The sequence below is a fragment of the Leptidea sinapis genome, chromosome 11, assembly GCF_905404315.1.
Source record: "Leptidea sinapis chromosome 11, ilLepSina1.1, whole genome shotgun sequence".
Classification (NCBI taxonomy): domain Eukaryota; kingdom Metazoa; phylum Arthropoda; class Insecta; order Lepidoptera; family Pieridae; genus Leptidea; species Leptidea sinapis.
The window spans coordinates 7,537,373-7,659,268 of NC_066275.1; the positions used below are offsets into that span (position 1 = coordinate 7,537,373).

The 121,896-nt window shown below is 34.4% G+C and overlaps 5 protein-coding genes and 1 long non-coding RNA gene across 6 annotated transcripts; 4 read left to right on the forward strand and 2 right to left on the reverse strand.

Annotated features, from left to right (window-relative positions):
• Positions 1-1,740: 1,740 nt before the first annotated feature.
• On the reverse strand, positions 1,741-3,195 carry LOC126966900 (uncharacterized). Its single transcript, XR_007729835.1, has 2 exons — positions 2,279-3,195; positions 1,741-2,195 (listed from the first exon to the last, which is right to left on the reverse strand). It is a non-coding gene; the product is annotated as an uncharacterized LOC126966900 (long non-coding RNA).
• A 36,721-nt stretch (positions 3,196-39,916) lies between these two features.
• Positions 39,917-95,175, forward strand: LOC126966840 (peroxidase). Its single transcript, XM_050811102.1, has 14 exons — positions 39,917-40,053; positions 50,929-51,075; positions 66,957-67,033; positions 68,606-68,696; positions 73,885-74,076; positions 74,784-74,980; positions 76,036-76,209; positions 87,191-87,269; positions 87,446-87,591; positions 88,780-89,021; positions 90,192-90,324; positions 91,098-91,560; positions 92,892-93,038; positions 93,819-95,175. Exons 1-14 carry the CDS (start codon positions 40,043-40,045, stop codon positions 93,952-93,954), a joined length of 2,235 nt encoding a protein of 744 aa, XP_050667059.1. The 5' UTR covers positions 39,917-40,042; the 3' UTR covers positions 93,955-95,175.
• Positions 95,176-95,308: 133 nt separating this feature from the next.
• LOC126966847 (protein PFC0760c-like) lies at positions 95,309-97,512 on the forward strand. Its single transcript, XM_050811111.1, has one exon. It carries the CDS (start codon positions 95,349-95,351, stop codon positions 97,302-97,304), a length of 1,956 nt encoding a protein of 651 aa, XP_050667068.1. The 5' UTR covers positions 95,309-95,348; the 3' UTR covers positions 97,305-97,512.
• Positions 97,513-103,908: 6,396 nt separating this feature from the next.
• On the forward strand, positions 103,909-104,810 carry LOC126966895 (prefoldin subunit 6). Its single transcript, XM_050811184.1, has 2 exons — positions 103,909-104,477; positions 104,610-104,810. Exon 1 carries the CDS (start codon positions 104,036-104,038, stop codon positions 104,402-104,404), a length of 369 nt encoding a protein of 122 aa, XP_050667141.1. The 5' UTR covers positions 103,909-104,035; the 3' UTR covers positions 104,405-104,477; positions 104,610-104,810.
• Positions 104,811-106,023: 1,213 nt separating this feature from the next.
• Positions 106,024-115,019, reverse strand: LOC126966842 (testin). Its single transcript, XM_050811104.1, has 6 exons — positions 114,857-115,019; positions 114,634-114,764; positions 111,926-112,078; positions 110,105-110,184; positions 108,632-108,790; positions 106,024-107,997 (listed from the first exon to the last, which is right to left on the reverse strand). Exons 2-6 carry the CDS (start codon positions 114,761-114,763, stop codon positions 106,438-106,440), a joined length of 2,082 nt encoding a protein of 693 aa, XP_050667061.1. The 5' UTR covers position 114,764; positions 114,857-115,019; the 3' UTR covers positions 106,024-106,437.
• A 1,314-nt stretch (positions 115,020-116,333) lies between these two features.
• On the forward strand, positions 116,334-120,481 carry LOC126966883 (ras-related C3 botulinum toxin substrate 1). The gene is made up of 6 exons (XM_050811170.1): positions 116,334-116,515; positions 116,597-116,712; positions 116,792-116,941; positions 117,022-117,104; positions 117,312-117,472; positions 118,408-120,481. The coding sequence occupies exons 2-6, from the start codon at positions 116,597-116,599 to the stop codon at positions 118,483-118,485; spliced, it is 588 nt and encodes a 195-aa protein (XP_050667127.1). The 5' UTR covers positions 116,334-116,515; the 3' UTR covers positions 118,486-120,481.
• Positions 120,482-121,896: the final 1,415 nt, after the last annotated feature.

Consider the following 121,896-nt stretch of genomic DNA (forward strand, 5'->3'; position numbering starts at 1 on the left):
TGGTCGGATTTGAGTTGAGTTGAAAAAAATTAACTCTTATTAATAGATAATGTATATATCTAGAATCTAGGTAGAGCCTTTTGCTGCTAGACAACCGATGAAAAGTAAGTAAGTAAATAAAAACATACCAGGAATATAAGTAAGTGTGCGTGACAGGCTACGTCTTACACTCGCGATTTGTATGACACTTTGTGTTAGTGTGTTGCTCAAAATAGAGGTAAACTGTCAATCTCATTTTTATTTTTATACATTTTAGTTTTTTTGGCGGGAACGAGTGAACGAAGGAAGGCGCGCTTATACAAAAAAAAATTGTTTAAATTATTGTTCATAGTGCATATATTTTTCATACTTGTAAATTGTTTATCCTGGTTTATAAATATTCGATTTTTGTATATATAAATTGTTAAGTGCGCTTCCCCATCGCCATGGGGAAGCGTACAGGTAAAAGGCCGAAGAACGGCCAGAGCGACGCAGAACCAGCAGACGAACTTCCCCTATCCGAATCCTCGGTATCTGACGCGGAGGTGACTGAACGTCTCATTGTAAGAAGAAAGGATAAAGAGAAGTATACCCCTTATAGAGCGACAAATTATTATAGGTTATACGACGAAAATTCAAATAAGAAGGAATTTATTGTATTTCTCAATCGCAAGCAGGGTGAAGTCAAAATATCAGACAAGGACAGGTTGGGTCTGTCAAATGGAATCAGGAGGCATTGCGTATCGGGTGTGTTGCACCTGAGGTCCGTTAATGCTTTTAAAGTTGGTGTTACCTTTGACCTGCCTAACAATGCGAATGTATTTTTAAAAAATGAAAAGTTACTTAGCGAGTTGGAGATGGTTGCCTCAATTCCGGCTTCTGAAACGGAGGTCACTGGAGTTCTTACTTCTGTTCCCACTGATTACTCCAACAAAAAAATTCATCAATTAATTGCATAGAGTAAAAAAGTTATTGCTGTGAGAAGGTTCATGCGGCGAGTAAAGGACCCACAGGGTGTTGTCTCCTTTGTTCCAACGCAAACTGTTGCAGTCACATTTGCATCAACGTTGTTACCTGAGTATGTAACACTTGATCACTGGAGGCATGAGGTTAATGTATATGTACCCCCTATTAAACAGTGTCTACGCTGTATGAAATTTGGCCATATTGCTAAATTTTGTAGAAACAATGAAGTTTGTTCCATATGTTCTGACAATCACAATTTTAAAATGTGTCCAAAAACTTTAACAAAATGTGCCAACTGTGGTGGAGATCACATAGCTATCTCATCTACCTGTCCTCTGAAAAAACAAAAAATTTAAGAAAACAAAGTGAAGTCCCGTAGTGTTAGATACTCAGATCTCTTCAATGAATCTGCTTTCCCTCAATTAAACTCAAAGTATATTGACACACACCTGAGCAATCTTATAAAATCTGACAAATTTATGAACCTCTTGGTTGAAGCAGTTTTACAAATTTGTACAAATAAAGATAAGTTAACTATAAATTCAAATAGTATTAAGGAAATTCTGAATAACACTTTTAGAAAAAAGACACCTAGTTAATTGTTATTATGGATACATTGAATATAGTGCAGTGGAACGCTCAAAGTATTATTAGTAATAGGCTTATTTTTACAAGGTTTTTATATGAAAATCATATCCATATTGCTATAATTTCGGAAACTTGGTTAAAACCACATCAGTATTTTTTAATAAAAGGCTATAACACAATAAGGAATGATTGTGGTAATAAACACAATGGTGTAGCAATTTTTATTCATAATAATATCACATTTTCTAACATAAATACATATTATGATAGTGCTCTACAAAATGTTTGTATTAAAATTAAAATTAATAACAAAGAACTGAGTATTGTGAGTTTTTACAGTCCTTCCAATTCAAATCCTCCATTTAATAAAAACAATTTAAACAGTTTAATTAAGTCCATTCCAGAGCCAATGATATTTGCAGGTGATTTCAATGCTCATCACATGTTGTGGGGATGTGTTGATACATTGCCTCGAGGTAAAGATGTTTTAGAGGTTATAGATGAGAATGGTCTTGTTATTCTGAATAATGGTCAAGCTACCACAATAGGATCTCCATCTTGGCGTCCTAATGCTCTTGACTTGACTTTGGTAACTCCATCTTTGGCTCTTTTATGTGACTGGTCAGTTATTGACAGTCCTCTGGGCAGTAGTTATCATCTCCCTGTAATAATAAAAATGGCAGTAAGTAGTGATAGTATTAGTTTGCAAAACACATTATGTAATAATCTACATTTGCCCACTCACCCTAATTATAAGCAGGTGAATTGGAATATGTATAGTAACTTAGTTGTTTCTTATTTGGATGATGTTAAATTTGACACTTTATCTTCAATAGATGCTTTTAATTCCTTTTGTAATATTTTACTTTCTGCTGCCAAGCAGTCAATCCCTAGCTGTCTGTTTTCCAAAAGTTCTAATAGTAATAATGCTACTAGTTCTTGTTCACAAAAATCTTTTAAATATCCTTGGTCGCCTTGGTGGAATCAGAGGTGTACAGAAGCAGTTTTAAATGCTAAAAATGGTTACATTAATTTTAAAAACAACTCCACTGATGAAAATTATGTGGAGTTTAAGAGATTGCGGGCTTTAAAAAAAACTTATCTTAAAAAGTGAAAGAAGAAATAGCTGGATAGGCTTGTGCAATTCATTTAATCGTTGTACTCCTTTGTCTTCAATTTGGAAATACATGCGCAAATTTAACAAAACTTACATTCCTGACAGTGTGTTGAATGATAGTTGGATTCCAGATTTTCTACAAAAGTATACTTCTGACTTTGTATCAAATGAGTTAACTAACTATGTAAATGTTGTTAATGATAGTAATAAATATTTGATAGAGCCTTTTTCTTTACAAGAACTAAAATCCGCTTTATTTACTAGAAGAGATACATCTTTCGGTCTTGATACCATTCCATATATTTTACTCAAAAAACTTAATTGCCACAGTCTCAACATCTTTTTAAATAATCTTAATCGCCTATGGAAGGAGAATACTATTCCTGCAGAATGGAAAACAGACTGTTTAATCCCAGTTTTAAAGCCAGACAAAAATAAAATGTTACCTGACTCTTATAGACCTATAGCTCTCACGTCTTGTGTTGGGAAGATATTTGAGCAGCTTCTAAAACAACGTCTCGAGTTCTTTATAGAACAAAATTGTCTTTTGCCTAATAATCAGTTTGGTTTTCGCAAAGGTCGGTCTTCTAGGGAGAGTATAGCGCAGTTACAGCTTGATGCGCATCAATGTTTAGCAAGTAATCAATATCTTTTGTCTGTATTTTTTGACATCTCAGGTGCCTTCAATAGTGTAAATATTGCCGTGCTTTGTGACGAGTTATCAATGTTAGGGATACCAGGTAAAATAATAAATTGGATGCAATCCTTTTTGACTGACAGAAAAGTATATGTAAAATTTAATAAACATTTGTATGGACCACGACTTTCTTCTCTAGGTGTTTGTCAGGGGGGAATATTGTCTCCTTTAATTTTTATTATGTACATAAGACGATTGAACCTTATTTTGGGGCCAAATATAGTAAACCTACAGTATGCAGATGACTTAGTCGTCTATGTATCGGGAGTTGATCTGATTAATTTAGCCGCTACTATTAATAAAGCACTTGTAAATTTATATCAATACTTTTCTTATCTTAATTTAAATGTAAATCCAACCAAATCAAAAGTCTTTGTGATTGGTCGTAAACGCATCATATTGCCTCCCATTTTATACAATGGCATTCCACTGCCTATTTCATGTGACATAAAATTTCTAGGTGTAACATTTACTCCAAAACTTTCTTGGAAAAAATATACAGATAGTGTTATAATTAAAGCGAATAAAGCTTATAATGTATTAAAATCTTTGTGTGCAACGTCGTGGGGAGCGGACCCTAAAATATTGTTAATTTTGTATAAATCGCTTATTCGTAGTCATTTTGAATATGGCTTTCATTGTTTCGCCGCAGACAGCAAAATTGTTAATAGTCTGGATAAAATACAAAATAAATGTATGCGTACAATATTGGGTGCACTTAAAACTAGCCCAATAGCTGCTATGCAAATCGAGGCCAACCTTCCTCCTTTGTGTATTAGATTTAGTTATCTTAAAGAAAGATTTATTTTAAAGCTCTATAGCTTGCCGACGAACAATCTTCTTAAGAATCTTATTGCTTATCAATCGTCTTCATTTCCGAGACAGTTGTTTATCTTGCAAGATTTTTCTTCATTTTTTAAATTTCTACAAGATTTAAATATTCATCGGAATAATGATATACTTCCCTGCCATGCAGGTTCTTTTCGATGTAAATATTCTGCAATTAATGTTGTAATAGATCCAAATTTAACTTCAAAAGAGGAGGTTCATGTATTATTGTCAGAATGGTCTAATTGTAAATTTGTTTATACGGATGGCGCAAAAAACAATAATAATGTTTCTTTTGCAATCTACCTTCCTGAAATTAGGAAGGGTATTGGCTTTAAGATTAATAGATATGCCAGTATTTTTACTGCTGAAGCCGTCGCTATTCTTTTTGCTTTAAAGCATATTAAGAAACAAAATCAACTTAATAAGAAGTGGGTAATAGTTAGTGATAGTATGAGTGTGTTAAAAAGTTTGTCAAATAACAAAATGAGTGCTAACATCAATTACATCATTTTTGCTATAAAGGAATTGTGGTTCGAACTATGTTTAATCGATATTAAAGTGGATTTCGTTTGGGTCCCGTCCCATATAGGAGTAGCAGGAAACGAAAGCGCTGATTTTCTAGCTAGAACTATCATTAATATATCCGATCTATCCCTATATCCTGATTGCAAAGATCTAGACATTAACATACCATATACAGATATAATAAGTAATCTAAAACAGCGTATGACTCTTCTTTGGGGAAGATATTGGTACAATTGTACAGAAGTTGAAAATAAGGCTCATTCGTATACTTTGTTAGATAATCCCGTTAATAGCACACCCTGGTTTTGTAAGTTTAAAAATAACGCTCACAGAAAGTTCTATACTACAATAACACGAATGCGTATTGGTCACTATCGATTGAATTTTCATCTTCATCGCAAAAAAATTGTCTCCTCTCCTTTTTGTGACCATTGTAATAAGCAACAAGATCAGTCTCTGGATCACATCTTTTTTGATTGTTCGTCCTTTGGCATACAGCGCCTTGTGCTGATGGATGAGCTACTGGAAATATATGGTGCACCCAATATAATCCCGCTCTCAGTAATAGATCTATTAAAGGACACATCAACTTATATGTCCTTGTATAAATTTGTATGTAGTACTGTAAATACATTGTAATTTGTAGATACATACGTTGTAAATTTGTTTATAATTATGTAAATACGTTATAACTTGTACATATACAACTAGTAATAGCATAGCGCAATTCGCGAACTGAACAGATAATGTAAATAGGTAGGTATTATTCTAAAAAGTTATGCAAATTACACTGGATTTGACTTTAAGAAAAGGGGAAAATTATTAGAGACTATATTACTGGATTTGGACTTACTAAAAGGAAAATATGGAAAATATTCTTTAGAGAATTATACATTAACGGAAATGGTAAAATAACTGATGACTTTAAGACTGGATTGGATTTGATGAAAGAAACTACTATAAATATTCGCTATCGAATATACATAATTGGAAAAGGAAAATGGAAATAATGTAAGATGAAATGAGAAAACTGGATTGGACTTTTTGTAAAACAAAATAGTGAAAATAATAAATACCAAAGAAATGAAAATACTAACGACAAGGCAGTAAGGCCCCTGGCTATAGCCTGTTCGAAAGAACGAATTAATATAAAAAAAAAAAAATTATACATTTTCACAGCTGTCACAATCTAGACACAAGACGAATAAATGATCAACGCCTTTTTTAATATATATATATATATATTTATGATTTAAATATCGACTATACCGATGTATTACTGATTACTTAATTATGTTCTTAAATCTATTTCAACACTCTTAATTTGGTACACCGGATTTTATGAAGTAAGAGTTATAGAAACACCTTGGTGTTCATTTAAATTATTAATTATTGTCGAATAAGCAGTGCGACATGTTACACATATATTTTTAAAGGGCTTGTTTAGCCTTGTACTGTCTTAGCTCGTGACCAAAGATTATGAAACTAAGTTTGTGCAGGGCGCACCTGATTTGGTACGTAATATTATGCAGTACTCGATGCTATAAAATATATACGGATTGTGATTATTGGACGACTAAACACTTCAATTAACTTCTACTAAATGCTTTACATTCTGCATGGCCTCAAATAACGGATGTTCCTTTCGCTGTTTCATAATACTTATCTTATTTTATATAATTCGATCATAAAAGGCACTGTAAAAAATACAAGCTATGCTATTCAACACGTTATTACTCGTAAAATCTTTAAAAATCTTAACACTTGATGTCTGAAAAACCGCCTGCGATTTAAATTACCTCAATTAGTCTGGTCTATAAAATATTGAAACTCAAGACCCCAAAAGGCGGTGTTTGTGTAATAAAAATTTCGTTTATGATCATTGCAGTGTAATTATAGCATGCCTCATGTTTATAGGCTAGTCGTGCAAAATTATTAATTGGCAAATGTAATCTGCTCGCATATTTCAAATGATTCAGCCCTGTTGTGTAGAGAGGATCGACCTTCGCAGACACATGATTGCAAGCTTCGCTAAGTTGAACCACTTTTCATATTATACTCCCACCGTTGCTCTACTTAATATTCTTTATCACTGAACATCTTTTGGGAGCCATCGTATGAACGAATTCAATCTAGAATCTGTTGTAATGTACAATTTGTTTGAATTACTTACGAAACGTGTAATTAAACGATGTAGAAAATGTAATTAATTATTCGTTGAATGGAACACAATGAGAGATTAACACTTCATCATAGATATTATAAAGATATCTTTGTAAGATGACTTACCTATGTGTATTTAGTTGTTTCATAAGATGAAAAGCTCTATTAAGTAATTTACATATCGTTTAAGCGAACGACTGCATTTTTGCTACAACAGTCCAATTTACACAAAATGAATGGTCCTGAGTTCTAACCAGTGACTATTGAGTATTTTAAAGTACGAATCTAAAGACTTCTTCCGTCTTATTAGATAACATGGACTAAGCAGTCCACGGTTTATTTATGTTTTGTAATAAGGATAAGTTTAAACCAGTGTAGTAAAGTTAAACCAAGACTTTATAGTCTGACTTTAAACCAGGTCTAGTTAAGATTTTTGTAATAAGACTGTCTAATTTGGGGTTCAGGAAATCCTCACATGATCCATGAGAAAACAATGCATCCACATTCCACAACGAACAACTATCTGGAGCGGATTTTAGTGAAGTGGCGTGATTGTTCTTACTTTTTTTTGAAAACGAGGCCGGAATCGCAGTATCTGTAAACGGTTTCTGATCTCTTCGGATCTTGTGGCCTAACTGGATGGCATGAACCTGGATGACATTTTTTTTTTTTTTTTTTTTATGGAATAGGAGGACAGACGAGCGTACGGGTCACCTGGTGTTAAGTGATGAGCCGCCCACACTCTCCTGCAACACCAGAGGAATCACAAGAGCGTTGCCGGCCTTTAAGGAAGGTGTACGCGCTTTTCTTGAAGGTACCCATGTCGTATCGTCCCGGAAACACCGCACAAGGAAGCTCATTCCACAGCTTCGTGGTACGAGGAAGAAAGCTCCTTGAAAACCGCACTGTGGAGGACCGCCACACATCCAGATGGTGGGGATGATATCGTAACTTGTGGCGTGTCGTGCGAAGGTGAAATTCGGCGGCAGGAATCAGGTTGAACAGCTCTTCGGAACACTCCCCGTGATAAATGCGGTAGAAGACACACAATGAAGCGACGTCTCTACGCAACGCCAAGTGATCCAGCCGTTCACAGAGTACTGGGTCCCCGACAATTCGAGCTGCTCTGCGTTGCACGCGGTCAAATGGATCGAGCTGATACTGGGGTGCGCCAGACCAGAGATGACAGCAATACTCCATGTGAGGCCGGACCTGCGCTTTGTAGAGCGCTAGAATGTAGGCCGGCTAGAAGTATTGCCGTGCTCTATTTATGACGCCCAGTTTCTTTGAAGCCAGTTTGGCTTTGCCCTCCAGATGGCCACGGAATTGGCAATTGCTCGAGATTTCGAGACCCAGTATTCCGATACTAGGCGAGGCTTTAAGGGAAGTGTTCTCGAAGAGCGGTGATACGGCAAATGGGGTTTTTTTAGTGGTAAACGCGCAAACTTGAGTCTTCTGGGGGTTAAATTGGACAAGGTTCAACTTACCCCATTCCGCGAACTTCTCGAGAGAGGACTCGATAGAAGACAAGTTTCTCCCGGCACTGGTCGACGTTTTCCCGAGAGAGACCTGCATGGCCCGTGTATACGGCATCAGTGCTGTCGTCTGCATAGCAATGCATGTTGGCGGTGTTTAACATATCATTGATATGCAGAAGAAACAGCGTGGGAGATAGCACACAGCCTTGGGGCACTCCAGCGTTCACGGGCTTGGGATTCGAGCAATAACCGTCGATAACGACCTGTATGCTGCGCCCAGTGAGGAAGCTGGAGGTCCACTTGCATAAGCTCTCGGGAAGCCCAAATGATGGAAGTTTTGCGAGGAGCGCCTTGTGTCATACACGATCAAAGGCCTTCGCTATATCCAGACCAACTGCCAGGCCTTCCCCCTTGCTTTCAATAGCCGCCGCCCATCTATGTGTTAGGTATACCAGAAGATCGCCAGTCGACCGACCATGGCGAAAGCCGTACTGCCGGTCGTTGATCAACTGGTGACCCTCAAGGTATACCAAGAGCTGGCGGTTAATTATGCTCTCCATGATTTTGGAGAGTAGGGAGGTAATAGCAATAGGCCTGTAGTTTGCCGGATCCGAACTGTCTCCTTTTTTTGGGATCGGATGGGCAAGGGCTGACTTCCATGAATCAGGGACTACGCCTTTTGAATAAGAGTGCCGGAATAAACGCGTTAGCACCGGCGTCAACTCAGGGGCACACATTCTAAGCACGGTTGGAGAAATGCCATCCGGCCCGCTCGACTTCCTGACGTCCAACGAAAACAGAGCTCGCCTAACAGTTTTCTGTCGGAACTGTACTTCAGGCATGTAGCTCTGACACCGCGGGATGGTCGGCGGTGTTTTTCCGTTGTACTCAAGAGTCGAGTTGGAGGCAAAAAGAGTGCACAGGAGATCGGCTTTCTCTTTTGCCGTATGGGCCAGGGTGTCATTCCTCATGTGCAACGGCGGCATGGACGGCTGGTTGAAGTTACCAAGAGCAGCTTTCGACAACGACCAGAACTTGCGTGTTCCGGTCGGGTAACTGGAAAGCTGCTCGCCAATTTTGACGACGTGCTTCGATTTCGCACGGGCGATTTGCCGCTTAAAAAATCTGGAGGCACGGTTATATTTCCTCTTCAGAACTTTGCAGTTCGGATCCTTTGAGCCCAGCGCCGCAACCCAAGTTCGATACGCCTGTTTTTTGCAGTCAGATGCTGCTTTAACTGACGCATCGAACCAGGGCTGTGATCTGCCACCGATCGGTACTACAGAGCTTGGTATAAAAATATCCATGCCCTGCAGTATCACATCGGCTACTGCAACGGCGCAGGCACTAGGATCATCTGAAGGGAAACAAACCCCGCCCCAAGGGTAGGATGCAAAAAAGGAACGCATCCTATCCCAATCTGCTGACTTGTAGTGCCAAACGCGGCGGGTCGCTGGTGGTCTGCGACGTTGGCGTCGGATAGGAACTACACTCCTGACCAGGCAATGGTCGGACGTTCCGAGAGGGGCGTCGACAGAGACCTGGTAACCATCGGGATGTGTAGTCGATAAATATACTAATAAATATTTTGTTTTCCTTTGGGATGCTTGTTACTTGTATTTGAATTTTAAAATTTAGGACCTGGGTCTTCTTTTTAATGGTGAATTGACTGAGGTATTGAGGAAATTGAGTTTTTTACCCATTTTGCTTTGCTTGTAATTAATTCTAGTAGGCTTCATAAGATACATAATAGCTATAAGGGTAAATGTATACACTTTTATAATAAAATCCCAGCCACTGTTCAGGCATTATCTATAAATAAATTTAAATGTTTTATAAAAAAATGTCTCTGTCGTTAATCCTATTACTCCACTGCTGGATATCTAAATGATCGGACAGCCTGGGACTAGATTGTGATTATTTTATAGCGATAGAAATGACTGTACAATATTGTATATTTTTATTGAAAAGATCGCAAAAAAAGAATGCTGGGAGAGTTTCTTGCGCCGCTTCTTCTCTCCCAGAGCGCCATTTGTTTCCGAATCGGTAGTAGTATCTATTAGTTATTAGAAATGACATCTAAAATAATTCTAAAGGAATCAATTTTGAGAAAATAAATGCCTTTTATGCCTTTATGCCTTTTATTACCGAAGAGAGAAGAAAAAAATAACTGACACGAATTCATTGGGTTCTGTGATTTCGGAAATATACAAACTTAATTGTTGTGGGTATGGTTACGCCCCCGCGGAAACAAGTTCGAATACAATACCTAATTGTGCTGCACAGCACGGTTACAAAATCAATGCACGTTCTTGCCGGTGTAAACATACAAACCACGGCTACACTTCAAGTAAGAGCACTTCTAGAGTATTGCACACAATGTTTGTCAATAAATATGCTGTGTCGGTGGAATGGCGCCTTAATAGTACCTAATGTGTAACGGTTTCCAATCGTCTCGCTCAGGTACCTATTGTGAAACCGAAGTATGAATTATGCGATGTATACAGTAGGTCATGGTATTAGAATTAGATTTAGAGTATCTAGGTACTCGACACTAACACCATACAAGGAAGCGGCTACTACTATAATGATTTTTTACATAGTTCTATTTACAAACTCGCATTTTACTTTAAGAGGTGTTCTGATCTAAAAATCCTAATTAGTAACGATTGATAAGCTGACATTCAGAGCTCGTTATACCTACAATTAATGTCATGAATTAAATTAAGTCAAATGAGATGGTGGCGGGAGTCCTCGTAGTACATTCGCCTACCAAATTGGGATGTTTAAAAAAATAAAGGTCTAAAACACCCGGAACCGGCGCGTATGTATGAAAATTGAAAAGAGTAATGAATGCAGAGGAAGCGCGTGAGGTTTTTAAAAATAGAAATAAGTGGCGTTCTGTTGTCTCTGCCTACCTCGACGGCAAATGGGGTGAGTTTGTTAAATTAGTTAAATAAATCATTAATTGCGGTATTACTGACAATGTTATGCTATGATCAAATAAGCTCGACTAAACGTGAGTTTAGTTCTAAATTACACGTATGTTTGAAGTTAGTTTTATATGTAGGTATATACCTAAAAGAAAACAAAAAGAAATTCCTGTCCATTTCCATATTAATTGATCTACGCACCCCTTTCAGTATAATGGTAAACTTAGATATTTTAAATATGCCTATATTTGTTATTATACCTTATCACTTTTTCTAATACTGAGGAGGAGGGAATAATGAGCATTATTCCCTTCGTTACGTGCCTACTGAAGGACGAATACTTTTATAACGCAATATTTATAAAAAAATACCTACTAATAATAATTATAAAATTAAATAAGTCCAAATACTATAGTGAAGCTATAGACGTCGTATATATAGTATACTTATATATAACTATATTATTACCACTCGTGAAATTAGTCATTCATTCATTCATTCATTCAAATTCCTGTCCTAGTTGGGGCAGGGGGCATCCACAGTGCATCTCCATCGCGGTCAGTTCTGAGCATCTCTCTTATTGTCACTCCAGGTCTTTTCGATATCTTTAGTTTCGTCAATGACAGTCCGCCGTCAGGTTTACTTTGGACGGCCACGTTTGCGTTTTCCTTGAGGGTTCCAGTCTAGGGCTTGCCTCTGTATATGGTTGGTATCCCTCTAGAGTGTGTGCCTCTATCTCAATCTGCGGTGTTTTATCTGTTGCGCAGAATATTTATAGCAAAAATACATACTTGACAAAATTTAACAACAAAACCCTTTGAATTTGGTGGCTACAGTCGCATAGCTATGTTATCATTAAAAGATTTGAGACAAGGGGGCACGCGGCGCACTGGCCGTAAAAATCGAATCATTCGGGAGGTGACAAAGTGGAAAACCTTACTTGGCATTAGGCTCCAGTAGTGGAAAGACGACTCGAGAAAGAGAAAATTGAACAGTTCTCGTAGATATGGTATCCTTGTTTTATGTAAAAAAAATAGGACCTGTTTCTTCAAATATTATAAACTTATTAGTTATAATCAAAAGGAAGTACAGTCAGATAGTATATTTGGGAAAAATACCGACATAAACCTTGTTTTAATTAGACTGGTTAACGATTTCATTCATCATAATTTGGAAGAGGAAATAAAATCAACCGACTTCTTAAATTAAGGAATGCTCAATGTAACGTTTTAGACTTAATATTAAAAGACATTATCGCGTTAGTTTATATTTTTCATTTGTCTTAAATTTTGCTACATAATATTACCTGAAGATGTAGTTTAGTTCATTTTAATATCAATTTTAAAAATAGTTTTATTTAGATTTAAATGTTTTCTTTTAGCATATAGAGAAGATATTTTACATTTTCCTTTACGATCTAGTATAGAAATATTTTGCACTTTAATGAATATGTGGTAAGAGACAGCGGCACAATAGGTTGGAAAGAAAATGGAGGAGGATTTTATGGCAAAGGCGATCCTTATTAGAATGTTTGTTTATTCATAGTAGCTATTTTATTTATAATGTTAATTCCCGTGACGTCGCCAGCGTGGCCACTAAACTAGCTTTTTAATCTTTTCCTTGTCCATGGCTAAGTGGAATAGTTCTTGGACTGTCTTGATACCAGTTCACTCCCTTACATCCAAGGTTTCTTTTTTCTTCCAAAACCTCGTTTCCCAGCAATATTTCCCATCGAAATAGTTTGCAGCAGGCGGTACCTATCGTTGCGCTGTATTTATTTCCGAGGTACGAGATCTTACGCTGCGCTGTTTGATAACTGCAAAGTGCGCGTACCTAACCGAACCTAACCTAACCTCTTTAATTAAATCTATCCAGTAGTTGGTATTTTTGTCCAGAAACACAGAAAAAAACCAATTAACTACTTTTTTGACTTTGGAATTGCTTGTAAAACACACAGTAAGTATTCTAATAAATGATTCAATGTACAGTTTTTAATTTATTACGATTTTATAACATGTAATACATTAAAATGGTGTACAACCTTTAACAGCCACTTCCGCATCCGTTAAAAATACATGAGAGCGTAATATTAAATTACTTAAATCAATGGTTATTCAACCAATGACCACATTAGTCAATCGTATTATAAGTTTAATTAATCAATCCAAATTACCAAATCCGTTCGCTCTGTTTACGACATCCGTATGTAGTGTTGTATTAACCTTTTCTAGGTTAACCTTGAGTAACTCTAGTAGCAAAAAAAACTACGTTTAAAATAAACCGACTTCAAAAACTGAAATGTATCAAATAACTAAAAATTTAATTTAATACACCTTTACCTTTAATATTAATAAAATACTATTATTTATATGTGCTACATGTGTGGTATGGCGATTGGCGACGAAATATAATCCTATTTAAGTTTGAAAGCGAACAGTTGCTTTAATTGTGATGGATTTCGGATATCACCGTTTTTTACAAGATTATATCCGTCATCTGGCAATCTATCAATGACTGCACGTTTCATACAATCGAGTGAATCCCTTTTTTTAGAGACGTTCGCTAGGATGATATTTATGGCCAGAAAACAATATTTATTTCAAAAACCGCTAAGTGTGAGTCTGACTCACGCACAACGGATCCATACAGATATGAAATAACAAGAACAATGACCCTAACATTAATAATTTATAATTAGGAAAGTAATAATCAATAACCCCGTTGCACATCCTCTCTGAACGTCATCCTTTAATGCGTAAACGTAGCTCGAAGAATTGGTCTTCCAAAAGAGATGTTCGGGAAGTCCAATTCTTTAACTACTTGAGATTTGCCAGCTCACTGTGATAGATATAATAAGATCCATGAAGAGAATCAATAGCTATAGTTAACAGTGACTATCACAACAGATCATATTGTCGCTGTGAAACAGGGCTGCACCGAACTGTACTAAAGGCGCTTTACCATAAACCATACGTAATAATTAAACAGACATGTAACGAGATTGGATTACGGAGCAGATGAGAGGCAAGACGATTTGCTAAAAATATTCCTGTAGGCACTACATAGCCTCGCGTTCACTCTTTAACAAAGCAATTTTTCTCTACATTTTCTGTGAGACCTTACACACTTACTCACCAAATTTTATGATTCTATATGTTTTTATTTAACTGTGAAATATAAAAATTTTTGAATTAAATAATAGTCGACGACATGAATTTATTATTATGACCTACCGAGATTACTAATCCTAGCTCAGAAGTCAGGATCACCAACCATTGGACTTAACAAAACCAAAAAGACTGTATTTGATTAAGTTGATTAAATAGGTTGATTAATATTACAGCTTTAAGAGATTGCAAAATTTGATTTAGTATGTGAAGCTTATTTCTAGGATACATAAAAAACTACGTTTAAAAAACTGAAAAGTATCAAATAACTAAAAATAATACTTGACGCCGATTTCAAATTTCAAAAAACAATTATATCATCGAGGTAAACAAAAATTTTCATAAAAAAATGTTCATAAAATGAATACTACTGGCCAAACTATGTAAAATTTTTATGGACCAAAAATTACGTAAATCAGATCATAAATCTCAAGGTAATCGATGTAGGTACATACATAAAAAAATACCGATCGAATTTTGAAGTAGGTTAAAAATTAGCTCCATTTTTCTCCTCGAAGTAAATAAACAAAAGGAAAAAGAGCCTGTCTTTAATCTGTCTTTTTTTACCAATAATTTATGAAATTTAACGTTCTTTATATGTTTAAATTCACTAGCATGACTTAATTAGTATCATCAGTCTTGTGACATAGGACGTCCGATACCCTAACAACCTCCATTTTCAGCGATCCAGTGCCGTTCTTCCCAATCTTTGGGCAAATCATCCTGCTATCTCTTGTTATCTATATCTTTTGTTAGTTTAGTAAGTACAAATCTGTAGCTATGAAGTCAATTGACACGGTCCGTGAGTTAATATTTTATGTGAAATTATTATTGAGAATTGCGAAATATCAATCGGCTATGAGCTTATTATAAATGTATAACTATGCGCCTACTCGTGGTCAAGTTGTTCTAGCCATCTGCTCAATAAACGATTTAGGTTAGCTGCAAAATTCATGAGTTAATAATTTAATTTTTTTACTGCATGTTCTAATCATTGCAACTATTCAAATATTCATTAATATTCTACTAAAAACGAATTATTATATCGTTATATTGGTTTTAAATAGAAATATGATATTTTTAGCGCATATTGTAGAATTTAATATTATTATGGTTTGGAACATTACTAAAAAGGGATATTTACCACAGTTTAAACATTAGCTTATTATTATTAATTATTATAAACATGTTATTACTCGGTTTACAATTACGTAACCGTACTACGTAGGTACCGGCTACTTTAGATAAAATAAATCCTCTTTGCTGAGTAAAAAAATATTCAATATTGCCGTGGACGACATTCAATTGTTTTTTTTTAAAAGGCTATTAGGATACTACCTTTTGAATAGGGGCGTCCAAATAATATAGGCAATTAGGAAATGCCTACATAACTTATTTTCTTAGGCTAGATACTATACTTAAGTAGGAATTTACTACGGTAAGTACCTAATCTTTGCTTATTGCAAAGCTCAACCACAACAAGTTAGATCCATAGTGCCCACCTTCCCAAAAAACCAATGCACGCCTCTGCAGTTTTGAATACGGTTTTTGGAACTGTTTGGAAAGGATACAGCTAATTAACCCATGCATGTGTTTATTCTTAATCGCTTACCTAGAGGAAATTTCGACTCAAAGAATATAATCCTGAGGAAGATCAGTTACTAACGTAAATAATAATAAATTGAATGCGATGATAGATCGAAGATTCTTATCAAACTACTAAGAAATTAGCAGCATGAATTGGTATTAGTATACACGGTTGACCCATTAGCATTAAATCGAAAAAATAAAAAGGCTTTAATAATGTGTATCCGGAAAATTAACTGACGTACAGATAAAAATATGCGTTGCTTGCCTTACATTACCATCTTGAACCGGTACAGAAAAGGATTGTGGGGCAAATTATGATGTGAGATGGGGAGTAGTTTCTATAAATTCTATACAAACGCCGCATCACTTACATTAAGGATTGGTCTTCGCTGCGCTCAAATTAGATACTACGCACTACTTAAGAACAATAGCTTTTTTATTACTATGGCAACTATTAGATGCTTGTGTGCGTGGCGTCTTGACACTCAATGGCATCTTTCAAATTTTGTAACATACGCTTTGTTATTTTACATTTAAATCAAAATACAAATACTTACTGATGATATGTGATCCCAGTGTTCCCAGATTCTTATTTCTTGTAGTATTCTTTTTACAAAGTATTACTACGCAACCCGGCATTTGAGTTTCGATTACTTAAGTGTAGTATTAGTTGTCGCACTTTGCGACTACGCCTGCGGTATCTATTTCGAGCGCAGCGGAGACCAATCCCTAATCAAAGCCACAACAATGATCTTAAGCTAAGTTTGCCCATAGAAATGTGTTGGTGATCACTTCATGGTGTAATCCACTCAGATCTGGTCAAGCAAAAATAGCAGATGTCTATTGTAAGCCCGGACTCATCAACCGATTATCTCGATCGAGATTAACTCTAATCATTATACAAGAAATAGATATTATTACTCTTGTCTCTCAATATATTCTGGATAATGTTAGGTATTTAGTATATTTGCTGTATTCCATTTGAATTGAAGTATTTTCGTCAATTTAGTTTGTCAGTTAATATCCCAGTGGTAGCGGTATAAACTTCTTTTAAATAAGGAGCAACGGACCGAATTTTTTTTTTCTTTATAAAGAGTAGGAAGAATGCAAAATAACCAAATACCACCAATTAAAATAATTTGTAATTTTATTACTTTCAATTAGTAATTAAATTATTTCACACCAGGTACCGAAAATTTCTTGGAAACAATGTCATCCAGGTGTTCAGAATGATAAACGTGTTCGAGAGAATTAATAATAACAACAGCAAGGCAATTGTTTACGACCTAAATAAAGGTGTTGAAATTTTCCCTATTTAAGTTTTATGCTAATAATATTTCGAATTTCATGAAATTAACTAACACGCTCTCTATTTATAATAATAATTAATAATGTATTATTAATTAGTTAATTAACATGATATTACAATTATATAAGTCAGACAAACCTGTCTGTTGACGCCTTTCTAGAGTTAATGGACCGTCAAGAGCCACATTATATTAGATACAAAATAGACAACGCGTTAAATCAATTATTAATTGCATTTCACCGCACACTTACAGGTTGTCCAAACATTCAACACTATCAAATAAAAAAAAGTGTGTGTGTGTACCTACTTATGTACGCACGCAATAATTTATTCTTCTTTTGCGTAATAAAACAAATATCCTTAAAAAACTAATTCCTTGTGCTATTTTACGTTTGCAACATAAACAATATTGTAATGAAGGTTGTGACAACGGAATGAAAAATGTATTTAATATACAATTAATGAAAATATTATTATACTTACCACATAATTTAGTTAAATTAAGTTGAATTAAATATCATTAAATTATTTTTATATAATTGGAGAGAAATTATTTTAGGTTATAACATGGTGTCGAATTTGATTATCGGTGTGCGCGCGCATCGTAAATATGAACTTTGATAAATTTTCCCTAACGCGCGAAAATAAGTATATCTTCACAGACGTGGTGTCTTACAACCAAAGTACAAAGGTAATAATACGAGTTTCAAATATTTCCTTTTAATTCAATGGTAAATTTTCATGTGACTAATCAGCTCCATTCATTCCAGTCTCATATACTATGCCAGTAGTAGCGTTACAGCTCAGTCTCTTTCGATTCTCACGAAATATTTAAACCTTTCAAAATACGTCTTACTTCTAAGAGATATTTGCAAAACTGGGGTTCGTCATTGCAGGGCTTCTAAGTGAACACCACCGCCAAAGCTCTTTTGTAAATCCAGAAATCATAGGAGCGTTTCCGGCTGTATAGATGTATTTATTGTCGGTCGGTCAATGTTTTTTTTCTATTAGGATTTATTCTTCTAGGAAGCAAAGGTACAAGTGGCTCACGTGATGGGAGGTATTAACAACCGCCATCACATCTGTATTTAGTATCAGAGATCAAGTGATGTATTGCGGGTCTTTTTATTGAGAGAGGATGAATTGAACTTCAGGATCCTTAAAGGCCTACTTTTAAAAATGGTTTTTTATTTCTACATTTCTCATCATATGTTTTGCTGATAGGTCAGGTGTTTGAAATATAATTATTAGTATAATTTCGCTATACATAGTTCACCTCCCAAACAAGGCAACTGTAGGCGTTTAAAATTATTAAGTTTGGTAGCCCTGTAATTACTTTAAAATCTACAGTAAAATATTTTCACCTCGTATTATTACAAATTGCAAAAATGTTTAATTGAGCTTCGTAATGGTTTTTGACTTAATTTTATTATGAATGTATTATAAACTAAGAAAAAAATATTGATGAATGTAAATAAAATTATTTTAATCAAAGAAATACAAAGTTAGAGGCATTTAAGCTTTTGGAGTCTTGTGAGGGTCTTCGGTCCACATCTCGCACAAAAAAAAATTGTATAGAGCTACTATAAGATAGAATAGATAAGATCTGACGTTACATTTGCTTAAAACTATCTCTGATAAATCCATTTATTAAAATCCTTACAACTTTTTGTTATTTAATATTATTATAAAATTAGTTTTTCATAATTTTACTAGTTATTTTATTTTGTTTATATTTGATACTCCATATGTGGCGGAACCTTGACTTTGTAAAGCGCTAGACTATTAGCCGGTGCCTTGTTTTAGGTATAACGCCCAGTTTCTGCTCCCTGCCGCTTAAGATTTCTGGACCCCGTATTCCGATACTAGGCGAAGCATCACGTGTTGTCGAAGAGCGCTCATTCAACAATTGTTTTTTTTTGTGGTTTACGCACAAAATTGACTCATCTGGGATTGATTTAAGCAAGGTCTATTTTATCACATTCCGCGATCTCCTCAAGAGAAGACTCGATATAAGAAACAAGTTTCTTCCGGCAGTATTCGACTCTCCAGTACTGTCATTTGCATAGTAATGCATGTTGCCCGTGTCCAAATTTTTATTTTTATATAAGAGGAGGCAAACGGGCAAGAGGCTCACGGGATAGGAGTGGTGAGGAAGCCGCCCACGGACATCCGCAACAATAGGTGTCAGGAGATGCGTTGCCGGCCTTTAAGGAGGGAGTATGCTCTTTTCTTGAAGGTCCCCAAGTAGTATCGGTTCGGAAAAACAGCAGCCAGTAATTGATTTCAGTGGCAATAAATTTCGTGAATAACGCGAGATTGTGGAATACCAGACGCCAACGTGATGCGGGTGGTATTTTGCATTTTGACGTAAAGTCCGTTGGTGGAATTTAGCCGCTGGAATCAACCCGAACAGCTCCTCTGAGCACTGGCCGTGATAAATGCGGTAGAAGATGCAGAAAGAACCCACATCTCTACGCAACGCCAAAGAGCCAAGCTGATCGGGGAATGACTTGATCGTCAATGATTCGAGCCGCTCTTCGTTGATATCATTGATACATATATACATATAATTGATACCTATGCAAAAGAAACAGTGTAGGAGATAGCACACAACGTTGGACAACTTCAGCCTTGCCTTTTGAGCAATAACGACCTGTATGTTGTGCTCAGTAAGAAAGCTGGTGGTCCACTTGCATAAAATCCCGGAAAGCCCAAATGTAGTAGTTTCGAGAGGATTGCCTTGTGTTATACACGTTCTTCTCTCATATATCCAGGCTTTCAGTATATCCAGACTAACTGCCAGGCCTTCTTCCTTGCTTTCGATAGCCGCTGCCCGTCTTTGTGTTAGGAAACCAGCAATCAGACTGACTGTTGATGAAGAAACACAATACTTACAAATAATAATAAGGTAGATTTAAATATTTCGAAATCTAGACCACCCAACTTATAATGTATAGTAATTTTACACCTATTAGGTGTCCATTTTAGTTATAATTTATATAATACTAACATATTGTTATGTCAATGAAGGTAAGGTAGAATTAGTTTAGCATTAAACCAATTATTTCACATCGATAATTGTACATTGTGTCTAAAGAGGAGCGATTATAGGACGTTATATTAGCGATTCCTGCGAGGGTGTCGTTTGCAAGCAGCCGAGTGCGGTCTATCTCTCGATTGTCATAAAGATACTACACTTCTGATAGAAACAAAATGATAGTACCAAAGAGTATTATGAAGGCAGAAAATTTTAATAAATTGATGTAGCTGTGACAGAAAAAAAACATCAAAATTGCGCGTTTTTCATTTTGACGTGACGTCTGAAGGTATAACTTATTTATAATATTAATGGAGCAGAAAAACAATATATGAATATGCAAGTAACATGAATGTTATTTAAGTCTTGCAACGAGGGACATTATAGCCATTCGCCTGTCAGGATGGTTTTCAATATGGAAAGAATAACCTTGAATTCGTGAAGCTGGAATCACGATACTCTAAACTCGGAAACACTAAAGATGTCATACGTGGTTTTACAGTTGTGGCAAGTACACAGCTGTTGGGTGATGTAGGTATTCCTAGTGAACATGTATCCAGATCTTAGGTTGGTACTCCAAACGCAACTTATAGTCCGATGTGATTCAGCGGCAGGAATCAATAGAGATAATACTTCGGAATGCATTCCGTAATAGATACGGCAAAAGGCGTAGAAGCAGTGTCAATATAACTTTAAATACAACCTCATTCGCAGGGAGTGTTCCGAAGAGCTGTTTCACCTGATTCCTGCCGCTGAATTCCACCTCCGCACGACACGCCACAAGTTAGGATATTATCCCCACCACCTGGAGGTGTGGCGGTCCTCCACAGTGCGGTTTTCAAGCAGCTTTCTTCCACGTACTACAAAGCTGTGGAATGAACTACCTTGTGCGGTGTTTAAAAGCCGATCCTTAAAGGCCGACAACGCTCTTGTGATACCTCTGGTATTGCAAGCGAACGTGGGCGGCGGTGATCACTTAACACTAGGTGACCCGTACGCTCGTTTGTCCTCCTTCTCCATAAAAAATATCTGCTGTATACCAACAATATCAAAATCAAGCAGCAAGTCAAAAGGCAGTGATATAGGATTGCACCAGACCATAGATGACCGCAATACTCCATATAATTATCTGGCTAGACCTACGACGATAATAGCGCTTATATTCTTGTTTTAAACTATCATCAGTTGCTTAAAACTGCCATTTATCTTGCTTAAAATAAAACTATCGTGACCGAGATACTGAATTTAATACAAATTGAAGAAAAACTTAACAGTTTCATTGTATACCGCAATGAAATAATTTAACACTCGACTAGCAGTCATAATGATGATCAAATTTCCGGAATGGCAACATTCAAATTTTTTTATTCTCTTTTTTGTAACCGTTTTAGGAAAGAGTAGAATAATGTTCGAATTTCGAAACGTTTCTGTTGACAAAAATCTATGTTACATAAGTCTATTTGCAACATAACTGTGGTTCGCTGGAGGTTCGTCGTTTTTGTATTCCTTATAAGTAAAAACAATGCAGAGATATACAACTAGATTCGTCTGTTGTTTACAATTATTGCTTAAGTAAGAACCTACTTAATATGCATTCGGTACTTTTGAAAACACAACTATGGCGTCACAAGTATTTTGTGGAATGCAAAACTTCAAAAGGTAGTTTTGTATTTTCTTTAGTAATGTTAATGGAGGGTACAGGCAAGGTGTTTCATCTCTTATTATAGTTGAAAAAGTGTCCAGTTTATGTAGTAAATAACAGTTCAAAAAGCTTCCGCAATGGCGCTGGTGTAGGCACCGGGTATGGTATGAAGTATGGTGAATGTAGCAATTGTAAACGAATTTAAGTTTGCCGAGTTAAAAAAAAATAGTCAACTAAAGTAGATACATAGTGAAAATTTCAACGTAAGTTACGTTGTACAAAATAATGTAGTAAATATAACCTTAAAGAGTTCTAATGTGAAAACGTGTAGCTAGAGTGCTAGTATTATTTTAAATTTGGCGCTTTTAAGATTTACCCTGATGCTACTGTGGCGCCACACTAATTTAATGCATTTTGACGGACACTTTTCATATACATAGATGATTCTCTGTGCCAATTCCCTCCATAATAATGTTATACTATCCCAAACCCCCGTCTTATAGACAAACAAAATAGTACACAAAATATTCTAATCAGTCAGGCTATTCGTGAGATCTACCGGCACTAACGAACAGCAATTCATTTATCTATATTGTTATAGATACATAGTTCCGTGCAATACTAAGTTTAAAAGTTTTAAAGGTCAGATGTCACGAATACAAAATCTACACGGGAGTAATTGAAAACGGACTCTCATCTTAATCATATAACTAGTATGGCCATAAATTCTGTTACAAATAAAAATAGAAATATGATTTTTTATCATAGGGTGTAACAATAACATAACATATTGCAACAACACTAGGTAAACTTCATGAAGCTTCATCAGTTCGTAAAAGGGCTTTAACATGGAACAAGATAAAAAGGCATTTATTTTCTCAAAATTGATTCCTTTAGGATTATTTTTGATGTCATTTCTAATAACTACTAGATACTACTACCGCTTCGGAAACAAATAGCGCTTTGAGAGAGAAGAAGCGGCGCAAGAAACTCTCCCAGCATTATTTTATTGCGCTCTTTTCAATAAAAATATACTATATTGTACAGTCATTTCTATCGCTATAAAATAATCATAATCTAGTCCCAGGCTGTCCGATCATTTAGATATTCAGCAGTGGAGTAATAGGATTTACGACAGAGCCATTTTTTATAAAACATTTAAATTTATTTATAGATAATGCCTGAACAGTGGCTGGGACTTTATTATAGAACTGTAAACATTTACCCTTAAAGCTATTATGTATCTTATGAAGCCTACTAGAATTAGTTACAAGCAATCCCTTATTTCTAGTGTTATAATAATGAAAATCACTATTAAGAGCAAAAAGGTGACGATTTTTGTGAACGTATATGAAATTTTCATAAATGTACTGACAATGAACAGTCATAATATTTATTTCTTTAAATTTTTCTTTGAGAGACTGTCTATAACCAAGCTGATATATAGCACGAACAGCTCTCTTTTGCAGAGCAAACACTATATTAATGTCAGCAGCATGACCCCATAGTAAAATACCGTACGTCATGACGCTGTGAAAATAACTGAAGTAAGACAAGAAATTTTAGGTGGCCTGTGGAGAGCTATACATAATTACCCTCTATATAATCTACTATACTACAGTATCTTCCTTATGAGGAACTTATGACCTGCCTCATAAGTTCTTATGAGGAAACTCTTTGTCGCTCATAGGGAAATGAGGAGATCCGCAGGAGAACCTTAGTCACCGACATAGCCCAAATGATTGCGAAACTGAAGTAGCAGTGGGCAGGGCACATAGTTCGACGGACAGATGGCCGTTGGGGCATTACCCTTCCCATGGACTTACCAACCTTTCGGTTATCAAGATCTACATCCCATTTGCGCCAAGCCACTACGACTCCGACACCAATGGAGAGGCACTGATACCCAGTGAGCTCCCCTCCCCCATAGCCCCCGTGTCGGTAAAGCTACCTCCACCACGTTTGACGGGTAACCGCCGAGGAACCTTTCGGAACCATCTACTTCGGGTCAATTGAAGGCCACCGCGCCCGTTGCTCGGAAAACCGAGATCAGGTGGCTACTTGGCCAACTTTTTTGGGAGAGCACCCTGAAGTACAGTTGAACACCCTATACCGACTGTCCACTAACAGACGTGACAACATACATCGCGCCTGTTTTCAACTTTCCCCCAAGGTACTAGTGGATACGGACAGCGGCCGTTGGGGCAGTAAAGTCCTCGAATAGCGACCACGTACTTGAAGACGCAGTGTCGGTAGGCCCCCCACAAGACGGACCGATCATCGGTCAAGATCGCCGGAATACGTTGGACGAGGGCGGCGCAGGACCGATCGTCTTGGAAATCTTTGGGGGAGGCCTTTGTCCAGCAGTGGACGTCTTCCGGCTGATCATGATGATGCTACTAAAGTAAGCCTTCTTTGTTAAAGAAACATTAATATATTTATTGAATTTGTCCTCAGTGAGTCTTAGTGCACTATCTGGTATTTTATTGTAAAACTAAATACCAAGACAATGAAATACAATAAAAATACATTTATGTTTTATGACGTATTGTAATCTTAATAACACTTATATGACTTTATATATTGCTGTAAAAAATAAAAAGAATTCTATCCGAAAATACTACCTATGGCTTTAATGCATGTCTTTAATATGTCTGGTCACGAAACTATAACTTACTGCTATAACGAATTTGCATTCGAAAAAATAAAAATTATAAGTCTTAAAGTTGTAACAATATTTATGACCCTACTGTATTAAGCGGTTTGTTAACAGGTATGTTTTTTTATGAAAATGAGGGACGAAACGAGTAAATCGTTCAGCTGATGGCAATTGACACGCCCTGTCCATTACAATGCTGTGCCGCTCAGGATTCTTGAAGAACCCCAAAATTTCTAGCTGCACTACGCCTGCGCTCGTCTACAATATGTTATTTAAATATATCATTATAATATTACATATTACAAGACAAGGAAAGATATTGTATTCTGTAGAACTTAGATCTTAGTCTAGATAGACTGTTAAAACTGTGAAAACGTCGAAAAATTGAGGTTGACAGATAACCTCTATTTTGAGTAATACACGCACACTTACACAAAGTGACATATAAATCGTGAGTGTAAGACGGAGCTTGTCACGCACACTAAAGTAATAAACCTGGCCTGTTTTCGTCGGTTGTCTAACAGCAAGAGGCTCTATCTAGAAGTATAAACTATCTAAGTTGTAGAATAATTAAATTTATTCATTATCTTATTAATTTAAAATAAAATATTTATTTTAATGATATTATCCCAAATTGAAATATAACGCTTAAATAGCTTAGTTCTAGGCGATTGAACTTATTTCTCACTTATGTACCTATAAGATTTTACTACATATTGTACTTTCAAAGGAATTTACGGAAAAAAGTAAATAACTTAAATACAAGAGATTCTCACTTTCAAGAGTTCTATGTAAATATGATGATATTAATTTAATCTGCTGTTAGTATGAAAGAAAACAACGCGTTTTACCGCAAGCATGAATAACTCTGAGATTGCAGATTTTTTTTCTAAATTATTGACACTTATCGTAATATTATGGATAATCCACACTATGTCTTTAAAAATATCCTATGTGTTATAACAAAATTTCAAAAGTTTAGTACATAATTATACCCAGGCGCAAACTGGTTCAAATTCGACTAGTATCGGAATACAGAGTCTCGAAGACACGAGCGATTGCCAATTCTATTATAAATAATAATATAAATATAATTATTATATTCAAATCAAAAGAGAATGATCTTCCTTGTGCGGTGTTTCCGGGACGATACGACATGGGTACCTTCAAAAAAAGCGCGTACACCTTCCTTAAAGGCCCGCAACGCTCCTGTGATTCCTCTGGTGTTGCAAGAGAATGTGGGCGACGGTGATCACTTAACACTAGGTGACCCTTACGCTCGTTTGTCTTCCTTTTCCATAAAAAAAAAACTTTTTGAATGTAACCCCTACTAAAATTGAATAGTTAATATAATTTATTTGGAAGAGAAACATAATTCGTTTACGCGTGAATAGTTTTAAGATAATTGGAATAAAGTGAGGATTTGTGAAAGCACAAACTAGTTGGCGAAGTTATTGAATTCTTGAGTAATGATAGTATGGGGTCCGATCCTGGTGTTACAACATGTCGATAAGACAAATCGATACTTAACAGCCTTAAGAGCGACCTCGGTCCACATTCCAGTACTGTCGAGCGTGTGTTAGCCATTTGAATTACACTTACATACTCGACGGAGGCCATTCGGAAGACGTTTGATTAGCGAACAATGATACACTACTCAATGTAATTGGATTTGGTAATTGAATAATATCAGGTATGGTAGAAGAATATGTTTTAATTAAAGTGTATTATTTCTTCTTCATTTTATTCTAACAATACTTGAAAAAATCAGAGGCCTTCGTATTTTTGAAGTTATACTTCTTGATGCGCATTATGAAAAAATTATGAGAGTGAAATTTTAAGATTGCTTGGTTGATTGCTTGCACATCATTGTAACACAAAAGTAACAGGTTAAAGTTGGTTCCTAAAATTTCTGACGTTTGGGTCATTTGTTTTATTTTTGGTTTCTTCGTCCATTATTAGGATAGGAAAAGGTTTCAAGCCCGTACAGCCGTATTCGTTATTTAATAATTATTTGATGAAGCCATCGTTGCAAGATTTTTACAATGTTAATCTTTTTAAAAACGTAGAATAGCACGAGGAATAAATAATTTTAAGTATTTTTGCTTTGTTAGGCCAAAGAAGTATAACTTCTACACACATTTTTTTTTTATTTACTTCTCTTTCATTTGCAAAACTTAGTTCGATGCTCGGTCGGAATACATTATGTGTACATTCCTGTAGCTAATATTTATACGAAATATTTTAAAAGCTGTAATATAGTTTATTTCGTCATAGATATAATTACTTATTTCATTGTTGTTACTTATTATCATAGGGTTACAATATACTAGCGTTTAGACAAACTAAGCTGCAAGAGAGAGACAGAACATCTCTAACGTAGGTATAGCAAGATAGAAAAGGAAAGCGAATTTATAGTTACTGTTTTAACATTCAGTCACGCTTTGAGTAAGCATCTTAGTATAAACCACTAGCTAACGCACACATTGACAATCAAAATTGGTCAAGCATTATCGGGCTGTCAAGTTGTATATACTCTACTACATTCTTAGTCTATGTGTTAGATATTTAATATATTCTAATATAATTGTTGACCCTTTAAAATCAAGGTTGTTTGATTTTGTAGTGATAACTTCTTATGGGAGGGTAACCGCTTCGTAACGTAACGCGTTACGGTGCCAGTCTGTCTGGCTTCCCTTTCTTTCAAGCATACGGCAGCGGTAGGAAGGATCCTCCTCTCTCACTCTAAACAATTGATACTTTTATAGGATTAAATAATGATACTTATAATGTACATACACAAAAGTCTAATTTACATATACATGAATTGTAACTATGGTAAGAATAAAATATGATTTATAATCGGCTAGCCGTTCCCGCCCGGCGAATTTTAAAAGGAAATAAATAGTTTCATGTCGGTACGATCAGTGGTTTAGGCGTGAAAGAGCCTCAAACAAAGACCATTTTCATTATATATTTGTATATAATATATACATATAGAATTTTATTAATAAATAACCCTTCCTTACATTATCATAATAATATACATAAAATTTAAGTAATAACCTGAGCTTTCTCAAGTTAATTAACAATTTCAATATTAATTAGTTCAACTGAGATTAGTTTAAGTTAACACTTCTGCCGGGCATCCCGAGACGCACACGATTCTTGTTAATATACATGATCATAATAATAGTAATACATGTTTAACATTATTACACAATAAACATTTCTCGCTCTATAAAGTTTGACGAATGATTTAATCATATTACCGAAACGGAGCGCAACGTGATGAGAACAAAATGAAATTAATCCGTCACTAAATCTAAAGTAACTCGTGTAAAGTTGCGGCCGATATTGTGTCGTAAGCAGCCAGTCACAACTCAAATCATTCGGTACATAAAACAAACATTTAAAGCGCTTACTCACGACATTGTGAAGTAATACGCTACCAGACTATTAGTCTATATTTATATTATAACAGCTTTATAACTAGCTATTGAGGTAACTAGATATAGCGAATGTGTTATCTACACTGGCCTTCAAAAGTAAGTATCACACTTTTAAAATTGGGATAACGTTTTAAGTTCACAAGATATACTTTCGAAATAAAAAGTACTCCAAAGAGAATTTAATTTTGTACATAAAAACTTTATAGTCGGTAACCTTCTTTTAAGAATTGGCTGAAAAAAACTTCAAAAATAAAACCATTCCTTTTTCAAAGTGGACGTTTCCGAATTACAATTTTACCATTCGCATTTTTCTTTCTGCTTTAAATTTTTTTCAAGATCGATGGGTCTTGTTTTAAAAATTTATGCTAAAAAGCACATAACATGGTATTGCCTCCTCGAGCTCTGATTATAGCTTCGAGTCGGTTTGGCATACTGAATACTAGGTTTCGGAGCCGATGTTGGAGAAAATTCTCCCATTCTTCTACCAGGGCCTGCTTTAGTGCCCTGAGGGTAGTAGGTGGTGGTCTGCGATTTCTGACTAGCCTCCCAAGCTCATCCTATCAGCATCGATCCATCACCCATATTTGCTAAATACGGCCCTGCATACTCATTGAGAATCTCTTGAGCATATCTTTGCCCAGTGAGGGTGCCATTTTCTATGGCTACTAGCTCTGTGCGACCTTCTGAAGATATGCCAGCCCATACATGTACACTGCCTCCACCGTATTGGACTCTTTCTGAGATGCAGGCTTGAAGGTATCGCTCACCAGGTCGCCTGTAAATACTTCGCCTTCCATCAGAAGTGTAAAGAGAGTATCGAGACTCATCTGCAAACAAAATTCTTGACCATTCTTCTTCATCCCACTGCATGTGTTCACGGGCGTATCGCAGTCTCGCTACTCGATGCTGTCTCTCGAGTTTTGGGCCACTCGCTGGTTTCAAATTTGCTTCAGCAAGTCTTCTTCTCACTGTACTGTCACTAATGTAGTCCCTCCGGGTCTGAAGTAGCTGTTGCTGGACTTCAACTGCATTTTGGTGGCGATTTCTTAACACAGTGGAAATAATATAACGATCTTCTCGGGCACTGGTACACCTAGGTCTGCCATTACAAGGTCTCCTCAGATGGTGTCCAGTCTCTTCGTACCTTCGCTTTACCTTCTGGACCGTTCGTACCGTCACACCCACCATTCTTGCAGTGCGACGCATACTGATGCCTAGTTCCAGAAAAGCCATGATCCTAGCACATTCTTCAACTGAAAGAGGCATGATAAATAAATGTTATGTGCTTTTTAGCATAAATTCTTAAAACAAGACCCATAGATCTTGAAAAAAATTTAAAACAGAAAGAAAAATGCGAATGGTAAAATTGTAATTCGGAAACGTCCACTTTGAAAAAGGAATGGTTTTGTTTTTGAAGTTTTTTTTCAGCCAATTCTTAAAAGAAGGTTACCGACTATAAAGTTTTTATGTACAAAATTAAATTCTCTTTGGAGTCCTTTTTATTTCGAAAGTATATGGCCAGTGTATTTATTTCTCAAAATACTTTAGATGTTATAGTCTCGTTTCAAACAAAGAAGATGTAAATGCTACATAATAAGAGGCGGGACTGCCTAAATTTGAAATTTAATTTAATATGAAACGTGCAGTGATTTCACATAAGTTTGAAATAGTAGTAATTAAAGTAAGGCGATTGGTGACGAAGTATAATCCGGCTATGTTTGAAAGCGAACAGTTGCTTTAAACATAGTGGATTTCGGTTATATCCGTTTTTTACAAGATTATAGCCGTCATTTGTCAATCTATCAATGACTGCACGTTTCATACAATCGAGTGAATCGCTTTCTTCTTAGAGAGTTTGCTAGGCTGGCTTCAAATTAAATCAAATCTATTCTTTTCTGTTCTTGATATTGTGGCTTCTATGGAGAGGACTCCACAACTCAGTCAATGCCATGTTTAGAAGTAGACCACCAAGCGTGTATTTGATCGGTGTAAGGAATTACCAGAGTTTATGTCACATTTAATGCTCGGTGCTAAGATTAAACAATATTTTATTTTCTTATTAATGGTGACTTTATTCAATTAGATCTAAAAATGACATTTATGAATGTCAAAACTTGTACTTATTACACTGAATTTCTATTAGTTGCCACCACTTCGGAAAAGCGTGAGCTTTAATCTAATTAAAGAAGTGGCAAGAAACTCATTGCCACTGTTTTAAATCAACATTTACAGCTTCATCGTTTAACAAATTATTTTAATTACGATCTATGTAAAGTGATGCAACAAAGATACTCAAACGTCAAATATTCAATGTCTTTCAAGAGTAAGTTAAAAAACGTAATGTGATTTAAAAAAATAAATACAAAAATTGAGTACAATAAACAAAGGTATTATGTGTGCATTTTAATAGCGATCATTAAAATATATATAAATATATTAAATAATTTTAGTTTTAAAAACACAAAGCAGTTTTAGATGACAGGATCATCCTGCCACCACAAGTACCCATTCACGAGCATGACGCATATACCAGTCATCACCTCCCTCGACCATAGTTTAGGAAAGGGAACCCTTTCTGAAAAGCTGTTTGACCTTATGCCTGCCTTCGAATTATTTCACCGCATAACACGTACAAACTTAATTATAATCCTGACTAGCTAGATTAGGAGGACGTTGATCCATGGTGTGGTTTTCGAAGAACTTTTCACGGAGTACAACCAAGTATAGATAGAACTTCCCATTACGAAACGAAACAGCTATCTTCAAAAACAGCAAGGGCACCTTTCTAAAAGACTGGCAACACACCTATTCCACCTGGTATTACTATAGAGTTGCGGCGGTGAGGTGATCTTTACTGCAAAACCGACTTCTTTTATATAACAGGGAGCAAATGGGCAAGAAGCTCAGTTGATGGGACTTGGTGAGACAACCACCCTTGGACATCCACATGTAACCATGTAACACCAGTGGTCAAGAGATGCGTTGCCGGCCTTTAAGTTGAAAATATTTTCTAACCTTGAAAATCCCTAAGTCGCTCTCTTAAAAGTTGTTTAACTGCAGCTGGTAATTGATTCCACAAAGTGGCTGTGCGAGGAAAAAAAATTCTCGCAAATCGCGTGGTTGTAGAATCCCATTTGTAAACATGATGCGGGTAGAATATTGCGTTAGACGTAATGTCTGGCGGTGGGATTCCGCTGCTGGTAGCAACCTATGAGTAGTCAGTGAAAGATACGGTAGAATATACAGAGAGAACCCACATCTGTTAGCAACACCAATTGATGTTACAGGAACCCTGAAATTTCTCAATAAAAAGAATGGACTTTGGTCATGTGATCATAAGTATCGCTAACTAATAAATCACTCCCATTCTCTTTAAAAATAAATGCTGTTATATTTTTGCAATGCAATAAATTACAGTTTTATTAGAGTAACAACATTGTAAATTGATCAAAGGAGGCCATATGCAAAACTGTCGGCAAATTGTTTGATAATTAAACGCACTTCGCACTGAACTCAACCAATAAATCCGGAACAAATATGTTTATTGCTGCCATACATAATATACACTATAGTACTTTCATTGCGCTAATTGTGAGGTTTTGAGATGGCCCCAATTGATCAACATTTTTCTATTGTGAATACGTAAAAGGAACTATTTAAGTAAACAATTCTTTATGTGCGTTGAGCACTTTTTGGGTGAACAAAATCAAGGAATTCGCCTCGAACATCGTCACAGAACGCGTTCCATTAGCTAAGTATATATACACTGTGTATATATGTGACCTTTTTGGGTGAAGAAAAATCATGAAACTCGCGTCGAACATCCTTACCGAAAATTTTGAAAACTACCATAAATAATTCAAAAATAATAATCTAACAGCTCGACGATACAATTCACAAGTTTTCACTTCAACCAGAGGTCCCCAAAGAGAAAAGCCATTGGTCGTGAATTAAATTCATTATAAATTTTTAAGGATATTGGTGTCGTGTTTAATTAAAAAAAAAAAACTAACCGCGACACATTAATTTCGAAAATACATATTGATGTGTATGATGTCCCCAGATGACCTAATTTATTTTCAATACGCAACATGTTCGTCTCAGATAGTAACAATTTTAAAATGATAATATAATAATATCTAATAAATTTAATTATTTCTTTAACAAAAAGTACTTAAAAACTAGAGGCAGGTGTCTCCCGTTAAGCTTATCGCCTGTGTTAGACACAATTAGACAAAATTATATACTTAAGACTATGTATGATAAGTCCACACAAAAAATATTTGAGAATATACGAGTTTTACTGCAAGTAGCGCACAAAACTATCTTTTGAAGTCGGTTGAAAAGCGAATTATATTTGGATAACAAAACAAGTTATGATAAATACGAAACCGTATTCGATGTTATTTATTATTAAACTACTTCATCGGTTTCTCTATGAATTATATTATAATAGGCTGTGTTGTTTAGAACAAGTCCAAAACATAAAAGTAGAGCACGTGGTTCTCTATCATGTGATCATAGAGAAATCGTTTTAATGTATAATTATATCGCAAATTATTTATACCGTCCATACTTATATTAAAAAACAGAAACGTTTTGTATGTTTGTTTGAACGCGCTAAAATTGTATAGCCATTTTTAAAAGGCATCTATTTTCTCAAAATTGATTCCATTCGAATTCTTTTTGATGTCATTTCTAGTTTACTAGATATTACTACCGCTTCGGAAACAGATGGCGCTCTGAGAGAGAAGAAGCGGCTCAAGAAACTCTCCCGGCATTCTTTTTTTGCGCTCTTTTTAATAAAAATGTGCAATATTGTACTGTCATTACTATTGCTATAAAATAATCATAATCTAGTCCCAGGCTGTCCGATCACCGAGCTGTTGATAGTAATAGGATTTACGACAGAGCCAATTTTTTTTATAAAATATTTAAATTTATTTATAGATAATGCCTGAACAGGCGCTGGGATTTTATTATAAAAGTGTAAACATTTACCCTTAAAGCTGTTATGTATCTTATGAAGCCTACTAGAATTAGTTACAAGCAATCCCTTATTTCTAGTGTTATAATAATATTTGTATAAGCTAGCCCGATTTATTAGTAACTAGCTGTCCCGACAAAGGCTGTTCTGTCAATAGAAAAAAAACATCATGTATGAAGGTATACTGCAGTCCAACTTTTTAAAATTTTAAAATGGATATAGTATGCTGTTATCTTTAAGAAATAGAGAATGGCTAATCTTTTTCCGACACCTCCTACAAATATCGTTAATGTATACAAAAACTTATCAAATCATATACTAAAACCTTTGTCGAGAACCACGCTATCTATAGGTGGAAACAGCATGACTATCGGTGCAGTAGTTTTTGAGTTTATCGCGAGCAGACAGATAGACAGACGCGGTGGTGGACTTTGTGTTATAATATGTAGTGATTCAGTAATCGTAACATAATCAGATAGCCTAATTCAAATTTAAATATTTTTATTTAAAATTACCACACATTCGAAAAAGTATGCTTCAGATCTGAGAGAAACGCAAGAAACTCAGCGGGCTTTTTTATCGTACAATAAAAGATTTATAGTTAAATAGTAGACACCCGCTCCATTCCCAGCTCGTGCTATAATTAAGAAAATCATTAATGTTATAAAATACTTTACCACACAGACGTTTTTTAACAATTCTCTTAAATTTCATAACATTGTTTTGTACATTTTCTGGGATCGTGTTGTAAAAGCGTATTCATTGCCCAATAAAAGACTTACTAACTTAAAGTGACTAATATTGTGAAGTTAATCGAAGAAATAACGCTTCCAACTGTTGTTTGAGTGCGCCGGTGTAATAGTTCAGTGATACATAAATATTATAAAAGAGGTATTGCTCCTTAGTATGTCTAAAAAAGCTTGTGTACTTACGTATGTACGCAAGAAGTTATACTTCTTTGGCCTAAAGAAGCAAAAATAATTTAAATGATTTATTCCTCGTGCTATTCTACGTTTTTAGAAAGAACTATTTAATGGACGAAGAAACGAAAAAAAAAATAACGGATGACGCAAACGTCAGAAAATTTTAGGAACCAACTTCAACGTGTTACTTTTGTGTTACAGTAATGCGCACGCATCTTAATATTTCACTCTCACCATTTTTTCATAACGCGCCTAAAGAAGTATAACTTCAAAAACTACTTTACAACAACAGGTAATTTATGACAGAAAGATATTAAACGGGGATGATACCAAGGGGAAAAACTAGTATATTAAGTTACATCATTATAATATACGCGCTTGTTTTTATAGAAGAATGTTCTCAAATTATCATAAATATTTATTTAAAGAGCCAATACAACTCTCACTGTATAAATTAATCGATATTGTGTTTCACCATACTTAACTAATTTGATTTGATTCGACACACTGTTGATGTTAATAAAGCGTTGTTGGTTAAAATGTAAGAAGTTTTAGAAGTTCGTTGGATCCGTTACGAAAACTAGTTACATTGGGTTCATCTTAAATAAAAATCTAGGTTATTTGCACAATTTATTGAGTGAAGTAAGCGACAAATTATTCGATTTGCTCGCATAATCAATTGTTGTTGCGGGGGTATCGTCATGGTTCGAGGTTTGACAGCTCACAGATAACATCTTGTGAAACGATCTAGAGCTGCGGTGACTGATTGGTGATAGATCTATTAATTAAAGTAACACTTCTGTGTGTCGTCGAAAGTTTATGATCGATATGTTTCTACGCCCTGTTTCAGGCTTAACTAGTTTTTATTCAGCCTTGTACACATACAAAAAACAATGTCGAAGGAATGGTACGTATGCCTTGTCGTTCACACACATACACACAATTTTTCTATTTCATTCTTTAGCTTTATTTTTTACTGTTAAATGTATGCTCGCAGATGAGTTACACCAATTAAAAATGAATAAATATATAAATAAACGAATATTGAAACAATTTTCAACAAATTATCTTGCCCCAAACTAGGCATAGCCTGTACTATGGGTGCAAGACAACGATATATTTAATACAATATCCTTACTTAAACATACGTAAATAGTGATAATAAATGTTTGCACCTACCGGGATTCGAACCCGGGACCTGCAGCTCAGTAGGTTATAAGTTAGTTATTATATATATATATAATAAACCTGCCTACTATATATATATCGTACATCTTCACACATTACGCTTATGTTAAAGCAATAAAAGACCGAATGCGATTATTAATTATGACAGTAATCACGACCATATTTTCACGAAGCATCCTTACACAAACAATGAATTCAAGCTCTACAGGTTGACGAATCTAATGTAGTATAATTTATATTTATTCTTTATTACTTTTTATGAAATATTTGATATTTAACACACTTTTAACTTGTAACACGATTCATATATTGTATGCAGCACCTTACAAACTAATATGTTATGTATATTACAGCCAATGTAAAATACTCTATTTGATTGAAAAGATTGGTTGTTGAGTTTCTTGTTTGTTCTTCTCACGAGCTCTACTTTTTCCGAACATATAGTAGATTCAGTAATTTAAAAGAAATATTTATAATGACGATTCAAAAGCGATTAGTTTTAGCCTAATTGAATAAATTTAATTTGACTTGACTTGACAGAATAAATCACTCCATTTATCGTAAAACAAATCGTATTTCAGATTGGTAACCATGAATTCAGATACGCGAATGAAGCCCTATCATTAAGAACAGGAAAAATCGATGCATACCTAACTGGGCTCTGTCACCTAAACAAGCACCTCAGTGTGGTCGGAATCAAAAACTATAAAACTTGCAGATTTTACCTTGAGGCTGATGAAACGCCTCTTCATCTGCTTCGCGATTACGGCCCACTAATGCATAAGCGTAACACCTTCCTTGGTGATTACACCTTCCCCCCAGATGCTGTTTGTAATACTCGCGTCAAGAAGATACTGCGGTTTGTAAAGGCGGCAGGGCTTGAAGACGAGCTAAATGTATGAGTTGTGAACAATTCAATTTTGGACGCGCTGTTCTAGGAATCATTAGGACTAGGCAACCATCTGGATGTGTGGCGGTCTTCCACAGTGCGGTTTTCAAGGAGCTTTCTTCCACGTACTACAAAACTGTCGAATGAGCTTCCTTGTGCGGTGTTTCCGGGACGATACGACATGGGTACCTTCAAAAAAAGCACGTAAACTTAAAGGCCGGCAACGCTCTTGTGATTCCTCTGGTGTTGCAATAGAATGTGGGCGGCGGTGATCACTTAACACCAGGTGACCCGTACGCTCGTTTGTCCTCCTATTCCATAAAAAGGCAAATAGCCACCTTCTTTAAATAGTAATAATATCAATGCATTAATAATGGAAATGGATCTGCCGTATTGCCAACTTCGCCAAACAGTGCCAGACAAAAGAACTACTGATAGTTTATGATTGCAATCGCGGAGATTGTTATCTGATACATAATTATACCCGTAGCAGTTCACTGTGGAGATCAGGCGTATCAATACGTCCACGTAATATTATCAAGCGGTCACTATCTGGTCTAGAGAAAGTTATTATTTAAAGTATAACCTAACGTAACCTGACTTCACTAGCTTTCAAAGGTTCAGTTTCTTTATTTTCAAATTATTATTAATGTTGTGTAACTAAAATCTATCTAGCCAACTAGACTCTCAGGCTATCCTGACAAGCCTAGGATAACCCATAACCAGTGGGAGGCTCCTTTGCACAGGATGCCGGCTAGATGGGTTATGGGTACCACAACGGCGCCTATTTCTACCATGAAGCAGTAATGTGTAAGCATTACTGTGTTTCGGTCTGAAGGGCGCCGTAGCTAGTGAAATTACTATTTCTTTACTTTACTTGAAGGGGCAAATGAGACTTAACATCGTGTCTCAAGGTGATGAGCGCAGTTGTAGTGCCGCTCAGAATTTTTGGGGTTTCAAGAATCCTGAGTGCACTGTGCAAGAACACTGCATTGTAATGGGTAGGGCGTATCAATTACCATCAGCTGAACGTCCTGCTCGTCTTGTCCCTTATTTTCATAAAAAAAAACCCAGTGTGGCCTCATACATACATATCCAAATTGCGTACTGATCCAAAGAATCTCTAAGATACATTCACTACATTCATACATTTTTAATCTAATTGAGTAGAGATTTGATTGATTGATGATCCAAGCGAGAAGTTCACATGATTTCAATGCAGTTACCCTTTCAGAATTCAATATTTTTTATAATTATAATAATGACACACTTTTAATACATACTTTAAGCATACTTAAATACATATTAAACATCCACGACTCGGAAAAAAACATCCATATTCATCAATGAATGTTTCCCACCTACCGGGATTCGAACCCGGGACCTCTACCTCAGTAGGCATGATCACTAACGACTTGCCTATTTGGGTCGTCGGTACTGAATCTAAAATAATACGTGGCGTCAGAATTGTGCTCAGTTATTTATCCAATATTTTTACTGGCTACGATGCTCTTCAAATGAAAAAACAGTGTGCGGCAGAAAGAGGCGAGTTGGTTTTGACACTTCTTGAGCCCTGTATGTTAGAGGTGCGGTAGCTGGCGAGGAGGTGACAGGAGCGATAGCTGGTCTAAGTGTCATAGTCGAACCTGTGACTGACTCAATTGTATAATAATAATAATATTTTTGTCGTTGCATTTATTGTGCACGTGAAATGGTTTATTTACAAACAGGGTTGGCATTGGGTTTTTTAAAAATTTTTGTAGGCAGTCAAAATGCTTTTTTAAAATTCAGGTTTTGTTTAAATTATAAATTACGCAAGGTACAACGCACTACTTTAAGTCTCAGTATGAATAAGTATTAATTTATTTAAGTACTAATCTAATATATAAAATTCTCGTTTCATGGTGTTAAACTTTGAACTACTCCGAAACGGCTTGACCGATTCTCATGAAATTTTGAGTGCATATTGGGTAGGTCTGAGAATCGGACAACATCTATTTTTCATCCCCCTAAATGTTAAGAAAGTCCACACGAAATTTTATTTTTTTATTTTTTTGACATTTTAAAAAAAAATACATACAACTTCAAATTTTCACTCATCTACGATCAACAGTTAATTTTGTATCGCGATTTTAATATCGGCAATACAACGTTTGCTGGGTCAGCTAGTATAACTATATAAACGTCGGAACGGTCTTCTTACATATAGTATTTTTGCCACTAGCATCGTTTTCAAAGGAGAGCAATGTATCTACGTATTTCCTAATTTAGTTTAGTATTGAGTTTTTTTTTTCAAACATAATCTTAGATACTCTAAATGGCATAATTCAATGCTCCATTAGTTTTTTGAATTTGAATTTTATTTATAAATTTTAAATTGAATGTCAAAATCTAAGGCGAAGATCTATAGAGCGTATTTAGACATTGCTCAGACTTTACTTACGTAAAACTTAGCTGAATGTGTAAAAACGCGAAATTGCCTTTTAAATTAGCTATCTTATCTTAAGCTCAGCTCACAAAAGACTATAATACCGAAATCAAGATGTCATCGTAGATAGGTGAAAATTTGAAGTTGTATGTATTTTTTAATGATGACTCATAATCAAACAAACTGTCAAAAAAATACGTGTGGACCACCTCTAACATTTAGGGGGATGAAAAATAGATGTTGTCCGATTCTCAGACCTACCCAATATGCACTCAAAATTTCATGGGAATCGGTCAAGCCGTTTCGGAGTAGTTCAAAGTTAAACACCATGACACGAGAATTTTATATATTAGATTATAACCTATCAATGGGTAGTATTTTATTAATATTAAAGGTTTGCATAAGAGGTGTATAAAATTAAATCTGTATTCAGTTATTTTATACTTTTCAGTTATTGGATTCGGTTTTCTTAAACGTAGTTATTTTTTTTTTTTAGTTTTTAGTGTATGCAATAGGTTGTTCTGTAAACTACAGAATACGAAAATAAGCTACTAAATCAGGTAAACTTTTAATTATTATATATTAAATATTTTGTTTTTATGTAACTATGGGTAGGTTTTCAAAAGATGCCTCGCGCCTTAAACAATATGTACACAAGATACCAAGAAATAGACTCCAAAAAAAGCTGTAATAGAGTTTATATTTCACTTTGTTTAAAAAATGTTTATTTATTGATTTATTTTAACACCAACCATTTGGCATTTCCTTACACAATATTACGATTCTATATAGTCTAGCATATCTATTACTTAAAGGCATTCACAGCATTTCATAATAGATATTTACAATAGGCAAAAACAAGACTTAAAAATTAAAACAAAATACTAGTAAATTAAATTAAACTTATTACAAAATATGATTGAAATTAACAATTTATGAATATATACAAGAAAATCTTATGACAATGTTCATCAAATGAAAAGCTCCGGTGCCATTTAAATGTATAAGGGACCAAATGACAAACATTCCGCATCAAACTAAAGAAGAATCATGTAAATCGGATCATAAATCTCAGCGTAATCGGTGTACATACATAAAATAAAAATACCGATCGTATTGAGAACCTCCTCCTTTTTGAAGTCGGTTAAACACAGTCTATCAAGCTTCAAATGTTACGAATGACGTAAACATCAGATAAGATCATGTGGAAAGCATTCGAATGCACAATTATTAGACTGGAGATTATCCAACGCACAAATTTGTTTCTTCGTTGGATAATAAGTAAGTGGTGATGGGGCGGATCACGTGCCTGGAACTTTCGTGGAGGTTTCATGGCCCGCACGGATACCTTCTTTAACAGTGCTTCGACCGGCGCTGCAACCGAAGCACGCTAACTGTCTCGCGAATAATGGTATCGAGTAAGACAACGCTGTGTTCCGAAAGTGTATTGTAATTGTGTTTTGTGATAGCTATTGTGTGGTGTTCTGAACAATGATTTCGAGGTAATTTATTCCAATTCATTGATAAGGTTTTATATGTTCCGTAATTTAAATTACGAGCCTTTCGTATTATATGTCGTGTCCTTCTATATATCCTAGTATATATAAAATTCGTGACACGTTGTTTGTCCGCGATGGACTCCTAAACTAATGAACGGATTTAAATGGGGATTACTTCATGGAGTGCAGTTAGGTCCAACTTGAGAGATAGAATAATTTTTATTTCGATTTGGGACCCATAATTATTTTTATTTCCAATATCTGTTTTGTATGGTCATATTTTTGTGAGAGAATTTATTGACGCACGTTTTGACAGTTCTGCTGTGAAACTATTTCATTAGAACAACAGGGTTGCATATTTTACGAAATAATTCTTAATGTTTTGAAATATTATTAAGAAATTAAAAAAAAAAAACAGTATTTTATTTATTATGTACAGAACAACGTCTGTCGGGTCAGATAGTTTTAGTTTATAATATAGATATTGAGTTTATAACATATATATGTGTTCATTTGTGTCAAAGAACTACAATACTACATATACTTAGGTGTATATGCATTGTGTCAATATAACAATTATATTTTTGTTTTATTTTAAACATCACGGTATATATAAAATAGTATTTAATATAATTCACTAAACTTTGGTGTACTTTTTGTCATAATGTTTTTCTGTAGTTCCAACCGAATAAAATTTACAAATAAAATTGGAAATATACAATTCTAAATTTTTACGACAACAGAATGATTTTATTTTTGTAAGCTCGCACATGATTGGGAATGCTTTCCAATATTTCAATATTCAGAAGAAAAGTTCAATAGATTCACGGAATGGATCGTTGATGTCTTTTACTAGGACAATGATAGCGTAGCGCTGCATTAGAAAACATTTGTAGACAGAAGCGTAGCTAGAATCTTATAGAAATTTAATATTTAATAAGCAATGGGACAGTAAGGAATTAATTCGAATTGATCTATATATTTGAACAGCAAACCTATATAAACAATTTGTTATTTTTAGAGTGATTTAGTTATTCCCACTTTTGGGATTAATTAAATTTGTAACCAAAATTTATGAACGATGCGGAAGTCGACCCGCAACCTCTTAAGAGGTTCAAAGAGTTCATAAATTTTGTTAACAAATTTAATTTAAGCATAAGCTTAAGTATATAGATACTCAAATTAAAGTAAAACGTAAACTGAATCTTGGAAATTGCGATGCATCTTAGATATTATTATAAAACATAATTAGAAACAAACATCTGCATCAAAAATAAGATTTTAATGATTAATGTTGTTTTTCTCTCTTTAATATATATACAATTAGTAGCTTTGGACTCAAGTCCTTCAAGCCTCTACATTTTATAATTTATGTAGAGTATAACGTCTTAACTTAAATTACATCTAACTTAAATTTGAATTTTATTGTGAGCTGAATTGGATGCATAATGATAATAACTTGATTTTAATCAATATTAAATCAAGTAAACTGTCATTTCATATAAAGTGATTGTTTTTGTCGAAAAGTACTGTAACAGGGTCATTTTACAGTTAATGCCGGTCCTGCTCGCATAATTCGCTCTGTCATGTTTTTGATAGTGCAAAAGGTGGAAAAGCGATGCATTAATTGTCAGTAAATAAATCCACACTCGCATTGGGTTCCATACAAGATATAACATTAGTAATCTACAATGAACTTTTTAAATTCATTTGGAAAAGATACATAAGTAATTATTTTTATATGTTTTTATTATATTTTGTTGCTCCCGTTAGTTATTCTTCAAAATGTATAGTGATTTTTGTGTACGTAATAGAATAACACTTATGAATGTCAATTTGAACATTTTACTATTTCCACATCACTTCGAAAAAGGTTGAGCTTTAGGGAGAAGAAGTGGCAAAAATGTCATTGCCACCCATTTTAATCAATATTTACAGCTGCATCATTTTACAAATATTATAAAATTAATTGATGCAACAAAATATATAACACGTTTCAATTTAAGTAAGAATATAATGAATATAAGTAAATCATGAAAAATCCCAAGAGTTAGAGATCGAGTGCAGTGAATGGATAAATTTATAAACTGCCATAACCATAAAGTTAACACCAGGAACAGACATAAGCTTATAATGCCTACTACTCGACTAATCGAGTTAGCAAGTCTTTTGTATGCGATGTATATGCTTTATAACAGGATCCCAGAAAATGTTCAAAGCAAAACTATTACGTTATTCAAAAGAATTGTTAAAAAACGGTTTTTGTGGTAAAGGTTACTATAACATAAATGACTTTCTTAATGATACCACAGATTGGGAATGAAGCGACCGCCCTCAGGCTATTAAATAATAAGTTTAATTTTACATTGTTACTTTGTAAATGCTACTTTAATTGTAAAACATATTTTTGAGCCCGCTGAGTTTGTTGCGCCAATTCTTCTCAGGCCTGAGGCATTCATTTTGGAATGGGTGGTAGTTTTTTGACTTTCAATAAGTGATGCCAACAATTAAATGAAAATATAATGTACCTTTTAGTGAATACACCTTAATAAATACTATTTAACTAGACGAAGGTTTTTATTACAATTAGAACGGTTTTGTGGGCTCTGTACCTCTTACATAAAAAAGGGAACCCTTAAGAAATAAATTTTCTGTCAGTCTGTAAATCTTTTTTTTTTAATTAAAACTTATATCAATACTTGTAGTCTATGGAAGCTGTAAAAAAAAGTTTTCAAATATAACTAACCCAAAGATACGGCCATTTTAGCCTAATATTTTAATGCGCAAAACCTATAAGTACCCTATACTACCCATTTACCTAAAATTATGACATTTAGCGATAAAAGTTTGCAAAAACACAATATTATAATTCCAATACTGTTAGTGTGAAAGTACGTCTTAAGTGCTTATACAACATTGATAGCAAACTGTATCGTTTTATTTGGCGTCGTTCATTGTTCTTATTTCAACAGTTCGTAACATAAAAATAACAGCTTTTTGTTGTATGAAAATTATTGTTTACCCGGAATATTTACCCCAATGAGATTTGACATGTTATAGGATAATTATGGCTTCTAATATATAAAATTCTCTTGTCATGGTGTTAAACTTTGAACTCCTCCGAAACGGCTTGACCGATTCTCATGAAATTTTGAGTGCATATTGGGTAGGTCTGAGATTCGGACAACATCTATTTTTCATTAAATTAAATGTTAAAGGTGGTCCAACACGAATTTTTTTTTAAATTTTATGAATTTTTTTAAATTGTTTGATTATGAGTCAAAATTAAAAAATACATACAACTTCAAATTTTCACCCATCTACGATCAACAGTTACTTTTGTATCGCGATTTTAATATCGGCAACACAACTTTTGCTGGGTCAGCTAGTAATATATATAATTCTTCTGTACGTTTGTTGACAGTGAACTCCCCTAAACGGCTGAACCGATTTGAATGAAATTTTCGGTATGTGTTCAAGTGGATTCGGGGATGGTTTAGGTTTACAATTAAACTATCTCCTAAATGGCTGGACCGATTTTGATGATTTTTTCAGTGTTCCATTGATTTTGAGCTCGGTTTAGATTCTCAATACAGTGGACATATAATTCTCCTACGTATGTTAGTGATCCCCTCCTAACGTCTGCAGCGATTTTTCAAATTTAACACGTGTGTACAGGAAACGTCTGTCGGGTCCGCTAGTAATATCATAAATTCTTACTATTTTTTAACACAAAACGACGCAGAAACTTTTTTTTTTTCATGTGTGATATAGTAGCACTCTCTATACAATATTTGTCTCTTATTAAAATAAAATCGAGTACCCGCGACTTAAACCGCGCAGATTCCGTATGATTATCAATTAAAGTTAATTTATGTTAAGAATCTATTACAATGAAACATATATTTAATATAACGGTGATCTGTCTGCAATATATAAGCAAAATCCACTTTCAAACCAGAGCTATGTCTGAAATAAGTGCTCACTAACAAACAGAAAAAAAGATTAAAAAACTATTTCATTGACCTCGATTGCATACATACAATAATATATATTTTTTTCATTTGTTTTATTAAATGTGTAAACAGTACGCTTTCGATTTTATCATATTATATATAGATAAACACAAATTTTAAGTATAAGCGGAAATGCTGCCAGTATTCTTGGTACGCTTCCACGTAATGATAGTTTTAATTTTATGCAGTCATAGTATTGTAAATATAGTTATAGGAATTGTTTTGTTTGTATAAATGACCTTGTTAACTATCGTTCACAAAAATAAAAATATTCTATCAGGCTTGATTTAGTTAAATAGATTAAAAATGCGTAAAATTTTAAGTATAGGTACCTATAATTATCTATATGTAATATTTATATTTAGACCAGGTCTTTAAATGTCAAATTCTGTCAATAGCTCAATAACCTGTATGATATTGTTGTACAAAAACCTCATTAATATTAGTGGTGTATCTAAAAATAGATTGGAAGAGAAACGAGAGTTGAATCGCTAAACTCATTTAAATAATTCAGCTGTTCTTATTTCGCTTCGAAGAGCCATAAAATCAACGATAGTTTAAAAAAAAAGTAACATCTTGAAACTGGTTTGAGTTGTGAAAATACTTCGCTATTTTACTGTTGAATTTAATTTACATAATATAATATGCCACCCACTTATACTTTTTCTTCATTAAGTACATATTATAGCTCTTTCAGTGGATATTTTCATTACGGTTTAGATCATTTCTCTCTCCATTCTCCACTGCGAGCATTGATTTCTCCATGTCGCTCTGCGAGACTGTTATCTGCCTCGCGCTCTTCTGAGAAGGTTGATTTCTGTATCAAATGTGGCATACATATTGGCACGACATCCTGCTCGAAATAATGTTTAAGATTCAGGGCGTATTTTGACTCGCTGTATTTGTTTATTAGCACCGAAATCTGAGTCGCTTTCGTGCGTGCTGTAGTTAGCGTGATCTGATTAAAACAAAATATTACATAAATAATATAAAATATCATCATTCCAAAAAGGATGCCTCTTTGATTAATGATTCTCAGGTCTGACCTGAGAAGAACGGGCGCAAGAAATACAGCCGGAATCTTTTTTTTTTCATATAAATATGGGTACAATTTAATATTGTAGAATAAAACTTATTATTTATTAGCCTGAGGGTGGTCGCTACATTCCCAATCTGTAGTATAATTAAGAAAGTCCTTATGATGTTATAGTAACCTTTACCACACAAACGTTTTTTAACTTTTGTTTATTGAATCTCGTAACACATTTGTTTTGAACATTTTCTGGAATCTTGTGGTAAAAAGCATATACATCGCCCCACGAAAGGCTTACTAACTCGACTTATCGAGTAGCAGGCATTATAAGTTTATGTCTGTGCCTGGTGTTAACATTATATTTATGACAGTTTCTAGCTAATTCACTTATGTGCCTAATATTAATATATTATTATATAAAATTTATTTATACATAATAACACAGTGCTTAATATACTTATACAATATTATGCAATACGTAACAGAACATAAATACATAATTATAAGCAAAATATATCAGTACGATCAAAAATATTTGCATTTGAATATATATATGTAATGTAAAATAAAATTTCTTTTGATTTAAATATTAATAAGAGGCTAAAAAAGAGGTTATATAGGTCAGCGATTGCAAATATTAAGTTTAATAAATAGTAGTTAAAAAAACTAAAAACACGCTTTTTATAGAAAACCGAACAAAAAATAGAAAAGAAACTTAAAATTAACATCAATTCCTGCCTTATATACGAGACGATACATGAAAATTATATAAATTAAAAAAATCTTATTTGAAAATTGAAAAAGTGGAATAATTTTATCAAATTAATGTACTGTCATCGGTCCTCGATAAATCTACGAAGTTTGAACGAAATCTGGCCGATTCAAGCGGGACAAATGAGTCGGTTACAAACAAACACACATACAGGTGAAGCTAATAAAAATCGTGTAAAATATTGTATCATCAAAATCTGCAATAACTGTATTCAATGATGTTGCAAAATTAGTTGCAATAAATAATTACTAATCAATCTGTTCACTGTAATCGCTATTTACAAAAAGATTATATTTCTCAACGATAATAAAATACGCCAAGGCTCTGACCCGAAGGCTTCTTATGAAATTAAAACAGTTTGTATAAGACGAAACCTAAACATTTGATTGGTATGTTAAATGCATATCTATATATATATATATAAGAGATTTCCACGTATATAGTCACTCATCACGATATCTCTGGAACCATAAGGCGTAGAGACTTGAAATTTGGTAGGAATATTCCTTTCGCCGAGTGGAGGTCAACTAAGAACGGAATTTACGAAATTTTACCCGCAAGAGTTTTTTTATTATAAACAGAACAACGTCTATCGGGGCAGCTAGGTAAATATAATGACGACTCACGAAAAAGAAATCTCCTTGAAAAATTGTCAATATTTTTTTATTATTTTTGTTAAGAGCAAATTGATAGTATTATTCCCATCGTAAATTCGGTTATTATCACTGAGAACATAAGGTACCCTCCATGTCTCAATAGTTTTGAATGTTAAAACAATATTTTTGGTGCTAACGAAATGGTAATAAAAAACTTGTATGTCAATATGAAACTATAAAGTGCTTTACTCAAATCAAATCAAAAATATTTTAGTTTATAAATGATATAACACTTGAAATATGTAATTTTTTTATTTGGGTAGTAACGTTTATAGTCTATATCACTAGTTTTTCTTTGTGATTTTTTACAAACAATATTAATAAAAAAACTCTATGAAAAATATCCGGGTGACAACATTGCATAACTATGTAAGTCATGATAACAATCCACAAACAATTTAAGGTTTCTGTTTTTGCATATTCAAATTCGAAAAGCATAGTATTTTACAAATTCTGCTCGTGTATATGCCGCCAAAAGTCGAACCAAAATTAACTGTAGTATTTTACAAATTATTCTCCTCGTGTTTATGACGCTTAAAATCGAGCCAAAATATTTTTTGTTAATATAATTCAAGTTTGCAATTTTTACTTTTAATTTAATTTTAAAAGTACAATCAATTTAATAAATATTAATGAAATTCATAAGTCACGTCCTTATTTATGACGTAAAACATACACATCGTAAAGTAAATGATGGCGCCTCCAGCCATTAAATATTGAAAGTTAATGACATTATTATATAATTTGATCGTTCGTGGGAACTGTTATACAACAATGAAAGGAGTGTAAAAGCATCAGCACGCAATTTAAATAAAATTTTGAATTTGGAACGTACATCGACCTAATGACGTATCGCGATTTTTTTTATATTTGAATCTGATCCATTGTTTGGCCAAGTAATGTATTTTTTATGTAAATGAATCGCAAATAGTTTGATTTTAATTAAATCAACATTTACAGATTGGGTGGTAGTAATTTAATTGATCTTAAAAGAGTTTTACTTAGAATAGAACAGAAACACTTTAGTAGCAATAAAAAAACACATAAATACACAACAATTTACAATATTAATTAAAATCTTAAAATACTAAATTAAATACCTTTACAATATTATAAAAATTAAAAATAAAGTAATAATATTTTTATTACAGAGTGAGCGTGATTTAAGGAATAAATTGGATCAATTATCTTACTCGTAAATCTATACCACAGAGTAGGCATGGAGACTTGCGTATTAATTTATACATAAATCAATTCAAATTCAAATTAATTTTATTCAAAATAGTATGTAAAATCACTTATTGAAAGAAAAGATGAAAGATTTTATTCAAATTTAAATATTTTTATTATAAATATTATTTTAAATCACTTATTGAAGCTTATAGTATTTACTTTTAATAACGCGAATGTTACACATTTAAATAAAACACTTTTAATGGATTAAAAGCCGTGTTATCACAACTGTATTTTTACATCACATTTTTTGCGTAAAAGCTAGTTAGTCAGATGATCTGTAGCCCTCTGAAATCGAGATCTGGAAAGGTCTTGAAACTTCGGGTTATCTAAAATAAAAATGTAACATTTACACCAAAATCTAATGTAAAAACACAGTTACAATTACACGCATTTAAAGGTGTATTTCTTTAAAAGTGTTTTATTTAAATGATTGGATCTCAAAAACTACCCCCACTAACACATTCCAAAATTTGTACCCGTAAACTGAGATAAACGGTCCTAAGAAACTCAGCGGGCTTTTTTATTTTTTTTTCAATCTGAGGTATAATTAATTACTGTCACTCCTTTATCAGTATGTGGTACTATAATTATTAAGCAATATTATTATAAATACAGAAACTATATAAAATTGATACAGAATCGCGTATCTTCCGACATACATGATGAATCGAAAGGGCACTTAATTCCGAGTTGTCACAACCTTTAAATGGCGTAATTTCCAGGTTTGGCTTCCGATAAAATGTTTTAAATTAACATAGCAACATATTTAACGCTGCTATTTCCTATTTGGTAATGCAAGAGTTATTAGAATACTCGACTAATGAATTACTTTACCTAGATATTTTTTTAATTAACACGAATGAAGTACTACTAAGCCTTATTATTAAATATATTATTAATAGTTTCAGTATTTATTTGTTGTTGGAGTAAATCAAAAGTAAAAAAGTGCTTTAGCAAAAACAACTTAATGAACCACAGATTCATTACCACTTCGGTAAACAGTGCTCGGGAAAAATGAGAAATATAAACAACTACTACAGAAATAACTACTTAAAAAAATAAATATTTATTCAGATAGTCTTTAATTAAGTAATAGTTTGCTTTAATACGCTCTTTTCTTAATAAAATATGTTAACATTAGCAATTCCCATATTTCATTTCGTAAATAAGTGAGAAACCACGCACGCCACAAGTTAGGATATCATCCCCAACATCTGGATGTGTGGCGTCCTCCACAGTGCGGTTTTCAAGGAGCTTTCTTCCACGTACTACAAAGCTGTGGAATGTACTTCCTTGTGCGGTGTTTCCGGGACGATACGACATGGGTGCCTTCAAAAACAGCGCCTACACCTTCCTTAAAGGCCGGCTCTGTGATTCCTCTGGTGTTGCAAGAGAATGTGGATGGCGGTGATCACTTAACACCAGGTGACCCGTACGCTCGATTGTCCTCCTTTTCAATTAAAAAAAACCATTAAATAAATGCAATAAACAATATATTCATGAAAGTATTATATTATTAGAAACATGGTTTATTCACGATCTTGTTCTACCGATACCATTCTGTTATCGATATTACAACATCACTAAAAAGGGCTTGGTGACAAGTAGTTGCCAGGTGGGCTGTTTTTATCGTATCGTACATTATGACACTCTAGTTAATAAATTTTCAATCTAACTAAGGTTGTCTACAATATTGCTAAAATATTCTGTAAACCAACTGCACGGTTCTAATAGCAATAAATAAGACAGTTGCCATAATATTTATAGATCCCAAAATACGAGATACATATATGTTTTCAATTTATTCATAGAACTTAGAACCTATCATTTTAAAATTATAGTTGTGAATATGTGGACGAATCAATATGGATTCAGTGTAAGACATTACCGACAACCTGCTTCTCTTTCCATTGAGCCGTCATCAATGGTATATTATTTCTACATTTGCGTTTTGGGTGTGTGTGCCCTTGCATCCCCCGGCTTGCACGCACGCGCTTGGCTCGAGTTGAACATTTCTATATTTTGTGAAAATTCATTTCATTCATTCAATTCATTCATTCATTCATTCATTCAAAATTGTCTAAAAACTGAATATATATGGGAATTTTAGAAATATAATTAAATTGAAATATATATTTTTTTTACTATTAATAATAATAATAAATTTCGTTTATTTCGAAGATTACATATACATTTTTTAGTGGTTGAGACTTCCCAGTAAGTTGTCTTAGGACACTTGTATTGGGAATATCTCGCAACTTCCTTAGCAGATACATTTTATTTAGTAAACATTATAGAAATAAACAGAAATGATTAAAAACCAAATTTTACAATTTACAATTAATTGTGTGTGTGTGTGTGTGTGAGTGTGGATTAATAACATAATGCAGCAACAGTTGGTATACGTCATGAAGCTACACATCAGTTCGTAAAGGAGCTTTGACAAGTAGGAGAAGAACTGATAAGAAACTCCCAGCACATCAACGGGATGGAATATTTAAATACGGTGACAGTCCCGTGTATACGAGACATATGGCAGCTCTACTTAATTAATTATTCAAAATACTAAGAACTATTCAATCACCATTTGTCGTATCACTATTATCCTTCAGTGTCAAATTTACGTATCATGCAGTACATATTACACAGATATATATATTTATGTTTCGTGTGAAATACTTTGTTGAGAAAACTACATAAAACGACAAAAAACAACAATTTTAACAAAAAGGTCTTATCGAATAAAAGAAAGAAAGGGGGAGAAAAACTAATTTATTATTTTCGAGCAACAAGTTTGAACCTTAATTAATAAGACCTTTTTTTTTAAATGTTTATCTTTCCAGTAACTCTTTAATATAATAAAATATTGTTAACAATATGTTATGTTTTTAAAGTGATAACCCTCACTTCTAGATTTACAAGAGCGACATCTCAAGTCAATTTCCTAATATGCAAATATTGGGGTTGAGCAGGTGCAAACTGAGTTTTATAACGAGGCGGTACTCGAACGGTAAGCTCAGTTGGTTAGAGCACCCGCACGGAACGCCGGATGTCGTGGGTTCGAATCCCGTATCGTTCATAAAATTTTGTTTTTCAAATTTTATTTGTGTAATATATTGTTTATTATAGAATTATTATTGTAAGTAATGTCATTTTTCTTTGTAGGGCGCTCCTTGTAGCGTTATTCAGCGCTTTTGTGACGTCACTGGCTCCTATCACGGCACCAGCTGATGATAACTGCGCCTTGTACCTCACCGGCCCTGGTCGCTCGTCAGCGTACGACTACAGTCTCAATCTACTCAAAGGAAATTTGTAAGTACCTTACATTAGCACTAGAGCGCTAGATGTAGTTTTAATTAACGTTACGCGCCAATCTGACCATATAGTTCACAATTTTATAGGTTGTCTTAGTAGCGCGAAATCCTTAATTTGTATTCCAATTTCAACCTCAGCAAAACTGTTTATATTATTTCCCTCGCTTCGCCCCGCACTGGAGCGAGTACAGCGGTGCGTTACAGCGGTTTCCGTGAAACTATAAAACATGAATGGTAACGTCATAACTTGGATTATATTACAACTTGGGTTATATTACATCTTGGGTATGTAGCCATCGACCCCAGGCTATTTATTTAGTAAATGTTTTAAACAGTGAGGTCCGGTGAGATTCTGTGTTTCAATCAGTGATTTAAAAATCATTTTTGAATAAAAACATTTGTATTAGAAAAAAATGTTTTTTGTCTTCATATGTAAGTACTTCACAAAAATCAATATCAATGGATAGCTGACAGATGTAGCTTTTAACCGCGTGTATTTTATTGCGAGAGACTGCTTCGAACAGCCACTTCGCGGAATATATAGGCTGTAATCCTGAACTGATTAGGACTTCCAAGCAGACTATAGTCCGACTATAAAACCAGATCTCTGGTGTTAGAGATTTCTATCGGCGTCTACTTTATCCCTTCCCATCGCAATAGCCTGTTGCTCGTTTACCCCTTCTTATTAAAAAAAATTGGAAGCCTACACTATTCCTGAAGTACCTAGCATTTTTTTGAAGAGGAAACTACATTTACGTATTTAAGACCCCGAAACGTTGCCCATATGTCGGGCTCGGGTGTAAACAGTCCCTACCGACTAAAAACCTCCTCTGTGCTGATAGTTCTAAAGGGTTTTACAATTAATCCGGGCGGAGAGCTTGGAGACGGAATATTATATATCTAGTTATGATATACAAAATAAATTATTCAAATCCGACCGGCAGATCGAGAGATTAGGATGTTCAAAACAAACAAGCAAAAATCTAAATGTAGGTGACTAGATCGTTACGATACAATGTTAATCAATCGTGCTACCACCCGCCCCTACACACCCATTGTCCACTGTCAACTCTGTCAAGTCAGTACTCTTGACACACTTCACCAGTAATAAGCATTGTGACGTAACGATAGCGCTGATATTGATGTCAACGTCACAATAATACGTTGACGAGATCATTAGCTGTCATTTTCATACAAAGAGTGCACGATTTAGTTTCGTTACATATCGTATACCTTATTTTTAATGTTAATATAAGACGAGACGAGCACGTCGTTCAGCTGATGGTAATTGATACGCCCTGTCCATTACAATGCAGTGCTGCTCAGGATTCTTGAAAAACCCAATAATTCTGAGTGGCATTATAATAACGCTCGTCACATTGAAACATAAGATTCTACTGCTTCATGGCAGAAATAGGCGCCGTTGTGGTACCTACAATCTAGCCTGCAGTCCTGTGCAAAGGAGCCTCCCACTGGTAAGTCCTAATTTGATTGAAGTGTTAATAGCATATAGTTATGCTGTAAGGAGTTTACTAGGTTATTTAAATTGTATTTCACCCAAAAAAAATAAACTTATGAAATTGTGATCAAACGGAAAGGAAATCTATGCGAACACAGTCGCGGACAGTTGGAATATTGTAAAGACAACAGTCTTATTTATAGGAAACCCACTGTTCCTTCACACACCTTGTATTATCTATCTATCTATATATATAATAAAAATGGTCTTTGTTTGAGCCCAATCACGCCTAAACCACTGATCGTATCGACATGAAACTACCACTATTCGATGCGAAATTTATCCTAGATGGTCATGGCTTATTTTTCGAATTCCAATGTTCCTTTTGAAATTCGCCCAGCGAAGTGGGCGAGATGGAGAGGCTAGTCTATACTAAAACGATATAGGTGAAAGTTTGGATTTGATACACAAACACGCCAGAATTATAGCTGCATTGATCTTAACGCAATCTGGCACATATACACAGTCTAGAGTAAAACAGGCTCATCTTGTACCTAAAAATATGTGCGGTGCCCGTGGGATTTATTTATTTATTTAAGATTACCTACAGAAACTACAACATACATTCCACTTTAATTACAACATACTTAAAAAAAATGATAATTGCGATTCTACTTACAGGCAATCAGACATGCATGAAACATAATTTTATGACGATTGTTTGTCGGCTATAAAATAATAACGAATTATATAAATCTAACAAATATTTTACAACTACTTCTACACATATAAGAACAAAAATATATAAGAACAAATTTAAATTAAATTAGTAATTAAAAAAACATACTTTTTTGACGTTGATTGTCGGCTAGATACTAATAACATATTATATAAATCTAAAACATATTCTACAACTATTTCTACACAAATAAAAAGAAAAGTACACTTATAGAACAAATTTAAATTAAATTATTATTTAAAAAATTACAAAGCCTACGCTTAAATTCATTTTCAGAATTATGGTTAATGTCTAAACCCTCAATCCTTGAAGATAGATAATTGTATGACCGCGAAAGCCTTACTAAAGTTGAATTGGTTCTAAGCCTCGTTCTGAGGAGTGGGATTTTAAACAATGCAGTTGCCTTACGAGGAGGTCGATGATATATTGATGTCAAACAAACTCAATAGAGCAGGACACTCAATTTTACTGTTTATTATTTTGTACAGAAAAATCATATCTAAGTATAAACGGCGGGATTTTAATGATAAGGTTTGAAAATGACGCAGACGATCGTTATACGAGATCAAGTGTCGTACGTCAGGCGATATAATCATTATTTTTCATAAAGCAATGTCCAACATGATTTAGGTCAATACATAAACAATTCCATGTCGCGATCAACAACACTTAATAAAATATAACCGTATATTGTGACGAATTGTTAATATTAGGGTATTTTACAGGGATTGATTATGCATTCCCCTTGTAATGTTTGGCTACTGCGCATAACAAACTGTATTTACTCTTTAGTATCCGTAAACGTATGAAGAACACGTAATTAAGCCAACTCTCAATGTGTACGACATGCATGCAAATGACCTGATTGTGACTGATTGCCATACTTCCTTGCAATGCCAAAGAACACAAGCATGTCGCCGACCTTTAAGAGAGAGTTCGCGCTTTTATAAAACCATGTCATTTCGACCTGTTTTTAAACCTTTCATCTGCTTGCTTTACAAATAAAAAGCTCTCTTTTATCTATAACACTTGTTGCATCACCTCAAATTATATTAATATCAAACACTCCTTGCCTTTGGTGCTGATATTGCATACATTGAAGAACCAATCCCAGACACTTTTAATTTCTTACGTTCAAATCTTAGATAATTTATACGTCTATACAGTCTCTTACTGTTAGACAACCGATAAAAACAGGCCAGGAATATTAGTTTAGTGTGCGTGACAACCTACGTCTTACACTTGCGATTTGTAAGACACTTTGTGCTAGTGTGCGTGAATTGCTCAAAACAATAACTGAACGTCGTAATTTAATTTGAACGCTTTAAATGTAACGCTTTTCGGGTAAAGTCGGCTCGATTCTAAGAGGGCGCGATCAATCCGAGCATTATTATTTACCAGAGTAATTTACAGACATTATTTGTCATTTATTGTAAATATAGAACAAAAAAAGTTGTATTTCGTAGTCTGTGTAATTCGTTTTGGTGTAGTTTTGAATTCTGTAGTCCTGTTTGCCTGTGTCAAAACTAAGTAAAATATAATAATTATTTTTCTTTTCCCTTTCCCTTATTCGAACTATTCTTAACGTTGACCTGTGAGACATATATAACCTTTATGAAAAACAGTACAGCCTCAATGAACGCGACAGTTGCAGTTTATTTACTATTTTATAGGTAAGAGTTAAGATTATTTTGGGTAGGTACCATAATTATGTATAAGAGCTTAATATCAGACAGTAAACCAATAATCATAAATTTTTAACAAAGTTGTTATAATATATCTTAAGTGTGTTACCTTGAGGTACCAGTTTGTGTTTACATTTTTGTATATTTGCGCACGAAAGTTCAATGACAAAATTTTCATGTGTTAAATTAAATTATTAAAACTTTCGTGAGTCATTATTAAATTATCTATTAATACGGTTTTACTCACGTTTTTGCCGGTGTCGCTACCGACTAGTTTCATACCATTCGGAAGACCATCAGGGTGAGTGTCGTGGGTTCGCGGTAACAACCCACCTCTTACTACGAGGTCTTTTGTTAAATTGTTATGTATTTGATATTTTTGACTCCACAGTCATACTATAATGTGTACTGTTTTGTGGGATTTATATTAGTTTTTACTGTGTGCTTTTACTATTGATAGGGATATAGTCTATGGCTACGATTTATTCAACCCAGAAAAACAATTAAAATAGACAATAAAGGGCTTATAATTTTAACCCAATTTTTATACATTGGACAAAATATGAAAATATATGACGTGAGTTCTGTCCATATTTGTTCTGAAAAAAAAGTTGTAAAGAAAAGGGTAGTTTAAAATATCTGAATATCTGGACCTAAATAACCCTTGAGAGCTGAACTGCTGGGCTGTTACATGTCTGTCCCATATTGATAAATGTAATTATAGTTAAATAAGAACTTGTAATAATCTGTTTTGAAAAGAGCAACCTTAGAGTTTCTTAATCATTCTTCTCTGGGTATAAAAAATGCCATATTTCAAGTGTTAGTGTGACTTACCTATCATCATCATCATCAGACGGAAGACGTCCACTGCTGAAGGCCTCTCCCAAAGATCTCCACGACCACCGCTCCTGTGCTGCCGTCGTAACGTATTCCAGCGATCTTCGTCGGTCCATCTACAAAGTAAACTATAGAATATTTTTTGTTTTGATTTGATCGTGTTAATCTGTTCAAAACAGCTTTTAATGAACCAATCTCCTCATAAACCATTGAAACAGCTTAGGGGCTTGTGTGAGTTGCGTGTTGTAAGTCCACACCAGTGACCAGACACCCCCAATGTCAACCGGTGATAGAAATGTCAACCGCTGTCACATTCCCTTGCATCACACACGCCGCAAACTTGACATGATTCCGTTTCATTACACTTTACATAACTATAATATAGCGTTGACGGAGTGTGAGAATTCTTTAATACTATACCAATAAGTGATTTTAAAAAATACTGGAAACAAATTGTAATTTATTTATTTTAAATAGGATATTGTTCAGCTTGAAATTTGACGATTTCTACGATGGTGCAGTCTGTGGTCGCACTTCCGCCCGATAATATATCTTGATTAATAAAACGTCTACTTGAAAACAGAACATAAATTATTAAAATTTAACAATTCTTAGCCATTAAATAGCTCTCCAGCTATTTAAAGTTTTTAAAAAAGACTTGATGCCAACACACTAGGTGTTATCTAGGCTAGCTAGGTCACAACACTCTAGAAACCAGACGGGCTGTTGACCAAGCAATTACCTTACTTTAAATTATCCGGGGCTTAATAGATGCCCCTTATATGTATAATGAGCTGATTCGATTGTATACACCTGACAGTTATAGTCGTATCAGAAATCACCGTCTTCAGGCGGTACCCGCGTGTCGCACGGTAGCCTTGAAATTATTTTATCGCCTCGTAGAAGCCCGCCTTAAGGTGTATTAGCCAGTTATAATATCAGCGAGAAGACGAAGTACATTAGTAAATCTGTATATATTTTGTACATACTTATAAATTACTGACTGCAACCTACCAGACCTACATAATATATCGTTGGAAAGGTCTTGATGAAAAGAGCTTAAAATAGTTTGTGTTTCTAGATGGTCGAGATCAATAGCTATTCAGATTCAAATATTTCCCATACAGTTACATTGAAAAGGAGGTTTCTTTAGACGAACGTGCCAACAATTTTAAACAAATTGATTTTTTCACATTATAAGTCACTTACTTTTTGAAATAGTTGGTTATTTGGTTGGAAAGGTTTAACTACTATGGTCTATCATTAGTATTATTTATATAACTTTTTTTTTTATGAAAATAAGGGACGAGACGAGTGGGACGTTCAGCTGATGGTAAATGATACCCTACCCATTAAAATGCAGTGGCGCTCAGGATTCTTGAAAAACCCAAAAATTCTGAGCGTCACTACAATTGTGCTCGTCACCAGACATAAGATGCTAAGTCTCATTTGCCCAGTAATTTCACTAGCTACGGCGCCCTTCAAACCGAAACACAGTAATGTTTACACATTACTGCTTCACGGCAGAAATAGGCGCCGTTGTGGTACCCATAATCTAGCCGACTTCCTGCGCAAAGGAGCCTCCCACTGATAAACTACAGAAGAGACTCGACTATCCGTACCTCAGTTATATGAATTCATTATCTGGATTACTTAACACGGTAAAATAACTTGCTTTTTTAAACCAGTCTTTCAGATCATGTCGCTTTACCAAATTGTCAAAAATACCATAAAGAATAGATGCAGGGTCATCGAAGCAGCGTTGAAATAATTGTTTAATTAATTGTAATATATTTAATACTAGCTGACCCGACAGACGTTGTTCTGTACCTACATAATAAATAAAATAATGTTTTTATATGAATTTGTCAATAATATATCATAACATCAGAAATTACTTCGTAAAATATGCACCCTGCTGTCGTAATGAAATTGTTTCACAGCAGCACTGTCAAACCGTGTGTCAATAAATTCTCTCATAGAAATTATGTATTGACACATCAAAGGAAAAACAAATTTGTTGTTTTTATTTAATTTAGCAGCATGTTCCTATTTATTCACACATTTATTCATTATATATATATATATATATATATATATATATATATATATATATTATATAGCAGCAAGAAAAAAATGTTTACTTTAAGATACAATTACAAAAACAACACAACTTAACTGAATTAAAATGCAGTGACAATTCAAGGTGATTTTTGATAGACGTCAATTAAGGATAGAGGCTGTATGTACTTTTTAACAACTTAAGAAAATACGGAAAACACAAATTTTTGCTCACATTCATTTTGGTTGATTAGTTTATTCATGCTTTTATGTAAACAAGACTGTGTTAATAAACGGGAACGATTATCGGCGCAAAATGATGGCAATTTATAATGAAAAAAAGAGCCTTTGACTGAATTACTGCATATAAATGCTAAACAACGTAACACCAGCCTTCAAATAAAAAAATAATTATTAAAATCGGTTCAGTCTAAAGTTCTGAGGTAACAATCTATATAAAAAAACAGTCAAATTGAGAACCTCCTCCTTTTTTGAAGTCGGTTAAAAAGTGACTTAGTCTACTCTTACGCTTACGTTTTACAAATACCACACAAAATATTTAATGTAGTTGCAACTCGAGTTTGATTGTGTCGACATTCGACACAATTATTGTTTCCACTCATCGCGAGCATGGGTAATGGCCAAAAAATTACATTTGAGTTACATAAGTACAGCATAGAATATGTTAGTATGGTGTAATCGGTGTAAGGAAGGCTTTCATCTTCAGACAGCCTCAGGTTGGAGCGATATGTTAGGCAACGAGTCGAGCGGAGGCGTTCACTTTCAAAATCCTTTCGCTAAGGCAAGTTTTGACCGGTTCCATGTGAATGCGAGTAAAAGTACTATCAGGTATCATATATATCGAATTTAATACTTACCAAGAAATATAATGCTGCGGATTTATATTTAACATAGATCATCTCATTGTGTCTTAGACTAACCAATTTAAATTATAATAATAATTATTTTGACGACCTGTATAGCCTGGCTAGCGATCCTACCTACTAAGCTAGAGCTACCGGGATTCGAACCCGTCCCGGGTGCAAGCATTTATATGATGAATATGGATGTTTGTTTCCGAGTCATGGATGTTTAAATGTATTTATGTATGTTTATATGAATTTATGTATGTTTAAGTAAGTATATTGTATTAAATATATCATTGACTTGTAACCCATAACACAGACTATATACTTAACTTGGGGCGAGATAATTTGTGTAAAAAGTGTGTCAATATTATTATTATTATAATAGCCTTTTATTAAATATTGTTATAACAAACTTTAGATAGTTTTAGATTTACATTTAGTTTGCAGTAGACATCAGCACAGATTGTTTTGCTTTCGGATAGGCCCAGGCTCTTCCAGTGTTCTCGGTCATGACATGATCTGCTCCACGTCATACCAGCGGCATCTTTAAAAACGTCGCTCCATCTACGACTCGGCCTCCCTCTCTGTATTTTTCCTTCTCTCGGATACCATTCTGTTACTATTTTGGCCCATTTTTCTTGTTTGCTTCGTATTAGGTGTCCTGCCCATTGCCATTTGAGTTTACTAATGGTTTGTGATACGTCTGCAATGTTTGTCCTTTTTCTTATTTCTTTTAAGTTTATTCTATTTAAATTATTATGATAAATTAATATTAATATTGACACACTTTTCATAAATTATCTTGCCCCTTAGCTAGGCATGCCATGGGTGCAAGACAACGATATAATTATTTACATAAACATACATGAATACATATAAACATCATGATTTGGAAACAAAAGTCCGTATTCAGCATATGTTCGCACTTACCGGGATTCGAACTCGGTACCTCTAGCTCAGTAGGCACGGTCACTAATATAAATAACAGTTAATTCAATAACAAGTTATCAATGCATTCATAGTTAAAAAAATTACAATTTTAAAACTAAGATCTACAAATATTATACTTTAAAAACGATATTTGGACGTAGTTAATAAAAAACGTTCCAAGCCACAAACATCACATTTTAAGGAATTCGTGTTTAATGTTTAATAAATATTAGTGTGTTCCATACATGTGGATGGGGCTACTAAGTCATGATGTCATTTAAAGAGTGACAGCAGGGCAGCCATTTTTTGTCAGTCCGTTAATATGAATCACATGACCAGTTTTGTGTTATTTTGTGAATATTTTTCGATGTTTTCACGGCTGTGACAGTCTATCTAGACGTATGAATGATCTTCTTCTTATAATAAAATGGTAAACATACCGTCTATACATCAAACATTAAAAAAACGATATTAAACAGTAGCTTGTGGAAGTCTGTTTGTCGGTTTTTTGTACGTTGGTGCATGTTCATCTCAGAAACGGCTAAACCTATTGAATGCAGTTTTAACTGATGTAGTAGCTTTTAGTAAGTTAGACATTCTAATCGGTTCAGAATAAAAAAAGTTAAGATGATAAAAATTTTTGCGCTGAAATGTTTGAGTTCAAAGTCATGTCTTCTTTCTCGCTCTTCCCGCTCTTAGGGAATATGTATTTGATTATCGTCTTTGTGTGAACCATAGAGAACAAAATAAAAAATAACTTGTAAATTACTTTAATTTTTAATTCGAAAGTTGATGAAATTCGCAAGCCTTAGCTGTTCTTGATAATGTTTTTCATTTGTTATTTATAGTTCGCTATCTAGAAGGAGTAATATATATAGGATAGAAGGAATGTATATATATCACACCACCATTGGCGGCGCTAAATTCTGTAGTGAAGCAGGAATGTGCGAGCATTATTGTTTTTATGAAATTATTGGGCTAATGATACGCAACATCTTATGTATCAAAGTGATGAGCTTAGATCATCTATACTTACGTCTAGATAGACTATGGCAGCTGTGAAAACGTCGAAATAAATGAGCAATGCACGTACACTAACACAAAGTGTCATACAAATCGCGAGTGTTAGACGTAGCTTGTCACGTACACTAAACTAATATTCCTGGCCTATTTTTATCGGTTGTCTAACAGCAAGAGACTCTATCTAGACATATAAATTAGCTAAAGTGAGAGCGCAATTGGGATGCCGCTCCGAACTTTGGGTTCAATAAAATAATATAATAATTTATTAATAAGATAAAATTGAGATTTCTGAAGAGTCTTAGAATAGAATAAAGTTTTATAATAAGTAAAGAAGACTCATTCAAACAAAACGCGATAGCAACATCATCTTTGCGCTTAACAATCGCAAATCAAATAAAAATTGTAATCTTTCCAGAGTCCCACTCAAACACATACGCAAAATGTAGAAAGAGCTCCCTGGCAAACACACGTACAAAATTATAAATACATATAGAATAGAGGTGACGGTAATTTTTAAATAGCAAAATTATAATTAACATACAATTACCCAAGCGAAATGCCCGTTTAATTAAAGAAAATGATGAATATCGCACAGAACAATCATCAAATTATATAAACGTTCGACTTTCCAAGAAACTGTCTGAGATTTTTTCGCCCTGGTACTTTTCTTATAAGGCTTGAAGTTCATTACCCCGCGCTATGAAACCGGACAGGAAATGCAGTACACATGAGCATCAAGTTTTTAATTCAAGACATTGGTAACGGTTCGGTATATATATTTAAATTGTGCATTATTTAATGAGATCATTTTGATTTCTTGTAAATTGTGTCCAACGGTATCTTAATCTTTCACGTCAATCATATTGAAACTAAATTATCAATCATATTCAATTTTGGAATTTTTAATCATAATATGTTGATAGTTATAATCAGGGACCCAGTGCTCTGTGAACGGCTGGATCTCTTGGTGTTGCGTCGCGACTTCATTGTGTGTCTTCTACGGCATCTATCTTGGGGAGCGTTCCGACGAGCTGTTTCACCTGATTCCTGCCACCGAATTTCACCTTCGCAGGACACGCCATAAGTTAAGATATCATCCTCACCATCTGGATTTGTGGCGGTTCTCCACAGTGCGGTTTTCAAGGAGCTGGAACAAAGCTGTGAAATGAGCTTCCTTGTGCGGTGTTTCCGGGACAAAAAAAGCGCGAACACCTTCCTTAAAGGCTGGGAATGCTGCTGTGATTCCTCTCGTATTGCAAGAGAATGTAGGCGGTGATGATCACTTAACACCAGGTGACCCGTACGGTCGTTTGCCCTCCTTTTCGATAAAAAAATATATAATCTACTAAACATTCGTAAAAGAAATGCATCATACCTGAGAAGAACAGAAGCAAGAAATTCAGAAGGACTTTTTCTAACAAGTAATGGTAACAATTTATCAAATAGCTGAATGGCGATGCAGGTCATTAGTGTTGTGATATCTTGTGTAAAGTGTAAATCGAAAAACTATCGATTTCTATAAACGCATCGCTATTTCCTACACTTACTGACGCAGAAAGTATTCAATACAAATGAGAGCTGCGAGTGAGAGTTACTGAGAGATTTCGCAGTACGTGTGGAGCTAGAGATAAATCAAGAAACCGTGCAAGAAGAGAGTAATGTGGACTTGAAGAAGATGTAGTGACAGTTAGTGAGAATAAATAGTGAAATATAGGTAATAGGACAATAAGGAAGGTTTGAAGGTTTCTGGTTCCAGAAATTCGTTCCTTAGTCAGATTAAGCAGAAATTGAAAAAGGGCCGAGTTAGGAAATGTCAAGACTACCAAGAGACGATAGGGAAATAAATAAGAAACATAACAATATAGGACCATAACCTTAGATTTCCTCACTGGGAGTAAAGTGATGGTTTATGCATATATGTAATGTATGTATTTTCAGATTTACCAGTAAAAAGGTGATTGTGAGATATAATTAAAATATCAGTAGTTTTACTTTGGGGATCAAATTAAGTTCAAAATGATGACAGATAATTAGACAAATACTTCTGTCTACAAACTTGGTTGTACCGATAAATTTGTACAATCTAAAATAACTAAAGTACACTTACGAGAAACTAATTTTATCTAAACTCCACTAACGTTAACAAAAACTCCAAAACTTCACAATTATTATCACGCGTTTGTTTAGATTAATAGTCAGCATAAATTCTGTCTTTACAGTTACTCAACACTTCGATAAAAGCAAATGTTTTTAAGTTTGTATTGATTTTTAAAATTATAGCTCAGACTCCAAGTTAACTGTAGACAATAAGCAGTTTATCTAGCAGATGTCAACTTAACGGACTGACCCCTTGAGAGGTTTGTTCACGTTCACAAATACATTAGTACGACACACAATCCGATATCCACCTATAAACATACAATAATTTGGCTAGATAACGGATATGTTGAACGTAGGTAGAAATGTATTATTTGAGTCGCCATATATGTTACTTCCACTTTCTTTGGCCATTAAACCGGGCACACCTAGATTTTATTGAATTTAAACTGTTTTAAGCGATCTATAGCAAAAAATCTACTAATAATAATTTATTTTTCTTCTATCTCGAATAAACATATTTTTTATGGAAGAGAAGGAGCGTACGGGTCATCTGATGTTAAGTGATCACCGCCGCTCACACTCTCCTGCAATACTAGAGGAATCACAGGAGTGTTGTCGGCCTTTTAGAAAGGTTTAAGCTTCTTTTTGAAGGTCCCGGATCGTCCCGGAAACACCGCACAAGGAAGCTGATTCCACAGAAACTTCTTTTTACATGAGAATGCCTTCATTCAGTGCTTAAACTATTTATTTATTTCAAGTGTTTTTTTTAAGTTCAGCACCGACTGAATTTCGTTTTACTAACCGACTTCAAAAAAGGAGGAGGTTCTCAATTCGATGGTATTTTTTTATGTGTGTTACCTCTTCCAGTCGAAAGTTCTTTCGACTTTTGTTTGAAAGCTGATGCTTCCCGTGTTGGATTGTATAAAAATACGCAATTATTATTATACTTTTAGTGTAAATTATATCTATTGTTTTAAAGTAGGTTGTTTTTTTATTATTTTTTTTTAAAACCTTTATGGCAAAAAAGTCATTTGAAAATTATAAGTACACCATATTCTCCTAAGAAATCGGTAGTTGACAACAAACATAATTTCTTGATTTTTGAGTTGAATACATCGCGAGGCATCGTAATATTAGTATCTAAGTTTATTTAAATATGAAAGAGTAGTTTATAAAATAGCGGTTATACGTCTCTTACATCAACCAGTCAAAATAATTCATTTGTAAGAATCAAGTCTTACACAGCACCTCATGTGCCACCACAACCAAGGATTTACGTAAAACTCTATACAGCTCGGTGTCTAGACTTATTAATGATTACAGTGCTTAAGTCCATCTATATAGTAATAATCTTCTATATGCATGTGTAGGTTTTACACACATTTTTAGAATAGCCATACAGCATCTATTCAAGCCCTAACAGGATAATTAGTAACCGTAATTAAATAGTTCTACGAATCACCTAGCCGCCTGTAAATATATCTAATTAAACGATAAAAATAGCGGAGCAAGACCTTTTTCAATTAATGAATTTTTTAAAATAAAACAAATCTTCTAACTATATTTACGATACTATTATTACATTACATTAAAACTATCGTTTCGGGGAACTGTACCAAAAATACTGGCAGCATTTCCACGTTGGATAGCTAGGCTGATCCGTTGACCGAAATAGCTTCCAGCGCTTGGGTTTCCAATAGCCCTATTGAGGCGCATTGAGCCGCCTTTGAGCCGCATTGAGTACTTTGTACAATCTCCACGCTTCTGGGCCCCACGGTCTGGATCGAATATCTTTGACTCACTAAGATCAACGTGTTTGCGACGCTTGCTGTTCTTCGGCTGTCGAAGCTAAGCTCGAACTAAGGCCATCCGGACATCTTGCCATTGCAGCGGGTAATTTGGCATTTGGCTCTAAAACAGCTGGTATATTTAGCCCTGCAGATTACTTCATTAATGCTGGCATGAGGACTAGGCCAACCCATTTTAACATGATAGCTCGTGTATGTGGTGTCGCACCAGAATAGTGCCACCCCATCTCCTCCCGTGGGTGTCGTAAGAGGCGACTAAGGGATACAAACAACTGAGAATGGGCAGGAGCATTTTTCGTTAAGAGCACACCATCTACTGCGATCGCCAATGCGCCTGCCAAGCGTAGCGATTATTGCAAAAACCCCCCCAAACGTGACAGACACTATAAGGCCCCGGCCCCCAGTCCTCGGCGGCCCCGCTCATGGTGGCCACGGTAGCAGCTGCATAAGCGACGGATCGGGGGGTGCTGAGAATGCCAAGGAGCGGCAACGCTACCACAAACGAGCTCGTGAAGCCGATAGCATTAACGTGCGCACCACATCGGCATTTATATGGTTCATTTATTTAATTACCTCTTTAATTTTTATATGATAAATTTTATGCATATCCGTAACACAATTATGACTTAATACTCATATTGTGTATAGAGTTTCAGTTCTATCTTATATCTCAAAACAGATTATTATTCCAATCAAACCCAATTTCATTTCTACAATTTATTGATTGCTTAGTAGTAAATGCTAATTAGTAATATAATCATAATAAAATATGAAGACAAAATAACTAATCAATATTTTATATGTACTAGGACAGCAGAACTGGGTTAGACATATTGTTTCCGATTTTTAGATACTTTGTGGCTCTAACAAGGGCGTCAAAGTTCAACGACCCAGTTTTACTATTAATATTAATCGCCATTCTCCAATACGGATGCTAAGTCTGTTGGCATATTAATTATTATGACGATGTCTGTCACATATTGAGTTTTGATGTTTGATTTTTGTATGTTAAAAAGTAACATAGGATCTCATACAGCAATTCAATAAGTATTTTAGTAAATTAAATGAAATTGCCAGTTTTCAGCAAGTTCGCTTATTTAGTTCTTTTACGCTGAAACATGGCGAGCAAAACGTTTAACTGTCAGTAGGTGCCTTACCATTTAGAGTCTCTTAAGGCGACACTAAATGCCAGCGACCTTGAGCGATATGAGTTCACGGCTGCCGGCCCGCCATCAATGTAACAAAGCCAATATTTTCAAAATGCGTGGAAAACAGTTTATATGCTTACAATCCTCGTCATTCACTACTAATCTGAATAAATGAACCTACACAAAAAAGTACAAGCTATAAGAATAACTTTGCTGAGAGAAGTACCAAAAAAATGCGTCACGCCATGCCAAAAAACTTGTTTAACTTCAAAGAAAAGTGGTAGTTCAAAAAGGCTCGGCAGTGTTAACTATAACCAACAGCAAGCATTAGCAACCTACAAATAAGACTTAAGGATATGTGTAACAGGATTAAGTAGTGTTCATAGCTCGAAATGCTATACTTTCACCACAAAACTTGTCTAAAAACACCATGTTTGCGTGTTTTCTGCTTACTCTTCGCCTTAAAGGAGAAAAGTTGAAAAAGTGTCCAGCTTATGTAGTTAATAACAGTTCAAAAATCTTCCGTAATGGCGCTGGTGTAGGAATTGGGAATGGTATGAATTATGGTGAATGTAGCAATTGTAAACAAATCGTAGTATACTAAGTTAACAAATTTTATTTTATTGTCGACTAAAGTACTTAAATAGTGAAAATTTCAACAACTTACGTTGTTACAAAATAATGTACTAAATATAACCTTAAAGAGTTATTATGAGAAACCGTGTAGGGATAGTATTATTAGAGTGATGATGCTACTGTGCCGCCACCAATAATTTAATGTATTTTGAAGGCCGCTTTTTCATATACAGATGATTCTCCCTGCCTGTACCCTCCATACTTAAAATGCAGTGACGCCATTGATGCACACTCTCCTAACATGTCATTGTCAGAAACAAAACTCTGCCTTCGCGGTTATTAGGCAGAGTTTTCGTTCATAGACTATGAACATTACTGCCACGTAATAAGGTTTTCTAAATTTCAATAATTTCACAACTTTATATGTTTAGGTACCTACCTAATTAAAATAATACGCCATTCTTTGCGAGTGAAGTCTTACTTTAAATACATTTTTTATCTATTTTTTTATATAGATAGCATAGCGATTCACTTCGTAGATTTAACATATGATAACACAATATTTCTCTTCAATATTACAAAACTATGATTAAGATATATGCCATAGTAAAGATGTTTTTTTAAATATATTTTTTTTGTTTCAGTGCCTACGAAGGTAAACATACTTGCATCACATATGACGCGATCAACCAAGCCTACTTAGACGCAAGAACACGAATATGTAAGTATTTTTATTAATTATATTAATTTTTGTATTGTGCATTCTATTTTCAAAGAAAAACCTTCCAAAGATTCTGTGCTTACCTAATTAACCATTAACCCCCTTATTCATAATAATCTGCTAACTTAAAGCATTGCTAACTCTCACTCTGTCTTCTTCTATTGACCTAAGTCAGAATGAGTAAAAACACTCCTTAGCGGCTGTTTAAAGTTAGCGGACCATTATGAATAAGGGGGTTAATGTAAATTTACTGTAAATATTTGCGAAATTATGAATTTTTCAACACAAGCACTGACCTAATAACATTATAGGTAAATGTCGGTAATCATTAAATGTTTCAAAATGATTTATAGTAATCGACTTTTTATATCTTAACAATGTTTGTAGTTTATGTGGACTTGATCAATAAAAAGCAAGAACAAAACAACAAAACAGACATAATAATGGTTCTTTAATTATTTTCGACATTTTATATCGTTATTAATATATTTCACAACATTAAAAGTAAGAAAGACTCTAAGTAGACACAACAATCTTAATATATATATTTCTTGTGTGCGTGTGTATGTCACTGAACTCCTCTTAGACGGCTGGACCGATTTTGTTGAAACTTTCTGTGTGTCTTCAGGTGGATTCGAGGATGGTTTAGATTCACAATTGAACTACCTCCTAAACGGCTGGACCGATTTTGATGATTTTTTTGTTTGTTTCAGTGAATTTGAGATTGGTTTAGATTCTCAATTCCGTCCATATTATATAATTCTCCTGCTCATGCGTATGTTAGTGAACTCCTCCTAACGGCTGGACCGACTTTTCAAATTTAAGACGTGTGTACAGGACAACGTCTGTCGGGTCCACTAGTAAAATCATAAGTTTTGTTTTATTTATTTAGAGTATTGGCAATGATGTCATTAGCTCAACATTGTTAAACCAGTATACTTCAATAAAATTTTGTTTAATTTACGCGATCTTAAGGAAAATGTATTCCGATACATACAGATATAGTGTTGTTAGGTTCCTCACGAGATGGACCGACCGCAACGATTTGGTCAAGATCGCTGGAATACGTTGGATGAGGGCAGTGCAGTATCGATCGTCGTGAAGATCTTTGGGGGAGGCCTTTTTCCAGCAGTGGACGTCTTCCGGCCGATGATGATAATGATTATACAGAACACTCCAAACTTGAAAACAGAGCCCTAGTTATACGGATCTCTGAGCTTCTTGATCCATCTTGATCAAATGAAATCCTATATTTTTGAACCATCACTAAAGTTGTCCAGGAGGCTTTCAAATTTACCAGGTGACCTTTGACAGATCTGGCACATTCTTCTGTCAAAAATAAGTTTGGCAATTCAAAGTGGCAATGTTGTCAGCATCTTATCTGCCGTTTAACATTTGTAATATAATTTTAGTTTGGAATTATTATATATTTAAGTGTTTATATTTCCCATAGAATTTCTGTGTTAATTGTGACTTTTATTACATTATTGAAAACTATTAAAATAATAGAATTAAAAGCCTTACAAACTTGACCTTTAAAGATATAAGAATAATACTTATTTTACTTTGCAGTGGTCTCCCAGCCAAAAGGCGATTGGCACGCTGAACATTTCGCCAGTGTGGGTGAACTTATTCTAGATATTTCTGTCAACTTAGCGCGCACGTAAGTTAAACCTTTATTATTTTGACATTAATTGTGAGCTGTTTAGACCCTATTTATACAGTAGCCAAGACTATTTACAAATTCCATTGAATGCCGATGAGGATCAACGAACCGTTATCGGTGGCCACCATACAAATGATCAACTACCCAATATTACGTAGTCAGCACTACCTATAGAAATATATCAAAATGTGCCAATAAACGTAATATTACGTAGTCAGCACTTCGTACAACAGTAGGTACATAAAAAGGTGCAATTATACTTAATTTTACGTATACGCATTATTGTGTGATTTCGCAATCTGAGCATTTAAAGCTCATAAGCCATCCCGTTCTTTCATATAGGCATTGTAATAACTCCCCCATGCCTCACCTTTCTTCGGTAAGTATCGTTTTTACGCGAACACTTTGTAGTATCACGCCGCAAGACTACTAGATCTACAGCTAAAAAGGCTGTTCCAACGATAAAACCTGTGTTTTCACCAGAAATAAGAAGCGGAAGGAATCTTCTTTTGTGTGCCGTATCACGTTTGATTCTGATATTTTTTTACCTTGAAAACAATATTATTTTGGGAATAAGGACAAACGAACTCATGAACTTTTGGAAACATAAAAGAAACGGTGGATCCTTTGAAAACTGGATGTAATTGCGTTGATGTTGGATTTAGAATAAGCGTTCTTTTTTCTCGCTCTTCTTGCAATGCATATATTTCTAGTCAAATTAAGCTTCTTACTACACGTAAAATATGATTCAGAAAGTGACACAATCATTCGTCTGGCATTTAACAAATATCACAGTGGCCATGTTCATAAGATAGATTGGTTCTATTGTCCTAGAAAAGGATAATTGATATAGTGTGAAATGTTAGCTCAAGGTTTAATGTTGATTCACAGATAGATCCGCACATTTGTTTGTCATTTGTCCGAACCAAGCGTGGATCAAACACAAGTCACGACTTGAGACGGAAACTGTTTGTACAAGCTATTTCTATTGTCGTCAATGCCCTGTAGGAATTTAAAAAAAAACATTGCGCGAATGGATACTAGTCGACTCCTTTGTAATCGATAGCGGCTAGATTAGTACCGGCGTAGTATCTTAATTTTTAAGCTGACGAGCGATAATGTATGTATACTTCTCAGAATTTTAGAAAGAACTGTAGCTATGTCCGAATCTGATCTGAATAGTAAATTACTTTACCACGGTGTATCCCACCGATCTGTGTAGGCACGTAAGTACGAGCGAGAAGACAATGTCGGTAATACTGCTCTCTCATTCACTAGCGCCTGCTCACTAATTAAAAAACAAGTTTATTGCGTTGACGTAAACAGCTTTCCGTAGTTGTTTATTCTACTAATCACTTACGCCACAGTTTTCATAACAAACTCTTCCATTGCCAACAGTTTGTTTCATCAGAATCATAAATCTAACGCCAAGGTCTATTATGTTCAGAACAGATTCGTGTATCATTTAATATAGGTGCAATTGCGTTGTACATATCATCACTGAGGCCGAATCATGGGCGAACTGTCTACTGTCTAGCGTTCCGTTGATTGACATATCTGGGTCTCGTGTCTGGATACCACAGATCAATTGTTTCAACACAGAACCTGTTTAGCGGCTGCTGATTGAATTGAGAGGAATTAAGAGATTACAATACATTAGTATTTAATTGTAAAGTCGATTTATAATTATATTATTAGACTTATCACTCCGTAGCACTTAAATATATAGGTGCAAACTTGTTTACAATGAGGTTTGTCTGAATTAACTTTAACATTTTTATGTCATGTCAAATTATTCAAAGAAGTCTTATCATAATATTTTGTTTATATAAATTATTTTTATAGTAGAAAGTCTAAGAAAAGCGGAGGATAAAGATAACTTTTCGTGATAATAACAACCTTGAACCAAATAGCTTGTATGTCATTGACCTCGAGCAGAGCATTCGGTTGCAACGTAATAATTTATCTAATCACCCTTTTAAGTTATTTCATAATTAAGTACAATATTTCGATTTTTAATCACAATGTCACTTCAATAATGTGTTTTAATATGATATTAATCCATTCGCTTAGTTTTTTCGCCTATTGTGTTATTTTCATAGATTATATAATCGAGTATAAACGAAGTCGATAGTTATTTTAATATCATCCACAGAACACAGAAAGATTTCGTTTATTCTTTCCGGTTTAATTGTTAAGTGGCTCGATTTAAATTTTATTATATCCAAAATACAGACTCTTTAAAAATGCAGTGATATAAATTTCTGACTATACCTTATCTCTGACTATTCTTTAATCTAATTTAAGACTCCAATAGAACTTGCAGAAGCTTTCTTACTTTCCTTGTTCAATAAGAGGTCTAACAGTCTACAGAGAGATATTTCCACATTGTAAATTGGTTGGTGGGTCGAGATCAGTTTTTTCTTTCATTATTATGAGGAATGGTGATAATATTCATCTTAATCAGTATCCTAAGCCGATATGGTAAAAAAATAAATTTAAATATAATCGGTACGCGCGCTGAACGCTCTTAATAATAATATTAAACGAATGATTAATAAAAATGAACATTAAATTGCATTACAATTTTGTACAAAACTAATTCACATTTACACTTACAACCGAACTCCGAAATGGTCTTCCTTTTGTGGTGTTTCCAGGCTGATACGACTTGGGTATGAACACAAAAACCTACCTATAAATTCTTGCGTACACCTTCCTAACAGGCCGGTAACGCTCCTGTGTTATCTCTGGTTTTTTATAATAGTAATAATAATTTTTGATTGACTGGAACAAACTTCCAAAAACCTCCTACGATCCGTTCTAGAGATCTTCCAAACACAATAAAACGTAAGGAATTATTGAGGCACTAACTATTTCAACGTTAATTTACTGCGAATAACTAATTTTATATAAAGTATATTAATTAGTTTAGTGTTAAGTTATATCCAATCTTTATATCGCAATTTATGGAATTGAGATGGAATCAAGTAGGTATCAATTATTTGAATGTGCAATTAATATGACTCAATAATTATTATTGCGTTTGAGACAATTTGTAGGAATTATTACATAAATTCACTTCTTGAACATAGTACACCTTGACATTTCAAATACAATCAATAATTACAAACGATTTGAGTCTTTTATCTCGCATATTTATAGTACAGCCGTTATTTAGCTAACATATATTATGGCTCATATGTGGAGCAATGGCATATTTTAGGCCTCGATATGTTATTAAATAACAGTGGGAGGCTCCTTTGCACAGGAAGGCAGCTAGATTATTGGTACCAAAACGGCACCTATTTCTGCCGTGAAGCAGTAATGTGTAAGCATTATTGTGTTTCGGTCTGAAGGGCGCCGTAGCTAGTGAAATTACTGGGCAAATGAGGCTTAACATCTTATGTCTCAAGGTGAGGAGCGCAATTGTCGTGCCGCTCAGAATTTTTGGGTTTTTTGAGAATCCAGAGCGGCACTGCATTGTAATGGGCATGGCGTATCAATTACCATCAGCTGAAGCTCGTTCCTTATTATTATAAAAAAAATATAAAAAGTTTATAGCTACAATCATTTATAGATCGAATATAGGTTTTTAGATATTAAGAGACCCAAAGTCACTGACATAGCTCAAATGATTGCGAAACTAAAGTGGCAGTGGACAGGGAACTTAGCTCGACGGACGGATGGCCGGTGGGGCAGTACAGTCCTCGAGTGGCGACCACGTACTGGAAGTCGCAGTGTTGGTAGACCCCCACCAGATGGACCGACAATCTGGTCGAGGAGATCTTTTTGGGAGGCCTTTGTCCAGCAGTGGACATCTTCCGGCTGATGATTAGGATAGATACATTTGTAATGGAAGTGTTCGGAGGGCATATTTATGACGAAATTATATTATTAAATTATATTTCTATTACGAAAATATATTTAAAACGCTTTTTGATTTTCATGAGAAAAAGAGACGAGACAAGCATTTTATCATGTGGTAAGTGATTTTGTCCATTACAATGCAGTGCCGCTCAAGATTGAACACAAAATTCTGAACAATTTGATAGTTTAAAGTGATAACCCTTACTTCTGGAATTAATTATACAAATTAAATTTATAACCAAAATTCATGAACGATGCGGGACTCGAATCCGCGCCTCTCGGGTTCCGTCTGAGCGCTATTACCAAATGAGCCAACCGTTCGAGTGACGCATGGATCGTAAATCTAGGTATCTCTTGTTCAAATATCAGGTTGTGCCTTCATCTATAGGTTCTACTTTACAGTTGATAATCTGCTCAACCCGAATACGACGTTGCATATTACGAAATTGAATTGAGATGTCGCTCTTTTCAAATCTGCGAATCAGCAGTATTCATTTTATGCAGACGACAGCACAGGGTATGCCTCCTACACCAGCCGTGATAACATGTCCCGGGAAAGCGTCGACCAGAACCGGAGAAAACTTGTGGCTGAAATCGAGACAATGCTTTGCAAAGTCTCGGAATGGGGCCGACAAAATGTAGTCCAATTCAACCCCAAGAAGACACATGACACCACTAAGAAGTCTCCCTTTGTCCTATCCCCTCAATGCGAGATCGAGAGAGTGTGTACTCAGTAAGGCGAGACAGTACTTCACTGTAAGCGGACCGTGTGAACTATATGCATTTAGTTATAGAATGTGGGATATAGCAACGCTTTTTTTTGAAAATAAGGGACGAGACGAGCAGGATGTTTAGCTGATGGTAATTGATACGCCCTACCCAATATAATGCAGTGCCGCTCAGGATTCTTGAGAAAACCTAAAAATTCTGAGCGGCACTTCAATTGCGCTCGTCACCTTGGGACATAAGATGCTAAGTCTCATTTGCCCAGTAATTTCACTAGCTACGGCGCCCTTCTGACCGAAACACAGTAATGTTTACATATTACTGCTTCACGGCAGGAATAGGCGCCGTTGTGGTACCCATAACCTAGCCGGCATATTGTGCAAAGAAGCCTCCCACTGGTATGGCTCTCACTATGGCTTTAAATGTACTCCCACTATGGCTTTGAAATACCAACACTCAGTGAAATATTTAATTTGTATGACCTAGGTCAACTTTATTAATCAGATACTAAACTTATACTGCTTATGTGCAAAGGAGCCTCCTACTGGTTTTTAAAACCTGTGATTTTAAATGTCTCTTATTTCAACAGCTATGGACTAACGTATGAGGAAATAGAAAAGGGTTTGCCTCTGATTGACACGTCACGGACCCTGATCCGGGAGGTGTGCCCCCCAGTGTTCTCTCACGTGGAGTGTCGCGCCGGGAAGTATCGCCGACTTGACGGACTCTGCAACAACCTACGACATCCGACATGGGGCGCTACTATGGCTCCATTCCAACGGTAAACATTTTTCACATAATTATTACACTAAAATGTTTGCACTGGTAAATGTGGATAAAGTCGCGGGTAACAGTTAGTAAATACTTAATTCATTTCATTCAAAATGTGTCTGACTGTGGTGATAACTTTTTGGCACTGTACATCAAAATTGAAGAGTGAAAGTGACATACCAAGAAATAGTTTATTGCCGATTTAAAATTTATTATTCACCCATTCCTTGATCTTCGTATCTAACTTCTTGAACTGTTCTGTTCATAATAAAAAAAAACTTGCGGGTGGAATGTCTTTACAATTTTATGGAATGTCATTAATTAAACACGTTCTAGGGCTAGAAGCTCCCTCATAAGCGCCAACATTCTGTAATGACTATCAATAAATTAAATAAACATAATTATGTTCCAAAATATATATGTCTAATATTTTTAAATATATATTATCTAGGGGATGACAAGATTGGCTCAAACTCAAATAGAAATATTAAATATCTCATATGACTTTGAAATAGAAATCACCAACAATGATTTATTTCTATTTCAAAGTCATTTGAGATATTTAATTTTAGAGTAGGCAAGAAACTGATCATCACCAACAATGATGATCAGTTTCTTGCCTACTCTTCTGGTGTTTGAATTTGGGTAAATTATATAAATTTTGGTTCGTATTTATTTAATCATAAACATTTTATTTATCTTTTTCAATTCTTGTAGGCTAATCGGCCCTTTGTTTGCGGATGGCATAAATGCTCCTCGAATCGCCCATTCTGGCCGGGATCTACCGCTCTCCAGGGTTGTCTCCCGCACCATGCATCCTGATGATGGCTTCCACGACCACGCCGGTACTGTCATGGTCATTGCCTGGGGACAGTTCATGGACCACGACTATACACTCACTGGAACTCCGCTTGGTAATTACAATTTAAAGTTACCAAATCGGCCTTATGCTCACTTTTTGATGGGTGATGAGGAACTAATAAAATTATATCTTTATTCATATGATACTCCTCATTTCCTTCATTCTTATTTCGGACACGGGACTCTCAACACAGATTTCTACTGCACTCTGTATTCCGCTAATCATGTACTACCATTTCTATTATTGTAATAACCGTGTGTTGATAATAGGATAAACGCCAACTTTGTGAAAATAGTTTAATGTTAGACAAAACTTCAAAAACACCAATCAAAAGTACCGTTACAATACTTACGACATCTTCTCTGTTGATATCACTAATTTGACATGGATTCGTCCCTGTTTCAAACGCTTCAACAAGAAATACTTGGAGTTAGAAAAAAACGTGAAAAAGTTCTCCTATATTACTTATTCCTCTGGCGTTTCTTCGATGATCACAAAATCAGGTGACACGTGAGCTAATTTATCCCCCAGAGCGTTGCCGGCTTTACAATATTGTTGCTTTTTCAAGTCCTAACCCTTTTTTTTATGGAATAGGAGGACAAACGAGCGTACAGGTCACCTATTGTTAAGTGATCACCGCCACCCACAATCTCTTGCAACGCCAGAGGAATCACAGGAGCGTTGCCGGCCTTTAAGGAAGGTGTACGCGCTTTTTTTGAAGGTACCCATGTCGTATCGTCCCGGAAACACCGCACAAGGAAGTTCATTCCACAGCTTTGTAGTAGTTGGAAGAAAGCTCCTTGAAAACCGCACTGTGGAGGACCGCCACACATCCAGATGGTGGGACCCTTAGCCAAATTTGAAATAATTTGAAAAGAAATCCGTCTCGAGTGAGTACTCGTAGTGAGTGTAACATCTAAAAAATGCAATATATTTTCATCTACTAGTTTAATCTCTTAAAATACAGGCCCGGCCTAGTTTAATGCTAGTGACAACTAAAATAATATAAATGTTTAGAATTATTAATTAATGATTAGTGTAAGATTAGAAGTGAATCTAATATACTTGAATACATTTAATTAATGAAATTTAAAATTTAATCTATAGATCCTGTGAACCGCAACGACCCCGAAGAATGCTGCAAGCGACCATTGCATCTGAAACATCCATATTGTAACGAGATCTTGATCCCAGACGATGATTACTTCTACCGCCTGTTTGGAGTCAAGTGCATTGATTTCGTGCGGGGCTTCCCCTCGCCGAGACCCGGCTGTAAGCTTGGTAAGTACCTTTTATCTACACCCATGCTTTAAATCCTCTATTAAAGATTCTGAAACAGTTAGCTTATTGCCAACATTAAAACACCTAATGTTCTAATAACCATTACATCATCCAAAAGAGTGTTGTAATGTTGTACTGAATTTCATAACAACACTCCTATGTTTTTTTTTATCCCTTCATGCGCAAAGAGTTTCAACATACAGCCACATTCTTATTGCTCGATGCGTGGTATCTGTATGAATTTAAAAAAAAATAACATTTTCGTTTACGCGCTTTCCACTCTCCACGCACGCCGTAAAAAAAGTAGGTTATTCGAATCCCTGCCATTTTTCTTCTATATTTTTATTGTTTTGTTTACAAAAAGTGAGCGTTTCATTTTAAACGCTGCAAAAGAACATTATATTCGAGTGAATTTTAATTATTGCACTATACAAAATGTAAATTACTACTAAAATAAATAATTGTTTCATTAATACTTAGTTTATTTGTTTATAATCAGTAATGAATGATATTAGGTAAGTAAGCTAACAGAATTCCAGTTCCAGAATCTTTCAGAGGATTCATATCCTGAGTGTATATAAAGTCTTGTATGCAACTGTTGATAATTAGGTATTAAAACACTCATGTGATACTATTATCATCCAATTTCATATTCATTAAATCCACATTCGAGTTTTAATACCCCTTATTACACAACAGTTGCATAAATAACTATTACGTAATCAGAGCCGGATTTAAACTTAATGGCACCCCTGGGCACTGGAAAAAAAATTCGCCCCAATACTGGAATTTTTCTTAAACTTATAGTTTATATATTTTATTTTTGAAAACTAAAATAACTAATTTATTGCAGAAACTTTATTATATGTTACCTATATATTCTATAAACATGAATTTACAAATAATGGATAAATTTATTTTTTTGAATTATCAATTTAACCAAAAATTATTAATTACCAGAATTAATTAAGTATATTGAGCAATCCTGATAAGACTAAAAAAAAATTTTTTCACTTTCAAAATTTTGCCGCCCTAAAAAATTTGCCGCCCTGGGCACTTGCCCCAACTGCCCCTATTGTAAATCCACCACTGTACGTAATGGTTATCTCAGGTGCTTTCAGAATAGAATACACTACCTTTTGGTATTGATGCATGCGTGATCCTCCAGCCGATATAGCGACGGTTAAAGAAACTCGCAACAAGATTAGACGTTTTACTTAATAGTTATGAAACTTATTGCTTGCCGAATCATATTATGTACAGTGCATTGCAATGCCGCTTAAAATTTTCACAAACCTTGAATTGACACATAAGTATAGGCAACACACTACAACGGCTACAACGGCAACGCTCCTGTGATTCCTCTGTTTTTTTTTTTTATGATAATAAGGGACGAGACGAGCATGACGTTCAGCTGATGGTAATTGATACGCCATGCCCATTACAAATGCCCTGATTCTTGAAAAACCCAAAAAATCTGAGTGGCACTACAACTGCGCTCGTCACCTTGAGATATAAGATGTTAAGTCTCATTTGCCCAGTGATTTCACAATAATGCTGACATATTACTGCTTCACAGCAGAAATAGGCACCATTGTGCTGCCCATAATCTGGCCGGCATCCTGTGCAAAACAGCCTCCCTGGTAAAAACCATTAGGTGACAGCTCGTTCCTCCTCTTCCATAAAAAAATATGAAAGATCTAGACTGTAATTTGTGTTAGCTAGCTAAGAAAATACTTATCAAAGAAGATTATATTAATTTTTCTCCAAAATGACACCAATACATAATATGACGTGTATCACAGTCGAGTCAAACCTCTATTTTCAAGGAATACGCCTGAACGTGTTGTTCAATATCAGCTATTACTTAAATTGATAGATTTAATGGCGAAACGAAAATCCTTACGCAAAATTTCCTATATTATATTATGAACACTAGTAAATTAGAAACTTCGATACCTTATTAAAACGTAATTTAGTATTTGTGGCTTGTCTGAAGTTTCTTACGCGTTTAATTTTACATAACTATACTTAATTGAGAATTTGTGGCAGTTCTTCAATATTAAGACTACTAATATTTTGTTTTTTTATGGAAAAGAAGGACAAACGAGCGTACGGGCAACTTGTTGTTAAGTGATCACCGCCGCCCACATTCTCTTGCAGCAACAGTGGAATCACAAGAGCGTTGCCTGCCTTTAAGGAAGGTGTACGCGATTTTTTTGAAGGTACCCATGTCGTCTCAGAAACACTGGACAAGGAAGCTCATTCCACAGCTTTGTAGTATAATATACAGAGCAGATTAGCTACTTATATGGCAGATTGAGCCACATGCTGGTGACTCCAGAAACTATGTGATGTTTTATTATAAACCTTATAATATATATACAACTTAGATAATTTATACGTCTAGATAGACTGTCCCAGCTGTGAGTGAACAGGTCGACAAACAGCAACAACAGTCAGCCTCTATTTACAGCAACGCACGCATACTAAAACAATTTATAAGTAAGGATATCATCCCCACCATCTGGATGTGTGGCGGTCCTCCAGTGTGGTTTTAAAGGAGCTTTCTTCCACGTAATACAAAGCTGTGGAATGAGCTTCCTTATGCGGTGTTTCCGCAACGATACGATATGGGTATCTTCAAAAAAAAGCGCATACTCCTTCCTTAAAGGCCGGCAACGCTCCTGTGATTCCTCTGGTGTTGCAAGAGATTGTGGGTGGCGGTGATCATATAACACCAGGTGACCCGTACGCTCGTTTGTCCTCCTATTCCATAAAAATAAAAAAAGTCGTTACAAATCTGGCCTGTTGTCATGCGTTGCTTAAGAGTGCACATGTGCTTTAGATTAATCTACTATCCCTTTGACTACTCTTACTAAAAAAAATAACAATACTGTCTAGGGACGCCCCTTTACAGTATAAAGCGGAGGAGCTCTAAATTTCGATTTATCGCTAGATAGTATAGATGTCTCATAACGAATTACACAGAGTGACGTATATGACTATTGTAGACGTATATTTAACGATGATATTTACTTAGTTTTCTTTTAACAATATCTGTTTCCGATTTGTATGATTTCCCATCAACTATTTTGGCTTATTGCGAGGCCGCGACGGCATTAATACCTTAAAAAACTTTCATAACTCTAGTCATAATGCCGAAAAATGTCACTCCGGGTACTAAATATATTTTAAATTTTTCAATCAAATTAAAAAAAAAATGGTACTCGAGTACTACTCTGTGTAGAACTTTTTTTTTTACTACCTAGTCATTAGAGATTCCAGATCCCAGGTTATCGTTTCGTTCTGGGACATCCTGTATATATCGATATTTGTAGTTTGGTCATAATAAGGGACGCACTTGCGTCCCGTTTGTCACACCAGTACAAAAGTACTTCCCCAATCGATTTCTATTTGAAAAATGCATTTATCTTTTCAAAATTCTTGTCGAATACTTTTGATTCTTGATCTACCTACTACTCACTACCACTCGCTCGGAATTAAATGGCGCTCTGAGACAGAAGAAGTTTGACACGAGACTCGCAATCGTAAAAAAAAATCGTTACTCTTATCTGTGGTTTACATGTTTTAAAATATAACACAGCCGGCGTGGGCGGACATCTTGTTTCTCAATATACTTACTGTGTTAACAATGAGTGGTACGCTGTAGGCGATTTAATATGTTCTCAAAATGTTCATTGTAACAGACCTTTGTTATCTCGATCACATTAATATTATAAATACAAATTTAAGCGTGTGTTACGTAAAACAGCCCTGAAGTTGCTCGCTTTGTAATCATTTTGTAAAGATAAAATGAGATAAAGAATGAAAACGGTACTTGCTTCGTTTGATTGTGCGCTGTAATTTTTGTGTATGACTTGTCAAAGAGAATGTAAATACTACATAAGAGGCGGAACTGCCTAAGTAATAATTGAAAATGCAGTGATTTGACATAAGTTCGAAATAGTAGTAATTACAGTATCGCGATTGGCGACGAAGTATAATCCGGCTAAGTTTGAAAGCGAGCAGTTGCAACGTAGTGGATTTCAGATCAATTTTACAAGATTATAGCCGTCGTCTGTCAATCTATCAATGACTGCACGTTTCAAACAATCGAGTGAATCGCTTTTTTATTAGAGAGTTTCGCTACGCTGGACTTGTGAAGGTCAAACTTTGTTAATAGGCTAAAAGAGACGCAATGTATTATCATCATCATCAGCCGGAAGACTAAGTTCTCCAGTTTTTTTTTATCTTTATACGCAATGTATACGTGTCAGATATCAATGCCAGATTTTTAAGTTTTCAGATTTTAAAATTTCATATTACATAATGACAAATTTATATTTACTTTGAGATAGATGTAGTTGATCTACGTCACACAAATTTAATATAGGTACCACCGAGTTTTGGTTTTTTAAAGCCGTGGGTTTTTAAAACTCTATCCGAAGCCCAACGTCACTTTACTCCTTTTTAGAGAGCCGATTTTTGTGCGATTGTTCCCCAGTTCATTCTCTAAGTCAATGGAAGTTAGGAAATTCTGTTTTAAATATCAACATCTCTTTACTACACATTCGCGATGTCTTCTATTTTGAATTTTTGAACATATGTACGCGGGTGGTAAAGTTGTATGAAATGTAATTTTAAATAATATTATTCATCAGCAGCGTCGGTCGCGTGGACGCTATTAAGCAGCAAAAATATTAAAGTTCATTTTGTCGCTCTACGAAAATAATTTAATAATAATGTATATTATTAACATCTGTCAACGTAATAAATGTCAATGTCACTTGTCTACAACGTTTCTATCGTTGTCAGCTGTTGCGGCGAATAATATTTTCTGGTTTTTTTATTTTTCATTTTAAGGACTAATTAAAATAGAGATTATTTGATAGATATGATAAAAAATGGAATGCATTATAATTCTAAAACAAATTAAAATTAGGTCATGTAATTTTTTATTTTGGAAATTTTCAGTTTCAATATATTCAGAATCATGTTCCCATTACAACCCCCCACTTTTACGTAGCTGTAACATACCTATTACCTACCCTGTAGGTATACAGTAAAACAGACAAAAATTAGCTTCTGTATTATAAGTAGAAAGACAGCAAAATTAATTTAAAAAAAATGTACAATTTTTATTTTTACGACTTTTTTAATGTTGTACCTATAGATAATTATTAACTTCACACTATAAATGTAAACTATCTGTATTCTATACGCAGATGCCGACACAAAAAAAACATTTAAGAGAAAAACTATCATCCATTATGCCGATTACTTACGATGTTACGTCATTAATTGCGTGCTTAAAAATAAAGAACAACAACTAAATGGTCAAACACGTAAATGGTAAATTAGAATGGCCACTTTTGTTTTCTTACGGTGATAATTGCACTCTATGATCGTTGAGGTAATACGTACCTACTACGCACTAGAGAAGACCTCTCACCTTGATTCTTTGTAACACAAGTTGAGGAGAGCTGTAGTTAACTCGCGTAGTGTACGCTAATCATTTGTAGCAATAACACGCACTTTTATTAATCTAATTCTAAGATAACGCATTTGAGTTTTTTCAAATCACAATGGAAAGTCCAGGTAGTGATAGCTTTCAGTACAAAGGTCAACATAATATTATAATATATCAAATATGAATGTTTAATTTTGTAGATTTTAGGCAGTTAAATTAAACTGGTGACGACATCTCATGGCGGCGACACCGAGCCAAATCGTTAGAGTTTTACTTTTTAAAGAATTTAGAAAGACTTTGTGTTTAACAAAAATACAACAAAAAGAGAAGAGAGAAAAAAATATATTTTTGAATATTAAACTAGCTAACATTGACAAATCAATATTGGTTCCGCATTATTGGGCTGTCAAGTTATCAATACGCTAGTGTATTCTAAGTCCATAATATTACCTCCTTAGATAATTTATTTGTCTGGATGGATGCTGCTAGACAACCCATGAAAACAGGCCAGGTTTATTACTTTAGTGTGCGTGACAAGTTACGTCTTACACTCGTGATTTGTATGTCACTTTGTGTAAGTGAACCTGCATTACTCAAAATAGAGGTTAACTGTCAATCTCACGCTTTTTTTCGATGTTTTCACAGCTTTCACAATCTATCTAGACGTACTTATAGATGAACTAAGATTACCTCAATGTTTACGTCATATCATATAGTACAGAAGAATTCCATTCACTTGAGAAATAACCCGTAATGGTTATCATGTGACCTGACCATCTTCAAGAAAGAGGCGAAAGTAGTTCGCCTACGATTAACTTTCTTACGTAATTTAATGCAAAAATTATTCGTATTCGCACACAAACACTCGTGCTTATTAAAGTGCTTTGCCCGTGTCAGCCTTAACTAGAGATGATAACAACTTTCGCTTTCCAAGTTCCGTAGATTATGTAACATATAATGCATGTCGCTCTGAAAGTAACCTTTACAACCTCAAACGTAATAGTTATTCGTGCGCGTTTATGTGATGGACAATGAAATATCAAGGGATTTATAATAAACTAGCTGACCCGGCAAACGTTGTTTTGCCATATAAATTATTTTTAGAATTCGTTTTCTTGGTTTCTTGGAAATAACAACATTATTATATTTTTCTTAAATAAACGTAGCCTAAGTTACTCCTTATTACATCAGCTATCTGCCAGTAAAAGTCTCGTCAAAATCAAAGAGATTAGCCGGAACAAACAGACAGACAAACAGACAAAAATTTAAAAAAATGTTATTTTGTATGTACCATATATATTCATCTACATGTAGTAAAAAACGGTTATTTCAATGTTACGAACAGACACTTCAATTTTGTGTATGTATAGATAAAACGTTGCGAGGTTAGACAGTATTCCTAAATAACGTGCGACGATTTTTTTCTATTATTCTACCCTAGGAGAATAGCGTCTCCTGGTGAGATTTTTTTTTAATAATTTATTAGGTACTTCCATATTACGTACACTTTAATATATTATTTATTGTTCTGGTACGTGTAATAGTTACGGCGCGGCGTACATAGGGTTACCTTTCGTCCGGATTTTGTCCGGCTCTGTAAATTATCTGGATTTTATTTATATGAAATGGAATAAAGTTTTAAACTACAAATTAAATAACATCAATCTTTTATCTTTACGAGAAACGAAATCTAAACGAGATCAACTAAAAATCTGGACTTTTATCGATTATGTTAGTTCGTATGTCAGGTTTTTTGTCAGGACCTTTCAAATTACTAAATGGGGTTACCATTAGGCATACTAGGCGTACAATGCATTAATATTGGCCTATGAACTTACATCCCATGCCACTAAACAAATTAAAAAAAATGCACTTATAACAAACAATTTATTTATAATACGGATACACGGTTGAATACCTAAATTATATGGATTCTTATAATATACTTTTATAGATTGATTCATATAAATATTTTTAAGCTATTGCATAGCTTCTATCGCGGGCCTTGAGCGTGGAGACCGAATCCAGAAATTCCGCAACGAAAATAACCTAACACTTACTTACTAGATGTATATAGCTATTTCGCGACGGTCATTACAGTTGCCATGGAACAGCGGTTATCACGTATGCTTTTCGTGCAGAAGATCCCAGGTTCGAGCCTGGGGTACGTCTTGATTTTTTATAATTTCTTTATTTTTTATCACGTTTTTTTTAATTTTTATTATTATGACGAGTATTTTTATTTAATTTCACCTGTCCCGTTGTCTGTCTTGTCAAATCATCTGTCGAATCAAATCTTGCAAGTTAAATTTTACTCACAACCCGTTTTCTTTTTTTAATTTAATTTTATTAAAGAAACCATGAAAGATGTCCAGAGTTCTATAAGCGACTGTAACTCATTATAGATAAGTTTCTGTCAATGGGCTATGATGTTGTGAGATTTCGCTAGATCCCTTGCCCTTAGGTCGCGTGAGATTTTTGCGTATTTTAAATGCAAATAAGCTTATTGGGGCTTGATTTCTTTGGATAATATTTAATAATAATAGATAATATTTAAAGTAGTTCTCCTCAAATAAGACTAATAATTGGTATTATATATATTTTTTCTATAAAGAAACCCAGTTTTCTCATATTTTATTTTCATTTCTTGCTTTTAAGCTTATAAAACTCACATGAAATTGGATGAGATTCGGCTCGACCTCTCACCCCCCTTAAAAGCCTTATTTAATTAAGGGACGCCGCCTTAATAATATAAATTTTCTACTATGGTTTTGTTTCATGAAATCCAATTTACACCGACGCAAAAAAAGTTTCACTTCGAAATTAGACAAAAACAACTCAAAACAAGCTTTTAGTCAATCAAATCTGGTCAAAAATCAAAACTGGAACACAGCAGTACAATTCACCCCTACTTTTGCAGCAGAAAATGTACCCATAGATGTAAAAAATATGGTCTGTCTATTTAAAATTTATCACAAAATAAAATAATAACACGATTTATATTTCATAGAATATATAACTTGATTGTAAGTCTAACTTAATGTACTATAGTACCGCTTCAGTCCTATTTAAAAAAAATAAATCGTTTCGCGGCAAAATAACCATTCACTGATGCATAATAATATGAAGCTAACTTGTCCTTGTATAAATTACTTGTATGTAACATAATAATATGCAACAATCCGAATCAATTTAATGAACCATGACCAAAACTCATGTCATTACCATTCCTAAAGAAATATGACGAATGACTCGACCAAATGACAGGTCATTTAATGTTAAGTAAACACATCATTTAGAACGACTGCAAATACAGATAAACATTTACAACTTAATTACATGCTAGATAAATTATTTAACTCACTTACAGATGATTTGCATACGAAGTATGAATTGGGTTGTCGTTATTTTAAATACATAATAACTACTTACAATCATTTTGATCGATATATCGACGAGATATCGTCGATAATTTTAAAATGAAATGATTGAATGATTATTAGCAAACATAACTACAATCATTTATTCATTGAAAGTAATAACTTTACCGGCAATACTAATTACATATAGTGCTAGATAAAATGCATTTAATCCGGGCAGTGCCGGATTAACCGCATAGCAAGAGTAGTAATTGCTACGGGCCCCGCGCGAAAGGGGGCCCCGCATGTCTAAACCCACTCATCTCTAACTGAGCGTAATCTTTTTATTGAGTTTGTTTAAGATTATAGTATATTGAATTTGAAAATGATATCACAAAAACTTCAAACTTTACAACTTTTCCTACCAAGACAATCGTCAGACACTCGGTAACAGACTATTTCCAATATAGATTAAGGGCTCTTTCAAATAATTTGCTACGGGCCCCGTGCTTGTTTAATCCGGCACTGAATCCGGGCCCCACGCGAAATTGGCCCCCGCATATTTATACCCAATCATGTCTGCCTGGGCGTAATTTTATGATTGAAGCTTTTTAAAATGTGGCTAACTGAATTGACTCGCTGTAACTAAAACGTGAAACGTTACAACTTTTCGTTCTAAGGCAATCCACGTCAGACACTCGGTAACCGGTATATCGAAAGGGCTCTTTGAAAGAATATGCTACGGGCCCCGCGCTTGCTTAATCCGGCACTGAATCCGGGCCCCCGCATATTTATACCCAATCATGTCTGCCTGAGGGTAATTTTTTATTGAAACTTATTAAAATGTGGTTTATTGAATAGACTTGTTGTAACAAAAACGTGAAACGTTACAACTTTTCCTTCTAAGGCAATCCACGTCAGACACTCGGTAACCGACTATTTCCAACATGAATCAAGGGCTCTTTGAAATGATTTCTTACGGGCCCCGCGCTTGCTTAATACATTACTGCATGTAGTAGTCACATCCTAAAATAATTTATGCACATAGTCTGAAATTAGCAATACTGTAACAATATCTGTTCTGTCAACAATATAGTTCAGTCGGACTGCTAATTATTCTTATTTTATTGGATATTCTATCATTTTAAAAGATTTGTCTATTTTACGTCTCTAGCAGCAAATATAAGTTTCCAAATGGTGTTTGAGCTAGCTATATTTGAAGAACGAAATAAGAATTATGAAAGTTAGGACTTTTCAACAAAAAACACCTTTGAGAAATAATATATACAGAGAAATCATGGTAGAGTTTATTTTTTTAATGTTTTAAAAGTTGAATGCGTTTGGTATATTGGATACAGAACTTTACAAAATATTTGTATGTACTTCTATTTTTAACTCTTGTCAAAAAAGAGATCAGAACATATTATGTTAGATTCAATAAATTAAATCATAAATGAATTGATGATGCTTAAAATAGCTCACTTCAAACTTATTCAAATAAAGATCATATTATAAATTTGATTTTGAGTTTGACGTTTATGAGTTTAATGAATGAATTCATCAATGAATTCGTTCACAATGCACGACCCTTTGAGGAGGATAAAACTTAAACACATAAAAGCTCCTTTCTTTTAAAATACTATGTTACTTAAGAAGAGTTATTAGTTTTTGGCCATTCTTTCGATTGGCATCATAAAAGTAGGGGTGTTTTTTTTTCATTTAAGTCGGTTCGATTCCCAGACGAGGCAAGTAATTTTTAGAAAATCTTTGAATTCAGAATTACTAACTTTTAAAAATAACATAAAGTCTTCTTTCAGTAAAATAGCCTACCTTCGATATTTAAGGTACTTTCCCTTCATGTCCCATAACTTTGGGACATCCTGTATATGCACTCTCAATCATATAATTTATGATAAGCTTAAGTCTTACAGTAGTAGACTAATCAATAGACCACTGACTAATGTACAAGTCGTCCTGATTATGCTGAAATATATATTTATGAGCTCACCATCTAATTATTAAACTGACAACTTTAGGGTCCATTTATTTGTATTTTAGTTAGTCACTCGTATAATTAAGTAAATTATTAAAAAGAAAAATAATTTGCATTATAAGAACATGCGCTTTAATATTGTTTATCATATTCTAGGTTCGAGGAATCCGTTCAACACGTTGACTGGAGTAATTGACGGAAATACCGTTTATGGGGTCACCGAAAAGTTCGCCAGGTAATTATCTAGTGGTTTTCGTTTTCTATTTCTATCCAGTTATGTGAATATAATTTCCTATGATAGTGCAAGACACGAAATGTTACGCGGGATTTTTTTAAATGGGGTTTCATGGTCAAAAATTCAGTGATTTTTGCACCCAGTATAATAATTTCTAATCGTTTATTTTTAAATAGAAAACTAAGGACAGGATATGGTGGTTTATTACGCATGAACCCAGTATTCAAAGAGTACGGACTTAAGGATCTCCTGCCTCTTAAACTTGACATACCTGATGAAGGCTGTACTAGACCCAATAAGAACATGTACTGTTTTGAAGCCGGTAAGTTATTTTTATTAAAAAACAATTGGACGTAGTTCCTGAAAAACGTTCCAAGCCACAAACATTACATTTTAAGAAATTCGTGTTTAAAGTTTAATAAATGTTATTGTAATCCATTCATGTGGGTTGGGCTACTAAGTCATGATGTCATTTAAACCGTGACAGTAGGGCTGCCATTTTTTGTCAGTCCGTTAATAAAAATCACGTGGCCAGTTTTGTGTTCTTAACTCAATTTCCACATGATTATGGTTTGCAACGTTTTTCTGAAATTACCTCCAATTGTTTTGAATGTATTTATTCAGAGAAGAAATTTATTTACTGTTCCACATTGACGGACAAAACTATCTATCAACACGTTGACTATATAACTTGTACTTTTACACAATGGCTTGATGACAAATAAAATATCCATTGATGAACACACGCCGAAGCAAAAAGCGTGACCACGAAAGCAAAGTTGTTCAAAGTGTTATTATGGATATTTTATTATTTTTTTATAAGGCTAAAATCGTTCATTCTCCTCAATGAGACTTATTGAAAGTAACCTCGAAGAAGTGATGGAGGTTCTGTATGGATATTATTAATATTAACATGATATTAACTATAGCCGTTCGCGAAGAACTAATGTGGTCTAACGTTAATTTATTTTAAGTAAGAATAAGAATAATTTATTTGATTGTCAATCAATCGAATACATGCCCAATTTCAATCAATCAAAAAAAATTTACTGATTAAATGCACTGTTTTCTTATAAATAACATTCAACATCTATCTATATATATAAAAATGAATTGCTGTTCGTTAGTCTCGCTAAAACTCGAGAACGGCTGGACCAATTTGGCAAATTTAGGTCTTGAATTATTTGTGGAAGTCCAGAGAAGGTTTAAAAGGTGAATAAATAGGAAAATTCTGGTAAATAAAATAAAAACAACAAATTTGTTTTTCCTTTGATGTATCCATACATAATTTCTAGTAGAGAATTTATTGACGCACGGTTTGACAGTTCTGCTGTGAAACAATTTCATTACGACAGCAGGGTGCATATTTTACGAATTAATTTTTGATTTTATGATATTATATTATTGACAAATTCATATAAAAATATTATTATACGCGTATACAGAACAACGTCTGTCGGGTTAGCTAGTACTAAATAATTTAGTATTCATGCTAAATTCTATTAAACAGGTGAGATTCGTGTCAATGAGCAGTTAGTACTGACAGTAATGCACACATTGATGGCTAGAGAACATAACCGTGTGGCCGCTGCCCTGGCTCATGTCAACCCGCATTGGGACGACGAGACCTTATTCCAAGAGGCCAGAAGGATCAACATCGCTGAAATACAACACATAACTTACAACGAGTTCTTGCCGATATTACTGGGAAAAGATGTTATGGAGAAGTTCGGACTGGTGCTCGAAAAAGAGGTAATAAAGAAACTGCCCGTTGCTTAGATTTAGATACAGTATTACAATTGTAGTATATTTATTTAGGCAGATACATAAATGGTAAATATGTATAAGATAAAGTTTTTGTTAATGTTAGTAAAAGTAAGAAAAAGATTGGACTTTAAAATGTTAATTCTGAAAATTTATATAAAGTATATTTCAGAGTATATTATGATTTATATTGTATCAACTAACAAATCATAAATGTTCTTTAAAAAACATATTTAACAATATCGGTTTGGTCGCTGTGACCAAAGTTCCAACAGAGTAATAAACCTGGATTTATAAATAGGCGTTTAAAGTCCCTGGCGTTTTCATTAGTTTTACGTTTCGAGAATTACCTTGAAGCATATTCTTAAATTATAAAATTGTATTTCATTGTTCGAAAAAGATTAATTACTTACAATATTCTTTAAAAAGAGGAATAAAAATATTATATTGAATATTTACAATTCAAGATTTAAATGTGAATAAATTGAGATGCAATAGCCTCAAATGTAGTTAAATTCATTTTTATTCCAGCTAAGAATAGAATTGAATAAATTATATCAATGCTGATTTGGCGTGCAGGCAGATGCTCTATGACGTCACGGGCTATTCTGTCTTAAATCAGCAGGCCGTTACTACCGTCTCTATCGTTATCTGCAGGGATTCGCCGCTCATAATATACCAGCTATTTTAAAGTCAAATGGTAGCTCGTCGCCATAGAAATCGTCCTGATGGAATGAAGCTGGTGGTAGAGGTTGAGGAAGTAGGGCGCTAGCATGAGTTGCGACATGAGTCGACATACTGGCTCCTTGTCATGTCCCAACTACTTCAATTGGTGCTGGGTCTGAGCCGGGACTGTTTGTTCATTATCAGTAAATCTTACATCTTAGTGCCGTTTGGTGTTGAGACAATTGGCCCTTGAGACCCAGGGGTCCAGAGACTATACAAGAGCTAGTAGTTATTTCAGCCAACGGACCAGCTAAGGCATCCAACGCGGAAATGCTGTCAATATTTTTGGGGCACTTCTACGTAGTAATAGTTTTTAGAACATATCATTAAGTATTGTAGATGTTCTTTCGTACTTCACACAGAACGTTTTATTTAAGATAATTTAAATTTCTCGTTCGATCGTTGAGTATCATTATGTTAATTCAATGGCAGGGCTACTGGGATGGGTATGACCCTGAGGTGAACCCCGACGTGATTGCATCATTCGCTGCTGCCGCCTACCGTTTCGGACATTCACTCTTACCAACAGCCGTGGAGAGATGGTCCAAAGCACACAAATTCATCGGTAATTTTATGTTTTATTAATAATATTTTATAATCTCGTAAAGTTATTTTGTTAGCCAGCACAATTCAATCTAAATATCTTCTTTTTGTTATACATACTTCCGTTTATTATATTTGTTACAATAGAGTTACTCAGTTATTCAATTCAATAAAAATATAGTATCTAAATTGTTCGTATTTACCCATGGGAGGCTCCTTTGCACAGGAAGCCGGCTAGATTATGGGTACCACAACGGCGCCTATTTCTGCCGTGAAGCAGTAATATGTAAACATTACTGTGTTTCGGTCTAAAGGGCGCCGTAGCTAGTGAAATTACTGGGCAAATGAGACTTAACATCTTATGTCTCAAGGTGACGAGGGCAATTGAAGTGCCGCTCAGAATTTTTAGGTTTTCTCAAGAATCCTGAGCGGCACTGCATTGTATTTGGTTGGGCGTATCAATTACCATCAGCTGAACGTCCTGCTCGTCTCGCCCCTTATTTGCATAAAAAAGTTCTAACTTTATCAAATTCTATTTTTAAAGATGACGTCCTTATGAATCAAGTACGATTTACGTAGACACACTCTTAAGACCTTTCGAATCAAGTAGCTATGGTTTTTGTATATAAATTCTTATGTCCTTTTTAATCAAGTACGATTTATGTAGAACAAATTATTTAATCCTGAATCAAGTGCGATACTTGTAGACAAATTCTTATGTCCATATTAATTCAGTACGATTTGTGTGGACAGTATTACACGTAAGAATTGGTAACAATATTTTTATATTTTCAGCATCCAAGCGTTTGTCAGATCTCATACGAAGACCTTACGACTTATACAGAGCTGGTGTACTTGACGAATACGTGATGGGCCTCATGAACCAAGTAGCTCAAGCCATGGACGATTCAATCACTCAAGAAGTAACCAACCATCTCTTCAAGAAAGTAGGCGCAAGATTCGGAATGGATTTGGTGTCATTTAATATGCAGAGAGGCAGAGAGTTCGGTCTTCCCGGTTACATGGAGTTCAGAAAATTCTGTGGACTCTCTGACGCTAATACTTTCCAGGACTTATTCGGTTCTATGCCTAATGAAACTGTAAGGAAGTATGAATCGATATTTGAGCATCCGATAGACGTGGATCTATGGTCTGGTGGGGTTTCGGAACGACCTTTGCCAGGATCGATGCTTGGACCAACTTTTGCGTGTATCATCGCTACACAATTCTCATATTCGAGGAGAGGTGATAGATTCTGGTGAGTTTAACTGATTTAACATAGCTGTACCATATATGTTTACTAAATCGATGATCCGATGTGGAAAAACTAACAGGAATATCGCAAGTGAGAATATCTACTTCAGAGAGTTTGGTGTGTTTTCTTCCAAACCGAAAAGATAGGAACGTATGCGCTCTTTTGAACACATAATTCATCTATTTTATGACATCTTTTGAGATGTAGGAATGTGTATTTTTTTATTTTTAGGGAATAGGAGGACAAACGAGCGTACGGATCACCTGTTGTTAAGTGATCACCGCCGCCCACAATCTATTGCAACACCAGAGGAATCACAGGAGCATTGCCGGCATTTAAGGAAGGTGTACGCGCTTTTTTTTGAAGGAACCCATGTCGTATCGTCCTGGAAACACCGCACAAGGAAGTTCATTCCACAGCTTTGTAGTACGTGGAAGAAAACTCCTTGGAAACCGCACTGTGGAGGACCGCCACACATCCAGATGGTGGGGATGATATCCTAACTTGTGGCGTGTCGTGCGAAGGTGGAATTCAGCGGCAGGAATCAGGTTAAGCAGTTAACACTCCCCGTGATAAATGCGGTACACACAATGAAGCGACGTCTCTACGCAATGCCAAGTGATCCAGCCGTTCACAGAGAGATCTTTGTTGGGGGGGGTGGCCACCGGTCCTCGACACGTCTCCGGTTTATGGGCACATTGCACAGGATGCCGGCTAGATTATGGGTACCACAATGGCGCCTATTTCTGCCGTGAAGCAGTAATGTTAAAGCATTATTGTGTTTCGGTTTGAAGGGCGCCGTAGCTAGTGAAATTACTGGGCAAATGAGACTTAATATCTTATGTCTCAAGGTGTCGAGCGCAATTGAGGTGCCGCTCAGAATTTTTGTGTTTTTCAAGAATCCTGAGCGGCACTGCATTGTAATGGGCAGGACGTATCAGTTACCATCAGCTGAACGTCCTGCGCGTCTTGTTCCTTATTTACATTTAAAAAAATACGCCTAACAGTCTCTTTGACATACCACGTTAGTAAATTGGACTTACATTGGTCTATGGTAGCCAGAAGCGATTGGTTGCGATATGTTGTGACTATTACCTGGCCGAATATAAATATGTTGTGATCGATTAGTCGGATAGAAATGATCGTTGAAATTCCGCCCACGCACATTTCAAATCGGTGACTGAAGTTTTTCCATTGAGAATATACATATTATACTTGTTAGGAGACTTCTAGGTTATAAGGTCTCTCGATGTCTTTGCAACATTAGTTTAATAATAGGTGATGATAACCAGTCTTCAATTTTTATCTTAAAATTTTCTCAAATTGTCTTTCAGGTTCGAGTTGCCGAATCAACCTTCATCATTTACCCCAGAACAAATGGCAGAAATAAGGAAGTCTCGACTTGCAAGGGTAATCTGTGACAACACAGATATTATTGATACAGTTCAGCTTTACCCAATGGTTCTACCGGATCATGAGCTGTAAGTATTATACATAACTCGGTGTGTACTAAACTGCTAATATGTCAAAACTTAGGCTGATCTATAGAGCATACTTAGACTTTGCTCAGACTTTACTCACGTAAAACATACCTAAGTGTAAGCTTAGCATAATCTTTCCTTTCGTTTTTATAGTCATTTGACAGCTGATATTATACTGAGCTTACGCTAAGATAATCCAAAAGTCTAGTTCGCGTTTTATCACTATCAGTAAAGTTTACGTCAGTAAAGTCTGAGCAAACTCTAAGTTCGCTCTATAGATCTCAGCCTTAGACTTTGCTCAGTCTTTACTTACGTAAAAATAATTAGAGTGTAAGCTTCGCGTAACCTTTGATGTGGTTTTTATTATCATTTGACAGCCCTGGAAATATCAAGTTCGCGTTTTATTACACCCAGCTAAATTTTACTTAAGTAATGTCTGAGCAAAGTCTAAGTCAAGTCTAAGATCTATGTATAATCTCAGCCTTATCATTGCATAAAGAACGTTAAATTCATTTTTTTTTTCTCTAAAACTGGCACGTGGTCAAAGTGGCAGGAAATCCTAGCATTTCTATCTTTATTCTAAACAACGCATATGTGAATTAACAAAAAAAATTGAAAGAAATATTATTAAATACTCAATAGATTTTAAATCTTTTTTATTCAATATTTAGTATTTAATAATAATTTTTTCGTTTTTTTTTGTTAATTCACTATGTATTGTTTAGAATTAAGATAAGTAAACTAGCGACTGTTTAATAGATATTCTAATAATTTTTTCAGAAATCCTCGTGTACCGTGTAGAAGTGGTGTTTTACCATCAATGGACTTTTCGAAATGGGCTGAGCCGGTGCCTTTCGTAGGTGCTGCGAAACAATATGTGAGTAGTTTCTCTTTCGACCCATTCCACGGGAAGTAGCGTCATAGCAGCACCACAATCGTAGTAGCACTTAGAAATTATCTTAGACCGTAACAAATATTACGTTTTTCAAATAATTTATATCTCTAAAAAACATAAAAGCATTAATTTATATCAGATCAGTTAAATATAATCTTAACAAACTAGTTTGATCAATGTGATAAAAATATATTGGATTTCATGTTCTTTATTTAAAAAGAACAATTCGAATACATCACTATTTCTTTTTTTTTCGTATTAACACAGGTATCAAATATCAATATAAAATTGTAATCAGTAGGTGCCTAGATAATTGAAAATAATTATATTATTATGTTGTTCTTTAATATTATTGTAATATAAAATAGTCACTTGCCAAATAGGTGAATATGGCAAATAAACACGGATTCTTTTGTCATGGATACAAGTTAATTTGCCTAAAATTATAATCAGTTTTACGATCACATTTGATCCTTAAAATAATATGCGTCCAAGTAGATTAAGTAATAGTACTGTAAACAAGTTATAATTATTATTTAGATTTATATAAGTAGTGCATGTATGTTATTATGTTTTGTAAGAGTGAATAACAAATAGTTATTGTACAAAGTATTCTTCTATAACATTATTATTGACTCAAAGTCACATGAATGATTGCCATATTGTATAAGGTAATGTTGTTAGATCTTATTTAGCTTATAAGCATAAGAAGCTACAAGTACCAGATTTATAAGTACTAATACTTTAAAAGATTGACTGTCAATAAACAATCGCTTATAATTATATTATTGAACAGTACCTCTAGTAACATACTATAAATAAATGGGTTCATAACTTAGGCAATGCCTACCACTGCCTTGTTCTATAATAACGATAAAAAAAACTAATATTTCCTCCCCAAATTTTAAGGCCTTTTCACACTATACTCTTAGTAGTGTAGTGTATAATATAAATGCTTACCACTAGCCTTATGAGTATGTAGAGATTATGCAATTTAAAAATATTCGAATGTAAATTATACTAACCTCCATTTTTTGAGTTTTTATTATAAGGTAGATAATTCATATTTAAATTAGAATAAGTATTCACGCAAGATCCGGAATCACGCAATATTACAAAATGCACCACAAAATACACGCACCGTTGTTTTATTTAGTATTATACTCACTTATTTATTTTAGTATTTGTACTTTGTAAATCATTTTATCTGTAATTATGTAAATAAAATACATGAAATAAAAATCTGTGATGTTTTATTAAATATAATCCCGAAACAATAACACAATTCAACAAATTTCATACATTACACATTCCTTGTTTTGCAGATAACTGATGCTATTATACAAAATACATCTCTTGCAAATGTCAGTTCTAATGTCTCCGATTGTTTCAATACAACGTGTAAAAGTATAGACATGAGTTGGGAAGAAAGAAATTGTAATATTAATTCTACAATCGATAATTCTAACACTACTTGTAATGAAAGTGTGAAGTTTACGAAACCACTAAATGGCTGTGATTGCAAAAATCATAATGATGAAACTACATATAATGTCAATAAAGATTTAAAATCCGAAAGTAAACTACAAATTCAAATCAAAGCAAAAGGACATTATAAAAATAGTTTACGTAGAAGACGGTCTGCACCAGCTCTCTATGAATACGTTACAAGTCACGATCTTGGCCAAAATAACCGCAAAGAAGTAAAAGACCTGGTCACACAACCTCATTTATCAGATCCTAATATACATGCATTGAAAGATAACCGACCAGTAGTAAATAAACCTCAAGAATTCTCTAAATCGAACCAATTTGGAGACAATTTTAAAGATATAAATGACAAGGAATCTTCTAGAAATTATAATCAAAAACGTCTTGAAAATCCAAATGTTGATACGTTAGAGGAAATCGATAAAAGTACTGAAAACATATACACTACTCCACAAACAAGTGATGCCCATACAGATAAACTAATAAAAGAAGATTCACATGAAGTGCCACTTATTGGTTCTTATGGTAAGAGTCAAGACAGTGAGGAAATAAATCCGACACAACAAAGAAACACCAAAAAATCATATGTTGATACACCTTCAAAAGAAAATAGTCAAGCAAGCAATGAAGATACATACTCCATTGAACAAAACGATAATGGAAATGAATATACACCACTGAGTTCAGAATCGATTCCTCGATCTGAATCTAGTTCTGAAGAAACACCAAGCAAACCCTACAGTTTCGAAGACCAAACAGATACAAAATCAACAAAACCAAAAATAAATAATAACAGTAACGAGAGTTTTGAAAAAGAAACTGAATATAAGGACAATAAGCTACGTAGTGTTCCTTTCAGTCAATCTAGTAACATTCCATACGGTGATTACCAACAGATTGATACAAAAAACATTAGTGAAAATGATTATGCGAATGATAAAGCAAATGGAGATAATATAACTTCAATTGAAAGTAACGAAAATTTTAAACATAATAACAGCGAAGAACTAATAGCGACCGGATTGTCCTCAGAGATACTAAGCAAAGAAAATTCTGATGAGGCTCAAGAACTTGTAAGTATTAAAGATGAAGAAGTTAGACCAGTTATCGAGCTTAACATCGAAGACACAAGTGAAGAATCAAGCGAAAAGGCTTCCAATAAATTGATTGATTATAAAGCAGACTCTACCACAAAATCATCTTCAGAAGAACAAGATAAGTCAAATTTGAAACAACAATTTGAAAGAATTCCTCTAGACTATAAACACGACGAAGTAGAAAAGAATAAAACAGAAAACACACCGGAAGTTACAGAGGTTCCCATTAATGTAAACACAGAAGGGGTAGAAATAATAACAAAAGCTCCTTCAACAAATGAAGAGTTTGATAAAGAACTTAATATTAAGTTCGGTGATGTTTCCATCAAATTACCTGACATAAAGCTGCCTGATGATATTTTGGCTTACAATTATGAAGAACCCAGCTATTCAGGAATTCCCTCATATACGTATAATGATCATGATAACCACAAACCTTACAAGCGGAAACATAAGGATGATGAAAAGGATAATTATTATGTATATGATAAAGATATAGGAACACCTAAAGAGCGTGATTCGTATAAACAAAAAGGTAAGCAGGAAACTGAAGATGAGGAGGATGAAGATGAAGATTTGTATGAAAAATTTGTGCGTGAAAGGTTTGGTAGAACGACAACTGAACATCCAAAAAATTCAAAGTATATTGTACCCAATCCAGAACTATATAAAACCATAAAAAATGTGCTTAAAAAGACTGAAAAAATACAAGAAGAAGCAGAAAAAAGCAAAGATCCCAATGCCGGGTATGCATGGGCTTTAGAATATGGTCATAATCTGTAAGTTACATTAATGAGTTAATTTTATTTATTTTATTTACGTAAACGTCACTTAATATTAAGAAATACAATAATTAATGTTTTACGAAGCAGCATCGAAAGCAGTTAGTAGGTATAATATGTATCCTATGCTTGGTTATAAATTTATAAATGTATTTTAAAATAAAATTAAAAGGTATTAAAGAACTGATTGAATAAATTAATAAAAACAATATCCCGCAGTTTTTATTATACTATATATCTTAATATATATAAATTACGTGACACGTTGTTTGTCCGCGATGGACTCCTAAACTAATGCACGGATTTTAATGGGTATACTTCATGGAGTGCAGTTTGGTCCAACTTGAGAGATAGGATAGTTTTTATTTCGATTTGGGACCCATAATTATTTTTATTTGTAATAATTGTTTTGTATAGAGATATTTTCTATGAGAGAGTTTATTGACGCACGGTTTTACAGTTCTGCTGTGAAACAATTTCATTATAGCAACAGAGAGCAATTTTTTACGAAATAATTCTTGATGTTATGAAATATTATTTACAAATTCATAAGAGCAAAAGAGCAACGTTTTTTTTTATATGAGAGGGGGCAAACGGGCAAGAGGCTCACGGGATGGGGAGAGGTGAGGCAACCGCCCATGGACATCCGCAACAACAGGTGTATCAAGAAATGCGTTGCCGGCCTTTAAGGTGGGAGTATGCTTTTTTCTTGAAGGTCCCTAAGTGCGAGGCGAGAAATTTCGAACAAAACGCGCGGTTGTGGAATGCCAGACGTCTACGTGATGCGGATGGTACTTTGCACGTAATGTCCGGTGGTGGAATTCGGCCGCTGTAATCAACCAACGTCTGTCGAGTCAGCTAGTATTAATATATGCATGAACATATCGGTTTTTTGCTATGGAGGAGCGAGGCCTCCTACTACAGGCATTTCATGCTTAAAAGGAGACCGCAACACTAATATTGTATTCCTCACATTCAATTATAGCCTATCCGACTGGGAACAGAGGCAAGGCTTCCCAAATTGGCAGATTTGCCAACTATTGGTTACTCTCCGTAAAATCTACAGGTAACATTGAATCCTCACATGGATCCACCCGTATACTATTTAGGCTTCCATTTTTACAAGTAATTTTGTTATCAGACTAATTTGCCCCTGACAGAATTTTGATACAAAAATTGCTATTGAAATGGTAATTTTGTATTGTATTCAAAGAGGTAATAATATCTTATAGTCATAAATTACTAATAAATGGGGAAGTTGAATTGCGAATGAATTTGTTTGTGTTTTTCATTCGATTAATAGTGTGGATTCTCCCGAGCTGAAGGTATTGTTGACTTAAAGTTCGAAGACAATACAGTAGTACACCTCTGAAATCACATATATATATATATATATATATATACGACGCGTGCTGGAACATCATGTCCGAGGAAGGGATAGGAAGGAGGGAAGTTTAGGGAAATTGTTCATATGGCATTCTTCCAAGTAAAATCCAGGTGTACACAATGGGATTTATGTCAAAAGAATATGGAGGCAAGTTTAAAGCTACGATGATTTTTCTCGCAAAACGTTGATTTGAAGTTGGTATGTGCGGAACAACCATATAATTTAGCATCTCACTGCGGTATTTTTGGCAAGTTATGTTACCCCGTATCCAAGCGAGGTTAATTCTCCCACCTAAGCGAATTAAGCCTCAACCCATGATTGTTCCGTCATGATAGGAAAGAACTTCTGGAGAACAACACCGCCATTCATGACGTCCAGAAGCACGACTCGTACGTACTATTCTAATATCACAACAGCAAAATTGTTAATAGTCTGGATAAAATACAAAATAAATGTATGCGTACAATATTGGGTGCACTTAAAACTAGCCCAATAGCTGCTATGCAAATCGAGGCCAACCTTCCTCCTTTGTGTATTAGATTTAGTTATCTTAAAGAAAGATTTATTTTAAAGCTCTATAGCTTGCCGACGAACAATCTTCTTAAGAATTTTATTACTTATCAATCGTCTTCATTTCCGAGACAGTTGTTTATCTTGCAAGATTTTTCTTCATTTTTTAAATTTCTACAAGATTTAAATATTCATCGAACCCAAACCTAGATTCATCCAAAAATACGACAAGAGTCTACTGATGTTCCGGCCATTGTACGTAGGGCATACGTGCCCATTGCAACCGTCGAGCACGATATCCACGCTTGAAGTCTCCTTCTGACTGGTTTAGTGCTGAAACTCACCTGGTGTTGCCATCGCAGCCTCCCCATGAGTTGCCGCGCAGTCACTTTTATCACCCGCCTGGCTATGTTTGTATTAAAACGATCTTGTCCTTCTGTAGTTATCCGATATCTACCAGGATGGAGTTCAGTCGCTATCCCAGTGAGCCGATACCTTTGCCACAATCTTCGGATAACAGACTGGTTGGACTGGACAGCAACTACAACTTCACGTTGGGTATGGATGGTACCCACGCTACCATCATCTTGGATTAAATGGAATAAATTTTTAATTTTAATAAAAAAAAAATACTAAGTGACTATCAGAATAAATAAATATTCCAAAATAATGAAAATATAAAGAAAAGTAACCTTATAATAAGATAATTTTAATTAAAAAAATACTCGAAAGAAAGAGAGGCAACTTCTAGTAGAATATAAATGTATTGATATTAGCGCTAAGCTCTCTGGATTGCACGTAATTGCATCGCCACAAGAGCCCCTATTTCTTTGATTTTGTGGAGCCTTCTGTACTTTATTTATTTATTTATTTAAGATGTACCAACAATAACTCAACATTAACAATTGATTTGCTCTTACATACTAATTCTAGGTTGGTTATTCTAACAAATCTTAAATCTAGAAACTATACAATGTAAATAATTATAAAGTGGTAAGTGTGGAATTACAAAAAATAAAAGTAAGAATTAACAAGTCATTAACAATCTAATACAAACTATTATCTACCGTGGTCGTTATTTTTTCTAAAACTTTATTTCTAAATGACTTAAACTGACTGTACTTGTACAGTTATACAATATTTGCATCATAAAAAATAGTATTTCTATTTATTATTATTCAATATTAGTTATATATTGGGTTCACATGGAGTGGGTTAATGTGGAGAATATCCCATAACTGCCTAGGATACATTCACATACATCAAAGGAAATTGTGGCTTACGAGCAATTGTGTGGAAATGTTAATACTGTAAGTGATACTTAAGGCAATAATTTTTTTCATTTCATCAAAATAAATAATTAATAATTTTTTTCGTCGCTTCTACGCTGATGGAAAAGATTGTAAGGAAACCTACACAAGGAAAAGAACCTGTAAGGAAACACATTTGAATTATATTAAAGTTCACCAACCGCCAAGGCCCACGTCTCCGTAGTTATCGACTAGTTCATAATCGTAACTGTCGCGAAATGACCTTTCCGACAAAAGAATGAGGCAATCATCTTTTTTCCTTGACTTCTTCCTTTCTTTACCGTTGTTGGCCGATTCTCGAAAGGAAACACCCACTGAGCTGATTGTCTTTTGGTTTCGGGTTCGTAGCAATATATCCAGCTTTCATCACCTGTAACGATGTCAAATACAGCATTTGAGTCACCGCCGTTGAACTTCTAACATTTGGCGACATCGGTCCATGCGAAGGTGTTTCTGATCGTCGGTTAAAGTATAGGAAATCCATCTGGTACAAAGCTTCCTGACGCCTAAATATTCGTGTAATATTTTTTGAACTTGACTCATACCAACGCCTAGGCTTGCCCGTATCTGCTGATAGGTCACTCTCTTATCTTCCTCTATCATGCGTCGCACAGCACTGATGTTATCTTCAGTAGTTGCTGTTGAAGGACGTCCCTTACGCGGATCATCATTGAGATTGCTACGTCCACGCTTAAACTCGTTAAACCGAGATGGGGCTTCATTAAGAAATGCTCATCGCAGCCTATGATAGGCTGCGATTAGCATTAGCTTTGTTGTTGAGTAAGCCCACAACGAAAGTCATAATAAATCATTGACCGAAAATTTTCTCGCGTTAGGTTCATTTTCACGTATAACAAGAATTTTAGATTTGCCGCCAATTCACAAAAACAAATGACAAATGAATGCAATATACTACATTAGGTTACCAAAGAGATCTAAAATTGAAATTCAAAAAGTTTTCATTTGCAATGTTTCTAACTGGCCAGTACTAAACATTTTAGCACTGGCCGTGTTACCCACGTATCAATGTTTTATGAGCTCTGTAATGTATGAGGCTTTGGTAAGAAATCGTTTAGAATATAACGCTTTCATATGGGCTTTACGTGAACGAATACAAGCTTATGCCGGAGCGAATTACAAAAAAAAATCAGACCTATGATTTGTAACCTGTACAAAATATAACCAAGATATCCACTTCTAGACTCAATACTGTTTGTTCTTGGCATGATTGTGGGATATGAAAAATTGGAAACTAGGAGAGATGATATTATGGTTTCATATTTATGACGCTGTAAGATAATCTAATTTAAATTTATTATTGAATTACCATTACTTATTTGTACCTATTATGCTAGGTAGGTTTAATGATAGTATTTCATACTTAGACCAAGAGCCGACCGCAAAAAAGATCTTAATAGGCATTAGCCTAAGAGGACGTATGCAAGTCTAGCTCGCGTCATGGTTCTGTTCAAGCTCGTATGTACGTACCTATCTAAATACTTTTGAAAGATAAAATGAATTATGTTGACTATGTTGCGGTCTTCCAACGCATACCTTACTGTCTCCAAATGTAGGTTTGACAACGAATATTGATTTAAAATTACAATAATATACCTCTTTATATTATAAAATTAGAAAACGCTGAGCTAATTTTATAAAATGACCTTATACTAGGTAGTTACAGTTTTTTTACCTTTTGCTACGCAGTTCAGTAGGTCGTCTACTGATAGGTATGTTTTATTTTCATTATTTAAATATCTCTTATTAGGTCCTAACAATACACATTTTATTTAATTGAAATTTAATTGTTGAATTTGCTAGGTCAGTCTTAGCTTTGTTACGTCGGTATTTATTTAATGCGCAAGTATTTAAACAAATAAAATCATATTCAGGTTAAATTATTTTAAGCTATTACATAGCTTCTATCGCGGGCCTTGAGCGTGGGGACCGAATCCAGAAATTCCGTAAGGAAAATAACCTAACACTTACTTATTAGATGTATATAGATATTTCGGAACGCTTTTTACAGTTGCCGTAGAACAGCGGTTATCACATATGCTCGTTGTGCAGAAGGTCCTAGGTTCGAGACTTTTTATCACGTTTTTTTAATTTTTATTATTATGACAAGCATTTTTATTTAGTTTCACCTGTCCCGTTGTCTGTCTGTAATCAAATCTTGCAAGTTAAATTAACTCAGTTCCCGTTTGCTTTTTTTAAAATTAATTTTATTTAAAAAAATACTGCATAAATAAAATAAATAAATAATTATAATTGCATAAGTTGATAAAAAATGCTATGCAATAGCTTCATCGCGGCAGTCCTCGAGTTCCACACGTCTTTTTTTAACCGAAGACAACGCTAGCATCGTCAGAAGAGGTAAGGGTCACGCGACAGAAAGAGAGGCAATTTCTAGTAGAATATAAATCAAGGGTGCTCAACCTTGAACTGCTGGCGATCTACCTCAAAATTGTTAGACTATGATCGATCGGCCCTGAGAGGCTTCAAGTATGTGTGATGAAGGATTGTCGTCTAGGTAGAGTGTCACGATGACATAGATATTAGTTTTGCGCAAAATATGCATTTTTTTAGTCAAGGTAAGTGTAGGTGGGACTCTTAAATGTCAATGAAAAAACTCATAATTATGATTCAAAATTGCGAGTTTATTGGTTCTTACAAAACAAACGCGTTCTAAAGTTCTAAGCTTAACTAAAGAGTGGCTTTGGATGTTGAGGCGTGACACTGCATGTCCCGAGCATACTTTTCATAAGATGGTACGTAATTACCGATTTTAGTTTAATATACCGGATTTTCTCGAGATCGACTCAAAAAGCACTCGCGATCCACCTGTCGATCCCGATCGACCGTTTGAGCACCCCTGATATAAATGTAGTGGTATTAGCGCTATGCTCTCTGAATTGCACGTAATTGCATCGCCGCAAGAGCCCCTATTTCTTTGATTTTGTGGAGCCTTCTGTACTTGTACTGTTATATCTTTACTATTGCATCATAAAAAAAGTATTTCTATTTATTATTATTAAATATTAATTACATATTGGGTTCACATTGAGTGGGGTAATGTGGAGAATATCTCATAACTGCCTATGATAGATTCACATACATCAAAGGAAATTGTGACTTACGAGCAATTGTGTGGAAATGTTAATACTGTAAGAGATAGTTAAGGCAATATTTTTTTTTCATTTTATCAAAATTAATAATTAATAATGTTTATTCGTCGCTTCTACGCTGTTGGACAAGATTGTAAGGAAACCTACCACACACATCTGAAGTTCACCAACTCGCCAAGGCCCACGTCTCCGTGGTTATCGAATCCATGGTCGTAAAGTAAGGTAATATTAAAACTAGACAACTGACAATGATTAGTGTCAAATGTGAAATGACAATTCGAGTCAAAGAAATTTTTAGATTTGAGGATAAATAACCTAAAAGGGACGATAAAATACAAATATTTATAATAATTACAAAAAAATTGTATTGTCTTAATTATAAATTTATTTTAATAAAATGGCTGAAGAAATACAGAAAAAATTACAAAAAGAACTTGAAATTTATAATGGACTGCAAAAAGAATATGTCAAGGCAGCCGCGCTAAAGCAACAATTAGATAGTCAATTAAGTGAAAATAAAGCAGTGAAAGAGGAATTAATTCTCCTTAAAAATGATAGTGAAGTTTACAAGCTTATTGGACCAGTATTAGTAAAACAAGATTTGGAAGAAGCAAAGCAAAACGTTATAAAGCGAATGGAATATATAAATAAAGAAATAAAAAGAACGGATGGACATATATCGGCATTAGAAAACAAACAAGAAGCTATTCAAGAAAATCTTAATAAACTCAAAAATGACTTGGGAAACTTGAAAATCACAGCCTGATTAATATTTTGTAATAATTGAGATTCTAACAACCTAATCTATATAGAAAGCTTTGTTTACTCACTTTTCAAAGGTAATCCAATAACACCGCTAATTTTTAAATAAGATTAATATTCTTCATGTCAATGTGTTACTATCTACATGGAAACAAATTTATAATTTCAGAAATTTCCATATTCATTATGAAAGATGTTTTTATTTTTAGGACTGTATGAAAATAATTAAATTTGATGGACAATGTTATTGTTAAATTAAAAAAATATATATTACAATGTTACTTTATAATGATTTATAATCAAGTTGATTTTAGTACCGGTCTTTCATTGGTTATTAACACAAAAGAAAGGTATTATTGTGAAAACTCAAGTAATGTAAGAATTAAGAATATTATATCCAATTAATATAAGAGGTGTTTTATTGTTAAGATTAATATACTGTAACATCATATCCTATTAATGATCATCCTACATCCCTTACTCCTACTACTTACCACCTTATTCATAATGGTCCGCTAACTTAAAACAGCCGCTAAGGAGTGTTTTTTCTCCTTCTGAATTAGGTCAATAGAAGAAGACAGAGTGAGAATTAGCAATGCTTTAAGTTAGCAGACTATTATGAATAAGGGGGTTAAACTTTTGTTTTGCAGGTCTAATCTTTATATAACAAACAAGGTGTTTGCCTTAGATTATTAGTATGTCTAGATAGTCTCTTGCTGTTAGATAACCGATAAATGCTGACCAGGTATATTAGTTGTATGTGGGTGGTAAGCTACGTCTTATACTCGCAATTTGTATGACACTCTGTGTTAGTGATCAGTCAAGTGTTGGCTCCCTCAAAATAGAGGTTAGTTCAAATGTAAATTATTTCGATGTTTTCACGGCTGTAATAGTCTGTCTAGACATATAAATGATCTAAGCTGTGTGACCTGATTCTTGCCACCAAATTCCATCTTCCCACAAATTAAAATATCATCCCCACCATCTTTATGTGTGGTGTTCCTCCACAGTGCAGTTTTCAAGAAATTCTTCCATGAACAACCAAGTTGTGGACTGAGCTTCCTTATGCAGTGTTTCTGGGACACATGGATACCTTCAAAAAGTGTGTACACCTGCCTTATTAACTGCTGGCAACACTCCTAATGTTGCAGAAGAAACAACATCAAATGACATGTTCACTTGTTTCTCCTCTTCCATAAAAAATATAGTCAAATTATGGTAGGTAGTCAATTCCCACAATGTTTTTACATAGTGCTTACCTAGGACAGAATTGCCCTTTACCTTTTTATATAATTTCACCAATATGAAGTAAATTATTTAACACTACATTTCAAGTAAAGCTAACCAGTATTTATTACAATATGTCTTATGCCCCATTTTTATAAAATACTACAACATAATATTGTACTGGGCTGTAATTGAAAATTTAAATTCACACTTAACTCATTATTTGGGACATTTACAAAATATCTGCAACTGTCTCAAGCAACTTGCACTCATTAGCTGAGGCGAACCAATGTTGGCAGGAATCACAATCAACTGTTTGAATTTTGTTGCTTAGATATGGTACATAAATAGCTTCATAGTAAAACCATCAAACAGTTCAATTAAATAAAACACAACTATCACACAATTTATTTTATTATTATATCATCCTTAGAACTGCATATAATGGCACATTGTGGAATGTATAATTTCAAAATAATACAACATTGGTACTGTTATTAACTATTACATACATCATGATAATATTAGACTATATAATCTCATCAAAATATATTTCTACCTTAACTTAATTAAATTCACATGTTATTATTTTGGCCCCTCTTATTTCAGAATTATAGGTACACACACAATGATATTTTTATTGCATATAACTTGATTCTGTATTAATACTATCTAAGTATTCAGTTCTTCACCATAACTGCTAATAAATAATTTTCTAAGAACAATTTTATTTGTAAAAATATTACCACAGTAAATATGACTCTCTAAAAATACTAAATATGTCTATAAATGCTTTAAATATGAAACATTTTACTTAATTCTACTTTGTACACAAGGTACACTACAAAAAGGCATTTCCTGCTTCACAACAAATCGACCACTCAGTAAACTTTTTCCACACATTCTGCCCGAACATATGAAACAATTTGCATGCCAATGCATATTACCCCAAGACACCCCTTGCTGCTCGGGCCCTATCACACCACCACATGCTCTACAACGTTCTGCATAAAATTGATCATAACATGATAAACATATTGGTAAACCTGTCTTATCATCTGGCACATATTTCTTTCCACCAAGTGGTGCATCACAGTGATAGCAACAGAAATGTTGCACATGAAAAGCTCTCCCTTCTGCTGCTGTGTATGGTCTTGTAAATATCAGTTCATCACAGCCAGCACATCTTGGTATTTCAAGAACATTTGCCAAGTCTCTGGCACAATAAATCTCTCCCTTGTAGTAAAAGTACACAAGATCAGCCAATAGTTCACCACATTTACAGCATGTAAAGCACTGTGGATGCCAAATAGCTTCTTGGCCAGCTCTCTCTGCCTTTACTGCCACTTCTCCAGCAAACATTGGCTTTTCACAACGTTGACAAGGCACTCCTTCATTATAAAGTTTTCTATTGAACTCAATTTCAGCTGGGCTTAGGGATAAATCAGCAAATTGGGTAAGAATAGGTTCTAATTGTTCTGCATAGTTGCCAATCTGAATTGGATTGTCATTAGAATTTTCCTGATCAATTGATGGTATACATCCAGGATAAGTGTTGTAATTTGGTAACGGAGGTGGCATCTGCTCTTCCTCAGAATGAGTTCTTAAATAGTCTCGTAATGGGGCAGTCTGCTGGGGCTCAACTTGATTGGGTGGCTTAGTTGTAGTTGAGTACTGAGGACTTATCTTTGTTGAGCAGAGAGTCCCACTATGCTCAGGGGTGGTAGGTTCATGTTTCCAGCTCCAAATTTCACCATTAGGAGCAAAAATAGTCCCTTTTTGTAATCTACCCTCCAGTAACTTAGCATTACCCATAACATTGTTGTTAGTGACGGACCACAGATCGGGCATCACTTGAGATCCTAGTGCTTTATTGGCAAATTCAGTAACTTCATCTTTAAATTGTGGATTTTTGTTGTACTCTTCTCTAAACAAACTAATTGGTTGTAAATATACATCATTTGTAACAGGCATATTAAGGTCACTTAAATTCTTTAGTAATTTGTCATAAACAGGTCCATGCTCTACAGCACTTTTGATTCTATCAGATTCAATGCGCATAACATGTAGCTTGTCCTTTACAAGACGGCTTAGTAATGGACTGGACTTATAGTCTGGTAAATTTGCAGCACTGCTCACTATATTACCTTGAGAGTCCAGGACAAGTTTTTTATCTGATGCATTTTTTGGCACTATATTGTATTTAACACCTCTGGAGACATTCGATATTTTCAAAGGCAATGCATAAGACTTAGTGGCAGTATGTACTTTACTGTTCTCAACGGAATATATTTCGCCATTTTGAAGAGGTCCCACGCGGACAACATTTCCCATACCAACCACATGGTCTTTGATACGGGTAATATATTCCTGAAAAAAAAACAAAATTAATCAACTCCATTCCAAATTTTAAAACTATGTCAAGGGTCGAACACAGAGCTTAAATTTTAATGAAAGAAAAACTGTTATAAAATTATCTTAGATCATTTGTATATCTAGATAGACTATGTCACGTGTGAAAACGTCGAAAAAAGTTAAGAGTTGAGAACTAACCCCTTGAATAATTCACGCTAACTAACACAAAGTAACGAAATTTCAAGTGCAAGACATACCTTGTTACGCACACTGAACTAATATTCCTGACCTGTTTTTATAGGTTGTCTAACAGAAAGATCTATCTATATCTCTATCTACTCGTATAGGTTATCTAAGTAAATTATATAAAAAGAAGAGGCTACCGAGTTACTTGCGCCCATTCTTCTAAGGTCTGAGCCATATCTTTACCAATGGAAGGTACAAATGAACATTCAATATGACATTTAAACTTCAATTTTTTTTTAAATATAGAATTCAGTTAAGGTGGAGTCGTCCGAAAACAACAACCTTTCTAAGGACTTGGGAACTTCGAACTTAGAAATTCGAATCTCACAATACGTCTCTTAGAGATAACCTGCAATACATAATATGTCTACAGATAATTAGATAAGCCCGAAACCGTACTTACTGTGTGCTCAGATTTCTCCTGATCAGAGGCATGGTGTCGAGCAGCAGGAGCAACGTCGTGTGGCGGAAGTTGAGTTCGCAGTTGGGCTCTGCGTTTCCGGGCCGCGTCCGAACCAGAGACCGGAGCCAACGGCCCCAGGCATGACATGTACTCTGAAACCTTATGAAAAAAATTAGATAAAAAAGTTTAGAGCAGCCCGTGTATTACAACTGATCATAATTTAATCTTAGGGGTTCACACACACACACACGCCTTGTTCACGTCGGGGTAGGCAGAGACAATAGAATGCCATTTGCTTCTATCCTTACAAACGTCACGCGCTTCCTCTACATTCATTACTCTTTTCATACATACTCGCCGGTTGCGGGTGCTTCGTACCTCTCCTTTTCACAAAACGTCCCCAATTTGGTCGACGAATGTTCTACTTGCCCACACACACTTGCCTTATATATTTGATGCGTCATCTTTCTTCACTCATTCGCTCCACGTGTCCAAACCATTTCAGCATTCCTTTTTCAGTCCTAGGGGTTCAGATCTGGGCTAAACGAGTGCCAGTCTACAGCTTTTAATAAGAGCTAAAATAATAATAAGAGCCCCTTTATAAAGGCAAGACTGTTGACTTACTGACAAGCTAGGGTAGTTCGTGCCTTATCACCAATTTAAAAAAATACGAGATGCACTCCGGGAGTGCCGACAGAAGTAGTTATTTTGGCGCGTTAGACATTTTTTAGATGGGTACTAGGGTTATTGGGTTGTGAATTGCATTTTATTTAATGATTATTAGAAACTTTAAAATACATTTAATATTGTTTTATGAGTCATCGTTAACAATTTCGACAACTTCATTATCATTAAAATTATTACAATCTAAAATATAAACTATAGGTTCACGGTAAGTGAAATAGGAAATAAAAGTGTTTGATTCGAATAATATATAATATTCATTTATTATATGTAAATTTAATTTATCTAGACGCGTTCGCATTCTGCTATATGGACATGCATATATACACTTACTATAGCTGCGTCTCGTAACGGTGTCGCAAGTCCGGAGATTTTATCTGATGAGATATGATTTTTAGATTCAAAAGCGTCTTAGATCGTGTTGTAAAACTTGATACACTTTCTCTAAAGTCATCATTCCTCTTTGTTTTTTTTATGCTTTCTCAAAATTGTATCCATAACAATTCTTCGTCTCCAGCTAGACCAAATCTTCGGAAACAAATGACGCTCTAGGAAAGAAGAAACTATGCCAGAGTATTATTTTCTTAATTATTACGAATACTGTTAATACCAGGAACAAAAATATTTTTATATCAGTTAAGTCTTCTGTTGGGATTGTTTTTTAATTTATAAGAATAAAAAAATGCTTCTGTGGAATAATAAATATTTTTAAAGATGCCACACCTTATGGTATATTAGGTTAAACCCTATTATTAGGGTGCTTAGTGCATGAATATTTGTCAAACTTACCAATTCTGTAGAAGCATTTGGTGGAACCCAATCAAGTTTGACTGGTTTGTCTGTCACCCCACGAATCTTGATGAGTGGCACTGTGGACAATATATGAAATACGATAATAACAAAAAAATAAACAAAATATCGCCATCAATTTTTTTTATTGTTGCCAAGTATTGACTTGCAACATCCAAAGGAATCCATACTAATGTTGTATTGATCTGAAAACACCGCATAAATGAAATTCATTGCAGTTTGGTTAGATACCTGCAGACAGAACGATAATATCAGATACGTCCCTACAATAATATGACATCAGCTGTCACGGCACCATAGATAGCCTTGAACTATTAAAGGCTATTCTAAAGCTAAGAGCCCCAACATGTTGCACCTGCAAACCAGGCGAATGTCTCTCTTTCACCTTTCTCCTGGGAAAATTGCCATTTCTTACAAGTTTGTTATGTTGTAGAAGAATATTTCCAGTGGTACATTTAAATAATTAGTTCTGGCAAGGAAGTAAGCCACCTTTCACAAAGCATCTAACTAATGAATAGTTATTAATAATTTACAAACTTTGTAATTTATTATTAGTTGGCTGTATTGGTCAATTAGTGAGTATCCCTTGTGCTCAAAAAAAAACATTTACATATGAGGCACAATTTTAATTGTGTTTGTGTTACTATTTTTAAGGCTGGTTTGTTGTTTCAAGATAAAAAAGATATGAAGGAAGATATTGTGACATCATAATCTATGATTGTTGATAAACAGTTATGAACCATTGTATTAATTCAATAGTTCACTAAAAAATATTTATGCTAAGTATTTTTATTATAAATATACGAGGGCTGCACTAAAAGTATCGGGAATCATCGAAGTGACACAACATTACTATTTAAAAATGTATTTATTGCTTTTCGAAGTATTCTCCGCGAAATTTGACACATTTTTCCATACGATGGAACCAATAATTGAAGCAACCATTCCATTCGGAAGTTGGGGTCTCCAAAATGGCCGTTTTGTAGGCGTCCACAGCTTCTTCAGGTGATGAAAACCTATGACCACGCAATTTATTCTTTATTTTAGGGAAAGTATAGAAATCATTAGGGCTTAGGTCGGGGCTGTACGGCGGATGGTCTAATAATTCTATGTTTTCTTGCTCTAAAAACTCTTTTGTTCTGTGCGCGGTGTGAGAACTCGCATTGTCGTGATGGAGGATGGTCCTGCGTCAGTAACGCGTGAGTAACGCGAGCCGCTTTTTGCTCTTCACAGAGCAAATGCGGTATCCATTGGGAAAACAATTTTTTTACACCTAATTGTTCATGCAAGATTGTTTGTATTTGACTCATGCCAATGTCTAAAGTTGCCTGAATTTCGCGGTATGTCACATGTCGATCTTCCTCAATCAGCTTACGCACAGCATCAACGTTTTCTTTGTCGACTGCAGTTTTTGGACGACCTTGACGGAGATCATCACTGAGCTTGACACGTCCACGTTGAAATTCAGCAAACCAGCGATAAATTGTGATTTTGGATGGGGCTTCATCACCAAATGCAGAAATCATCCGGTCAACACACTGTTTTTGTGTTAAACCACTTCGAAAGTCATAATAAATCATCGCTCTAGAATTTTCTCGAGTCAATTCCATTTTCTCAACGACTAAAGAAGTTTGAAGAGACAAGACCGAGTTTTTTTTTTTAAATAAATAAATGGTATTCAATTCAGTGGAAATATTCCATTCCCGATACTTTTAGTGCAGCCCTCGTAATAAAAAACATACAATTTTTACATACATTAAATTATTTCAAATAATAATTATACTTATATGGACTACTCACAAGATGCCTTCTTAGGGTTAGCAGTTCCAAGCAGTTCAAACTGTGCCCACCCCGACAAATCATCATCCTGAACATCATGGACATCTTTGCTGCAGTGACAGGCCCGACACACTTTACGCCAAAAATGCAAGTCTAATCCTGGGCAGGATGATCCTGGATAATAAATCACATTTAAAATAAACGATATAGCAAAGTAGATACTGTTTACTTCTGACATTTTTATTTTTTACTTCAAACACAACATGGCTTCAGTACTGCAAATTTTATTATGTTTACATGTTACAGCAAGAGCAAAAATAGGTCTAATTCAAAATTTTCCAAATAATTACTAAATTAAACTCAAATGATATTAAGTATATAAAATAGCAAATATCTCATAGCATAGCCACAATAATGGGTGCTTTGACTAAGTATGGATGAAAAAGTAAAATGTCATTTGATATATTTATGTGTTATATAGATTGCGTAAAACGGTTTTACCAAGTACAGTCCTGGCAGCTTATCATGGTTATGTCGCATCAGTACTTCGATATGGACTCATCTTGTGGGGAAAACCTAGCGAGGCTAATAGGGCTTTCATAGCCCAAAAGAGATGCTTAAGAGCTATGACAGGAGCTTTTTACTTAGATTCGTGTGAACCACTGTTTAAAGAATTACGTATTCTTCCATTTGCCTGTATGTATATATACGAAATATGTATCTTTGTCAAACAATATGACCATTTATTTACAAAAGCAAGAGATATTTATCCGAGAAATACAAGAAACGGTGACAGACTGGTGATTGCACACAAATATCATAATGCATCCTACGGAAAATGTAGCTATGTCATGTGTATAAAAATATTTAATAAGCTCCCTCCAAGCTTACGCGTATTACCCGTCCAACGATTTAAAAAGGATCTTCTACATGGCTTATAGATAAATGTTTTTATTCCATAAATTAAATGTTGACACATTAGGTTAAATTAAATTGACTTTAAAATATATATTAAATCTAGTCTTTAAATAATGACATTTAAAAATAATAAATATAATTTAAATTGACCTAAGTGCTTAAAATATAGAGTTTGTTAATGTTAATTACAATAATAACTAGAATTTTGTTAATAATAATTTTGCATGCCAGAAATGGCCGATAGCATTGATACATTAAAACTATTTACACCCATTGTTACATGTTTTCTAGCAAAATAAAGGATTTAATTATTTATTCATTTATAATACATATGACATATTTCATAAATACGACTAGACTTTGCAGCCTTCCGATCTGTAAGCTTAAAAATATCCACTTCACTTTTTCATCATACCACATCAATTTAAAAAGTATAATTCATCAAATTTATTTTTGCATTGCAATGCACAGTGGTGCATTCATATATGAAATCATTATTTTAGAATATGTAAGGTTTATATTTGGGAGTAGATAGAAGATGAACAGTAGATGTGTCACTAAATTAACAATAATACATTTTTTTTTAAGGAATAGGAGTCACCTGGTGTTAAGTGATCACCGCCGCCCACATTCTCTTGCAACACCAGAGGAATCACAAGAGCGTTGCCGGCCTTTAAGGAAGGTGTACGCGCTTTTTTTGAAGGTACCCATGTCGTATCGTTCGGAAACACCGCACAAGGAAGCTCATTCAACAGCTTTGTAGTACGTGGAAGTAGTACAATACATACATAACAATAATATAGACACATAAATTAGATAAGTATTGAGAGTAAGCGAGACCCACTACAATATCTGCTATCCCTTTCCCGTATGTGTTTTTTGAAGTGAAACTTCTTTAGAATCGTTGTGAAAAAACGACAAGTAAGAGACACAAATACAAAAATGTGTAGGATGAAGCCGGCAAAGAATGAGACAGAAATATGCATACTACACTGGCCTGCAAAAGTAAGTATCACACTTTTCAAATTAATTTTTTTTCAGCAGTAGAAGACCCAGAGAAAAATTATGGGGCATTGGTAGATTAAAAAATATAGTCTAAAAAGGCAAAAAAATACACGAAAATACTCTAGAAAAAAACATATTCTCAAAGTGGGTGCTCACCCACTTTGAGAATATGTTTTTTAAAAATTTAAAATAAGGTTAAGAAACTATGACTTAAGGCAAAGAAGACCACAAGATAACTCAAATCATGTTAAACTGTATTGAACAACCTCAGGCTTTAGGATCAAATGTTTCAATACATTTTCATGTGAATGTAACAAAACAGAATGTTTAGTCTCAAAAATAAGTCCTGCGTAAAAAATGTCTCATACCTCATTACTGTGTTACATAATTGTTATATTAAAAAATAAGATTATACTTCAAATACTTAGCTATTGATATCTATGATTCAAAGTGATATGAAGTATATATTAATCTATTCTTATCTTTTTGAGCTATACATGTAATCAATTTAATTTAAATGGAATACTTACTCTCTTTAAAAGTCCTCAATTCTATACATGCAAAACACACAGTTACACGTTTGTACAGTTACAAATATAAGATTTGGTTTGTCATCATACTTCATAAATTACTAAATAATGATGAGGTGTTAATTTTTTTTTGTTAGTCATTAGAATAATGTCACATTGAACTCAATTTTATTTATAAACTATATTTCGTTATTATCGAGAACTTGTTTTAAATAGAACATTTCATTGCCTACAAAAATTGTTTAGTTTGTAACGCCTAAAGAAGATATTAATTACCACAAGAATTACAGGGTGCTCCGGCGCCACTATCATGTCCCAATCGCGCTTTGCTTAACTTTTCTCTTTGGCTTTCCAATTTTGATAACCAAGCTGGTGCTTCTGGTGTTTCTACACATGACTCACTCATCCTGTAAAAGAATAATAACACACCGATTATACTAACAATAAGTACCAATGTTAACACTTTTCATATTATGAATAAATATCAGTTGTTAGACACCTTTTGTTTTCGTCTTAATCAGATAAATACTTTACATAATATACTTTTGGTATGGTACTACAATGTACATAAAACAATTTAAATTTAATAAATAATATGAACCAAACAATAGAAAATGTCGGAACACGGAATAAAAAAATATATATTTATTGTCAAAGAGAATTTAAACACTACATTTTTACTTTATCCAAGTATACTTTAAGTACTGAGCTGTCAGTTGTCACTGTACAGCGAAAGCAAGGAATCTATACTAATATTATAAAGCTGCAGTGTTTGCTTGTTTGTTTGTTTGAACGCGCTAATCTCTGGTACTACTGGTCCGATTTGAATGATTCTTTCAGTGTTGGGTAGTCCATTTATCGAGGAAGGCTATAGGCTATGTTTTTTTTTTAAAATTAGGGATCCGTAATAAAATTGCTATTTTGTAACACAAGGTGTAAAATCGAAAACCTATTTTTGCGTGCGTTGCAAAAACTATTGACAATAGAACAAAATGATGTACAGGCTATAATATAGGCAATATTTTATTACTTATAAAACTATCGCGTGAATTATACTTTATATGGCAAAACAACGTTTGCCGGGTCAGCTAGTTTAAAATACATAATCCAGCATCTCATCAAAATCTATGCTCTAATCTAAATCAAAGATGAAACAATATTATTTACTCTAAAGTCGAAACGGAATTTATCGGAATCGGGACACAGAACTAACACTGTGGTTTAGTACTACACACAAACTTTTTTATTTAGTGTTAGTTATTCTTATAATATTGGAATTTGAATTTAATTTGTGATATCATCCCCACAAAAAATATTAATAAGAGTATTAATATTTTTTTATTTCACCTTTGTTACCCTGTTCACAATAAACGCCACCTACCATTTCTGTCAGGTTTACTTTTTTGGTTTTTTTTTCAGTCCACTTTAGTTTTTTCAGTTAAGTTATTATTTCACTGGAAAGTCTCATCAAAATTGTTTCAGTCGTTCCAGGGATTACGCGGAACAAACTAACATAAAGACAAAATTATCGTTTTTATGTTATTCAACTGTCATAAGTATAAATATTACATATTTTTTACACACAATATATTATTTGAGTAGAGGTACATATCTGTTTTTAAATTGCAAGAATCTTCAAAGTTAGCCATACATAAAATAATAGACTCGCAAAGAAAGCTTCGATCTATCCCTACATACCTTAAATATGCTGTAGATAGTATTAATTAACGTCAAAAAATTCGTGTGTTCCGCCTGTTACTTTTCTTCGTCTTCTTCGAAAAACGATACTTTAAAATATTATTGTGAAACAATCAAAAATTAAAAGCCTTGAAACAAATGTGCAGAAAATTAAAACGGATATTAGCATCACTACAAAGTATTATTAAAATAGTTAAAAATGGTATATGAACTTGCATCTCATGCCATTAAAAAATAAAAAATAATGTAAATATTTTTTTCTCATTGGACGATGAACATTGAACATAGACAAAAAAAGAGAAGAATTTACTTGGGAAGATTTATAGCGGACTTGATGTGATTTTAGTGTAAAAAGAGTATCCATAAATGTGATAATATATAAATATCCATTATTAACATACGTATCAGATATATACATAGGTTTTTTAAAACATCATAGTGAAGTTTTGCAATTGTGAAGGTAGTATCTGGTTGACTGCCCACTACTTATTGTGACTCATCTAATTTTTGTTAACCAAATCAATTGTTTACATTATTTCAGATGTCCTCAGGAAGGCCCATTAAATGCGTGGTAGTGGGTGATGGAACTGTTGGAAAGACTTGTATGTTAATTTCTTACACTACAGACAGTTTTCCTGGTGAATACGTCCCAACAGTGTAAGTTAGAATCTTATAAGAAAAAACTGGTAAAACGTAAGAAAAATGTAACAAACCTAAATTGTAAAATTAATTTCAGTTTTGATAACTATTCAGCACCGATGGTTGTTGATGGAGTGGCAGTATCTTTAGGCCTTTGGGATACAGCGGGGCAAGAAGATTACGACAGATTGCGACCACTCAGCTATCCACAAACTGATGTGTTCCTAATATGCTTCAGTGTGACTAGGTGCCGAAAATATTGTATTTCATTATTATTTTCTTTAAAGGAAATATTTTGTACTAACATATTATAACTGTAACTTTTAGCCCATCTTCTTATGAGAATGTGACTTCAAAGTGGTATCCAGAAATAAAACATCATTGTCCTGATGCCCCAATAATTTTGGTTGGTGAGTATTACAGTCTCCTAGAAAATATTTTTTTGTTCCTCCTTTCAGTATCCATATAATAGTAGTATGCTTCTAAATTGACATAATATAACTATTTTCATAAAAAATTGCATAAAAAAATCTATAAGATACTATTTTTTACTATTTCAATGTAATAATTTAATACAATTATTTGTCATAACAATTTCTCTTATTAAACATTATCAGGTACTAAAATAGATTTGAGGGATGACCGAGAGACATTAAGCTTATTGTCTGAACAAGGAATGTCGCCATTAAAAAGGGAACAAGGCCAAAAATTAGCTAATAAAGTCAGAGCTGTAAAGTACATGGAATGCTCTGCATTAACACAACGTGGCTTAAAACAGGTAAGCTACTCTAATAAGTACATCATTTTAGGGTACAATTGTTTGCTCTGCAGTTAACCAACATTTAATTTCAATTATAATTCCTTTTTTTTATGGAATTATGATAAATAGGATTTTATGATGAAATTGATAACTGATGGTGAGGGATGGTTACCACCACATGTGATGTGTCATGGGCATACCTTTTGATAAAGATCTAATGATAGAATAGACAAAACACTAATCATTCATTAATCTAGATAGTCACTTTTTATTTTGTGCTCACAACTCATATTATGTACTACTAGGTACTAATGTGTCCTCCTGTCATGTTAGTTGGGCCCCAAGCTAACATAATGTTAGTGTTTCTATGGGCTAGTACTTAACTTTTTCATAATTACATATTTTGTGATACACCTGATTGTTTAAAAACTATACATAATAATTAATTTATTGCATCTATATAATAATTGCGTATGACAATAACATAAATCACATTTATTTGATAATGAAACTGAAATGCAGCAAAATTTTGACATAAAATGTAATGTATTTATATTATTATTTACAACCAAGCATATGGGTTACATGGTGTTAAGTGATCTCTGCCACCAGCAATCTCTTACAACACCTTTAACTTAGTATTTGTATGTTGAAGAAAGTTCGTGGGGATGATATCTTAATTTGTGGTGTGGAATTTGGAGGCTGAAATCAGGCAATCAAACAGCTCTTTGGAACACTCCCCATGAATGTATGTATAATGGAGTGTTGTCAAAGAGTGGTGATAAAACAAATAGGTTTTTTATTGGTTAACAAACTTGTGTCTTATGGGGGTTTACTTTAACAGGTTTAATTTAACTACATTCCATAACTTTCTCAGTTGATGGGAGAAACAAGTTTGTAAAATACCGAGTTTATTATAATTTGTCATAATAATGAATTATACCATGTTTCAGGTATTTGATGAGGCAGTTCGAGCTGTATTAAGGCCAGAGCCTCAGAAAAGACATCAACGAAAATGTTTAATTATGTAAATATTAATGCACAAAGACAAGATAGTGTTGCATTTACATATGCAGGAATCTCAAGGCAACAGTAATAATATGTTTCTAAACCAACACGGTAAAGCTTTATAAATATCATTATTATCTTTGTAATTTTTGTAATAGGCACTCTAGGCAGAATCTTCTGCACTAGCTTAGCATTGACCAAATGAATGTCAATAATTATAATTTGATTGCTGCAATGTATCAATGTGTTTTCAATTTTTGAATTCACATGTTTTTTAATTTGACAATGACTGTAAAAGAAAATATAATGCGAAAAGCGACACACATCTGTGAAGAAATTAAAAATTTGACTAAAAATAAATCAAATTTCAATTCAAATGTCAATAGGACCAACTCACACTGGACCTGTGGTTGACTGACAGCCTGATTGCGCTGTACATAGTAGGCTCTAGTAGCTCAGTTAGGTCATATTATATAATTTAAATAAGACACATTTAAAGGGATTAAAACACGTGTAGATGTTACTGTGTTTTTTACTCTTGTCAACCACAGTCTCCCTGAAAAAGTGCTCAGAAAAGGTCACGAAACGTCAACTGTAAAATATAACTTTTACGGAAAAACTAATGTAGAATTACACATCCTTTAAAAAAGTGTTTTAATTAAATTTGTAACACTCGCGTTAATCAAAGAAAATACCATATTAGATGAGCCGATGATGACATTCCTTAGTGTGCAGTGCCTAATTATACCTTCAGACTTTCTTATTTTATTTAATATTTATGTGCCATATAATTTTTCAAATTTACAATGTGATCATCACAATTTAATATTATGTATTTTGCTTCTTAATAAGATATGCCAAAGATTTTATAGATGTAAGTTTTGATAATAATTAGTAGACAATGTATATTGAAGTTTTAATGGTTGGAAACAAATTGTTACTGTTATGATATATTGAGTGACAATGTTATTTTTTATATAACACAAATGAACCTCAGTGATATGCAAGTTTTTTCGATTATAATAGTATTAATTGTATAACTGACTGAATATAGAAGCTAGTTAATAATTGTGCTAATATACTCAATATTGTCTTTTTAATACAGAGTTGAATGTAATGAGTTGTCGAGCATTTACTGTGAAAGATGGAAGATTGGTAGTGGCATTTACTAAGAAATAACGAATTTTTACAATGAATATAATTTTGAATTTGCGTTGTTACGCAATAATTTTATCATACTTGGACACGGACGAGTAAAAAAAGAAGGACTCCGCGCCGTGATATTAGCAAGTGAAGCACCGTTATGGTAGTGTGTGTGCGGTTACGGGTGATACTAGTTACACAATTTTTTCTCCCTTAAATAATCATATATGGCCACAAATACTTATATAGTATCGTTTTTACACTTTTGAGCAACGCACGACGGTATTTTTAAAATATTTTATTTAGACGCAAACTGATCTGTCACAGACGATGACAATTCTCATAATGGCCGCCTATCGGCCTGTAGTAGTGTATGTGTGTGCGTGGGGCTATGTATTTACACATTAATCGGCTTGTTTTGGAGCTACACTGTTATGAAAGGTGACACAGAGTCCTTATTTTTTTACAAGTCCGTGTACTTGGATTGATATTAGTATTAAACATTTCTTTGTAATTTATTATAATATTGTCTATTCAAATTTTTTTAATTTAATCATGTTTTTTTTTTAGTGTCTCATCGGGCATATTTTGATTACTTATGTTGTGTGTTTTGTAGTGATTTATTTGGCTGAATATTTTTGTATATGAGAGCTTGAAAGTTATTATTAAAATGCAAATGTGCGTACGTAATGTCATGTACTCCAATAATTATATAATTATAAAATATATTTATAGACCGCTTTAATTTTACAGGCAATGCTTCAATTATATTTGTATATACTTAACATCAATAATTTTATTTATACAATAAGGACAAATGCGCAATCTAATAATATAAACTTATTGTAACAGCACTTTATAAATTATTGAAAGTAATCTGTCGTTGTTTTTTTTGGCAGAGAAGCAAATGTGTGAACAAGTCACCTTATGGTTAACTCATACAGTTACAACTTAGACTGGTGTAGTTCACGTACTAAGTACTATTAATAATTAATTCCTCAGAATGAGAATGAACAATTCCTTTAGCTTATAGGACTTTATTCATCTAGTATATTGTATTAAAGTGAGGACATAACTGCTACCTATTTTGGCAGGGCTATCACAAAACGTTAATAGAAATTAAACATTTTGTAAACATTATTGTGTTTCGGTCTGAAGGGCGCCGTAGCTAGTGAAATTACTGGGCAAATGAGACTTAACATCTTATGTCTCAAGGTGAGCGCAGTTGTAGTGCCACTCAGAATTTTTGGGGCTTTCAAGAATCCACTGGCACTGCATTGTAATGGGTAGGGCGTATTAATTACAATCAGCTGAACGTCTCGTCCTTTATTTTCATTAAAAACAAAAAGTATGCCTGTGTTACTGTAAATAGAGGCTAACTTTTCGTTTGTTGTTTTTCGACGTGTTCACAGCTATTTAAACGTATAAATTATCTAAGCATTAAGGTGAGGTTTCTGTTTGCATTCCTTTCTAAATCTCGAACTCTCGGGTTTTTTGGTATGTCTTGTCCAAGACTCAGGTTGTGGCTCCATCTACATTCTACATGATCAACTTTGCAATGGATAACCCGCTAACTCCAATAAGTTTATATTAGAAATTTGACTTGGGATGTGCTTCTTAGCAAATTTAAACAGTTTTTTATTGAAGTGATATCCCTCACTTCTGGGATTAACTATCTATATTAATTTAATTTGTTCCAAAATTCAGCGAATTCATTCGAACCCGCGCCTCTCGGATGCCGTCCGAGCGCTCTTACAGTTGGTAACCAACCGTCCGAGTGACGCAACGACCGAATTTTGGTATGGCTCCATCGAGATTTGGACAAGACAAACCAAAATTTCGATCATTGCGTCACTCGACACCGAAGCAAAGGCCTTGGATGATTCGGCATTTATCGCGATGAAGGCATCCAGGATTACAATTTCACTGTAGGGTATTACAAGCACGTTTTCAAACGCCGATTGATGGAGCTTACGCATAGATGCCCACGTGGTCCTCGAATTCTACGCACAGCTAAGCACAGTAAGAAATGATCACAAGGTACAAAACGGTTCGAACACTTAAGGCCATTCTGAACTAACCCGGACTGCCTTATTGGGATCAGAGACTTCACACAGATTTTATTCAGATCTGATGAAAGGCCGAATAAAAGGTCTACGTACCTTACGATATCGAAATATCATGATATATGATTGCTTTTTCCTTAAACGCTCCAATCATACCCTTGCGGAACTCAGGGAGGCGGTTCACGATTTCACCGCTCGCAAAGCGCCTGAATCGGACGCGTTCAC

Bases quoted from the DNA above. Each gene is read 5' to 3' on its own strand.
- LOC126966840 (XM_050811102.1), top strand. The intron at 89,022-90,191 runs GTAATAAAGAAA...ATTCAATGGCAG, and splicing joins GACTGGTGCTCGAAAAAGAG to GGCTACTGGGATGGGTATGA. The intron at 90,325-91,097 runs GTAATTTTATGT...TTATATTTTCAG, and splicing joins CAAAGCACACAAATTCATCG to CATCCAAGCGTTTGTCAGAT.
- LOC126966847 (XM_050811111.1), top strand. From the start codon at position 95,349: ATGAGTTGGGAAGAAAGAAATTGTAATATTAATTCTACAATCGATAAT.
- LOC126966895 (XM_050811184.1), top strand. From the start codon at position 104,036: ATGGCTGAAGAAATACAGAAAAAATTACAAAAAGAACTTGAAATTTAT.
- LOC126966842 (XM_050811104.1), bottom strand. From the start codon at position 114,763: ATGAGTGAGTCATGTGTAGAAACACCAGAAGCACCAGCTTGGTTATCA. The intron at 108,791-110,104 runs GTAAGTTTGACA...TTTTTTCATAAG, and splicing joins CAAATGCTTCTACAGAATTG to GTTTCAGAGTACATGTCATG. The intron at 107,998-108,631 runs GTAAGTACGGTT...TTTTTTTTTCAG, and splicing joins AGGAGAAATCTGAGCACACA to GAATATATTACCCGTATCAA.
- LOC126966883 (XM_050811170.1), top strand. From the start codon at position 116,597: ATGTCCTCAGGAAGGCCCATTAAATGCGTGGTAGTGGGTGATGGAACT. The intron at 117,105-117,311 runs GTGAGTATTACA...AAACATTATCAG, and splicing joins TGCCCCAATAATTTTGGTTG to GTACTAAAATAGATTTGAGG. The intron at 117,473-118,407 runs GTAAGCTACTCT...ACCATGTTTCAG, and splicing joins CACAACGTGGCTTAAAACAG to GTATTTGATGAGGCAGTTCG.